The sequence below is a fragment of the Amphiura filiformis genome, chromosome 13, assembly GCF_039555335.1.
Source record: "Amphiura filiformis chromosome 13, Afil_fr2py, whole genome shotgun sequence".
Lineage (NCBI taxonomy): Eukaryota > Metazoa > Echinodermata > Ophiuroidea > Amphilepidida > Amphiuridae > Amphiura > Amphiura filiformis.
Genome location: NC_092640.1, coordinates 48516812 through 48660990, shown reverse-complemented (window position 1 = coordinate 48660990; position 144179 = coordinate 48516812). Strand labels below are relative to the sequence as shown.

The 144179-nt window shown below is 36.5% G+C and overlaps 4 protein-coding genes and 1 long non-coding RNA gene across 5 annotated transcripts; 2 read left to right on the top strand and 3 right to left on the bottom strand.

Moving 5' to 3' along the window:
* The first annotated feature begins 23884 nt into the window (after positions 1-23884).
* Positions 23885-36436, top strand: LOC140167733 (uncharacterized). The gene is made up of 5 exons (XM_072191027.1): positions 23885-24093; positions 32341-32567; positions 33316-33407; positions 34581-34674; positions 36350-36436. The coding sequence occupies exons 1-5, from the start codon at positions 23979-23981 to the stop codon at positions 36434-36436; spliced, it is 615 nt and encodes a 204-aa protein (XP_072047128.1). The 5' UTR covers positions 23885-23978.
* Positions 36437-36459: 23 nt separating this feature from the next.
* On the top strand, positions 36460-38735 carry LOC140168472 (uncharacterized). The gene is made up of 4 exons (XM_072191870.1): positions 36460-36521; positions 37050-37214; positions 37876-37990; positions 38457-38735. Exons 2-4 carry the CDS (start codon positions 37050-37052, stop codon positions 38579-38581), a joined length of 405 nt encoding a protein of 134 aa, XP_072047971.1. The 5' UTR covers positions 36460-36521; the 3' UTR covers positions 38582-38735.
* A 12851-nt stretch (positions 38736-51586) lies between these two features.
* LOC140167731 (craniofacial development protein 2-like) lies at positions 51587-52207 on the bottom strand. The gene has a single exon (XM_072191026.1). It carries the CDS (start codon positions 52205-52207, stop codon positions 51587-51589), a length of 621 nt encoding a protein of 206 aa, XP_072047127.1.
* Positions 52208-73165: 20958 nt separating this feature from the next.
* LOC140167730 (uncharacterized) lies at positions 73166-132713 on the bottom strand. The gene is made up of 9 exons (XM_072191025.1): positions 132578-132713; positions 99408-99551; positions 97115-97297; positions 88225-88575; positions 84494-84682; positions 80965-81051; positions 79007-79195; positions 74163-74253; positions 73166-73432 (listed from the first exon to the last, which is right to left on the bottom strand). The coding sequence occupies exons 1-9, from the start codon at positions 132630-132632 to the stop codon at positions 73231-73233; spliced, it is 1491 nt and encodes a 496-aa protein (XP_072047126.1). The 5' UTR covers positions 132633-132713; the 3' UTR covers positions 73166-73230.
* LOC140168471 (uncharacterized) lies at positions 107202-124595 on the bottom strand. The gene is made up of 4 exons (XR_011861208.1): positions 124449-124595; positions 113489-113620; positions 108624-108800; positions 107202-107375 (listed from the first exon to the last, which is right to left on the bottom strand). It is a non-coding gene; the product is annotated as an uncharacterized lncRNA (long non-coding RNA).
* Positions 132714-144179: the final 11466 nt, after the last annotated feature.

The window sequence follows — 144179 nt, the reverse complement described above, 5'->3', positions numbered from 1 at the left end:
TTGAAGCATACTGCTTACCACGGAGCGTAGAAAGGAACACGTTAATTAATTCATGCGAGTATTGTTTTGCTTATGGCCACTCTTAAGTTCTCTGTGTTTTCAAAGGCGTCATAATGTACCCAACTTCCTCCTGTCACCCAATTGTGATTTCACCATTTCGTTGTTAAGTAAGCATATCTCGAGATTAAAACAAGCAAATTGAACAGAACAAACGGCATTTGAGAGCTAAGACTATGCATTGACGTTGATGTAAGCATTATGCCACAACGGTAATTACCAAAGAGGGCGCTTTTCACTTGCGCATTGTTTTTGAGACAGGCTGTATAATAATGTGAAATGCATTCAAACCGTCACGAACAAGCCTTGATGAAGGATTGTTTTTGAATTTATAGTGACACAATTAATTTCGATTAAAATTTATTACCATCAACATAGATGCTGCTTTTATTGTCTTTATTAAAAACCTCGCGTCGAGGTTTTGCCAAGATAAAAAAAATAACGGTTACTTACTGAAATAACGGTTAGTTCATGAAATATAAGAAGTGAAATTTAGCAAAACGCGACGAGGTTTATTTACCCGTAAGAGAGCTCTATTGTTCCGCTATTGTATCCGCTATTGTATCCACTATTGTATTCTATTCATAAAAGCTACTGCAAGAATCGCGGCAATCCCTGATCTTGCAGGTGTCTACCGCCGGCGTTTCGCATTTATTAACATTCAAAATGATCCCATACTCTTACATTTATAGACTTATTCCCGCTTTTTATATAATATTCAGAAATTGCAATTATGAAAACTACAAACTTTGAAAGTGAAAATATATTACCATCGAAAATATATCATACTTAAATTCTATAGAATCTATAGAGGCATTGCATGTGACGTATCATCCCGTAAATATGGCAGACTACTCAAATACATTCAACAAAAGCATGATTGCAATCTACCGTGACAGTTCGTCTCACACACATAACCCTGCACTACGATCAAATAGGTTGATGACAACATTTGATTGAATGGACTGTACTCCGCCATAACTACGGTGAAGGACACCGGTTCAAATTCTTTGTTTGGAGCCAATCAATAATTTCATGCAGGGCCTCTATAGATACCCAACCCAGAAGTGCCCATTTATTTTCTAATTTTTTGTAATCGCGCCCAAATATCCCCGCAAATATCTTATACCCGGTTTTATTGATTCATTTGGGCATTTCAAAAGTTAGAAATCGTCAAAATGGCAACATCCATTGATAGCAATGGTTGAGTAAACATTGTCTAAACACTAGATAAACAGACAGCTTTGTACTACAGAGAAGATGTGAGGAAAAAATATGTGCTGCCGCTCATTCAAAAGTAATCACGCTATTCAGGTTTAACAATAAAATACAATAAAGGGTTCGAACCCATGATGGGTGTGATACACAACTTGCTGCTTAATAGTTTTAGGAAAGGTCAGTGTCTGTATATCATCATACTATGCATACCATGCATGCAGACCCTAACATCCAGTTATATTTCAAATGAAAATATGACCGAGAGTTCCATGGCAAATTATAATTTCTGACGCTTGTTGACTCTTTCAACCTCTACGATTTATGATACAGACTATTTTCAATTATCAAAATATCTTTATTAGGTTTGCAGGAAATGACAGGAAAATACATACAACAATAAAATAAACATGATCAACAATCATCCCTTTTCTAACAAAATCCTAAAACACTCTCCCTAAATAATTATAATTCGAAATAATAACACCTATTCATTTATTCATTATAAACCTCTCGCAAACTGGAATGTGTATGTGGTGAATTGTAATTTTAATCACCGATATGGCAACAAACAGGTACTCTAATATTATTCAAAATCAAGAATAATATCAAACAAATCCTCCTACTCGAACAGTACACTTAATTTAGGCCCGGGAGTTAGGCCTGCATTATGATTATAGACCTAAGGTAAAAATACTTGAAGAGATAACAAGAAACCTTTCGTGCTTGGCCACTGTAGTGCTTGGCTGATCCTTGCTGGATGAAGGTCAATATTGATCTATTATGTGAGTGAAATCAAACACCGTGTCCTCGTTGCTACCCCCATGTAATCGAAGGTCGTAAAAATTAATCCGATAACAATAGAGGGTATTCATTACTACATCATTGATGTGGTTGCTCAATGCTCATGCATAAAATTCTTCCATGGGCTGTTTAGCTTAATCATATTAATCGGGAAGTGACCTCTTGAAATGATATCATCACAAAGTGAACGATGTTATAACTTGGAGGGCTAACAAACCAACACCGCCAAATTCGACTGACGTGTGTACAACGTGAGAAGCTATGAGGAAATGGAACACTCGTTGTCTGATAATGCATGCGTTTATGGTTAGGATAGCGGTTACTTAGCAGCTCTCGTTCCGCTTGGGTTTATTGAATACACTCTATATATAGTCATCAATATGTCGTTTCCAGTCCCTGGCTAAACTATAGGGTTCAGCTATTATTTTTTTTAATAATTCTTTTACCCCATGCAGCTGATTGGGGTGGTTCCAGGTCGTTTAAAAACCACTAACCGCGCAATGAGGATATCGAACATAGGCCCCCGCAGGGCTACAAAAAACTGCTAACCGCGAAATATGGATATCCAACTAGTTTGCCCTCGAAGCTGTAAAAACCACTCACCGCGAAATATGGATATCCAACTAGTTTGCCCCGCAGGGCTACAAAGAACAACAAACCGCGAAATATGGATATCCAACAAGTTTGCCCCGCAAATACAAAGAACTGCTAACCGCGAAATATGGATATCCAACTAGTTTGCCCTCGAAGCTTCAAAAACCACTCATCGCGAAATATGGATATCCAACTAGTTTGCCCCCCAGGGCTACAAAGAACCATTAACCGCGAAATATGGATATCCAACTACTTCGCCTCGCATGGCTACAAAGAACCACTTACCGCGCAATATCTTTTTACCTCAAAAAAGAATTAATATCTACCAAAACACGTTTCAAAACGTAAAAAGGGGCCAAGTTTAAAAAATCTTTCCTGCGTGGCTGTTCACCCTTTTTTAAACTTGGTCCCATTTATGAAAGTTTCTAAAGACCCATACGAAGTCATCTTAAGGCTACTTGTTTGTTTTCTTAGTTGTCAGTGTTCATTTTGTAGAGTAAATTAATTAATGTTCGTGCTTGATTGAAGTTTTTCCGTAAAGACGTTATAATGTATTTTGATTTAAGCAAAAGTAGCAAATACTCACTTTGTTAAATTCTTCATCGTCTTGTGCGATCCTGCGCCTTATGTACAGATGTAGGACCTATAATATGTAACAGGTTGAGAGACAGTCAATTTGCTAAGTATATATAATACTCTACTACTCTTTATGAACACGCAATATAATGAAACATAAACCTTCAAATGTTTTTGATAATACATAGCCTACGTCATATTGCACCGCTTTCGAACAGTCTTAAACCTAATTGTTGCATGTAGAAATTAGGACTCATTCTTCATGTTATTACGGTACCACTTTACTGAATGGGACCAAGTTTTAAAAAGGGTGAAAAGCCACACAGGAAAAAAAGTTTTAAACTTGGCCCCTTTTTACGTTTTGAAACGTGTTTTGGTAGATTAACTATAACTGAAAAGAGAGTAAATCTTTAACACTTGATCAACACGATAAAAACAAGGGTGCTTTCAGATAACGAATAAAGCACAACTCCATACTCAAAATAGTGCGTGACTTCATGGCGTGTCTTCTTGCGATAAGAAGAACTTGTGGCATGCTCAATTTAACAGGTGCACATTCATGATTGGAATTTTTACTCTATCTATTGATTCAAATGTTGCTAAGTCAGGCGCGAACTATTACGAACGCATGCATTGTTCGTATCATTGTGGCAATAAAAGATATTATTATTTATATTTAAGCATGTTTCCATTTTGCTATTAACATTTGTATCGCATCCTGGCAATTCTCACGGTTTCTTAAGGCATCAATAATTGCCATTCTGGTAGCATCTTTTCCTTTCCTCATTCTCCAATCCTGCAAAACGCGAAGTCCCTGGAGTTGGTAGTCATTTTCGGCTTTCATCTTCGCATTCTCGATGTCAGGTCTACTTATACCAAGATCAACGTATAGATACGTTAAATGGTGTGGCATCAAACCCACCTCACTTGTAACATTAACCAAGTCTGTGTCGGTTACTTTTACCATGCCTGAAAAAAGTACATTAATATTTAAAAACAAAACAAGGTTACCATTCAACGAATTGACTGAATTTATATTATTTACAGCAGATGATGTGAGATGAAACTGTGCGATTATCTATTAAGCAAGATTTGGTTAGAAGGTATGTTTGTTCAATAATAGATTTATAAATTATATATAAATGGCTCAACTGAAACATATTTATTCCCATTTACATTTCCAGTCCTTGGGTTCTTGGAACCTTGCAGGCTATGAGAACAAAGGGGTATCATTATACCCGCATGCATAGTATGCAGCTGGTATATTGTTATCCTGTGTATTTTTTCCTTCTATCAAACACATCTAATTGACATGTCTAGCGCTAAAACTACAACGGCCCTACGGTCCATGGCATACGTATGGTCCCTACTTTGTGGATTGTGTCCCAGAGGTGGGTCAAAGGTCACATGCTCCGAAGTAAATGTAAGAGCACGATAGTTGTCGTTTCTCGTCGAATAAAGCAGCCCCGTGGCCCTGCGTTTGACAACTGATACCCCTAGGGACACTCCACACTTTCAAGCATACAGGGGCCCTATATGTCATATATTAGAGAGATTGCGAAGAGGCGTTCACTGCTAACGCCATATGGGTTACGTATTACGACATTGTGCGGTGGAACGTCATAGTGCCGTTCACATCCAAACTAGTCTCCTACACAGCAAGTTTATGTCAGTCCTAACATTCGTCATTCCTAGTATGTTCGTGATAGCCGCATACAGTCTGGCAATTGCAATAAGCTCTTGGTGGCGCTATGCTGAGACATATATCTAATGATATAGGAAGCACCCATTGATTCACCTTGGGTGCATCGAAACAGAGAAGATGTAAATAGGTTCTCGTCTTTTCTCATGGAACCCACTTTCCTCGGTATATAGGCAAATCCGACTGGCTGCATCTATTGCTCATAGCATTCAGTCCAGATTAGCGATATTTGAGTTTTGCGGGCTTTTGGAAAATGACTGGGCATATTGTTCACACGTGTATTCTAATTGTCTAAATAACCTAAACAGAGTTTGATGTTGGATGGCTCATTGCAGCTTTGGAAGTCGCTATGGTGTATATCATTCGAACAACAACAAATAAATCCCATCATCATATAAATAGGGTCCCTATTTACTTTTTAAAGCAAAATGAAATTGGATAATTTAATATGTCTAATTCGATTACTACCCAGCAAACACAAATATATTACAGAAAACGTTAAATGTCGGGTTAAAGGGTATGTGAGGGTCAAGGGTATAAAATGTTTTAATACAATTCAAAAACATTTTGTTCAAAACTTGCTGCACAACATTCTAACATAATAGACTTAAGTAAACAAAATGTTTGCCAAATAATATTTACTATAGCATTTCGAATTTTGGTTTAAAACGTTGTTGTATTATTTTTTCAGCATAACACGTTTTAAAAAAGATTTTTTATGATTTTCATATAAACCGACATTGATATGTTATTCAATTCAATTCAATTTTATTAAAAAATAACCTCGTGGCCCTAAGGCCAAATTGCGTATTTTTTTACATGGTATAAAAGGTACAAAATCAATACATGCTTTTAAAATCAAAATACATCAGGAATAGAAAAACATTTAATAACAAAAAAAAAAATTTAAAAAAATATTGCACAAGAATCAAGCACTGATATTGCCACAACGCACCAAACTTATTTAAAATTATTCATGCCAAAAAACCCAAATTAGAAATCCTCACTCACTCATTTATATAACTCAAGCACTTACTACTTACAGGCAACGAGCAACATACAAAATTACTCTCACAATCATTGAAGCAACAATACATGGACACTCCTAAAATACACACACCCCAACACACTCACATGCACAGAAACATTACACTCACTTCCCATCAGCCTCACTGGAACATGAATATATATTGCACTTTAAAAACTGCTAAACACTTAGAAATACACATTAAATACAAGGAAAAAAATATATAACCTGAAAACAAACTTAAAAGGAAATTTTTTAAATAAAACCAAAATTATCAAAATAGTTTAACGAAAACCAAAAGCACATGCATTATCATTCGCTGAGTAGTATCCATAAGAAAAGCACCCGGACAGCTGTTTAACGCAATGAAATAGCAATGGTGATAAATGACGTTACATGAACTGCTGTTGCCCGTCCAAAACAGACAATTCATACCGCATTATGTCGTAAGACGACACGATCTTGCCTAAATCTTCTTTTCGCAAGATGTGTTTGGACGGCATTCTCTACACACAAATGAATAAAAAAATTTCCCCGTTCGATTTTCTAAACCTGTTCACTTCTTCTTATCTATACTAGGCCTAGATTTTATTACATATCGGACTCTACTTGTTCAATTTGGATACTTTGAATTGCTTCATAACATTCATTCATTCATTCATATTTTATTTCCATAAAAATCAAAGACATTACAAAAATATAAATATAAACACGGTACATATGAAGGAAAAGGCTGGAAGACCAAAAAGGTCTGAAAGTTAGCCTTTCCCTGAAATCAAACAAACATAACGTTTTTATGCATTTTATAATGCCTTTTTTTTTGTCATTTTGGAATGTCATTATTTGCTACCAACCGCAGCGTGACCGCCATACGGGAATTCTACGATTGACCAAATTCACAATGGACTTCACCCTCTAGAGGGCATAGGCCTACTAACTTATTTTCGACTAGTGTAGCTTTAGGTTGCCGTTCCCGTATTAGACCCTCCCTCGGGTCCGTGGAGAACGACTGGTAATGTAGATTACATAGCATTAAAAATCAACCCAATACACGGACCCTCCCAGTCTGTAGGCAATTTGACTTCCAGCTCCCACAAACTGCTGGAAGTTCACTTTTACGGATTTGGAGTCACGCAATCTTTCTATATACCACGTCCATGTTTTCACTACATTAACGTTTGTGTAAGCGACTAAACAACGATATTGTATCCGACCAATCAACGCAGCTTGGCAGCGCGGGATATTTGAAAAGGCTTCCCTAGCTAAATAATGTGCAAACATTTGCAAACCGCACGCGATAATGTACGCAATATGGACAATAGGCCTAAGTCCGAGTCGAGTGGTTGCCTTTTATTATTGCGCGTACCATGGGTCTATCAGACGCGTGCCACTTGAGCTCAATACCTCTCAGTTGTTGACAAGTGTCCCATCCGATCTTGCGTCACATCCCGCGGCATAGCTTTGTGCTACCATATTTGAATTGAAACTGGGGCGGGGCTTTCGTAATTGACATCGGAATCACCGTGCTTCGTTGAACGAATATTTGGAAGTGAGATCTCTAACAGATTGGACCAGTCTCGGAATCAGCGCTCAATGGACTTTCGCGTTCACTTATAATACGAGTATATATATTTCTATATTGCTGCATGGTTGACTGTGGTGGGTGTAATTAGTGGCGTCGATTTGTGGATGAAGAGGAATGGGTTTTGGCATTGAAGAAAATAAGGGGGGAGTTGGCATTTTTTTCATAAGGCATTACGTAATTATTTATTGTTACATTATCCAGAGATGGAACCGAACCGAGACTGGGGGCCAGTCTATTCCCGTATCACATTTCACGTAAATTTCGCAATCTCTCTATTATGGGCACCAGGATCCCAATTGTTACAATAATGGGCAACAGATTGACAAGGTTGGCTCTAAAACTCATATGTGGCATAAATACAGTGCCGCCACAAATGTGCTCACAAAGCAAACTAATCATCTAATTATATGCAAAGAATAAAAACCACGCCTAAGATAATACGCCCCAGAGCTCCTAAGCTGCAAAGGCAATAAAACAATGTGACTACAACAGGAGAAAACGAAGAACAGACCAAAGCCAAGCATACATTAGACAAATGCGGAAACTTAACGCCGTGCATTGACATTGACTGCCCTACTTAAGTACTTGTCAGTTTCTTGGCACTTGGCATAATGTACTTCATTGAAGAGGCAAATCAGAAGTTGTACATCCCTCAGCAGATACCAACTAATGTATGACTACTATCAAATTTGGCACTGCAGATGGTATAACCTACCGTAAATTCACCACTGCCTATTCCAAGAAGAGATCAAACAAACCTCAGAAGGCCAATAACTGGAAACTCTTGATGGATGAGGAACATAAGCAAGTAGTACGTCCGGATATTACCATCTATTCTGAAAGGATCAAACAGTTATCATCATTGAGCTTACAGTCTCAATGGAAGAAAACCGCTCAATTGCCAATGCAAGAAAGAAATGCAAATGCCAAGATTTTTAGCAGACTGTAAGGAATAGGGAATAGTGCATCCACTGCTTCCCAATTTAAATTGAAGCAGAGGTATCTATAACACATCGCTGACGAAACGCATCGCTGCTCTTGGAGTACCAAGTAGAAAGAGAGGTAACATCATGGACGCGGTCTCTAAAACTGTACTCAGAACCAGCAATGTGATATGGTTATGCCGTCAAAACAAGGCATTCAAACAAATAGAACTAATTCAAAGCTGGGAACCGCCTCCAATTGAAGATAAAGAAGACGTACCAGCACAAGACACTCAGACCTAAACATGCTTAATGATACTCCAACTGATAAAAAGACTAGTCATTGACTCTAGCTCAAGGGTCTGCTGGGTAATATGGGGGCATTGACTTGTCACGCTGGTTTACACCACTCATACCAGCTGTTCCTAGCCTGAAAATATGATGGAGTACCCACTTTTTGATGACATGATGTTTAATTAAATCGTATCTCTGAGGGAAGCGGGACGGTTTGGTGCCCGTAAAACCGGCTTAACCCACCAGAGTATGGATCTAAGTCCAGAGACCACAGATAATTGTTGCATGCCTACCCAAGACAAGGAGATATGCAGCTCGAGAAATACTTCCCGAGACACTTTAAAGAGCATTATGATGGAGTGCTCACCTGAATAAGGGTGAAATAAGGCTCCGAAGGTGACTGCGCTGATGATCTACCAATGGAATACTTCTCTTATATCAAAATAAATTACCTTCATAAACCTGAAGAGTATGATGAGGTGTTAAAGCTTTTGGAGAGTCTCCAGTGTCATAAATCGGCTGAAACGGTGGATTTATACAGCCCTTGCTGTTTTTGTTCTCCTGTTTACCATTTTGACCTGTTTGAAGTACAAATTATAAGCATGTATTTACAATAGGTTGATGGTAAATCAACGCAACTCGAGCTTTGACCTGATTTTTTTGCCTATCAAAATGAAATAAATTACATTTACCTGTTTCTTTACGATCACGGTAGTAAAATGCGACGGCAACTAAAACTAGTACAACACCAATTGCCACGGATGCTATCCAAGATAACGACGATTGGCCTTGGTTGGTCGCTGGATGTGACGACTTTGGGTTGGTGACTGGTGACGACTTAATGTTGCTAGCTGGTTTGTTAGCGAGTGACAACGTTTAGTTGGTGACAAAAATTAATAATTGGTTATTTTAAGTAGAAATTACATGATTACGTATCCAACTTGAACATTTGGAGATAATGACAATTTGTACGACACAACTATTTTTTGAATTCGACAACACACAATACTTCAGAATTTGGTCACAACTGAAATAAGGTTCTGACATATTTCTGCAGCACTCCGTGACGTTTGCAGGGTCATGTCGAATGTAACGGCTGGGGTAGTGGAGCTTTTGCCCAAGTTTGATATAAAATTTGATGATTTGAACAAAATGCACAATTTTTTTGGTGGAGCTATGAGTTTTAAAATATTGGACGAGACGTACGTAGTCGAGTCCAATATTTTAAAACTCATAGTGAGACCAATAAATGTTGCATTGGGTGAACAAAAACAATCAATTTTATCAATATTATGTTTTCAGAATCTCCCCCATTTTTTATTTTTATTTGTTCGTGATTTTTTTTTTTGGGGGAGGGTCAAAATCGACTGATCTTACATGCATAGAGCCAAAAAAAAGAATAAAAAATGAATTTTGTCGGCATGTTTCCCTACTTTCGGAATTCCATAAATTTGCGTAACATTTACATCAATGGGGATCCATTTCACCAAAATTTATGACGATTCATAGTGCTTCATAATTCTCAAAATCCATTGTAACTTAAAGGTCCGTAACCCGATCAACAGCATCATCCCCCCCGATTTTTCGCATTGTTGATGAGTTTTGATATCATAAAATGAATCGTATTTTCTCATTACCATCCTGCAATTTGACGCTTCAAATCGATGTATTTCCGAAGAAATCTTGAAAAAAAAACACCTTGTTACAGGCTACCAGTTGGTCGTATTTTACACGACACGGGAGTTTTGGGTAGTCATGGAATGAAATCGGAATAGATTCGGAAGACTTCACCCCAGTACCAATTCGTCCGCAAAAATACATCAAATAGGCCCCCTAATGTCAAACTATAGATGGCGCTATAATGATATAAAACAAAAAACAAAAACCTCCCCCCCCCCATTAAAAAAATTAGTTAAACAATAAAATAAAGAAAAATCATAAATATGTGAAAATGTGCATGATATAATAGCTAAAAATAAAGAAATAATTAAGCGAAGTAAATACAGCATGGCTATCTTGTCAAGAATAATAATGAGCGCAGTGATATGTAATGTTTTTTAAGATTAATCAGTATGAATAGGGGGTATAAAAGTGTACAGGGGCGAACCGGTTTTCAGTGCCAAGGCGAACAATTCCTGTTTCCACCGGGACATGCACTCGGCCGGTGTTTCGGGATGCCTGACCAGAATGCAATTCACGCGTACCAGTGTATTGGCTTGCTAATATGCTAATTATTCACATTTATGCTGAAATTGTTCCCGTTTTCTCACATAGATGGATAAAGGGGACAATATTTGACATTGTATGTAAGTTTGAAGAGAATCCATATCCTAAACCGATAGGGTTACCCCCCTTTAAGGACACATTGTAAAATACATTTCACTAAAATAATAATTTACTAATCTGCTCTTCTCGGAGATTGCCTACCTACACTAGAGGGAAAAAATGGGAAAATCCCTACTTATATGTGTCATGACCCTCAATAAGTTACGTACTCGTTCGTAAGTTGCGAAGTAATTAATGATTATGAGGGTTGAAAATATGATGTAATGAAGTGTTTATAATGATATGCAAGCCTGCAATGCAGTGCAGCTGTAGTGCAAGAGCCAAGGCAAAAGTGCAGTTGGGTCGACTATATTTGCCGATTTCATAAGCTTATCTAAAACCATATCGTGTCTGTGCTATCATTTACACCTCAATTAGTTCAAAAAGTGATATTTGGCAGGTATAAATCCTTTGATAATTTTCCTATGCCCGAGTGTGTGAGATTGCCGAATTCTGCAGCTTTTACGTAGTGGTTAAGCACCGGTTTTACTAGTTTTTGAACTTTCGTACGATATTTCACCAAACCACATTAACTTCTTCATTTCTTATGAAACATGCATTTAGTACACCACAACGTTGACTTTCAAGCCTAGAATCATGAAATTAAACATCTCTTTACGCGTCCGTAGTAAATCAAATTCTCCCGGTTTAACAACAAAATCGAGTTCATGAATGCATGGTCTCATACAAATCGGTCGATTTACAATACGTTAAACTTGTCGGCAAAATCGGCGATTCTAAAAATCATGTTCATTGTTCATGATAATGTTCTTTTTCCTATCATTTAATTTAGAAACAGCCGTAATTCTATTTCATAAATTGTATATTACATGTTTTGTACGAATCCACACTTATCCGCACTTAACTTCCGTGCAGAAAAGTGTTGATTCGTAGAGAATAATCTACATTTTATTGAGTAGACTGTCATAGCAATGGTTTAATAAAGAGGAATGTCTGATTATGCCAATAGTAAGGCTATTGAAGATGGAACTTAAAGCCAAATTATAGCATTTGCCGAGGAGAACGCCTTCAATATTTTTCAAAATTATGTTTTTGCACGATTGTTAAGTACTTTAATAAACTAACATACCCTGCCAAAATCAAGACTTGAAGTACTGTAGTTTTGTCATAATCAGAGAGTTTGAATAAACCGTCTAAAGGGAAGGGGCATGAATGTTTGGACAGTATTATTTTATTGTAAGACATTACAGCACATCAGCTATATCGAATTGCATTCTGAATGCGAAGAATGTCCTTCTGATATCAAATAATTTTGAATTTTGAAATTCACAATGATATTTTTGATATTTAACAGTACTTGAAGTAAACTTTATAAATCTGATGATTTATACTTAAAGTGTATGTAAGTGGGATGAAAAGCCGACGATCAATTGAAAATTTTGACCTTTCGTATTGAAGATATCGATTTTTTTCCCGAAACACCAATAAAAAATATGTCTTTTTGGAAAAAAAATCCATATCTTCAATATAAAAGGTCAACATTTTCAATATAAAAGGTCAACATTTTCAATTGATCGTCTGCTTTTCCTCCCAGCTACATACACTTTAAGAATATATCATTAGATTTATCAAATTTATTTCCAGGACTGTTATATATCAAAAATTTGAAAAAGATCACATTTTAATAATTTGTCATAAAATTTGTATTATATCGTGAATTTCAAAAAATGAAAATTATTTGATATCAGAAAGACATGCTTCGTATTCAGAATGCAATTCGATACGTCTGAGGTGCTCTTATGTCCCACCAAAAATACTGTCGAAAAGCCATAAACGCTCATTCTAGATCCCTTAACAAGACGGTTTATTATTAGGATAGAAATATAAGTCGAACGCGTACACGATGTGCATAAGACAGTACGTACATAGCGTGCGGGCAGTCGTGACATATCAAAAGAACAGACACGACTCACGTTTGAATGAGCTGCTCGTATTGCCGACATAGTAATGTTCTTTGTATTGTTTTGTCCCAAATTAAACGGGGGCATATCTGACAATGAAAACTAACATTTTATACCAAAAACTACAATCCTATTTCTTATGGAATGGTTATACTTGTAATGTAGTTTTAAGCTGAGGAATCATATTGATGTTTAAGCAAAGCATACAAAATAATACAAAAAAGTACACGTCCCTTGGAGATGTACTAACCATGTAATGATTGATGAAATAGCTCTACATTAGTTTTTTACCTTCACACGAATACGATATCTCCAGATATTTAAATGTTCCAGGACATGGATTATCACCAAATACACTATTGCTTGCCTTGATGTCACATTTTGGTAGTCCCTCGCATCGTTTTCGAACAACATACAGTGAGTTGTCGACGGCACAGTCAATTGTTTGAAGGCCAGTTCCATTGATGCAAACGTCTGATGTTTGACGGCCATATAATGCAAATGAAACGTAGATAGCTTGACGAGCGGGACATTCGAGGTGAAAGGTTTCATTTTCACAAATGTGATGATGATGATCTATCCCAGCATGTAAAAAGGGAAACAATAAACGGAAAAAGTGAGTATGTTAAGGAGTAAAGAAGTTTGAAGAAAAAAGGCTTTGAACTTTGAACTTTGCAAGGGATGTAGATCTACATTCTTGCACAGTTGACACTTTCTCCAGCTAAGATGGTTCTTTTGCCAATCACTCTCTTTTTCCAGGAAACAGGCTTCTATCTGTACTGATACTTTTTATTGACAGATGTGCTGTTTTATAGACCAGAATCCAGCAAGTCAATAGAAGATATTTAATCCTTTGGGGAGGTGGAACACCTTCATATACTCAAGATCTCCTTTGTTGCTGTATTAAAATAGCATATTATTGACTATACAAACAGGTTCGAATGTACCCCTTTTTGAATCACAACGACGACCAACACATTATAGAGAGTCTACAATCTCTTTTCATATTCTGCAAAGAGCAAATTAAATTGCTTTCACCTTTTATACTCACAATATATTAATAGACCATTCTGTCACATTCATGTTATTTTGGAAATAGGAATTAGCACTTATATGAGCAATCTGGGAATTCCAAAGATTAACTAATAAACATTAACCATTCTCATTACATCACTTCCTTGGGTTTTCCCAGCTATGATGTCATATTCACGTAACCTTATCGAGGATACCCTAATGGTGCAAAATTCTAGAAAATTCTAGAGAGCAGAGAATTTTCCAACAATCCAAAATTAGATATGATTCAATTTGTTTTGATCAACACTCATGAAATAACTCTAATTTTGAGAACAGAGTTAAATAATCAAATTGAAATTACTCAGGGCACATCACACCCCCCTTAAAAGAAGAAAATTGAATGTATTGCAAACTTTCTGAAATGTGTCTTCTTTTACGTCAACTTCATAGTATCAACTTTGAGTGTTTAACTCAACATATATTGTGACTACTTGTCACTGAAGTTCCATTTAAAAGGAATTTTTGTTGTCATTTTTTATTCAATTATGGACAGGGCATCAGCCATTACATTGTTTTTTCCCTTAAAATGTTTGATGTCCAAGTAGTACTCTTGCAAGGTCAAACGCCACCTCACCAATCTTTGATTCTTGTTCTTCATCCTGTTGATGAAGGTGAGGGGATTATTATCGGTAAATACAAGCACATGGTATACAGTATACCCAAGTACACATCGCAATGTAGCAATGCCAGACATTCCTTTTCAAAAATGTGGAGTAATTTCTCCGATGTTTGTTAAACGGCCTTGAAAAGTAACATATAGGGTGATCTATTTGATCGTCGCCCTCTTCGCCACAACACCTCCACAGCCACTGTCACTGGCATCAACAGTCAACTTGAACTGCTTCTGAAAATCAGGTGCAGTAAGTACTGGTGAACTGATTAGTATTGATTTGACTTTGTGAAAAGCATTTTAACACTGAATTTTGCATCCTTCTTCAACAAATCAGTCAACGGACTTGTTATCTCTGAAAAGTTTGGACAGAACTAGAAACAGAAATAGCCAACCATTCCTAGAAATCTCATGAGTGCCTTCTTGTTTACAGGTGTGGGTATTGCTCAATTGCTTTAACTTTGGCTTTGATAGGTTTCACCTGACCTTGACCTACAACATATCCTAAGTATGTGACTGTGGCATGGCAAAACTCACATTTTGCCATATTGACTGTCAAATGCGTACTTCAGACAGTTTCTTATACAATATTGGTGGAGTTGTTCCATGTGTTGTTCCCAAGTTTGACTATAAACAGTCAAATCATCTACATACGCTTCACATCCCGCTTGACATCTGCCGCAATTTGGTTCACCATTCTCTGAATGGTTGCGGGTGCATTTTTAAAACCAAGTGGCATAACTTGTATTGGTAAAGACCAAATGGTGTACAAAAAGCAGAAATCTCTCTGGCACGGTCTGTGAGTGCAACCTGCCAGTACCCTTTCAAAAAGGTCAAATTTGCAAACAGATTTTGCATTCCCAACGTTGTCTATGCAATCATCAATTCTTGAAATAGGATAAGAGTCTGTCTTTTGAACATTTGCTACTTCTTGGTTCTATGATATCATTGTCTAGCATATACTTGATCTCATTTTCAGATGTTCCATTTTCAATATATTGACTCTGTAAAGGATGCTGCTTCATTGGTTTTATATCACCAACATCTACATCATGAAATACAGTATTTGTTCTACTTGGCGTAGCAAGAAATATGTAGTTAATTGTGTGAATCAAATTAGCAATTTTACTTTGTAGGTCTTGAGAAAGATGACCTAACTTGTGGTCTAAGCTCGAAGGCACATTAGATTTGTTCAACTTCACATTATACTCGTTGTGCTCCAGCTCAATAGCCTGTCGAATGAATGTAACTACAGAATTGTCATCTTTACTTTACTTGACTACATCAGCAATCAATGACTTATTAATACTATCAAGAAATGTGCTCAGACGTCTTAAAAGATATATTTTGCTGAACAATTTCTGAATAACATATAATTAGTCTTTGGTATGGGCCTACACAATCAATAATAACCCTACTATGGTTCATCAAAGGCTGAAATTGGTTTCAATGGAGCAAACAATGCTTATCTGTAACTATTTGGTCAGGAAAAGCCTTCCCCTCCCAAATTATTTCCTGGCAACATGGACACTCCTTTGGCTGGCAATTTTTGATATATAATAATACAACATTTTGAAAATTTTATATCGTCTCAAAATAAATAGTACTTGTTCTTTAGCAGCAACTTTGTCAATTACATCCTGGTGTCACTGTAACATTTTATGTATGGTTATGCCAATGGTAAGGCTATAAAAGGTATAACTTAAGCTGAGGTTTAAACAAAGCCACACAATAATACCAAGAACACGCCACCTTCCCGTGGATAGGTACTAATAATGTTGGGATACGCAAGTTTCATGAAACAGCGCTACATTTGTTTTCTTACCTTCACACGAATATGCTATCTCCAGATATTTGAAAATGTTATGGCATGGGTCACCAAATACATTATTTCTTGCCTGGATGTCACATATTTGTTGTCCCTGGCATCGTTTTCGAACAACATGCAGTGACGTGTTGGCGGCGCAATTAATTGTTTGAAGATCGGGCTCAGAGGTACAATTATTGTCTGATGTTTGACGGCCATATAGTGCAAATGATACATAGATCGTTTGACTAGGGGACATTCAAGGTGAATTTTTCATTTTCACAGACGTGATGATGATAATCTATTCCAGCATGTAAAAAGAAGAAGAAAAAAAAAAGAATAATAGTATTAAGAATTAATGAAGTTTGCCCGAAAAATAGCTTTCAACTTTATAAGTGATGTAGATTTTCGGCTAGCCTTACGAAACTAGAGCTCCCGTCCACAAAGGGAACGAAGTTTTTCAGCGAAGATTTTGATAATTAATATTCTGGGCTGAGAACGGTGCCGACATATGTTGTTGCATATTCTTAAGTGATGTACTTTTTCCCTCAAAATATAAACATTAAACGGAGAAAATAAGTTAGTGTCTTTAAAGGAGTAGTAAAGCTTGCTCGGGAAAGTGTTTTCACCTTCGGAAATTATGCGGATGAGTGGCTCATAGTCTCAGATTGATCACGCTCAAATTATTTTTTTTTTTAGTCCAAATATTTCTCATCATGCTGATTTTATCCATATGTTTAAAAACCATTACATTTGTAATACTTGATTACGGTTTTCTTCTGAGAACAGTATACGTTATGTGCATTGAGAGTGTTTACCGTCGATTCTTTTAAAGCGGACATATTTCATTTCATGATGTCAACTTTTTTTTAGGTCAAATCTGTCTCGTTCGAAGGAACACGTAGCTAAATTTTTTTTTTTTTTTTTTGCGGAATATCAATTTTAAACGTCTTATTTTCTCAAAATTTTCTCAGTAATTTTCATTGTCCTCATAATATTAACTTGCCAATGATATGATGTTGTCCGAGCAATATGCCCTTTAAGCTATTTAGACCTGTCTTCCAATATGGCTGCCATTTCTATTGTTACACCGTTCCGGTTGGTTTATTACATACACTCTATTCAGACTTAGTGCCGACCGTATGTATATCACTAAATGCATGGGTTCGAGCCCCGCGCCTACATCTTGGTTCGTCGTATTTTGTCAGCATTTCACGGTTAATTGCTGGAATGGGGTTATTTTATCCAAAAAGAAAATGTTCCTAAATCTGTGCAAATATTACATTGCATCGAAAACTGACGGCAGGGCATACATGTAAACCTTTTTGGCTTCGGTTCAATCTTTACATACACGTGTATGTATGGTGGAATGTGCCGATTTCCAGCCAACGAAAGTGAATTTACGTCAATTTCGCTGGTATTATGCTTGTAGAATGTATGGTTATGCCAATGAAAATGTTTGATAAAGATGGAACTAAGTCGACGAAACTATTTTACGCCAAATATTAGATACTTGGAGTCTCAACATATATAATAGTGTAACTTTTGCAGCAAATTTGTCAAAGATTTCCTGGTATCAATGTAACATTAAAGGCGAATGTCTTATTACCCAATTTGTAGGGTTATAAAAGATGGAACGTAAGCTGAGGAAACCATACTTATCATAGCAAAGCCTACAAATTGCAAGGACACGAGTACTAATCATGACACCCTGTTTGATTAAATAGCTATACATTAGTTTTCTTACCTTCACACGAATATCCTATCTCCAGATATTTGAAAGTGTTAAGGCATGGCTCACCAAATACACTATTTTTTGCCTGGATGTCACATTTTCGTTGTCCCTGACATCTTTTTCGAACGACATCTAGTGAGTTATCAGCGGCACAGTTAGTTACATGAAGGCCAACCCCATAGGTACAAACGTCAGATGTTTGACGGCCATATAGTGCAAATGAGACATAGATCGTTTGATCAGCGGGACATTCGAGGTGAATGGTTTCATGTTCACAGACGTAACGATAATGATCTATTACAACATGTAAAAATAAACACAATAAACAGAGAAAATCAGCGTATGAAGTAGTAATGGAGTTTACCCGGAAATGGCTTTCAACTTTGCAGGTCATGTAGATTTGCGGCTAGCCTTGCGAAACTAGAACTCATGTCCACAAATGGGGTGGTGACTTCCAGTGAAGATTGTGGCAATTAATATTCTAGGCCATAATACTGGTGCGTGCCGAAATACTGCTACATATTCATAAATAACGATATAGTGCTACACTATCTGAAAAATAGAAACAATATAATAAACAGAAAAAATAGCTTTTTTAAAAAAGAAAAAGTAGTGGAGCTTGCTCAAGAAAGTGCTTTCAACTTTGGAAATTGTATGGATGTAACATTTGAACCAAAAATCTCTATTTTGTCATTGACTTGATCATCATTGCTTTTCTTTGACACATTTCCTTCATTTTAGATAGAAGTGATCCGCCTCAAAATTTGATAAAATATTATTCTTACTTTCACAATTTCTCCCGGTGAATCCTCCACTACATTTATAACCGCCGTCAATATGGTCATCTGTATCCTGACTAGTACTGTAATGACACGGTGACGAGCTGCACGTAAGGGTTTGTACTCGACCTATCAGCATAAATACCACATTTTAGATACTTTTTTAGTACAAGAACAAATGGAAAGATACGAAAGTAATTGTTTAAATTAAGCCAATCAGTTATTGTAAATTGTCAAATTATTATATGATTACAATAGCTTACCTGTAACATAAATGTAAACGTAAACGCCGATGAGACATATGGTTATTGCAGTTGCAGCCAACAGCCAATTAGGCGGCTTAAAAGATTTATGTCGCTAATTAGAAGAAGCAAATGAATGTCATATCAACCATTTATTGAGAGCAGTAATTTATTATAGTAATATTCATGCGTGACGCTAAAGTGATTAGTTTTACACTACCAGGAATAATACTCTCAGACAAGCAAATAACCACACCAAATTTGGATCCCAAAGCAAGTTTAGTCAAAAAACTACAAGCTGCAATTAAATAAAATGTAATAAATGTACGTGTTTATTTATTTGATTCGTAACTCACGTTGATTTCGTCTTTCAATTTGATAACCATCTCTGATGTAAATGAACTTGGATGAAAACGGTGTAAGTAGTCGACCAGTTTATTGATGTCATCAAAATACTGCTTACGTTTTGTGTTATTTACATGCCTTTTGGTATCAACACTCATATGTGAAATTTCATTCCGTAATTGAAAAACCTGCACGAAACTGCATACAATTAGACAAAAAAAAAAAAAAACGAAACCGCGCGTGTAGCTTTTACAGTTTAAATTAGAAAGCATGTTGGGTTTTTAGTTTTCCGTGGGAAGAAACATCCTTAAAAACTAAACAAAGGACACTATAAAGAAATTAGCGCATCGCGCATTTATTTATTTTCTGAAAGAACTGTTTTCTGCAGTATTATGAATATTTTCATTGTTAATACACATTAAGCTACACTACAAGAAGAGGACAAATCAGATTGCCAAGGTTCTAGTCAACCAAAAATATAGGCCATCAATTAAGGATACAAGGGTAACAAGAAAACTCAGACTCTAAAATCATACATTAATTATTACCTTTCCGATCACATGACGAAACTTTGCATCGTTTTGATGGAATTCTTTAAATCCTTTCATTATCATCAGAAGACTCGCCGAATCAAGGTCACCAAAACCAGTTAAGACTTTGCTTGATTTCATTCGTAACACAAAAGATTTGGCCAACTCGAAGGGATCCGTGCAAATAAGAGTAGGATTCACATTGCTCCATTGTATCTGTGCTCCACCTGACGTCTCTGCTTCTAAGGCCTTACCCCATTTCACACATGACGGACATGACCCATTACTGGCTTTCGGTTTTCCTATTGTATGACAAGTTTTACTGGTGCAAGTTTGCAACGTTTGTACATGTCTTTGTTGCCACGTTTTGATGCACTGTTTTATGGAAGGAACGGCTACCCGACAAACTTCGTCAATCGCTTTAAGACAGTTGTCTGCGTTCTGTTGAATTTGGTGCGCCATTATTCAAAGACCTTTATCCTTTATGTTTTAGCTTTAACAATAGAAGAACATTAATAAGAGTATAAATTCTATGATAGAAGCAACAAACACCCTCAACACACACACACCCCTTCCTGTAGAACGGGAACATGTGTATACAACATTGAGAACGGGGTCATTATTAAGAACGAGCCATATCTTCATTTTCATATGATCTATCCAATGAAACCACTTCTGCGTCCAAGTCCCCGTTGTGCCCGTGAAGTTCATAGTTAGTGATTAAGGGACTATGCGATACCCAACATAGCTAAACACGCCCTATATCCCCTCCTTGGGCTCATTTTACGATACTTTTAAAAGTACTAATTTTTATCAGTGATTTTAAGATCCACATTTGCAGGTGTTTTCTACGTGAAGATATTTGTGTAGGTGTACGTCAGTGTATCCCTGTTCTATGCATTTTACAAAGGCACCCACATAAATACCCCCCGCGATATACACCCACCCACCCTATAGCTAATGGAGTATTACTATGCTGCACCAACTCCTTTATACACACCACGCCAACAAACCTTTGTCGTGAGAATCCTTTGTTAGGTTCGTCGGAGGCACGAATCAAGATTGTCGACAAACAGATATTATCGACCATAGGTATGAATTATTTCTTTATAATCACTTTCAGTTTCTATTTCTCTTACCGTACATAATGTTTTCTGATACAACAACGCTTAGTTATTAATGATGCTGATTATGACGCCATGACTGTTCGTTGGAACATATCATACCATATGTTTGTTTCAAATGCATGAGTAAAGTCCAAAGTCCACGATAAATAATCTCGCAATTTTACACATTTCAATAATAATTGAAAGGCCATATGGCTACATTGTACACTACCATTGCACTATGCATACACGCTAAGGAAGAAAGTTTTCTTGTGACCCGGCCCATATTATGGATTATTTTCAAGGCATTTCTCTATGATCACATAAACATTGTAATTTTGTCTCAAACACCATATGCAAAAATGATATCGCACACTTGATTACGTCACAGAATTTTGCATAAAAACCAATGGTCTACAGTCACTGGCTAAAAACGAGTCGATTTATTAACGGAAATGAGGGATTGTTGTATTTTTTATATTTTCTCAGGAATTAAAGATGTAGAGTGCTGCCTTTTGAAATAGTAGTAGAACACAAACATCCAGCTCATGACACCACCTTTGTCGAGCTGTTAAGGTTTTAGTTTATTTATAATGTGTGGTCAAATATGTGTTATTTTGACAGAAACAAGGCTCTTTTTTTTCTCTGAACATTTTGATATTGCCTACAATAGCAAACGTTGAAATTTAGTTCTATTTACTAACCCCCAAAGATTAAAACGGGCGTATCCCTAGAAAATATTTGAAACCCTGATTAAAATATAAATATTATTCTACTATTGTTACATTTGTACAACAAGTAATAGTACAAAGAGAGTGGTCATCGTTTTAGTGAGAAGTTTATATTTACACGTTTTCTGATTATTTCAGGTTGAGATCATCCATAAAAAAACCCATGAATTATTAAATTTCTATTTACACAGCTTTTTGTAATATTTCGAGCCCTATTTACATGAAATTTGGCAATTTTCATACATTTCCAGCATGTAATATCGATCATCCCACCCATTCGCAGATTGTTGTTTGATTTGCTTCAGTTAACATTGTCCAGAGTACAAGCTCTCACATGAGACCAGTCAATATATTTCCTCTGTTTCGTTTGGAGATAATTAATGTCATTTGTAATAACTGCTTTTATCATTTTCGACATTTTTGCACAATAATGTTGCTTCCCTTCAAGTCCTAAATTTGTTGAAGTTTAAAGACGTCCTACAGGCTGAGTCAAAAAGAAGTAAACTCATGTTTGAGGGGCTGTAACTCGAGATCTGCAAGGAATCTGCTACAAATAAAAATACCACTGGAAAGAGCAAATGCTGCACGTCTAAATGAAAAAAATAATTGTTGCAATTGATCACAGAAAACTAAAGTTATACTCATTTGAATACAACCACCCATTTTTGTAGCTGCACACGGCTGATTGATTTTCATCCATTTCAATTTCGACGAATCAGCAAAGTGCTAACAGGATTTATTGTTGAAAAGACAACTTTTGCTTTTAATTAATATTCAACAAAGTCCATGACGGTACTATAGTTTTGTAGGGATACTAATTCAAGTCTTTACGAACGATCCGGCAGAAGCTTGATTGGGAATGATGGGTAAAGGATTGATCTGATCTTTGGTCTTGCTGTAACGCATGTCTAACTCTAGCAATGTTCACTTGTGATCTAGCAGTTCGTGGTCTGCCTGAAGCTTCCGGCTGTCTGTTCCTTAGTGTCCCATGCACATTGAGCTTGTTCACATTCTTATATACTGCTCCCTTACATGAAACCCGGTTAGCTGTAGGAAATTGGAGACGAAAAAGACGCTGAACTTCAGTGGGACTCTTAGTTTCATGATACCTCGACGACAGAGACGTGCGCTCCCGTGCGGTAAATTGTGGTGCCATGTTGTCATTTGGCTCGTTTTATTATAATGTAGTGCAATGAGGTAAAATTCATATTGAAAAGTACCCTTTAACATGTAGGAATTATTGATCGAAACCACACCTGCCAAAGAACTTTATTTGCATTTGAATATCGCGCCTTACCAATCAATATAATGTAGGCCCCTACTTGGGAAATGAAACCGTGTGCAGCTACAAAAATGGGGGGTTGTATTCAAATGAGTATAACTTGAGTTTGCTGTGAGCAATTGCAACAATTCTTTTTTAATGTAGACGAGTAGAATTTGCTCTTTTCAGTGGTATTTTAATTTTTAGCAGATTCCTTGCTGATCTCGAGTTACAGCCCCTCAAACATGAGTTTACTTCTTTTTGACTCAGCCTGTATTTCCAACCAAGTATAATGACAAGTCTCATATTTTACCAAAAGCAGACCCGGGACCTCGTGTTTACTTCTGCCTAAAACTAGACATGTGCACCATGTACCTTTGCTGTTCTCGAACGTTAAAAACAAGTGCCTTCGCTGTAATTCAAAAGGCCCGCCTTTTTGCGTTATTTGGCAATGTCCCTACCCCAGGCCTTCTCGACTACTCTCTAAATGTAAAAGAGTGAAATTTCCACTCTCTGATTAGAGTGAACTGACTTTCACTCCTAATTGAGTACTTTTCACTCCTATTTGAGTGATAATGTAACCATTTCGTTTTCGGATTGGTTCACTCCTTCATCGAGTGGTCCGATTTTACCACTCAATGCCATATTCCCGAGTGAATTTCGACCACTCGTCTACCGAGTGATAAAAATTATCGGCACTGAAAGCGAGGCGGGAAGCGAGGCAACCAATCACGATGCGTCAAGCGAACGATGAAACTTTCAGTCTTTTCACCACAATGGCGACCAACGATGTCGAAACATTTCTGCGTGAGCGAGGATTTTCAGATAAAATCATGGAGATTTTCGCAGGTAATACATTTATTTGTAGAATTAGTTATTGTATAAATTGCCAATGAAGTGACGGTCTGGTTGTACAGAAATGAACGCATACATTCTATTGCATTTATCGCTGCGCTGTGCGTGTACTGTATATAGCACTGCATGGCTAGTAGTAGTATCACTATCAGTGCATGCTTTATCACTATGGTACGTATTTTGCGTGAGATCGCAACATGAATACATTTTGAGTAATTTATGGTCTTAAATAAATTCTAGAATGATGTGATGATCATGATCATGATGGTGGGATGAGAATAGGTTAATTTATAGGTAAACTTGGACTCGCACTTGGCAAGCTTGGCATGCTCGGTAACCGTAATGCCTAATGGTACATGCATGACAACATGAATGATCAACTTTACTGTCATGACTGTTACATGAGTCATGATGGTATGAACTTTGCTGCAGAACTTCATGCTGATGCTGCTGGATATTTTTTCATGTGATTAAGCTTTAACTGTTGTCTGATATAGGTTACTTTTAGAAAGTAAAAAAAAGGTCATAGCGATAGTCTGATTTACTAATTCGTGAACATTTACCTACGGTCATGGTTTAGCTCTCCATTAACTTGTTGATAGTGGTATTGATCAAATAAAATCTGTTTCAATTCATTTTATATCATTTTAAGTGTAAAATTAATACAATTTTAGCTAGTACAAACAGTGTTTTTTCCATGAATTCCATGAATTTCTCATACTATGGGGATTTATGGACACACTTTTCAGTACGAAGCCTGTATTGTAGAATAGGGACATTTAACGGCACTTAAATTGCCATATCTCCATTATTCCTGACCCCAGTGAGCTGGTTGACTCCTCATTTTAAAGGGAATTTTAAGACCTTTCCAGCTGAATCATTTTTGTCCTGATTTGAATAGTTTGAAATGTTTGTGAACATGCCTACCTACGCGTGTAATTTTGCGTCCAACACTCGCGCACAAGGTCTTATCTAGACTCGCTTAGTCTCATGGACGCCGTTCCTATGTCCATCAGACTCGTATTTCCCATTTTGGATGTCAATGGGAAATACACACTTAACGCTTTGCGCCGGTTAGAAACTTGAAAAAAAATCTTTAAAATTGTATCAATGTATATAAAAGTGGTACCAACCTTATTGTGCTTGCTAATTTAAGACTCGGTTGAAACAAAATTAAGGATCGAATGCATTTTAGTGTCCAAAAAGGTAAAATTATCGTCAAAGTTCTGCCGAAATCGGCACCCTTGCGAAGGGTTCAGAATTCGAATCGGGAACGAAAATATCCGATCCTTGCGATCAAACACACAAAATTACAACTTTAAACATACTATTGGCAAAAGACATTATTACCAAACAATATAGAATAGAAAATTTGACATCATTTTCTCAAAATATTGAAGAAATTTGCTCACTAGACATCGAAAAGTACGCAATCCAATTCCCGTTCAAACGCGTGAGAAACTGAAAGTGCATAATCCCGACTAGTCTTATCCAGAGACCTGTCTTTTGAACGGGCAGTTTCAAAACTGGACGGGTGGAAAATTACGAAGCCGTCTTTGTCAACGGGCATTTTCACAAGCAAGTAAAAAATAAAAATAAACAAATAAAAAGTCCTGTTTACGTTTGACTTCGTCTTCAGCTTTTACGACTCAAAATACGGCAAACATCTATCCACATTTATAAAAGTTGTTGTAGTACCGTACTGTACTAAAGTTTAATCAAAATAATATTTATATTGTGTCCAAAATGTGTGTAGCCTAATCTTGGAATTTTCGCTGTAGTTTAACGTATTAGCGCAGGAGTGCGGGCGCAACCATTGAGCATTGTTACTTTAATATGATTGTAATTATATCCCGTTTTTTGTGGAGAACCACGATCTCTTCCGGGTTGATAGCGCCCCCATACAGTGAAATTTGCGATACTGATTTGCTGATTTCCCGATGCAGAATGGGTTGGACGCGATCAACGGGTGGTTTTGGACGGGTAGTTTTGAAATTCTGGTTAAGACCCTGCTCGCGCACAATGCTATACGCGTACGTGACCTATTTTCTATTTATTAGGGCCTACTTAATCTCGTTGACATGGTGATCTCTGCGAGGTACGCGATGTGAGTGTTTTAGATGTTCACGAATTAGTAAATCAGACTATAGTTAAACTAAGTCGTGCAGGGTTTCTCGAAAAATTTTTTCCAAACAACGCAACCTTACTCCTACACCGGACATGCGATTCGGCCAAAACTTTGTGTACATGTTCAGGTGTTCCACCATCTATACAGTGTCACTGTCGGGTCACTCGCAAATACGTATCAAAATTCACAGCGAGTCGTGCAGGGTTTCTCGAAAATTATGTTTGTCGAAATTTATTTTTCACTGTTTTTTTTTTTTTTTTTTCACTTTTCCACTTTCCTTTTGGATTAAATATATTAATAAAAGATTGCGTTCTTACAAAATTATTTTTAATTTTTTTGTTTGGCCATATTAATAAAAAATGCTTTTAAATATGTTTGTCAAAATTTATTTTTCAATTCATTTTGAATTTTTATTGAAATTTATCATTTTATTTTGTTTTTCCATAAAATACATTAAAATTGTTAATCGAAATCTATTTTAATTTTAGGGTTGAAGCTAGTCCAACAAAATGGACCTGATTTTTTTCAAAAATCTGAAATTGTTAGTTTCGTATTGACCATGTATTATTGAAATCATTAAATCTCGGACAAAAACATGAGCATTTGAACGCTGTGAGTGCGTACCATAGCGCACCACACAAGCACTTGGCCACGCAGTGAATGCATGACCGACCTTCCAATACGACCAATCACATCGTTGTGCATCGATCACTCTGACAAGTAACTGCCAATCAACAGACGTGTTGACCCTTCCGCATTACGCAACACTGCCAGATTTATTTGTACGAGATTTAATTATTTCAATAATAGTTCATCATGTAGTGGTTCTACTGGGGTCGTAGTCCAAGTAAGCGGACCTATTTAGGGTGTTGTCAGTGGTCGATTTACCACCTGCACAAATGCAGGTGATTTTGATTCTGTGCAGGTAACTTTTCAAGACTTACCTGTACATGTGCAGGCAGAATTTTGGCCCTAAAGACAGTTGGGATGAGATTAAAGGCTGAGAAACATGTACCTCTCAATTGATGTTAAAGGTGCCCGGTCCGATCACTCCAATTTTTTTTCAGATTTTTTTTCAAACCTTCTGAAATTTTGGTATCAGAAGAAAGCTCATAATTAGCTTATAACCCCTTGTAAATTTTACAGCTGAAATATGTACCATTTTGAAGTTTTTAATAAGACATACATGTATTTTTTTTGTAGGCAGTTGCAATATAGGCCTATACGTAATCTCTTCATACATCCAAACGGTTTGACCGATTTGACTGAAATTTGAAACCAAGATCTTTTGGGTGACGATGCATCATTTGAATAAATAAATCCATTCAGAGAAATCGGACCGAGCACCTTTAAAAGAAAGCTTACAAAATTACACCAGTTTCCACTTTTCGTCCAGGCAGAATTCAGAAAAGTTTCTTTTATGTTTGAAGACATAATTCTGTGCAGGTAAGATTACCTAAAAAAGCTATGTTACCTGCACAAATGCAAGTAACTTTTTTCTGGTAAATTAAACACTGGGTGTAGTCCAACAAAATGGACCAGATTTTTTTCAAAAGTCTTTTATCAGTTTCACATGTGCATCATATATGGGTAAAGTCAAAAATAATGGCACCGTTTGGTTTTTGATGCCTGCTATGCAAATGAAAAAGACCAGCAAAGAAATTCATCTTTCAAAAATTGTGTTATGATTTTCTCTTTAACCACAGCAATTTGTAGTGTCATAGCTGTCATGTAAAAATAATATGCCCAATTTTCTTCCCCATATGGTCAGGAGTGTTACACTTTAGCGTGACAAGAAAAGAGGTACTTGTTTTTAATCATGCACTGTAAAAATATACAAGTTGCAAAGTGTTGCATGGGTTTTCATGGCATTTTGTGAAGTGTCTGCTATTATTAAGTACCAAATTCTTTCATATTAGTCGCTTAATAGTCTACTTAGGAACATGTGAAAATTACATGGTGCGAAAAATAAAATGTTCCAAAAATCACTTCTCACCAGATTGTGTAGCATTGTAAGGTTATGATGACAGTAATAAAAAATTTCAGTCTGTTTAAAGTAAAAGCAACATTTGGGCCAAACTTGGAAAAAATAAAACTTGCATGATATCAAAACCGTTTTCTTTTTAGAGCGGGTTGAAAAGAGAAATTCTGTCTCGTCAGGAGTGTTACATCAGAATTCAACTTGATTTATTTCATACACCAAGTTGGCAATATTCATACATTACTTTTTATTTTATTAGTGCATTGGGATAGGAACTCAAAAACAAGAAAAATATTAATATTAAATAAAATCTTCAGCCATTGGACTTTTCCCACAAAACACACCTGGCTCAATTTACACCTAATACTGCCTTCGTAGAGTAGGCCTACTTTTACATGAATTTTTATATCTTTGTTTATTTGGCAGTTTCACGAAGATGGAATACACTTACACCATGTACGCTGTAGCAGACGAGAGACAGCACAACTTTGAAAGCAGTACAACCACTTTGTACTAAATATTGAACATGGAAAATGGCTGTTGTATGCTTCAAATGCAAAAAACAATTTATTAACACTAGGAAGTTGGCACTGCATCTACGAGTTTTTCATCAATTAACTAGCCGTGAAAAATACATTTGCTATCAAGGTGGTTGTCGGCAGTCATTTGTATTGTTAAATTGCTGTTTAAAACACATTAATCGGCATCACAAACATGTTATTGAACCACAGCCAGTTATTGAACCACAGCCAGTCATTGAAAATGATGATGATGTGAATCCTGGTGAAAATGTTGACGTGGATGACAATGATGGCGTGGATACTGATACAGATTCTACTCCTAGCGATGTTGAAGATGTGCCAGATACTTGTGCACTAGACCCAGAACTGATTAAGAAGGATGCAGCTTCTTTCATTTTGCATATGAGGGGTACAGCAACAACTACATTAACATCAGTGAATAAATACATAGATGCTACAGAATCATTGGTAGCTGATAATGTAAGAGCACTGAAGCAACAAGTAACTGATTTATTTCAGAGGAACAATATAGACTTTGATTCAGATGATGTCCAGGGTGTTTTGTCGAATTTTAATAGTGTTTCAAATCCATTTGAAGGATTAAAAACTATAGATCAGCAAAACAAATACTTCCGTGAGAACTGCAACTTTGTTCCTCCCGAAACATTGTCACTGCCAGGAAGTAGGTATGATCAGCATGTAGACAGGACCACCAGCACACACAAGCAGAACCTTGTTACTGAGACTTTCCTATATGTACCCATTACAAAGACTTTACAGGCAATTCTCTCTACAGCTTCTTTGCGAACTCTGATAGAAAATGAACAGAGAAGTGAAGATGGGTTTTTTTTTTTTACAAAGATGGACAGCAGTATACTGAGCATGGCATGTTTAATGGACACCCAAACACAATAAGAATCACTCTCTATTATGATGACGTAGAGGTGGCTAATCCTCTTGGTTCCAAGCGAGTGATCCATAAGCAAGGCATCTTTTATTTTAGCATTGATAATCTTCCTAAGTTGTTCAATAGAGATATGAAATCTATTCATTTACTTGCACTTTGTCATACTCTTGATTTGAGCAAAAATGGGTTCGAAGCTATTTTAAGGCCGTTTATAAGAGAGATGGAAAAACTAGAATCTGATGAAGGAGTCATGCTCGAGGTGAAAGGATATGGACCTCTTTGCGTCCGTGCTGCTCTCACAAATGTTGTTGGTGACACACTTGCGGTGCACGCAGTGTTCAATCTTCTCTCTCCATCTGCAAGGCACTTCTGTAGACAATGTTTGTGTGATAGAGAGACAGCTCAAGAGCACTTTATTGAGGATGACTTTGAGATGCGCAGCATAGAAGCACATGATGAACATGCAGCGGAGGCTGTTCAAATGCCTCGTGGGAATTCAGATACTGGTGTTAGAGGATACTGTTGCGTGAATGACCTTCGCTATTTCCATAATGCATCAAATTTCAATTTTGATGTGATGCATGATATTTTTGAGGGAGTTGGTGCTTTTGGGCTAAACTGATTCTGAGACAGTTGTTAGTTGAAGATGGAATTATGACTATTAATGAATTCAATGAAAGGTTAAGAAGCTTTGCCTATCCTTTCATCGACAGAAAGAATAAACCAACTGTAAATGTGAACAGAGTGGGATTATTGAATGACAGCGACCACAAACTTGGACAGAAGGCAGCACAAATGGCTTGCCTCCTTAGGATGCTTCCATTTCTTATTGGTGACAAGGTACCAGTTGGAAATGCATATTATGAACTATTGCTGCTTTTGTTGAGATGCCTTGATATTATTTTAGCTGTACCTGTTCACAGATCACACGTCTTTTACCTGAAGCACTTGATATGTGAGCACCATACCCATTTCAAAGAGATATTCCCAGACAGAAACCTAATCAACAAGCACCATCATATGATACATTATGCTACATGCATTCTAAAAGCAGGTCCGTTGGCAAATGCAACTTGCTTCAAGTTTGAAGCCAAAAATGGTTTCATCAAGAGAATTGGTCATGTTAATCAAAACTTCAAGAACATATCTAAATCAGCTGCATCAAAAATGCAAATACATCATTGTGCTACCTGGCAAAGTGGAATAGAGACCAGATTTGAGTGTTCAAGTGGCGACATTGTCGAAGTAGAAAGCCTAGAAGGTGGTCAGGTTGTACAGGACCTGCAGCCAGATGTAACCGAAGTATTTGTGGCCCATGAAGTAGTGATATTTGGAACAGCATATCGTCCTAATTTGTATGTAATAGTTGATGTATTGGATGATGATGAACATGCACATGTACCGGTTTTTGGGTGTATTACATCAATTTTAGTTGGACTTCAGGGTGAACAAGATCAGGCTCACTTTGTAATCAAGAAGTGTACCACTGGAGAATTTGTGCCTCACTACCATGCCTACACTGTTATCATTGATGATCCCCCTGTACATAGCCTAGTGAAAGCCAGTGAACTCCATGATCATCTTCCCCATTCAGCATTAAGAAGTTTCGATGAGCATGACGGAAACTACTATATTCCTCTGAGATATCTTGTGTACTAATTCTGGATGGATCAACTCACAATTCTACCTAATTGACAAAAAGGTACAAATTTTCATTACACAGATACATGCCTGGAAATAGGAGTGGGCTATGCTGGGGTCAAATTTAGTTTTGCTCCATTAACATTTTTTGAATTCTACTTGACCTATCTCAACATGAAGTGACAAAATTTTGAAGGATTTTGCACCAAAAAGCAGTAGTTTCACAGGATACAATATGGCAACACTTGAGGGAGCGGCACACTTTATTGTTTGAGTGATATTCAAAAAATTTGTCATTTCATGTTGAGATAGGTCAATTTGTTTAAAAAACTGTTAACCGAGCAAAGCGACCAAAAAGCATTTTGCCCCCCGTATAGCCCACTCCTACTGGAAAAAATGTTTAATTTGGGAAGCTCATTCCTAGGAAGCTTTTTGTGTTCAGAAGGAAAATTTAGGCATACAAATAAACAAATTTTAGAGGGAAGTTTGTATACACACACACATTCCCAGGAAATTTTACATTTTCTTTCAGGCGTGATGGATGCCTAGTATCAGAATAACTAAATGTTAAGTTTTGCTGCTTTGTTTTTCGTTCCCTGTCAGACCTGAGGAGCTCAAACTTAGTGTACTCCTTGAAGCTCTCTTTCAATTAGATATGTTATGGACAGCAGTTTATGGACTCGGAGCTCACAATTATTGTAAATTGAGCTTAATGAGCTTAGAAAACTCAGGAGAGTGATAAAACAAAAATTGTTTTCAGGTTGGGTATCGAACCTTTATTTTTGTCAAAACAACTTTCTGCACTCAATTTTGCTTGAAGTGCAGTGTAAATTAACATTTTTGGACACAATGTAGTCCACTTTATATCAGCATGGAAGTTTTCCACTATGAAAAAAGGTTATTGGATGGGTACAGCCTTGTCACATTTGATGGGTGACAACAAATATGAATATAAGTATAGTAACTCAGGTGGGATTTTTATGCTAAATACATAATTCATTGCCATTGGTCAGTATAGATTCTGTGAGGTTTTATATTTAACTTTATCAATTTTTATTTTCAGCTAATGGTGTGGATACAACAGAAGTTCTCAACTCCATAGATGAGAGCGACTTGAAGGAGTTTGGACTAAATTTTGGTGAGAGGAGAAAGCTAGCACTTGCAATAGATGGGAGAAAAGTTGAAGCAGTATCATCCACACATGCAGTAGATGGTTCTCAAGAAGCTTCTGCAGGAGGAACTGCACTTTCCCAGATTTCCAACACAGCAGGCAACAATACAGCATCTCAGGTAAAATATTTGTACAAGCTAGAACTTAGGGCAAGTAGTCTGTGTGACTCTGATATGTGTGCATGTGCGGGTACTGTACAATACCCCACAGTAACTATACAGTTTTATATACCTCATTTAAAGATTCCTGGCATCTGATTGGTTAAAAGCGCAGGCATAATCTAACTAAGTCGAAAGCAAGACAAATTTAATATTCCCCGGGCATATTGTTTGCAATGCCCGGGGCATATTACTGCGAGTGTTGCGTTTTTGTATACCATACATTATGCATCCATCATTGTCAGGGTTGTGACTAATGACTATAGGGCTAGGCTAACTTTAAAGCCAGTTAATTTGGAGGTGAGCATAGTGAGTAAGGCGAACGGAGCGCAGTGCTTCCAGCAATGGGTGCATGCAAGTAGTAGTTTCATGATGCAAGCAATGTTATGGATGATAGGGATCCCATATTTTGTGTTCAAGGATTTTATAGTAAATAAACAATAATAAAAAGAATTTTGCCAGTTCTGCATATATTTCTAATTTTTTAGTAATAACTTGGCATCTAGTTGAAAAAAGTACTGGTGGCCATTGTCTGAACATTGTCAGAGCTGGTTGGGATTTTTGAGAACTGTCTTGTGCCGACCATCTGGTCACAACCCTGATCATTGTAAATCTTACCAGCATGTAAATGTAGGTGTTGGTTCTATGTGTATCAAGATGGCTTGATGTAAATCCCCAACCCTTTGTATTTACTTATTTTTAAATACAGGGTTTTCAAGTTGCTGAGATTATGAAGGGGGACCCAAAGGGTAAAGATATAATTCAGCAGCTGGAAGGAGGAACGTGTCTGGACAGGAACTGGTTTCCTTGAGAAAGCTTGTGGTAAAAATCCTTACAAAGCACTTGACAGAGAAAACTGGAGATCTGTAAGTATCCATAATACTTTATATCAAGTTGATAGTCAATTTACTCATGATTTGCTTTCCACTAACATCCTACCATGATGGGGTACACAGATTGTAACATTTATATTGGCCAATTGAAACAATTAATTAGCATTAAGACTTTAATGAAAAAAAAAGGTTATATTCAGGGCATAATTATGCTGGTATCGCATAGCAGTTCGCTACGCAAACTGTTGAAGCTGCTATGTAGTAAAAATTGTGCATAGCACTTTTGCTAAGCAAAATGCGCGCACTAAATTATGTAGCAATCACATCCCAAAATGCTACACACATTGACAATTTGCTAAACACAATTTCACACGCTTATGGGAATGTGATGCATGTAAACAAATGATAATATCATGAATTTGTCAGAAAGTGCAACAACTTGAAGTAAATCAGATGGGTGTTAAGTGTACACATTAAATGCTATGCTCTGATGAATCAAAATTGGTAGCTTTTCCTCAATTTTGGGATGTGTAATAATTTTTATGACCAAATTATAAACTGCGACCATTGGGAAAAAATAAAATTCAGGAACGTTAAAGTTCTGTTCATACTATGCCGCATTTTGTTGCGGTGCGTTGTATTAGTGCCGATATATTGATTACTTTTTGCTGCAACTCCCGAGTTAAAATAAATTTAACTTTATTGCGACAACGCACTGAAGTGTTTTGCAGTGGAGGTGCAATTACGGTGTAGTATGAACGGACCTTTACCTAAGTAATAAGTAAAAGTGAATTAGGCTGTGCTACATTTTCCTTATTGATGGATAATAGTGAATATATGTGATTTTTCCCAGAGATCGGGACAAAAATGTTGTGCATTTACCAAAGTCTAGACAGTTTTGTGGCATCAAAATTTTGCTAATGCAAGTAACAGCCCAAATGGCAAAACATCAGCAAAACCCTATAAAAATTTCTGTGCATGAAAATGTTGTAATTCAACACCATGAAATTGGCTAACTATTTATGCACGCGAACAGTTTAGTAATGGAGGGAGGACTGGGATGTATGAAATATGGAGGCTTTGTGATTGAAACTTGAACCACAGAATGGCTTAGTACTAATTAACTTGTATATTTCTTTAGGTACCCCAGAACTCAAGAAAAGGAGGCAATGGCAAAGGCGTTGGTGACAGAATTTCCATGTTTCAAAGATCGTACACCTGGATGTAAAGGCTATGTGAGTACCGGTATTAACCAAATGCAAACATACATTCTTAGTACTATAGACCATTTGACCCATGGTGTTTATAAACAAAGGCAGGAACTTGAACTTCACAATCTTGTATTGTCATCATGGCAGGCTGGGAAATAAGAAGCGCCGGACTAGGAAAAAAAAAAAAAAAAAAAATAGCCCCTGGTTCACGGGGTTTTACAGGGAACCAGGGGCTATTTTCAATGAACCAGGGGCTAGTCAATGGATGGAAAAAATTGTTGTGTACTTTTTGATACCTCACTCAATCAGGCTTGGAAATAAGAAGCGCCGGACCAGGGGCTACTTGGTAAAAAAATAGCCCCTGGTTCACAGGGTTTTACAGGGAACCAGGGGCTAGTTTTAATGAACCAGGGGCTAAACGGCCCCTGGCCCCCACTTATTTCCCAGCCTGCATCATGGATGGCGCTAGTTTCAATAGTACGGCCCTTACAATGCACAGCCATATTGCAGGGCAAGACAGGGAAAATGCTGGGCATTAACATCACAGGTCATCAAGTGGTCTATAGCCTATAATTTTACCCTGATAAAGATTCAAAATTCTTGTAGTTTCCCTGTTATAACAAAGCTGGTAATACCATATTAGGTCATATTGATTGGTTGTGGGAGATTTAAACATTCTATAAATCAAATTGATGTTCATACTCATAAACTTCGCCATATCAACCATTATGCGTACATGTAGCAACAAGCTACTTCAACTATCATGAAATAGGAGCATTGTATATAGGCTGGTTAACAAGTTAATCCAAATATTTGAAAGTTGACAGTGACCTGGTGTGTGTACGCATGCGTTATGGTATTTTGCAATGCTCATCCGTTCAGAGTCTGTGCCTCTTTTAGTCCATCTTTTCTGTGGTCTTTCTCTGGGACTGTTGCTGTGTATTAAGTGAAGGCCACATTTGGTAAATATGTGTGAGAGTTCCTCTTTAACTTGTTCAATGGTGATTAAAGATTTCCCTTCAGTTTTAGGTTCAGTTTTCCTCTTCTATATACCGGTTTTTGTTAATATTAATCGCACCAGGGCGTGATTTTTTTATTTTTTTCGGTGGAGGGTGTTTATTACAATTTTGGTAGCAAAAAGTTGTTTTGTGGGTGCCAATAAAGGATATAAGTGCTTTGTAGAATTGGGGGTGGGGCGCTTATTAGGGTTTTGGTAGCCAAATTTAGAGGGGGTGTTTTTTAGGGGAGAGGGGTTTAAAAGAGGAAATATGATATGCTCCGTACTATAACAAGTACTATTTTACAGGCGAGGTGACTAACTTTGGAATTAAAAGTGCTCAAACCCATTACAGGTGAGCGTAGAAACAAATTCAAAGTATAGACCTCTGGAAAAGGCAACCGTTGCTACTAGTTTCACGACATACCCTCACTTACGATCATTGGGTATACCGATCATCATATATGCTCCGTACTATATCTGTAAGATACCTCATACTACATGTGAGAGAATTCATATTTTCCCAATATCTTGTTCAGAGGTTTCCATTTTCTTCTGTGCTCACCCACACCCCTGAATAAAGGAAATTCTGTAATTTTCAATTCTATGATTGGCACTTCAGTAAAACCTGTCACAGAACTTACCAAGAGAAATAAAAAATCTTACAAATTTGCAACTTCTGATATTTTCTTATCTTTGAAGGAGCTGTTCTTTAGCGAGGGCGAAGGCTTTATAGAATGGAGACTAAAAACAATGCGTCAGAGTGCAGAAACGTGCAGGAGGTCCTAGCAATACAAGTCAACTCAAGAAAAAAAACAAAAATGACACAGATGACAATGAAACAGAACAGTGCTCAGCAGAGGTACCGGAGCAGGTGGGTGCTATACAGTTTTGTGACAATTTTAGCTCTTCAAAAGATTTAGTGCACCTCTTGTAAATGTAACATAGCATACGTTAATAATTAAAAAGGGGTTGAATTATTCAGCTTCAACATAGTCAATATCATACTTTTGATCACAAACTTGGCTCTTGTGTTGTGATATCTTTTGAAGAAAAACTTCATTTCTTTCATTATTTTCCAGCATATCCAAGTCAGTTTATAAACATCAAAAATTTATCATTTAGAGGGACACATTCTTTGATGACATAAGAAGCAAAGCACCAGGTACTAATTTAGATATCAATGTATAGAGGTGACCACAGCTACCCATAGATAAGATAGCAGTCATGAGCTTGGTGCTTTGTGTAATTATAACAGATGTAAGGGCGTGGCATCACCCACTGTAATGCCCATCCACCTTGGACATCCAGATAAAATACACAGGTGGATAAAAATAAAGTCGTGTGCATTTCTCATGTTGTAAGTTAGGTAATCTTATGTGTTTTTTTTTTCTTCCACAAGATGGAGTGGCTGAAATACCACCCTCCAACGAGGGAGAATTCGTCCCAAATTAAAGCGAACTTGAAAGCCACGTTCTTCTACCGCAGATCAAAACTAGTAAAGGAGGCACCTTCTATCACAAACCAACTTGCAGAAATGCCAAGATTCAGAGACAGTCCTGACCTGGTTAGTATTTAAATGGAGATCACGATCTGTCTCATGAATACCAACAAACAGTATCAACATGTGTGTAGGGTTTTTTTTAAAGCTTTTTCCTGCAGGGTTAGAATTCGACTTTATGAATTCAAAATACTGTTTACCTGTTCATAGTCCATCAAGATAGACTCGCAAAATCCATTGACTTTCACCAAACCTTGCCTTGAAAAATCAAGGCAAGTGTAATGTGAAACCAGGCCCAAACTCATGATATGACCATCTGGGGATCTGAAAAATCCCAGATGTTAGACTGGGCATGGATTAGGTTTGGAAATTCACCAGTCAGGACCGGCGGGTTTGCAGTAAAATCAGGCCATCTAGATGGACTACATGTTCATGATTCTAAACCTAAACATGTTATGACCGTCATCTGAAGGAGTGCAAACATAAGTTCCCCCCTTCCAAAAAAAAATGTTCCTATGTGACATATACATAGCATGGCTTGATACATTCCATAGGTTCTTAAGGTATTATGGTTTAAATTATTGATAAAGAGGTTTACCAGTTTTCAGGGTACTTCCTGATTTTCAGAGATTTTGCTTTGTTTATTCTTGCCCAAAGTAATTTATCAGCGGACAATATAAGCATGATGTATTTTAAATTAATTCACTTTTCAATTTTCATGTTTCAGATTAACTTTGAGTTTGACATGTTGAACCCCGGTTGTGGTTCAAAAATGTTGGTGAAGTGGAACCCTTACTTTAGACCCAAGCTAACACAGTTATCAGAGGAAGCTGCGAGGTTCAGTAAGTAAACATGAAATTTGAACATATGCATTTTAACAGCAAACGTTGTAGAGTTAATAAACTTGCTTAAATATAGATATTTTATAGAGCTTGTTGAGCTCCACAATAATCAGAAATCTGAGCTTGATCAGAGTAGCGGCTCAAAAGTTATGGCAATTTGAGTGTCAAAATATGACAAAATTGAAGCCTACTCTTCTTATGTATTGTATTGTTGTTGTTGTTTTTTTGACCCCCTAGCAAACTTGACAATGTATGCAAAAAATGTAATTAATTTTCACACAATTTTTTTTTTTTAAGTTCATGCAAAAGTACTGTTACATTGGGAATAGTGTTAGGGTGAAAGATAGGTGTGCAGGTATAAGAGCATCATTCCTTATTATTATTATTAATTTATTTCATATTTCGAACTTTAAAGTATTTTAGCTAAAAAATGACTTGAATATTGGTCTAAATCTTGCTGTTACAGATGATCTGGATGTGTTTAAATTTCTCCTGAAGAAACTTCCAACAGTGACCGCCAAAGGGTTTAAGAGCAAAGGATATGATGTGTTTTCATTCATAATGCAACGTAGACAAGTAAGTTACTCTTGAATCTAGATATATGTTCAGACTTATTTCCAATGGGGTCCATTTTGACAAAAGGTTGCAGAGCATGGCGCAGCAAAGAAAAACAATGGAAATAAGTCTTCACATGTTCAAATTTGTGCGGCAGTTTCTCTCTCATGGCAAAATTCTTAACAGCTCTCTTGAAGACCTCTCTCTTTTTACTTTGAATGCAATTAATTGATTGATATATGTTCCAGTCACAGATGGCATTGTAAAAGGTGTTAGAAGCAATGCCTTTGACACAAGGAACAATAAAGTCGTGAGCATTAGACTGAGTGCAATGAGAGTGAATCTGGGCAAAACTGGTAAATTGATGTCTCAAATGTAGCACGGTACTGGCATTGTGGAAATGAAATGGACATTATTGAGTCTGAGTTGACAAGCATCACATTGCTGGCAGGTAGTAGTAAGTAATCTTGAGATTCAGGGTTCTAGCCACTCAGGAAATCAAAATCCTGAAAAGAAAATGTCGTTTTTGAGAAAGTAAGTTTGTGTAACTGATTTGAGTTTGATTTTTGCCATTTAAGGTGGTACGACACCCCTGGGCCTTATTTTTAAAGACTTTTGCATTTTCTCAAAAGCCAAAGCAACTTTGGACAAAATGTCATATGGATTTGATTAGAAATGTTCCAAGGTTCTCTAAAATTGCAATTAAATTTCAGTACAGACAACTGTTGTGGAGTTGCAGTCAAAATGCGAGAAAATCAATATTTGATCCATAAATCAATAACTACTTGTCTTGAGTTACTAATTTTCCAGTGCAGAGATCGGATTCCTTGCCGTTGCCCCTATAATAATATACATATCTTACTTGTCATCAAGGTGCTATAAATTTTGAGAAAAATGCATAAATAGTCACAAAATTGGTCAGGGGTGTTGTACCCCCTTAACAAAGTACTCCTTTGCTTGTAAGTTTTGATTGCAGTAACTGAATTTTACCAAATAAGGAGCTGCTGACTCGGACTCATTATCTTAACCCTGACATGTTGCTGTTTTCTTGCAATAAGGGCCCCCCCCCCAAAAAAAAAAAGATATGTCTCAGCTTCCGTGGGTCCAAAACCCTAAGTGCTATGCAATTTTGTAAGTATTTATTTTAGTCCAAAAAGGCTATGCACTTTGCGGAAATTCTTTTTATATTGTAGAATTAGGCCTCTTTTTATTCTGGCTGCTTCGCAGCCAACTTTCACAATATTTTTTCTTAATGATTTTAAAAACTCAAAAACCTAAAAAAGAAATGCTGAATTTTTTAATTCGGCGGGAGGCTGAGACATTTAATTTTTGGCCTAAGCCACAAAAGTATGTTAAGTTTAATGGGACAATGTCACAGAAAATTGGGGGGACTTGTCTCTTCAAGTGAAATAAAGAGAACCTTGATAACATGATGATATCAAACCGACCATGGCGGTCAGATTGTTACTTGTTTTCAAGCCCTAATGTAAGTATTTATCTTATCTTTTCAGACTGGGACAGATGTAGAAGCCTTTGCAAAAACCAAAGATGTGATCTATGCACAGCCCTTCATTCTCGCACTGGGTGATGAAAATGGCAACCCAACTGAATATTTCATTATTGTAGACAACACATCAATTCCAGGAGGGACAAATGCTGTAGAGGCATTTGATCGCCTGTACAAAGTACATTACGTGTTCAACGTGCACTTTGCAAAACCAGTTCTCACATTCTTCAATTTTTTGACGGGCTGGTTTACGGAGTAAGCAAGAACATTAGGCCTACGGTAAGGGAGCTCTACTCCCAGATGATGCAAGAGCCTCAACAAAAAGAAGCTTAGATCTGGTTTTGTGGTTGTTTGACATGGGATGATGTACTTGTTATGATTCTACGAGGTATCTTGATTGTGGCTTCTTCTGTATCAAATCAACCGATGGTTTACGGGTCACTTCTCAGATTTGGCTGAAATTCATTTCTATAAAATTCATACATGAGTATTTGGCTAAACCTCCCCTTACCAAACTTGAATGCATTCATGTTGTATTTGGAATGCATTCGGCAGCATTGTGGTAGAATGCATTATGAATTCAAACAACCACAACCTATATAACCACAACCATAAGGTCACAAGCTTAGTTTTTGTTGTCGAATGCATTCCGAATGCAAAATAGCATTCGAGTTGCCCTCAATATGCACGAAATATTTAAATGAGTTCCGAATGCATTCTGAATGCATTCGCTGAATGCAGCGAATGCATTCGGATGCAAACGCCAATACATTGTTTCCTGTATGCATTCGTATTCAAACGAATGCATTCGAAATCAATCGAATGCATTCGAAACAATGTAATGCAATTGGAGCAATGGGCATGCATGTCTGATGATTCTTTTATGCTGCAGCTACTTGGGTCAATCTTACCTTGTTTCATGTGGTTGTTTGACGCTTTAAAAACACTCAAGATCTACTATATTTGTTGATCGTACGGGTGGTGATCCTCCGAGCCTTAATGGGATTCCCGCACACTGTGTGGCAATCCTCCGCTGTGGGAGGTTTAATTGCCAAACACTGTATGGTGATCCCCCGAGCCCTCGTCCGTCGCACACTGTGTGGCAATCACACATGGAGGCCGTATGTACATTATCTACAAAATGTACTAGTTAGGGGCTGTGCAATAATTACGAGCCCCCAGGGGGTAAAATTCCAAATAGCGCTCCAAAAATTGCTTGCTCCCCCCTCTCGTCCTGCCAAAATTGCTTGCCCACCCCTCGGCCTGCCAAAAATCACTTTGCCCCTCCTTGCACATCATGCCAATTTTTGGGATCCCAATTTGCAAACCTTAATTATTAATGGTCGAGCACAGCTAGCAGGAAAATTTGCATATTTAAGCGTAAATTTCCAAGCGTTTTATTCAAAAGGCACCCTATAAATGTGTGCCAAAAATTGCTCCCCCTTTTGCTTGCCCCCCCCACCTCTTGCTTACGTTCCCCCCTCCTTCAGCTCGCCAAAACTTTCTTGCCCCCCCATTTTACCCTCCCACCAGGGTGACATCCCGCTATCTCTAAGGTCCGCTATCTCTAAGGTTCGCTATCTCTAAGGTTCGCTATCACTAACGTGTAAAGTCTATGGAGATCAGAATCCCGCTATCTCTAATAGAGAAACAGGTTCGCTATACCTAAAAAAAGGTCCGCTTATTTAAAATTAGTGATAGCGAACCTTAGAGATAGCGAACCTTCAATAAATTAGTGATAGCGGACCTTATTTAAAATTAGAGATAGCGAACCTTATTTAAAATTAGTGATATCGAAGCTTAGAAATACCGAACCTTTTTCAAAATTAGTGATATCGAACCTTAGGTATAGCGGACCTTTTTCGTAATTAGTGATAACGAACCTTAGAGATAGCGAACCTTAGGTATAGCGAACCTTAGAGATAGCGAACCGTAACCCCCACCAGGGCTCATAATTATATTGCACAGCCGAAGAACTATAAAGTGTACAAATTCTCACTTACTTGCTTGTACTACGTTATGTATACGTATGTACATACATATGTACTCTATGTACAGCATACGTCAGAGATACATACATGTAGAACAGATACTATATACACCTGGATTACATCTGGCATAATATTACAAAACTGTAAATTTCAACAGGAACCCATAGCTATATGCAACAATGACCATTATATAAGCTTATAAGCTTACCTTAATTGTTAGATTCATGAATATTCTCCTCTTGGAGTACTAGCTGTTGCAATTAATACCATTTCCTATACTAATACTGCACATTGATCTAAATATAGTCCAGAGCCTTGGTGTGTATTTTATTCACAAAAAACCAAACATTTCCTGTGGTAATACCACAATACCAGCAGCTCACATCCATACAACCAGGAAGCTAGTGGAGACTATAACTGCCAATATCAACTGCCACTTTTGTAGCATAATTTGAAAAAAAACATGTGATGATCATGTGATCACCATTTGTGGTTGGATTAGAATGCAACACGAATGCAAAGATTTTTGTTGAAAATAGTCTAAGTCCTTAGTTGTCAGATCCGAATGCAAAAATACCACAAAAATGTATATATTGCATTCGAAAGGATTAAAAAAAATTGTGGTCTGTTGCATTCGAATGCATTCAAATGCACAATACCACAAAAAGCCACTACCACAATGGTAAGATACGAATGCATTCCGAATGCATTCTGAATGCAATAATTGCATTCGGGTTTGGTAAGGGTCACCCTGGGAACCAATTTACAGCTTTGTATAGGTTGTTCATAAGATACTGTTCAGATCATTTGATAAATTATGCAATGACACAAATCGTGCATGCTGAAAGTTGGAGAGTACCCAAAATTTGAGGAACCGACCTAAGATTTGGAATGTTATACTTTGCATGTGTGCATTACATCCATAAACAAATGTATGAATCAATTGCAGCCAAATCTGAGAGGTAACCTGTTTTGGTCGATTTGACACAGAATTCAATAGATAGATAGAATTGATAGAAAATGACATCTCTACAGAGTTCTTCATTGTGGATAGCACATGATGTACATCTATCCCCGGTTGAAAGACTGCCGAGGCATTTTGATTGCCTGTGCAAAGTTTACTATGTGTTTTGTATTGTACTGCCTTCCCATGAAAGGGAAGTATGGGACAATTTTCCCATTTTTGAGTGAGGTCAAAATTACATGAGAATTCTCCATATTATTGAAAATTTCTTATTGAAAATAATGTTAAGTATTTGCCAAAATTGTTCAGAGGTCAGCCACGCAGTGTGGCGACCGAGAGCGTACATTACGCAACGCTGGCTCACACACGGTTTCTTTTATCATGGACGCCACAACCAATCAGCTCGAATGTTTTTCACTTCCTGGTTTACAGACTTAACGCGAGATACGCGGCTCAAATCTCTGAACAACTTGGCAAATACTGTAGATTTTGAAATGCATGTACCACAATTTAGTACCTTGCAAGGAAAAAAATGTGATCAATGTTTGGAATTTTAAGCCTGAAAATGTTTTCAAGCTAGTAGCATGGTTTTTGGAATATTTGTTAGTTATTTGAAGATCTTTCATGAGTCTTGTAATGCCTTGGCTCTCAAATGGTGGTTTTAGGTTCATTGCAGCTACAAATACACATTAGCTACTACCGTTGGAGAGGCACCCAACACACTAGATTAAAAAAATAAGTACTCTGTAGTTTTTCTGAAAGTGGTAGATTGCAAACAGTTACAAGTTCAATTCACTTTGCGAGCAATGCCACTTGGGGATGAACCCAAAGCAGTGATGATAATAATAATAATGACGATTTAATATAGCGCCGGTATCCGCCTTTCGACGCTCAATGGCGCTTGACACAACAAGTTCAAAAAGATCTGAGAAAAAATATATCAACATGGTGACACAGTTCATAAGAAAAAGAGTCAAATACTAAAAGAGTCACTCTTTGAATGCCTCATTGTATAGATGGGTCTTAAGTCCAGATTTGAAAGTTGCGATATTGTCACATGTTCTTAGTGCTACAGGCAGTGTGTTCCATAGTTTAGGTGCACCAACTTCGAAGGATCTATCTCCCCAAAGGGTTCTTGTACGAAGCTCCAGCAGGCGTCCACTGTCCGTTGATCTCAACCCAGCTTTATCCGGAGTGAAAGCATCAACTAGATCACTCAAGTAGAGAGGTGCCTGACCATGCATGCATTTGAACAAGATCAAACAAACTTTGAAAGACACTCGTTGTTTAACAGGTAGCCAATGTAAGTCCGCTAACACAGGTGTGATGTGGTCAGACTTTTTGGTGTAAGTTATGATGCGTGCAGCCATGTTTTGTAGTCTCTGGAGCCTATTAAGTTGCTTATCTGGCAGACCATTTAGGAGAGCATTATTTCCATCAATTCTTGATGTCACAAAAGCATGAGTGAGAGTTTCTGCTGCATCTCTGGTCAAATATTTGCGTACACTTCCAATGTTGCGCAGTGATAAACAAGCAGCTTTGGACATGGACGTGATCTGATTCTCCATAGTCAATGAAGTGTCAAACATAACACCCAGATTTCTTATGTCAGTGGATGGTTCAATATAAGAAGAACCAACCCTAATGTGCGGAATGTTGACTTTCTCCAATTGCTGTCTTGAGCCAATGATTATAAATTCAGTTTTAGAGTCATTCAACTTCAAGCAGTTGCTTCCTTTCCACCCGCGAACATCGTCAATGCAGTTCTCAAGTTTGGCAAGGCCTGCATCAACAGCTTCTTGAGTAGGCTCAACAGATAGATATAATTGGCTATCATCAGCATAGAAATGATAGTCTACCTCATGCTTGCTTATAACATCACCTAAGGGCAGAGTGTAAATTGGAAATAATGCTGGTCCAACACATGAACCTTGCGGTAGGCCATAATCCAATGCAGCAGTGTCTGAAGTCTGGTCATTAATACAAACTAACTGGCTCCTGTTAGACAAGTAACTTTGAAACCAGTTAAGTGCGGTGCTATCAATTCCAAGTCTCTCTTTCATGCGCAACAGAAGTATTCTGTGGTCTACAGTATCAAATGCTGCAGAAAGGTCAAGGAGCACAAGCAGGGTAATTTTGGTCTTGTCCATTGCACGTAGAAAATCATTTTGCACTCGTAACAAAGCAGTTTCCGTACTATGGAATGCGCGGTAGGCTGATTGATACTTTTCATTCAGATTATGAATTTGAAGAAATGATGATAGCCTAGCTAGTGCGACACGTTCAATAGTATTTCCAAGGAAAGTCAGATTAGACACAGGCCTGTAATTTTTGAAGACATTCTGGTCCAGGTTCTGTTTCTTGATCAGTGGGTGTACATGTGCGACTTTTAAAATGTCAGGAAAGGTTCCTTCTTTAAGAGAACAGTTTGTAATCTTGGTGATAAGTGGCACAATGGCAGCAGAAGCTTTCTTGAGGAGTGTGGTTGGAATGGGATCGAGTTCACACGAAGTAGAGGGAGATTTGAAAATAATCTCTGAAACCTCTTCCTCAGTTGCTGGCGCGAATGTTGTCAAGCTGTGAAAGACAGGTCGTACATCCTCACAGGACCAATCATCGGCAAGCTCAAACCCTTTGCGAATGGTTCTTATTTTCTCTGTAAAATAGTCACAGAACTGATTAGCTAGACTCTTATCAGAAGTAGCATCAGGAAGCGGGGATACTTGACGGCGATGAAGTAGTTGATCCGCGATTTGGAAGAGACGTTTCTGATCCTTTGCATTTTCAATCAACAAATTGTTGTAGTAATGTTGCTTTGCTTTCCTTACAAGAGCATTAACATGTTGCTTTTGCCTTGTGTAAAGTTGGTGATCAATTTCCAAGCGAGATTTCCTCCATTTGTTCTCAAGTTGACGCCGCTTTTTCTTTTCTTTGAGGATTTCAGAGTTATACCATGAAGTATTTGGACGAACTTTTACAGAGCGAGTTTTTGAAGGCGCGTGTTTATCAAGGATACCTTGTAGTGTGTTATTATATTTCTCAACTTCTTGGTTCACATCACAATCAGAAAGGGTGTTGATAAGGTCAGAATCATTAATGTCCTTGCAAAAAGTGACAATGTCTATACTCTTCAAATTTCTAGCAGTGATAAGTTTTGTTGCGACTGGTGGCTTTTTTAGGAAAAGTTTGCACAAAATTGCGAAGTGGTCAGGTGTATCTCCGATGCCATCTACAACCTTCAGATCAGAGAAGATGACAGGATCTGATTGGCGGGTGATTAGTAGATCAAGTGTGTTGCCATCCCTATGAGTAGGAACATGAATGTGTTGCTCTAAATTACTTGCTTCCAGAAGGCTTGCAAATGATGAGGGCAGAAGCTACAGACAACCTGAAAATCATATGACTAGATTGAATTTTTTGAGAGGTAGGTGCAATTTGAGGGTCCTCAATTCAACTTCTAAATAATACACTGGTGTTTTTCTATTCTTATAATTAATTTTTTAATTGTTCCGTGGTCAGAGCTGTGCGTATCGCGTACACGAGTGTAAACACACAGGTGATAAACAATCACGCTGATTGGCTGATCAACGGTCTTGACAACAAGACGGTTTACCCATTGGTCATCAGCGTGTAAAAGGGGTGGAGACCTCACCACTTTTACGCGATCGCCGATCACCAGCGCGTACCTCGACCATGGAACAATTAAAAAATTAATTATAGAAGTTAAGCTGATGACTAATGAATCTCCACTTGTGTGAACTTTTTATGATTGTTGAATATATGGTTTTTATGTATAGTTAGTACATGTAAAACAGTGTTCGAATTAGAAAAATAATCTTGCATGCAACTGTGCATGTAGTTCAGAATCTCTACATGCACCAGAGAAATGTTACATGCACATACTTTTGCACAAAGAAATTTACCATTTTATGAGCCGTGATAGCTAGGCAAATAACCAAATATGTAGTAATGTTGGGGCGGGAATGGGTCGAACTAACTGCCAATATTGTCCATGCCGTACACATGGTACAAGTTAACTTTTGTGTTACAGTATCAGGACTTCAGTAAGTAATTTTGTGAAATAAGCTTAAACATACCAGAAAATGTAGAAAGTTACATGCACAAACCAATATTTACATGCACACGTGTGCTAATTCGAACACTGAAGTAAAATGTAATTGAATTGTAATTGAGAATACACTGATTTACTTCAGAAGAACAATAACCCTAATAATATAAACTTAGATTCAGATGATGTCCAGGGTTTTGTCGAATTTTGATAGTGTCTCAAATCCATTTGAAGGATTTAAAACTATATATCCGCAAAACAAATACTTTAGTAAGAACTGTAACTTCATTCCTCCTGAAACATTATCACTGCCAGATATGTGATAGATAAGGTATTGTCACACTGGGATAAGTGTGTGCGGACTGTTGATAGATGCAAGAATTATAGTGTATTATGGGGAAATGTAAGAAATTGTGAGCAGACAGAAATTGTGAGCAGACAATGTCCTGTAAGCTATTTCATTAAGGGGAAGCTCCACCCCAAACCAACATTTTGCGTGTTTTGTGCACTATTATAAAATTATCAACACTTTTTTGAAAAGTGATATATCCTGCAGAAGCAAATTGTCTGAGAAACTCAAAAATGGCATTTAAATTTCAGTAGACCACCCGGTTGTTGAGTTATCATCAATAAAGCAAGAAACCCTTGGCCTACTAAAATTTAAATGCCATTTTTGACAATATTCAGACAATTTGCTCCAGGATGCATTTGAAAATTTTGAGATAGGCACAAAACATGCTAAAATGGTTTTTTTTTGGGGGGCCTACCCCTTAAAATATGTATTGGTGTTATACAATTCTGATGATGGTATACTATGGTTTGCTATGAATTTGTATATATTGATTGTGTATTGATTATTGTATTGTTAACCAGTGCCATCAGCTCCGCTGTTTGCGTTTTTTTATATACCATTTAATAAACAATAAGTAAATACATTGGATTTGGTAAAATAAAATTGCCTGCAATTTGAAATAATTGATTTGTTGGTGTCATTTTAATTGATTTGTTAGTGTCATTTTTAGTTTTGAGTAGTTTGCAAATAAAACCACTCTTTAGAAAGAGTGGATGATTCCACTCTTAAACGAGTGAATAAGTTCCACTCTTTCCAAGAGAGTGGTAACGTTATCACTCTTTGCAAAGAGTGGTGTTTCACTCTTTTCGAGTGAATTGGAGACCACTCTTTTTTTCACTCTAAAATGTGTTGTCCTGCGTTTAACTCCTTGAAAGAGTGGAATTTCACTCCTTTTTGAGTGGGTTTTCACTCTTTTACATTTAGAGAGTAGTTTATTTGAAGTACCAACTGGAAAGTTTTAGTGATCATGAAGTGCCAACATGTTTGAGATAGTAAGGTGTTGTGGTGAAGCTTTATGTGGGTCCTGTGGGCAGCGCCCCCGGAAGCCCCTGAGTTTTAAGGTTTTTAAAGACCCAGATTGGGTATTTTCACTAATTTTTTGTTCAAGATTTTTGTGAAAAAATTATTAAAATTACCGTGCGCCACTTCGACTGAATCCAAGTGCCACAAGTGGCGCGTGCGCAGCCAGTTGAGAGGGCCTGCCCTAGTCTATTGATTTTATGCTGATACTGTTACGTGATCAAGTATATGGTAAAATGTATACATGTGTGGTTTAAAATACAAAAGTACATTCTTCATGTGATCATCTGGACATTGCATCTACGTATTCAACATAAGGGGTCAAAGGTCAACTTTCATTATATACTGACGTAACTGACCGACCCTCGTATAGTGAATGGTAGTAAGCTTTGGCAAAAATTGCATTGATCATTTCATAGCGAGCGTGTAGAAGAATTCAAATATCACAGATATATATACTTTTGTAGGGCCTGACGTTCTTGAGTTATGTTGTAAAGAGGGTGGAAACAGCAACACTTTGTAAAACGTATCTATAACCCATTAACAACAATAAATCAATCAGGTTTGAAAAATATATGATTTATAGGACGAACTTTTGCAATAATATATTGATAAAATTTAAATCGAATTCGACCAACAATACCTCGTCTACCCTTAAAGATATTAAACTGAACACTACACTTTTTTCGATACCGTTTTTACTGGATCGACCAGCTTCCTCAGCCGATCTGCTGTAATAATATCTTGAATGCAATTGGAATAGTCCTTTCTGATGATGTTATGCAAGTTGACAGTTTGACGTCATAGGGTGTTACGATGTAGTACCGCCCTTGGTCATCAGCATGTTAACACAAATATGACATTTGTATAGTTCTTGGTCACGGGTTAGTCTCGGTGTTTGAGTCCTTATGATGTGAAGAGCTTCAAGCACTTACCGTGAAAATTCTTTTTTGCTTCCCGTTCGAGCACATTGACGTTTTCTTAATCAATCGGGTGTCCTTGAGGTCTCACAACATGTTCCCTGACCGCTGATTTTAATAGGTGATTGGAATCAGGTTTGGTTTGGTGACCTTATATTTCACAGCCACAGACAACGTAACTGATATAATCGTTCAACAATATTTTATTTGATCATGATTATTTTACATCGTTTCGTGTTGTTTATTTTTGACAACTGCGATCATTGGAATGTCCATATTTGAATGTTGGAGTTTGCAAACAACATTCGTGCTATGTATACTCACAATCGCAACCTTGACTATGATCGATACCTCGAAACTAACGGTATTTTCAGTTGCAGTGTCTGTTCTTTTGTATAACTTTTATTCACATTGCGACGCATCGCGTTAATAAAATGCGTGTGATCCATTTCTTGTTAGTAGACTTGATACTTGCACGGGTTATATCATTTTCACTTTCAAATGTTTTGTAGCGTGTTCATACTATACTGTGTAACTCGATATACACGCTTCATGAATATCACGTTGTATCAACTAGTATTGTTCTACTGAGTTTTGTTTCCTTTCTTTCAAGTTGTGTATTTGCATAACAATCTACGAGTCCTTTTACTGCACTTGCAATGTTTCGAATTTCGTGTCATAAAAATAAAATAAAAAGAAACATATTCAACATAGTGCCCCAGAAAAAAATACCGGGTGAATGAAATTGGACATAAGTCGATAAAAAGACATAGGAATCAAATAAATTTAAATGTATCGCGTATCTCATTTTGTTGTGCATCATATACGCATATTTTACTTGATTCGGTTGGCTGGTTGCGAAGAAATTAACGATTAGGCTTACATGATGCGCGCATCTAGTGTGATTCATTCCAAGTGTGATCAACAGGCGCTTTTTTCATACTTGGTCACCCCTTCCTAAAGTTTGTGTATCTCATTAAATGTTGTCCTCATTATCTATTTTACAATCCGACGGTGTTATGTTATTCATGTTTTCACTGAAAATGTACAACAGGTTTGTCAGAGAAAATGTTGATTTCTGCAATTGGAAGCTTCCCAGCTTTAATTCTTTGTGCAAATATTTTATAACCGAACAAAATATAAAGCCCATTGGCAGTTATCCCATTGACAGTTAGTGCGTAGTGGGCATTGTGTTGAATGATCTTTCTTTTAAACTTGGATTGAAGTGAATTGACGCATGCGTTCTGTAATCGCTGATTTCTTCCCAACCAGTCAAACGATTATAAGATGCATAATAAGATGGGCTATGGATATATATATTTTTTTTTTTATTCTGATGCAAATTTCTCGACGTATGTCCAAATTCATTCACCCGGTATTTTTTTCGGGTACACCCTGTATCTGACAGAAATAAGTCAGTACAAGTTTGATTTGGGTTAAGTTTGAAGACTACTGTCAACAAAGTCATAACAAATAATTGTATTTCGTTTTAATTGCAATGAAAATAATAAAACACGCTTTTTGATTAAGAAGATAAAATCTGAATCTTTAATGAAAAGTATAATATGATTGACAATGATTCTATACATACAATAAAACCATTTGATTTAATAGTGTCCATCCATCTTTTGGGAGGTCTTCCACGTGGTATTTTTCCATGTACATTGCCCTCTAGCAAAATTTTGGGGTATCTGTCCCCAGCTTTACGTGGCCAAAGAATCGGATCCTTTTTTGTGTGTTTTTATCGGTGACTGTGTGCTTCAGCCCAAATGTGTCCCGTATTATGGTGTCACGTATTTTGTCCAGAGGTGATACGCCCATGATCTTCCTCAAGCACATCCTTTCAAAGACTAGGAGGCGATTTTCATCTTCTTTCTTAATGGTTCAGGTCTCAGCTCCATACATTAGGATGGAAAGTACTCGATCTTGCCACACTCCCCACTGTTGTGTGAAACCAGTCAGTTAGGTCGCCATTCACACGAACAGCACTGTTTGATATACTGTATAGTGCTTTGAGTAGCCTGATGATCTTGCTTGGGAATCCGAAGAATCCCATTGCTTTCCAGAGACCGTCCTGCCAAACTGTGTCGAAGGCCTTTTCAAACACTTTCACTATAGTGTTGGTGAGGCACAGATCGTTTGTGGTGCGGAAAGTCAATAGCTTTTCACCTCTGGCATTAATGTTTCCATATCCATAGTTTCCCATGACATTTGGCCATTATGAGTTGTTGTCTCCTACTTTGGCATTGAGGTCTCCCATTACCATTAGAATGTCTTTTCTGGGTTTTTTGTTTACTTCATGCTGTAGCTGGTCGTAAAAGTCGTCCACATTGTTTTCTGTATCTGCAGTATTGGGCGCATATACTTGGATGATAGTGATGGCTCCTGTCTTTGTTTGAAATCTTGCAGACATTATTCTTGCTGAGATGGGGTTGTAGCCTAGAAGGGCATTTTGTGCCTGTTTGTTGAGAATCAGGGCGACTCCGGCTCGGTGTATGGTGTACTTTCCCGCGCAAAGGATTTTATAGCCTACCATGGTGAATTCACCAGAGTCTATCCAGTGCGTCTCAGCAATTCCCAGTATTTCCCATTTAAAGTTCATCATTTGGTTAAGTAGTATTTCCAGGTTCCCTGTTTGATGCAATGTTCTAACATTCCAGGTCCCGATTCCAATACTTGTTTTTGTAGTTAGTAGTGCCACTCTTTCATTTGGTGTATCAGCAACAGATCGTCTAATTGGGGGTCGGCTTGGTGTTGGTCCCGCGCTGGGAGAACCGTCAAACCTTCCAGTTGGCTTTAGGGCTGCAGCGTCATGGTGCTCTGTCCTTTGTAGGCCCATTGGAAGAAGTGGTGGGTTAGTAATTTCAGGGCTTTAACCCTGGTGCTGTTTTGGTTCTTCATCATGAATCAGTTCCACTCGTATGTAAGCTTGGCGGGTGAGCAATCCTCTCCTAGCCACCCTGGTCTGTCCGTCACCTATTGAACAAGTCAGTTGGCTCACAACCCCCGCCACTTGAAAGTAGACCGGGATGTTTCTATAATTTAATTAGACTATGGATTTTCATGAAAGTGGTTTTAAATTAAAGCATATACTTAACAGATTTATTTAAGTGGAATCTTTAATTATATTTACGTATTCAATATTGCTTAAAACTACACTAAAGTTGTAGTTCTGTATGTGAAATAGTTAATTTCCCGATATCGTATTTAAAGTGCGTTTCATACTGGTCTATCTTGGGGGCTATCTCGATTTTGCGAACAATCATGACAAAGACGTGATTTTAGACGCATCACATACTGGTCTATCTCGAGATACCAGTATGTAATGCACTTTCAATACGATATCGGGAAATTAACGATTTCACATACAGAACTACAACTTCAGTGTAGTTTTAAACAATATTACATACGTAAATATAATTAAAGATTCCACTTAAATAAATTTGTTAAGTATAAAATTATGCTTTAATTTAAAACCACTTTCATGAAAATCCATAGTCTAATTAAATTATAGAAAGGTAAACTTAATACGAAGATTTTCAATTGCGATTTTCTAGAAATGCGTGTTTTTTTCGAGATAGATCAGTATGTGAAAATACGTATTTTGAAAAAATCATAGATAGTTTAAATTTAACATTTTATAACTAATTATCTAGGAAAATTGAGGTCTGTAATTTGTTGTATTGGAAGAGCTCAGTAAAAAGAACTATATACCAATTTTCTCAAAAAGTCAAAAATTCAAGATAGACCAGTATGTGATGCACCTGACGATATAAATGTAAATGTTTTGAGATAATAGCTGGTACAAGAGGTTATACTTCTTCTGCTTCTACTGCAATACTTGGAATAGCCTATCAGCTTGGGTTTCCCGCCAAGGAATAAAGTTGTACATGTACGGTGAAGGTGCCATCAGTGCAGAAAATAACATATGTGCGATATACCTTTGGAATTATATTGTTCAAAAGTTCACTGTTTGCCTTTGTAAGTTCCATTATTAAGCACATAAGACAGCATAGTTCTAAATCTGATGAGTGTCATCTTCAAAGTCTACAGGGTGTCCCAGAAAAAATTACCGAGTGAATAAAATTGAACGTAAGTCGAGAAATTGACATCGGAATCAAAACAATTAAAATGTAGCACATTGCCTATTTTATTGTGCATCACATACGAAAATTGTATTTGATTCGGTTGACTGGTTGCGAAGAAATAAACGATTACATAATGCGGGCATTAATAAGTTTGATCAACAGGTACTTTTTCATACTCACTCACCACTTGCTAAAGTTTGTGTATCTCATTGAATTTAGTCCAGATTATCTATTTTATAATCCACGGCGTTATGTTTTTCATGGTTTCACTGAAGATAAATAACAGTTTGTCCGAGAAAACTTTGATTTCTGCAATTGGAAGCTTTCCAACTTTAATTTTTAGGTTGTGCAAATATGTTATATTTTAACATTCCAAAGAACATTTGAGCCAAGAATGACAATGATCAAGTGCTTACAGTTTTACGTGTGACATTTGATACCATGCAAACATTAATGTTTTGCATTACAATTTCTTGAAATATTCCAAAAAAATGATGTGTTTGAGAAATTGTTAAGCCAGCTGAAATTCTTTATACAATAATTCTTTATGAAACATTTATATCAACAATAACGAAAAAGATATTTACAAGTACCGAGCATCATCTTACATATGTACATGCAAAGGTTTCATTTTCAATATCGTGCAGGTTTTCAAATTTGAACAAAACCTAATTAGATGTTTTGAAAGGAACAGATTGTTTAAAAAGAACGAAAAGGATTCCACCGAACAAAATATGAAGCCCATTGACAGTGTTAACCACTAGTCCGCATTGTGTTGAATGATCTTTCTTTCAAACTTGGAATGAAGTGAATTGAGACATGCGTTATGTAATCGCTCATTTCTTCGCAATCAGTCAACTGATTCCAGTAAAATCAGTGTATAAGATGCAGAATAAAATGGGCTACACGCTGATTTTTGATTTTTGGATTCTGATGTCCATTTCTTGACTTACGTCCTAATTCATTCGCCCGGTAATTTTTTCTGGGACACCCTGTATTATCCTGAAAGGCTGTATTTATCATATTGAGGGGTTTGTGAAAGAAGGACAACGTATTTGGCAATTTTGTGTCGTGTCATCCTTAAAGTCTTATATCCTGCAAAGTTGTAGGTTATCATATTGAGAAATTGGTGAAAGAAGGGCCTATTGGCCATAGCTGGTACATATTTGGCAATTTCTGCATTCTAAGCTATATGTTGTTCAACATTAACCACTCCATATTATTAAATTAGGTGTAGAGCAGGATGAAGCAGACACTAGAATGGTAGCATCTGACATGGGAGCTTGGGATAAGAACAAAAGGATGCCTGCCAAATAAGCAGGCAAGCCACCAGGCAGCTATTGCGCTACCCCTTTGGGATGGTCACCAAGGCACTGAACAATATGCTCTATGTCCTTTTTGTAGCGTCTAGTGGATGTGGCTGCAATCTCATGTTTATCATCCAAAGTATTTTAAAGACACTCTGATAAACAACTCAAATTACTTACAATAATTGTAAATCCAGCCAGTGTGCTCATTGCAGTGGAATATATTCTAGTCTGCCACCTAACCCCGGATCAAGATTGACTGTGAAATCGCGTGGTTAGTGGCGTGTAAAACATTTCGTGTTTTAAATTCTTTAAAGCGATATAAACTTCAAACAACTTGTTATATTTAGTTCTTTCAAAACCTGGAAGGATATTTCGGGTGAAAATCACATTATTTTTATATGTTGTAAAATGTATTTTGACATAAGAATTCAAACACATAATGTGTTATGTAACTTGATATTTTTATTTCACCGTTCCGTCATTAAGAATAAAATTGACATATATATGCTGGCCTTCATAATATTCCCGTTTCCATCTTTTATATCATTATTAAGCGTGTATTTTGAGCAATTACGAAGTATGTATTTAAATAAATAATATGTAGTTTATCAGGGTAATGAACTAATACATGACCGCAATGACTACATTTACATGTCTAATAACATTAGATTACAACATTAGTCTAGGAGCGTTAATATTTAATAAATTTCAAGAATCGTGAATAGTAGCCCTGCAGCGTAGCGTAACGAAATGAAATTAAAGATAAGACAATTTTATATTCTAATATATTTATGACAAATATAAGTACTCCAGCGTGGTCTAAAAAACTTGTTAATGAGTACAAGCATTCCTCGTACGTGTATGGTATATTTAAGCTATCCATTGGAGTGAGAACTCAATCTGAAACTCATTGAAGTCAATGTTACTAAAATGTTACGTATGTGTTCCACGGTCTTGAATCCTGTTTTTTACGTCACTTACAGCAAACAGAAAAAGATGTTAAAACAAAATGCTATTATCTGCTAGATAATAGCATAGGTTATCAACATGGAAAATGTGAATAGGTTGCTATTTGCAGAATATGTAGAATCGTGTATGTGAATTTATTGTACATCATAGTTTTTCATTTCTTAAAGGAGCATATAAAAATAACAGATGTTGAAATATGAGTATAAACTGACCATGTACCAGTAGATACCAGTTATAGTCCTACTGTATATGGCATATTGGATGACCTAGGGGAAAGTTAGCCCATACTTGCAAGACTATCCTCGTCTTCAAGGTGAAACAAACCTACTCATGTTACCCTCTGGCCATGGGCTGGCCTGGTGTCAGATCTTTCCCAGGGAAAGATGACATTCCAATTATGCGCCTTTAAGTAATGTCTTCTATCTCCGTTCTTCTTTTTGTAACGTTTCCTTGTACCTTGGATGCACCGTCAGATGTATGATGAGCGCCACTGTCATATAAGTGTCTATATTCCAATAACATTTGTTTTGATTCGTTGTGTTTTGCACTTAAAGAAGAAAAACAACTTACACTGAGTAGCTAAAGGTGTATAATGTTTGATATATCAATCTATACTTTGAACGGATCTGGTGACCTTGTTGAGTTAGGCGCAGCAATGACTGGCAGTGTAGATGACATACTTTACGTGACTACATCTTCATTCGACGAACTTTTTTTTTTTTCTGCGTGCTTTTTTATCCATTGTAAAGTCCCTAGGCTGACGTTTGCAGCTAATACTACACACGTGTTATTGAGCCCCATTGAGCGCAAAGTGATTTCGATCTGACCAATAAAAAAGTGCATGTTTTTACTGCTGGTCTAAGAGGAGTCAAGTTATAGGCGAATAAAAGAGTAAGTTGTCGCATATAAAGAATAAATTTAACTACTAAGAGTATATTATATGCCATACCTCTTGGAACAATGTATTGAGTAAAACAATCGACTTATTGACCAAGTATGTGTCAGTATCTATCATTGATTAGCAAATCACTTTTAGCCAATTTAAATGATGTAGGTTGTATTTGCAACCAGATTTACAAACAATCAATGTCATTGGCTAATATGTGTAGTTAATAACCGCAATCGGGTCTCACTTCGTGGCCAGACTAAAATTTACCTCAATACAGGGTATACGAGCAAAAACATTGAAAATCTATAATTTCTAATATTATATCTATAATACTAAAGCAATCTGGTATTGATAACATGTTACATTGATTTCTATTCGAATACTTTTCTATGGCGGTGTAAAATAAATTGAGAAGACAATAACTGAAATATGATCTTTTCTGGACTTGATCTCTTCATCTATAGTTGAATATTTGACATCCGTGAAATCAATACATATACGTATCTGGGTATACGACAAGAATATTCGAAACATGAGCGCAAGAAGATCGTAAGTCCACCTGACTTCAACATGTATACACTAAACTTGTGTATAGTTTCGTATAGTTTGGTAATGGTTTATACATGTTCAGGGGCCAAAATAAATCTTTCACAACCTTTCATGATGTTTTCACACTGGAACATGTATTAAACATTACAAAACCCTAAGAAACTATTATACGTAACTTTAGTGTATACATGTTGAGGGGCCAAGTGGACTTACGGTCTTCTTGCGCTCTGGTCTTCAATTCCACATACTTAACACATCACTTGAAAACACTCAGATAGTACTAAGTTTGTTGAATTAATTTCAATATTTGTACTTTTATATGGCGGTGTTAAATAAACTGAGAAGACAATAACTGAAATCTGGTCTTTTTTATCCCTTCATCTATAATTCAGTACCTTTGACATCCATGAAAGCTATACATACAAGCATACGTATCAGGTTCACATCGCGTATCAAAGAGTAGGCAGATAAGCAAATAACTCCCGGTTATCTCTAACTTCTAAGTGTATATCAAAACACGGCATTATCTACTTCGCATGTTGAAATTCAAAGAGATGTTACAAGGAAAACCTTTTAATATCGCAATGCGTGTACACTGCCATGACGTTTATGCTGTAGTACTATTTTATATAACTGGCATTTTCTTTTCCAAATGTCAACAATTGAAGAACATGCTTTTAGCTTCGCTTGTTTTTAGCCTATGCTTTCAAAACAATCGTCAATTAACACTTAACCGCGCTTTTGCACTTTTGAATTATGGCATTAATTAGTTTCAAAGGTGAAGGTGTTTCAAGTCAATTCAATTCAATTAAGTTTTTCAGAGCAATTTAATCATTTGCTTTCAGTAAAATTGATCATTGGGTGTAACACTCAAAAGTGCTATTAGTTGCTCAAATAAAACCTACCTAGAAAATAAGAAAAGTTTTCAATCTTTTGTTTGGTACAGATTTCCAAGAATGTCGTGTTTGGTGATATCTGTAACAATGTGCGGTTTCTGTAATATAGTGCATAGGTCCCTATACGAACCTCATTTAATAATACACCAACGGAAGCTCCCTAACGTACTAAAGTGCAACACATTTATGTTAGGGTTCAATTACTTGTACAGACAGTCTATATAAAGAGGTTTTATTAACCTCTGTCAAAAAACTAAAATATGTATTTACAAATCGAAAAATAAGCACTTGCTAATATATTTATGTGCTTCATCAAATCCTATAAATGATTGAGCAATAGAATTTTTAAAATTCAAAACCACATGCTCTAATTGAAATTAACATCTTAAGATTAGTTTTTTTTGGATGAACTACGTTACATCCCCCTTCTTTTCCGTTCAAATATTCAGCATTCCCCCTAAATTTTGTGAAAGTGTTCGATTTTAAAAAATGCATAATTGTTCGGACCCTCTTGCTCACGAAAAAAAAAATCGCATTCCCCTAACTCCCCCCATTCCCCTTTCCACTCCCTAAGCGAGTTCTACCTCTCACATAAAAACGCAGTATATTTCTTTAATTAGGAATTGTACATTTTCATGAGTCAATTTTGAATCAGCATGAAAAAGGCATTAAAATGGGTACAAACAAGCCTACTATTGGTTCAGAGGCTCAGGAGATAGCTCGTGGTAGGTTAAGAAAATATTTCAAAACTCTTTATGATGAAGGTGATGACATCGCATTAAAGCAGACTGAATCAAAATATTAAAAAGTGTATGTTTATGGCTCCCAAACAAAACAAAACCTAAATTTTTAAATAAATAAAGGTATACCATTTACATAATACGTGGGTCAGTCAGTATGTATTAAGAGTTGACTCGTGACGCGACAGAAAAGGGGGGCTCCGCTTCAAGCTGTCACGCGCAAGGGACCCGGCGTTACGAGACATTCATCGCCGTCTGACGTCACAACATCTGACGTCATCATAACATCATCAATCAGATGCGTGATGCAGTCCGATGCTTTCGGACGCACCATTTGCAAAGTGAGTTGCAAATTTTGTAGTTCCAGTATTAGATTTAATTTACAAAATGATGTTATTTCTACTTGCGTAAATCACATTAATCCCGCACGTGTGCCTCGTAGTCAGTATCGGAAGGCGTAAGGTAACGTGAGTTTTACAATAATACAGGGTGAGTCAAAAAAAGAGCAAAGAATCGATAATTACGTAAGAATTACTTTGAACTTTCCAATTATTGAAAGTTTTTATAAATGCCACACTCAATAGGCACCTTCTGTAAAAAACTGAAGTCAATCACATCTACCGTTTAATTTTTATGAGTCCTTTTGCTACGATGCCCAATTTCATTATTTGTCCACGAGGTACCATGTATTTTGAATGAGAGCACACAATGCACGATAAAGGCACCAGCTCTGAAACTGACTTTAACTCAAATAAGGTTGATTTTTTCGTTATTTTCATTTCTTTTTTCTGTTCAAACAAACTTTTAAACATTACTTTAAGTCCTTCATACCTCACTTGACTCCAACTCCAGTTTTTTTAATCCCAGTATGTCCAACTTACTGGATATTTTATAATTCGCTCCACTTCAATTTACGCGCATTTCATTTCGACATTTGAAAAATTCCCCCTGCAAATGTGTATGTTTTTGATAGAGAATAAACATCTTTAAAGTAAAGGTAAAATGAAAATAACAACAAATAGTGTTTATTTTCCTTAAACAAGACCAAGGACAATAACAATTTGGGTGCTCCATTTTATTTCAATGCCAATGAGGTTAAGAAAATAGCAGTTGTTCAAAATCTACCTTACACAGAGTGGGCTGACTTTCAAATTTTAGATGTTTCTTGGACAAACATTAAAATTGGGTATCGCTATAAAATGTGTAAATGCTAATTCCTTGGTTTTTTCACACAAGGTCACTAATGGATTTATCTTTCATAAAATGTTTTAAGTGCAATATCAGATATTTATTTAGTAGGGTTGGCCACGGTCAAAAAAAAAAATTTCTTGCTGAGGTGAAAGGACTTTGGTTGGAGGTTACAAAAATGCATTTCGAAAATTCAGCTGAAGTCCGTTGCCATGGCAACGGCCCGATTTGTGTTTTTTACAATTTTCGCCTATTTTGGAGCTAAAAAAGTGAAAATTGCCCTTAAAAGGGCGCCTCGTTGCCTTAATATACAAGTTGGTATTTAAAAATAAATTGTATCATAAAAAGGCCCCATCCTTGTTCTATCTACAAACGAAGTTGTGTTTAGAGATTCGTTTTTTAAATATCGATTTCGGATCTGGCAACACTGCAAGTTTTTCAAAATTGAAAAATGCCGAAAAAAATTTCGAAACAATAAATGAAGTTTAATTTTAATGCGGTGTTGCCAAATGCCCAAAATTATGAAAGCTACATTACACAAAATAGCCCAAATAAGTTTTCATGTATGAATCTAGTCAATCCAGTCAAATCACAGTCTATTATTATAAATCATTTTATCATAATTTTCACCTGTTTTGATAGTTTGGAAACAAATAAGTTCATCATACAGTGTTGCCAGATGCCAAAAAGTAGAAAATGTACAATTCTGGTTTATCCTGTGCACCCTGTAATTTTAATACCATTTTTGGTTTCCCGTGCACTCTATTTTCATAAACAGATAAAAGGACATTTTTCCAATTTGCCCCAAATTTAGTAGGCCCTACATGTGATGTAATGAATTGTATGTAGAGTCACATTATCACCATGGACAACTATTCTCTATGTTTCGAAACTTTAACTTGCAGTGTTGCCAGATGCCTAAACTATGAAAAACAGGACCAGTTTTTATGTATGATAAACAATTTCTTTGATGATGCATCTAGAATACAATTAAATTATAATAAATTATGATATGACCCCTGAAACTGAAACCCTGGGGACCGTTCACAAACACTTGTTAGGGGGGCCCGATGCGAAAGGGGGGCTGAAAATTTTTGACCCTCCTAAGGGGGGGGCCTGAAAAAAATGACCAGAAATTTTCCTGGGAAAATTGAGTTTATATGCTTTTCTATGGGGTTGACCCATAATTTTCATGTCAAAAAGGGGGGGCACTGACATTTTTGAGGTCTGTATAAAGGAGGGGGGCCCGAAAAATTTTCGCGATGAAATTGTTTTGCATCATGCCCCCCCCCCCCTTATAAGTGTTTGTGAACGGTCCCCTGTTTTCAGACGAAAATTTGTATGTTGTTACAAGGAATTCAAAATAATTTTATCATCAAGGGACCCACATAGAGGAATACGACATCGATCGTGAGCCAATCTGCATTCTGTTGCCTGCAAAGCCGAAGATCAGAATGAAATTCTGAAACGACCATGACCAGATATTTTTCTTAATTTCTTGGTAAACTTAAAACGTATTAAAAACGCCAAATTGCAGTCACAAAATTAATAATATTAGTAAATCACCAAAGCGAATGGTAACAAAGGTATGCGGAAAGGAACTGCATTATCAATAACAAAGTATGTGCCCAACAATTCGTCTCTGGCATGTCGCTTTTTTTTTTAAATATCACCCAAAATGTTAAATTTTGGGAAAAACACCCCAAAATTGAGAACAAACACGAACCTTCCAAAATAAATACATAATTATTCACACTCGGCGGCCCAGCCACTACCTGCTGCTGTGATTTGGGGTAACTCGTTGCTTCCCCTCTTCAGATACCTGTACTTCAAGTATACCCCACGCCTGTACATCAATAATGTCTTGTTAAACTCAAACTTATGTTCTGGGAACACTTTTTGATCAAATACTGGTCATATAATCATGAAATTGGAACACTGGTAAAGAGTGTATGTGTATTGAAAAGATTTGATTGGCCAATTTCTTTTCCAACTTTTCAGCAATATCTGAAATGAAAATGAAAATTGGCGACACTGAGGACTTATATTAAAGTAATGAAATTAAAATTTTGCTTGTAAACATATTTACTGGAAAGTTCATGTCAATGTTAAAGTGGTTAAGGGAACTGGAATGAGCGTTTTGAGCATTTCGACAGCATTTTTTGTGGGACATGAGAGCACATCAGACATATCGAATTGCATTCTGAATACGAAGAATTTTTTTGATATCAAATAATTTTCATTTTATGAAATTCACAATATCATTCACATTTTGGAGATATAACAGCCCTCGAAGTAAATTTTATAAATTTAATGATATAGTCTTAAAGTGTATGTAGCTGGGAGGAAAAGCCGACGATTAATTGAAAATTTTGACCTTTCATATTGAAGACATGAATTTTTTCCCCCAAAAGACCTAATTTTTTGGTGTTTTGGGAAAAAATCCATATCTTCAATACGAAAGGTCAAAATTTTCAATTGATCGTCGGCTTTTCATCCCACCTAAATACACTTAGCTAGAAATCATCAGATTTATAAAGTTTACTTCGAGTACTGTTAAATATCAAAATATCAATTTTAATGATTTGCCATAAAATGTAAATACATTGCGAATTTCAAAAATGAAAATTATTTGATATCAGAAGGCCATTCTTCGTATTCAGAATGCAATTCGATATGTCTGATGTGCTCTAATGTCCCACAATAAAATACTGTCCAAACGTTCATACCCCTTCCCTTAAGTAAAGTACAAGCTCTGAGATTGTATGGCATGTATGGTGTATTTTTTACAAAATCCTCCTATGTCTGCTAGTATTTGGCATCTGGCAACACTATGTTAAACATTCAAAACTGACAAACAGGTAGGTTAACATGGTTAAAGGGGTCATATCGTAATTTATTATAAATTAATTGTATTTTAGATGCATCATCAAAGAAATTGTTTATCATACATAAAAACTTGTCATATTTTTTTTTATAGTTTAAGCATCTGGCAACACTGCATTAAAATTAAAGTTTCGAAACATATAGAATAGTTGTCCATGATGATAATGTGACTCTATATACAATTCATTACATCACATGTACTAAATTCGGGGCAAATTAAAAAAAATTCCTTTTATGAAAATATGGTGCCCATGGTTAACCAGAATTGTATATATCTTTTCCACTTTTTGGCATCTGGCAACACTGTATGATGAACTTTTTTGTTTCCAAACATTCAGAACAGGTGAAATTATGATAAAATGATTTATAATAATAGACAGTGATTTAACTGGATTGACTAGATTCATACGTGAAAAATTAGACCTATTTGGGCTATTTGGCGTAATGAAGCTATCATAATTTTCGGCATCTGGCAACACCGCATTAAAATTAAACTTCATTTATTGTTTCGAAACATTCAGAATAGTTGACCATGATGATAAACTGACTCTACATACAACTCATTACATCACATGTGCTAAATCTAGGGCAAAATACAGCAAATTTTCTTTTTATGAGAATTTTGAATTTTTACAAAATGTATGTTTTTCTGGCAACACCTTCCTTAGAGAAATAAATTTCCCCAAGCTGTTCTTATTAGATATGTTGGGGGCAAGGTATGTTCTACCAATAACCATAACGACAAAATCCTAGGTGAGCGCGAAAGTTAATTTTTCGTATCGCCAAAATCGGTAAAAATTGGCATTTTTCAAATTTGAAAAACTTGCAGTTTTGCCAGGCCCGAAATCGATATTTAGAAAACGAATCTCTAAACACAACTTCGTTTGTAGATAGAACAAGGATGGGGCTTTTTTATGATAGAATTTATTTTTGAATACCAACTTGTATATTAAGGCAACAAGGCGTCCTTTTAAGGGCAATTTTCACTTTTTTAGCTCCAAAATACCCAGCAAAAACAAAAACGTTTTAAAAACGTTTTAAATAAGTTATATTTTCGCTTTTGGTTTAGGTAAAAACGTTTTAATAACATTAAAATGTCGGGTTATATAAAGGTTATGATAACGTTTTAAAACGTTTTGTATGAAAACCCACTACAACAATATTTTAAATGTTTTCAAAAATGTTATTGTAAACTATTTTTGCAAACATTTTTGCCAAATATTTTGTCAATACTTAAATAACATTATGTTAAAATATTTGAACCCAGCAAACACAGAAATGTTCTTAAAATGTTTTTTCAAAACATTTTAATAACATTTAAATGTCGGGTTATATAAAGGTCATGAAAACGTTTTTAAAACGTTATTGCAAATATTTTGGGCAAACATTTTTCGAAAAATATTTTATCAACCGCAAAATAATATTCTGTTTAGAATGTTTTGTATCAAGTTTTCAAGAATGTTTTTGGAATGTTATCAAAACGTTTTTATACCCTTTACATAACCCAACATTTAAACGTTTTCTGTAAAACATTTTTGTTTGCTGAGCAGTAGATTATCAAAAATGTTTTTAAGGTTATGAAACCGTTTTATACTCTTAATATACCCTTTATATAACCCGACATTTAAACGTTTTCTGACAACCTTTTATAACCTTTTGCGAATGATGTCGAAAACGTTTTGTGTTTGCTGGGTAGGCGAAAATTGGAAAAAACACAAATCGGACCGTTGCCATGGCAACGGACTTCAGCTGAATTTTCGAAATGCATTTTTGTAACCTCCAACCAAAGTCCTTTCACCTCAGCAAGAAAAAAAATGTTGACCGTGGCCAACCCTACTAAATAAATATCTGATATTGCACTTAAAACCTATAAGGTTCAAATCAGTTCTTAAATAAAAATGGATTCTTTTCTCTATTGCACTTTTTTTGACTCACCCTGTACGTATAGACACCTAGAAATGTTTTAAGGTTGCTATTGTTCTAAACAATGGAAACCTAAGTCACATTCCCAGGGGCGCATTACAAATATCAACAACTACAAATATTATTATATGATTATAGGCTAGCAATTTTGATATGTGTTAATATGTCGGAGTATACGAATGTAATAACAGTAGAATGGTGGGTTCTCACACCTTACCCGCCGTGTTATGAGGAGCAGACACAACATCTGTTGCAAACAATGTATCAATTCCCCAATGTATCAATTCCCCATATCGAGTGGATCTAGCAGCGAGCGAGTGTGGACGTGTCCACATCGAGCTCCGAAAAATGTGTTAAAAACTGCAACTGTTTGAGGCAAGAGGAGGGAGCCAACTATTATCACACGTTTGTGTATTCTGCATCACGTTAAATTAAGTGGATTGAGATCATCATGTCGGGAAGAAGAGGTAGTAAGAAGACTGAGAAGACGACAGAAAAGACAAAAACAGCAACTGACAGCGACCCAAACCAACAACAAAATGGCGTCGCTGGTACTGCCATGGTTACCCGTGCTACAACCAGTGCGGGTGCCGAGTTTACGCTACCCTTAATGGCTGACACCACCACGACAAGTGAGTTACAAAACCACATACAATCAACAATAAGATCATTCCAACTTAATATGCAGGCAACTCTCAATAACTTAATGGCTCAGATGAAATCTTTAGAGACGGAGCTGAACAAAACCATAGAATTCCAGAGCTCACGCATTAACGAGCTGGAAACCAAAGTTTCCTCGCTAGAGAGAGATAACACCAGCCTAAAAGAAGACATGGATAACCTTCAACAGAAAATGCGTATACACGACGATCTCATCAATAAACAAGAACGCTTTTCAAGAAGGAACAATATTCGTGTTGTGGGGATACCAGCTGAAGAGGATGAGAAGTGTGTTGAAATAGTAGAGGACATCATATCGCGACATTTTGAATCGGACAGTAATATTAGAGTAGAACGTGCCCACCGCGACGGTAGAGGCATTGACGGTAAATCGCCACACATATTAGTCAAACTACTGTCTTATCGGGATAAGATGTTCATCATGAAGCATACCAGGGAAGTATTAAGCAAGGAAAGTTACTTCATAGCAGATGACCTAACAAAGATTGATCTGGCAGAGAAGAAGAAATGGGGATCTCAGGTAATGAAACTCTGGAAAGATGGCGTTAAGCTTAGATTTTTTGCCGGTAAATGGCGAAGAAACGGCCAACCGTATACTTTTGATGAGTAAAGTGCCTGGTTAAGCGCTTCGCGCAGCCTGGTCACATAACAACGTGACCTGAGTGGTTTCTCCACTGTCCCTGGAACTTGAACTTGCTCAATTATTCTTAAACCTTTTTTACATTTGTTTTTTCTTCAATCACTGCGTCGTCTTTTTTTAAAGACATTTCTTGTTTAATGTATTGTATGTATTATTGAATTGTATTTATTTTTCCTTGTTATTGGATTATTGTACAGTATGCTGTGCTACTTGCACTTTGGCTTTGTTCTCCTCATTGATCACATTGCTCCACTCGAAGTATTTTGTACCACTTCATTAAATCACTGGCAGTGTTATTTGCACTTTTGCATTGTTTTGGAGCTATTCATGCCTTGCATTATCGTCCATGTGGCTTTGTACTCGGGATGGTATTTGTACCACCTCTTCGATCAATGACCCATTGAGCACGTATCACATCATACTGTATGATCTCATCCTACTTGGATCCCTGTATACCTTACGATCGCATGATTAATTACATATTTGTTTACTTTATCCGCTAAAACAGCATGATGTATTATAAACCATTGTAGCTGTTTGATTCATGATATAACCTGATCATTTAATAAATGCACTTATCACCGCAGCGTTGTGATAACGTGGAAATGGTAATTGACCCTTTGTACACATACTGATCTATCCAGCTTTTGTCTATTGGTCATTCCACTCGCATTCATTCCATGATTCGTCCAGTCGATAACATGTGTACAAGAGGTTAATTCGTCCCACTTATTTCCCCTCAATTTATTTATTTTTTCTGTATAAGCTTTGTTTGTTATCACTTTATGAATGAACCATTGTACCATCTCCTTTTGACAAACTGTTCTTGATTGATTCAAGGTGCCTTTATGTCCAACATGGGAATTAGACAATACTGTTGCGACATGATGATTACATCGACGTCAAGGGAGCAGTCATAGCTTTGTTTTTGTTTTTCCATTTTGGTTTCGGCAATCCAGATATCTGCTTTACTAAACTTGAATGGAATGGTATATCCAAATACCTATGCAGTACAGTGAGATAAAAAAAAAACATCATTCATTTGCAGGATTAGAAATGATTATCTAACAATTGCTCAGTATAATAGTATTGAAGACGAGGGCAGCAAGATACATTGCTGCAGGTGACGGTCACGTAGAAGGAAGGGGCCTCTGAGAGACCCATGTACACGAACAATAGTGCTAAAGACCAAACTGTAAAATGGACTAAACTGTTGATATTTTAAGCAATATGTATTCAGCTGCTGCACACTCGGAAATGTGCTTATGATCTGAAACGATTCTAAGTCGTAGACAATTACTTTTGAAATGTAGGATTTAATTTCATTAAAATTTAAAAAGAGGGAGGACGGCATATCTGTTGTGTCCTAGCAGTCAATGTGAGACAATAAATGATAAATGCGAGGATCCAGAGGATACATGGCTGAGAAAATAATATATAATAAATAAAGAAGTGAATCTCGGGAAAACTGACACTATAATAGGAGAGAAAAAAATCAGAACCGTTCGACTTCGAATCAGCGCGCACTCATAGTTACATAACATGTCGATATAAACATCTCATAAAAGTAACAAGCTCCCCCCCCCTTAAATAATGAACATTATTCAAAAACGGATGATTGTATTACCAATCTGTAAAATTTATTTCTGCACATTTTTACACCTCATTTGTAGCAATTGACTAAATATTGACGTCACAGCGTACCTTTAAATCAATGTAGCCCAAGATTTTAAAGTTGCAGTAAATTCTATTGATTTTGCACTCAGTGTAAAGTGTTTTTGTATTGTAAACATTTGTATGTAAGTGCAACTTTCAAATCTGGACCTCACTACATTAAATTTACCGGTGTTTTATTGTTTTCTGGGCTATCGTAATGAGGTGTCAAAATGCGCAGACATAAATTCTAATAATAGCCATTATTTAAGGGGGTTAGTTACTTTTTTTGAGATGTTTAGTTCACCACCACACGCCACAACAACTCATGGCTGATTAAAAGTTGCGGAGCAAATGAACTTCGGCCAATGGTGTAGCTTGTATTTACAACTTGCTCTACAAACAATCAATGTCATTGGCTTGGAGAGACTCCTTCTTCCCACCGACTGTAAACGAATGGAATGAGCTCCCTCCATCGGCGGTTATTGTAATAGACTTGAGAGTTTTAAGTCAGCAGTTAAAGACCACTACCAAACCAAACGTAAAAATTAAAATTTAATGCAAGCATCATTCAGAGGTTTATACACAGTTAGCGTGATGCGTCCAGAAATGATGTCTTGCTGACTATACAGATGAGATGAGATAGTATAATCAATGGCTTCTCTGAAGTTCTCTCTGCGCGGCTGGACTTAAAATAAACGCATACATAAAGCATACGCATACGCATAAAGGCATACGAACAAGAATATTTAAAATCTATAATTTCACATACTTATCACATAACTTCAAAACATCCAGATAGTCTTAAGCTTGTCGCATTAATTTCAATACGAGTACCTTTCTAATAAATTGCGAATACAATAACGAGCATGAGTAGCCGTGGATACACGGAGTGCCGGAACCTGGTTCAAAACACTCAGATTATCTTTATGTATGTCGCATTGATTTCAAACCGAATACTTTTTTATCGCGGTGTCAAATAAGCTGAGAAGACAATAACTGCAATCTGATCTTTTGTGATCTCTTCATCTGTAGTTCAATATTTGACATCCATGAAAGCAATACATACAAGCATACGTATCAGGTTCACATCGCGTATCGAAGAGTAAGGAGGCTATGCAAATAACTGTCTGTTATCTCTAAGTGCATTTGAAACACGGCATGATCTACTTTGCATGGTGAAATTCAAAGAGATATTACAAGAAAAACCTTTTAATATCGTAATGCGTGAATACTTAGTAGTAGCTCATATTCTATATTACTGGCTTTTCCTAATGTCAACACTTAAACATTTGCTTTTAGCTTCGCTTGTTTTTAGTTCGTGCTTAAAAAAACAATCGGCAATTAACACTTAACCGCACTCATGTACTTTTGCATCACGGTATCGGTAGTTTCAAAGGTGAAGGTGTTTTAATTCATTCTAATTCAATTTATTTTTTCACAGCAATATAATCATTTGCTTTCAGTACAATTGATCATTGACACTCCAAAGAGCCAGTAGTTGCCAAAATGAAACCCATCTAGAAATTTAAAAAGTTTTCACTTATAGTTAGGTAAACATTTGCAAGAATTTTTGGTGATAAACGTACAAATGTGTGGTTTCAGTAATATAATACATGCGTCCCTATAGGAACCTCGTTTAATAATACACCGACGGAAGCTCATTAATGTACTTAAGTGTAATTCATTTATGTTAGGGTCCGATTACTTATATATAAAGGCAGTCTCTATAAAGAGGTTTTATTAACCTCTGTCATAATGATGAAAACTACAAAAAAAATATATATGTTTTGCTTATTATAAGTTTGTGGTCCTATAATACTTCTCATGAAATGTTGATAATAACAAATAATATCCTTGTCTTATATTTATGGGCTTCATTATATCGTGTAAATGAGTATTAAGCAATTACAAATTCAAAACCACATGTTCCAATTAAAATTATCATCCTCAGATTGGTTGCTATAGCACTTAATTTCTGTCAACTAATAACTGAAGATGGCATCAAGGACCGGTCACTGTTTACGCCAGTTGGGAATGGGGAAAAGGGTATTTCAAATTGTATGAAAACACACTACAACAATATTTTTTAAATGTTTTCTAAATGATATTGTAAACTATTTTTGCAAACATTTTTGCCAAATATTTTTGTCATCACTTAAATAACATTACGTTAAATAAAAACAAGTGGGTAATGGTAAATCCAACGGACGAGGACACAAAACTCATCAAGGATCAATAAATGATACAAGAGGATACCTTGAATATAATAATGAACAACTGGAAAGGAAAAAAGCAAGGTACACAACTTGACGTAGGGGAACAAGTAAAATACAGATTTGACAGTACATAGTGGGGAAAAAATTAGGCAGAAGAAGAAAAAGTGCACTCGAACAAGTGATGAAAATCACTGTGCACATAAGCAGACATAAAAAAAACCTAAAAAATTTTAGGCCTAAAAACAGGTCAATTTCGATGGCCAAAAATTGCCAAGTCCAGAACCCACAGAAGTGTCAGGAAAACAGTACAAAAGTACACTGGATTGATGAAAATCACTGTGCACATAGTAGACAAACAAGACCTAACAGACAACAAATCAACCGACGTTTTGAGCAGATAAACTGCTCTTCTTCAGGGACAGACAACAAAATATTAAAGCAATCAACGAAAACTACATGCTGTAGGTTAAAAACCTTACCTTAAATAGTTGCACCCAACAAACACAGAAATGTTCTTAAAATGTTTTTTTTTTTCAATACGTTTTAATAGAATTTAAATGTCGAGTTAAATGAAGGTCATGAAAATGTTTTTAAAACATTATTGCAAATATTTTGGGCAAACACTTTTCGCAAAATATTTTTTTCAACCCCAAAGTATCAAGTTTTCAAAAATGTTTTTGGATTGTTATTAAAACGTTTTTATACCCTTTATATAACCCGACATTTAAATGTTTTCTGCAAAATATTCTGTGTTCGTTGGGCAGTAGGTAATTAAAAATGTTTTTTAATGTTATGAAAACGTTTTATATCCTTAATATACCCTTTATTTACCCGACATTTAAACGTTTCCTGACCTTAGTACCATTATATTTAATAACACAATGTGCTTTTAAGATCACCTACTAGTATTTCCATGTGAACAAATTATGACCATGTAATGATTTCAACCGACAAGGCTATTAATTATGATTAATGCTACTTGTTACATTACTCATACCAACCCATATGAAATTAATCCAGTAATAACATGATTTATCATTTCCTTTGAACTATTAGAAAATTACAGAGCAAGACACAGTTTGGAACAATAGGATACTTACTGTGCAAAATAACGGTAACATTACCATAAAATACTATCAAACATACTATAAAATAAGGGTGAAATTAACAGAATACGAGGTGTCTCAATAACACACATTAACACATTTCTCCTCTTTTCTTTCCTAACCTAACTTATACTCGATGGCCATTAGACATATAATGTACACGTCCATAAAACAATATTGAAGATATACACCAATCCGAGAGGCGTTTACTGTATCTGGCCCTCTATTGACGGCAACACAGATGTACCAGAGCGGGATATTTAATTCGTAATTCAATACTCATGATTATGTATTGAATATCACTGCTGTGTATAATTCCCGGGTACAATTCTGTATAGCACACAATAAATAATGGATGGAACCCCCGACCTCGGGACACCGCAGTTTTACATCGGGGACACCGCAGTAATGGCGAAGTCGGATAGGTGTATAGGACCTATAGAAATTAAATGCAAAATCAAGAAATAATCACGCGCGCAAAAGAAGTCGTTGGTTAACTTAAAGCCATAATGTACGATCTTATAATATGAAATTGGTTAATTTTTTTTAACCTGATTTTTTGGCATATTTGCACCTTAATGGAATCAGCCAAATTTGTTGTGTTTGTAGGTCAACAGAGCGAAGTTCGACATAAAGTCATAATTCAAGAAATTATGACTTTATGTCCTCCTATAGAACTGCATGTTAAACGGCCAAAATAACCAGTAGGGTTTCTTTCACTTTACTGTGTTATTTCAGCTCAAAATGGACAGAAACCCTTCCCGACAATTATTACTAGTATTATTTCAGCATTTTAAATATAGAATAAAAAAATTAAAATTGTAAGGAAATCGTACATTAAGGCTTTAAGCAGCGAAAACAACATCCTGTGCGAGTCAACGTCCATCATGTCGCTTATTTGTGAGGTTAATCATTGGATATATCAATCTTTCCCCGAGCAGCATAATTTACAATGCCTATCGCTGTAATCAACAAGAATTTTACAAAAAAAAAATTATTGATACTAAACGTTTTTCGTTTATCTATTTTACCATGCAAGCGGTGCAATATAATGTTCTCTACCTTTATGTAAGAAAAAGCTATTCACGAAACTTTGACCGATTTATACATGAGAGTAAACAAGAGCCGAACTGTTTTCTTACAATTTGTCTCTGTGGCAGAGCATCACGGGGGACATATATCAGTCAAAATTATGAAATTATGAAAAAGATGGTTTCCAATCAATCAGACCCTTTGCCCCTCATCCCCCGCCCCATCTGTCCCACGTTACACCACATCCACACGTACTGAACATTGTCATGGGTGCCATATTTACAACATTTCCGACCAAAAACATCCATAAATAAACATTGTGCTCAACTTAATCTACTTCATCATGGTTTTTAATTGTTGATTTGCACAGAATGTTAGGGCATTTAGAGTTAGTTATATGAACCATGGGAGAATTCCGTCCTTCGAAGGGCGTTAGTCCGTCAGTATATACATATTTTTCGCAGGCAGTTTCGATATGAGTAGAGTCTTAGCTCTTGAATCTTCCCAACTCGTTCCGATGTTGAAAGGGGCCCTCAACGGAAATAAGCATTTCTTTCGTTTTCCTGGGTTTTCAAATTTAAAGTCAGTCTTATTATTAATACACATATTATCCCAGGGGCGTAGCCAGCGGGTTTTTTTTCAGAGGGAGGCAACATAAAATGTCGGGGGCACAGATGAAAAAAATTACAGTTGCATCACACAATACATAAAGACTGTATGTCAACGAGCTTCCAAAAAAGGCTTTATTGGGACGATGTGGCGCGTAGCGCGCACAAATTTGGTATTTAACACTATTTTTGCCCATTATCAGGATGGAAAGGCTTTATCTCTATACAATGTGCGCGCGTACATTTGTATTTTGCACTATTTTTTACACTGAATATCGGTAGAAAAGGGCTTGTTGCCCCTTTTCTTTTCCTTTGCCCTCCTGATTTTTTCTTTTATTTTTTGTCAGAGGGGCACTTTTTTTCTTTCATTTTTTGTCAGGGGGGTACTCTGCCCCACCTGAGACCCCACCCCCGCTGGCTACGCTACTGTATTATCCTTATAAAACCCATCAGTATCGTCATATCGTTGTTCCGTTATAACCAACTTAGTTAGAAATATCTGCGTAGATTCCCTGATAGTTATGCGTATCTCTATCAGCTCCTAGACTTTCATATCCCATATTGTCAAGAGGTATTTCAGTACCTGCATCGTGAGTTTCTGTCACCACTACAGTATTACTTGCATATTGTCCCGTGGGTGGCGTGGGAGTAGAGTCGGCAGAATGTCCTTGTTTTGTTTTATTTTGCCTAAGATATAAATAAATAAATAAATAAATAAATAAATAAATAAATAAATACATAAATAAATAAATAAATAAATAAATAAATAAATAAATAAATAAATAAATAAATAAATAAATAAATAAATAAATTAATAAATTAATAAATTAATTAATTAATTAATTAATAAATAAATAAAACAATAAGTAAATAAATAAACCAATAAATAAATAAATAAATAAATAAATAAATAAATAAATCAATGAATGAATGAATGAAGAAAGTAAGAAAGAAAGAAAGGAAGGAAGAAAGAAAGAAAGAAAGAAAGAAAGAAAGGAAGGAAGAAAGAAAGAAAGAAAGAAAGAAAGAAAGAAAGAAAGAAAGAAAGAAAGAAAGAAAGAAAGAAAGAAAGAAAGAAAGAAAGAAAGACAGCAAGAAAGAAAGAAAGAAAGAAAGACAATTCTCCAATGCAAATTTTAAAAATGACTGCCATTTAATTTAGCTTCTTTTGGAACAAAAACAATAATTATCTTTTATAGTTATTATTTTCTTCTAAGCTCGTGGGAGGCTAACGAGATTTGCAATCATTTTTTAGAAGATAACCCAAAAATGTTATAACTATTCTAGTGGTCAAATGCTATTAGATTGGCAAGGTTACTGCTACTCGTACTAATATCTTCAAATAAATTGTGCACAAAGCACATGGAACCAAACTCTTCAGATGTTGAACACAGAAACAATATAATGCTTTCCATACCTTTTACAATATATCACACTGGCTACTAGAGCAACGATCACAACGATTCCAACTCCAACTCCAACGGCTGTGGTGATCGGTGTGGAACTATCTAAGAATGTCAATTAAGTCAAAAATTATAATGGTATATTCACAACCATTCTTTTTTGATAAACATAGGGTGCGGATCAAGGTATCTCAAGCACTTCCCCAGTGTCTCTAGAGCTACGAAGCACTCCCACTAAGAGTTATCACTGTCAAGTTCAACATTAATTTAGGCATATATAATCCTGTCTATTACCTCATAAACAGAGGGTGATACGTTTAAATACCCACCAGCGCCACATACAGAGAATACTTAGTACCCAAGACACAAAGATTTAGGGAGTTAGAGCTGATGCTGCAAATTATCGTCCTGCGTGCCTTACCTCAATTCGTTGTAAGACATTTGAGCACATCATTCATTCCAATATTATGGCTCATTTTGTTAGATTTTTCATTCTTTTCAAATACATTTTAGGCGCGATCACTCATGTGAGTGGCAACTTATTCTGACTGTAAGTTACCTTGCTAAAAACCTTGATAATCATTCACCAGTTGATATAATTATCATAGATTTTAGCAAGGTATTCTACACTGTCCCACAGAACAGATTATTGCTCACACTAGTAAACTACGGCATCAAATTCAAACTCATGTTTTAGGATTTCTAACTTCCGAAAGTGCCATAACCAACAGGTAGGGGTTAACGGGGAGCACTCAGACTGGAGTAAAGTTACCTCTGGTGTGCCCCAGGGCGCGTAACTTGGGCCGTTATTATTTCTTGCTTACATTAATGACCTCTCAAATAATATTCATCCACCTTTGAGGACGACTGTATGTTATTCAGATAAGTGCAAAATGACTTCGATGCATCTGATCTTCAAAGTGACCTAAACAAAATGATGAACTGGGAATCTAAATGACAAATGCATTTCAACCCAAGCACATGCTTCCTTATGAGACTCACACACGCACCCCCACCCAAAAGGTCATCTATAATATAGGTCACTCAGTGCTAAAATTGGAATTCACCAACAACCTAACATTTACAAAGTATATAAACAAATTATTTAAGCTACAAAAAAAGAGCTTTAAGAATAATGTCTCATAGTCCGTATTTAAGCCATTCAAGATTCATTTAGAGTCATTCAGTTTTAGCATGTTTAGTTGTTCAACAGCCAAACACGAAGCTCCTCGACACAAGATGTTATTTTGCAATTTTCAAAATAACATCTTGTGTCGAGGAGCTTCGTGTTTGGCTGTTGAACAACATGCTAAAACTGAATGACTCTAAGACAGAATTTTTTATTGCTGCTTCGAAATATAACATCACCAGATTGTCTGAGATCACAATACAAATTGTTTGCGCTGATATTGTTCCATCTCCCACCATTAAAAATCTGGGTATCATTTTTGACGCTGCTATGACTATGTCTAATCAAATCACATCCATGTGCAAATCAATTAATTTCTTACTGTGGAACTTGGCTAAGATAAGCAGATTCATAGATCAGGATGCTTCCTCAAATGCTATGCGGGCACTTATTTTATCTTAACTTGACTATGGCAATGCACTCCTGTTTGGATGCAACCTAAAAGATCTTGCTCGTCTACAGCGCCTACAAAATCGGGCAGCTCGCATAGTTTACCAAGTTCCGCGCCGTCATTCTACATCTCCTTTGTTAAACTCGCTTCACTGGTTACCGGTTGATAAACGAATTCGATTTAAAATTCTTCTTCACGTATTCAAAGTGCTAAATGGCTATCACCGATATATCTCACTGACTACATCGCTACCTACATTCCACCTAGGAAGGGCCTTCGCTCTGAGCTTGATATTACTCGCCTTGTCATCCCCAGGAGTAAGAGAAAAATTGGTGATGGTTCATTTAGTGTGTCTGGTCCAACCCTCTGGAACCAGTTACCGGCTACACTTCGCACTGCTCTCACAGTTGAATCTTTTAAAAAGGGTCTTAAAACATATGCTTTCTAATGTATTTTGCTGTTGTTATTTTTGTATATTTGTAAAGCGCAATGTTCATATTTTGGGTATTGCGCTATATCAAGCGTCGTTGTTATGTTATGTTATGTCATGTTATGTTTTTGATAAATACAATGTTCTTGATATATTTGATATGTACAAGAAAAAGTTGTCTATTTTTATGTATACGTATACCCAAGGTATGTTACCATTTTTGATGCTATGTTTAAGAGTCTTAAGGATATTCACAGTTATAATACTAGAAATAAGCATAATTACCAACTGCACAAAACAAGTACTGTTATCTCCAATGGTCCAAACATTTGGAATCAAATACCTTATGAGATTAGACAGGCTACCAACATTTACATGCCTTACTGAATGACAAGTAGATCTAAGCATGTTTTGCTTCATTATTATAGTGTAATATTTCTGTTAATCATTCTGTTAAATCATTGCCTCCACTTAATATGTCATCTCAAAGTTGTTTATCATTGCTTTTATGCTTTATATCAGTGTTTGTAATTTACTATATGTTAATGTTAATGTTAAATACTCGTGATTATAGTACAACATTATATCTAAATTGATTGATTGATTATATTTGTGTTTAAAAATTTTTGGCTACAGATCCTCGTTTTGTTGTTGTTGTTTTAATTTGTATAATGTAATTATACAGGGGGTGCAGCATTTACAGGCTTTGCTTATCGTTGTACCTCCTCCATCGTGTTATACTTTTTGTAATTATTGTATTTTGTTGTAATTTTGATGGAAATAAAATAAATCTGATTGATTGATTGATTGATCAAAATGAACCTATAATAATCTTGTTAAGAACACCAAACCACTGCAATACAAGACCATTGCCAGACCACTGATGGGCAATGCTCCATCGTGTTGTTGGGATTCATATGAATGAATATGAAAACAATATGAACAAAGAAATCCAGAAATGAAATTAAAATGAAATTTGCTTCAGCCTCCCAAACATCAATCACGGCCCACAACAACTGTGCTTATCTTATCAACAAATTCACGCCAACAGAGACATTTACAAATTTGCCTTCCTAGCCACAACAGTTAGCGATTGGAACGATCTTCCAAATCATTTGGTCAACATATCAGATTCCACTCAACTTAAACCTGTCGCAACCCAACATCTACAAGAAACCAAGAAATTAAACAGAGACTAAGAACCGCTTTACAACCTACCCCCTTGACTCCACCAGGAGTGTTGGCTAGTATCCTATCAAAATCAAGAAGATCAAGAAAACCTCATAATGGTGGGAGACTTCAATGTCAAACTAGGGAGATACTACTATGCACGGGCAACCTTATTGGGTAGATATATGGGATAGGAATAATCAACAGCAGAGGAGAACAACCCTACAATTATGTTCACTCCATAAACTGGTTGTGTGCAACAGGTATACGTAAAACACAATAAGTGTAGAAAGACAATATGGACATCTCCCTGCATTTGCAGTGCAGAAATATTATGACTTACTTCCTGATCAGTTTGGGAGAAACCGGTTGCCCTCAATCATTTCCTAGAAATGTTAATGATTGCAAAATTCTTGTCTATATTAGTAGAAGACGTAGATAGTACAAACAATACATTTTTGCAACCATTGCTATCAGAAAAAAGATTAGACCTGTCGTAATATTTGTAAAGTGATGGGCAATGGTCTCATTTTGGCGCCGGTCATAACGTTAATCGACAAGTTACATTCTCGAGACAGTTGTGAATGTACCCAAAGGTATGTTTTCTGCTATTATCAAAACAATCGTAATTAACTCTTTAAACGTACTAAAATAATGTTACAAATATATACAATTGATTTACAGCCAGTATCAAAAAAAACCCATAATTTACCGTTTTTGCATCTCAAGTCCAAAGGTACTTTTCGATCCATTGGAAATAACTAGACCATATACCTAATAGTTTAAAATTGGGCAATTTCATAAAATTGTGTGGTAGCTCTTAATCAGAGCCCTCATGATATGACAAAATTCCAGTCTAGTTCACAATCATCGTAAACCCTCGGATCACTGAAGTCATGAGGCGCCCTCTGACCGCGAAATATTTAATGACCGCTTCCAGCCGGAGGATTCACTGGCCTGTCTATGACAGTTCATTGAGGACAAACCTTGGCTCAGAAGCTGATCCAGTTTGGAAGAGGCACACATTTAAAAAACGGACGAAGAACAGTAATTTTGATACAACCTGTAGTATTAGTGTTTGATACCCTGTTAATATTTTTGTGTTCATGTTAGCTGTACCACACATTCTGATGATACATGATAAAGACGCACTGGACTGGCCGACCTTTACGGAACTTTAATATTACACTGCAAAAAGCGTGTTTAGGAATTAGACACTTTTCTAAACACTATCTTGCACCACTTTTTTAAACATGTTTGTAAATATGCTACACATGTTTAGGAATTTGATGGCCTGTGTTTAGGAATTTAATATAATGATATCTTAGAATTTGACATTGGTGTTTAGGAATCAAACATGTTTAGACACGCGCTTTTTGCAGTGTACATATACCTTTTTTTCAATTTATTGTGTATGCATATTTCGATACTCCTTAATCGGAACAAATTGATGGCGGATGATGCAACAACAGAATTCCAAATTATTCCTCTGCGGTCTACCAAGCATTTTTGCCGGCACGTCTTACCAAACAACAGGGGAGGACCAACACGACTTATATGACGTCATACCCTATGAAATTTGATAGCATACTCTACTCCCGGGTTTGACATTTTTTTGAAATTTAGTGTAACTGGGGTGAATGGATGTTTATTATTTAATGTACGCTTGCTTGTTCACCTTGTGTGGAACATCTTGGAATCTCTCCAAGCCAGGATCCAGTATTTAAACAAATCAGTTGTTCATCTCCAATAAGGTCCAATTCTCTTCTGCAGTACACAGTGATGACATCTCCATATGCATATATTTTGCGCACCGGAGAAATAAAGCCCTCGTCAGAATGGATACTTATTATTGGAAGACATCCCTCTAAAATAAAACAACATTAATTCACAACAATAACTTCCGTGTACTGTATGTTATGTATAAATTGTGATTGTCAAAATTTAGAAAGAGTACGGGTTATTTCCCGGATTTATAAAACATGTTAAAGCATTTGTTTATAAGAGGGTGAGCATTTGTGTATGACTCTTCTGTGGAAATATTGAAGTTGAATTCATTTTTATAATTATATTTATTCAGTTTAAAATATTATTACTATACTGAAATAAATAAAAGGGATAATGCAGCACTGTTTTATATATAAAGTCTGCACAAAAAGTAACTCAGCTGTTATAAATACGCCTATAGATTTAGAACTAATAATTGTTTCCACAATATTTCAACAAAAAAGAAGGATGATTTATTTACTCGCATTTTGATACCCCATTTGTCCAATTTCGTTCAATATTGACAATACATCAGTGTTTTGAAAGAAAAATACCCCAATTTAAAAGTTGCAGTTATTTGTATTGATTTGAAGTAAAGCGCGAAGATAATGGCGGGCTTTACGTGTTTACAGTGCTGGCATTATAACCATAAATCGCTGTAAACTGCAACTTTTAAATTCGGGTATTTTTCTGTAAAAGCACTACTGTGTTGTTAATATTGAACGACATTTGCCGAATGGGGTATCAAAATGCGCGTAAATAAATCATGCTTCTCTATGTTGAAATATTGTGAAAACAATTATTAGTTCTGAATATTTTTAACAGCTGAGTTACTTTTTGTGCAGACTTTATATATATATATAAAAACAGGCAACACAAAACCCCTACCCCCAACCCTTGGCTACGCCACAATTCTAGTTACTATAGTTACTGTACTATTATAGTACTGATCGTTATAGGCTATGGAGTCATTTCAACAGCACCCTTATTTGGTGGGAAAATGTCGCTGAACTTTTACACAGAGTCAAGGTCAGTTGCTCGGAGTTGGTTAAAACCACAAGCAATTATGTTCCTCTAGTTATAAGGATTCGGATAAAAGTACAGTTAGACCTATCTACGACGTATGATTATGGATATATGTCATATGTTCTCTCTTAAAACCAAAGATCTTTAAGACTGATTTCTCAATCTTAATTTTGACTTTTCCCTCACCCCAATCTTTCCATTTAAGAGAGTTGGTTCCACAGGGAGCAAAAATTAAAAAAAAAACATGTACCGATTTTGATGAAAATCTTCTCACACTATTTGTCTTTCGAAGACGCGTAGGATGTTTTGTTACCTCGGTAACATATCAAAATTAGACAGTATCGCATTTAGTTTTATTGAGTCTATTGACATGGACAGTTGTTGTGTTACTTGGCTAAGAAAACACTCTAGATAGCTAAAACTATCCCTTTTTCTGATTTCTTACAGCAAGACAAATAATTTGAGATAATTATCATCACAATCATAGCAAATTTCATGTTTGCCCAGTGCGATGATAAAATTAGACCTGTGGTATTATTTTGCTTATAACTCCATACCGTACGCGTAGGTAGGTCAAAGTATACTTTTTCTGAATCCTTATTGCCAGGGAATCACGATCGTGTGAGTGTTGAATAGATAGCTAATAATTTTGAACTTGACCCTCTGTGCAAAGTTCTATGACATTTTACACTATGACATATAATACACTTTGCATATGTATTTAAAATAGTATCCTAAAAAGTACGCTACATATACTGCTCCAGTCATTTAGACCTTTCAATATGTTACAATGTGTAAAAGTCCCAACAGGTAGGCCTACAGTGCAGTATTTGCTATGCTTACCAATGCCATTACCAGGCGACGTTAGCGTGGCAGTTATATCTATGTATGTTGGCGTCTGAGGCTGGGTTGGAAAAGACTCTACACTATCTGAAACATCCGACAACCTAAGGTTAGTTTGAAACAATCATAAATACCTTACTTTGCTAAAATTTAATTACAACAATAATTTCGGTCAGTTGAGTAGGTAACAGGAAAGTAGGGTTGGTAGCCACAGCCTATAACTATGATTTGATGATAAGCGACCATCTGTGTTCTCAAATAACAACATTAATGGTCTTCCTTTAACTGTTACATATGAGATCGACTGTGAGTAAAAGTGCAGATTTGCATAGTGTTTTTTGTGTGTGTGTTTTTATATGCTAACTATGTTACTTGCACCATTAGTTGTTTGATCATATATATTTTTGCACTAATACTTTGAGTTTTTATCAGATGTTTTCACGCGATTTATTTATGTTTTTAACTCGTTAATTCATAGGTGTAGCCTTGGGTGCCCATGAACAAGGACTAGCACGGGCCCATTTATCAAGCATTTCGTATGTATTTATCATCTCCTTTATCGGCCCTATCCCTGATCCTTTTATTCTCATTTTTGTCCGGGATCCCTTGACTTCGTCCTGTCCACCACCTTGCTACGACCCTGCGTAAATGTTTTTAATGTCTAACTTTTGGACACACTTCGTTTCATGGAAATATATCACAATCCATCAAATCTTTAATGAGATAATTAGGTTGTTTACCCATAGGGACCCACCTTTCATGGCAACATGATGTACGAGACATGGGACTCAAATAGTTAAAACAATTAGATAAATATCAACCATTTATATGCCTATGCAGAAGTATTTAAGGCTGGTTTTATGAATGAAGGTTGGGTAAATTATTCCCAATTCGGTCCAAGTGACAAATATGCTGAGCACTCTTTCTTTAAAAAGGCTAATTCTGAACATGTCCCAATGTTTCTAGATGTAAATTGTCTAATTTGGCCAGTTTCAGCGGGTTTTTTTTTTCATGACACCAAAAACGTGTATTTCCAGTTAAAAATATATACCTTCAAAACGAGATTGCTCATATCACTTACACTGAATCACCATCTTAAGATTCCTAATGTAGCTGGAGAACTACTATCCGAAATGTCACGTGAGTTCTTTTTCAAAAGAGCATTTATAGTCTTATACATGTTCATAGTGTTACAATTGAGTAGAATGTTATACAAAAAGGGTGCTTTCTCTTTCCCAATGGTTTCCGCAGATCTCCTCTGGGAATCAATATAGGCTCGACGGTCCACTTTAGCCTTTGGTATACGCCAACGCCACCGTTCAGACCGGCTACGTAAACGTTGCGCATCCTGAACAGTTTGATTAAATCATTCAGGTTTGATGCCCACGGTACACGTTTTTTCTTTGGCAGGGGCATGGGTCTCCCGGGATGGGTCTCAAGTACTGGCTGCAGGTTTTGTTATAAAACTGGAGAAGATCTACATGTGCACCCTCCATTGAATCATCAGTGGAATTGAGCTCTAACTCAAAAGCAACAGGGTCAATATTATAGGCCCTATTAATTATACAGAGCATAAGCCTACTACTGAGGGTCAAATGACATTAGCAGCCTAGTAATGTTATTCATATCAGTAGCCACCTGGTGCCGGTTCCGCGAAACATATATCAGTACGTAAACAGTGCCCTGTTCGCAAGGTTTTATTTACGAATACGAGTGCAAAAACATATTTGCTCTAACTAAAGATTTGTATCAACATTTATAGTAGATAACACTGTGTACTTTCTTTCTGGACAAAATTAAATCCATTATTTGAGAGAAAATTCACACTGTGTGGCAAATATGATTTTGAATTTCCAAAGCATTATCCATACAGATACAATGTGTTAGGGCAGACTTGTTGCAGTCTAAAAAGTTTTTTTATTATTATTATTATTAGCAATATTATAACATGGTAGACTTGGAACAAATCTTACGGGCGTATTACACCAAATCAAGTAAATTTCATTCTCAGAAAAACTCGTTTACACCTAAAGTAAGCATTAAAACGAGCAGAAATGTGCTTAATTGTGACTAAATTTGGATTGGTCATGATTAGTAATATCAAATTCTCCATGTGTACCACAGATGGGAGAGATCGTGAATTTTTTAATGATTTAAAGCAGCATTTTCTATAGGGATAGACTGGCAGCCTTTTCAATGGTGAAGAGCTAATGTGGTTATCTGCGCCCTTATGTTTGCTCATGCATGATTGTCGAATTCAGCACCGTGGAAGAGCTGGCGTTTGAACTTGAAAATCAGGGAACTATGAAAGCCGGTTAGATTTCATGATGGAATTTCAATTTGAATGTCTGTGATACTAGTGATGTGTGTAATTATGATTGTAGGGGGATGTATAGGCCTGTATGTTCAGTAGTTAAGCTTATAGATTTCATGCACGTGAAATGAAGGCTGTTGATAATGCACTTATCAATTGAAACCCTGACCCACACCAGCCCCTGCCTGGGTACCCGGGAATAGCCGGACAGTTTAGAACAGACGGGCAATCTGGTCCCTGTAGGGCCGGCCATGTGCCGGACCTTTTCCAGGACTTGACCAAGTCCAAAGAGCTGGGAGGATGAGGACTTGAGCCAAGGTAAAAGCCAGGGGTTTACAGCACTGAATTGCCTGGTTAGCTGCGGTTGGGACTATTAGCCGGTGTTCTACATACAAATATTGCACCATCGGTCGGGGACTTGGCCAAGAATTAGCCAGGGAGTTTAACAGTTTTTAAATTTAGCCCCGGCATAAGTCCCTGCCCCCAGACCCGTACCCTGGGGCTGGGAAATAAGGTGTAAAATAGCCATATCATTGATAACATAGACAATAAGCGAAATTCTACATTATAGCTGCATAATGAGTTTATCTGCTAAATACGCACAATTTCACGGCTTTACTTGGAACGTAATGGTGCGCGGCAATTAAACTGTGATAACTTAAAATGGCTGCACTTTTGCAATGAAAAGTCAACCCACAAAAACTATTTCAAGTTTGGGCTCCTTTTTCCTATTATATTTTTTTCTTTTTCTCTTCGTTGTTTAAATCATAAAATTGTCGGCCACAGTCAGAGTAGGTGTTCTGGAACCTGTGACTGATGATTCCTACTAAAAAAAAACGGGAATCAGTTTCACTACTCTACTATTAATATTTCAATAGAGTCTGAACTAATCCATTGATATGCATAAGCTAATATCCTTGTACTATTAAAAAAAAACCAGCATGCTGCACAGGATTAACACCCATGGCCACATATACATGTACAAACACCCCCCCCCCCCCACACACACACACATACATACTAATGACAAATATTATATTGCAAAACACATTTATAATGCATTTTTGCTTTCATTTTATTTATTTTTTAAATGGACAATGATTCCTGAATTCAAACTATTTGCAACACACTCTGTATTTTCTTTGAAGTTTTGTAGAAAAGTGGACCTAATTTTGTCCAGAATGAAAGTACACAGTGCTGGATGTGATTATCTACCTTGACATCTAGGTACAGCGCCACTCCATCCCCCATCAGTTTGGCATGTAATCTGTGCGTCCCCCAGAAGATTTGTTACTCCAAGACATCTGAAATTAATAGTATCTCCTATGTCATACAATTTGACTACTAGTTGCGGTGTTGCCACCAGATTGGTTGACAGACTTCCTGGTATCTCACAGCCTACATCTGAAACATCATGAAATGAGCAATGCTAATGTAGAGGTATGACTCATCTCGCATGCTGTTAACATACAGTGATTTATCGATCATGTTATAAACTTCATCATCAATTTTTAAATACTTAAACACGGTTCAGCTCATGTGCGTCGACGTAATACGCGTAATGTGCCGTTCCTAACACTCGTCGATAGGCACATACAGTATTAGACTCGTTCCCAGTCCTATAATACGCCTGCGTATGCCAACCTCTGTAAGGATGGACGATACCAGCTTTTGGTATCGATTGTCGATCTAGAGCAGTCATACGGGGGGGCAATTTTATAATAAAATAAATAAAATGAGAACAAAAACAAACAAAAACCGCGGAAGGGTGTGTCTGAGGGAGGATGTCCCCCTTAGAAGTAAGAAACTTGTGCAAAATAAAAACCTAATTGAAACGATTTGGTGGACTATTTGGCACTATTAGTGTGTAAAATTTTAGTTTGAAAAAAAATGCGGTCCAGCCTTTCGTGGACAAGTTTTCCCTATTATTGTAGGCCTATAAATTGTTTTAAACATAAATCGGCGAAAGCAGAAGCGAAAATGGCCACTTGCTTACCGACTATGCAGAGAGGGGATCATCATGGGATCATGTACCGCCTGAGAAGTTGGGAAAATTTTGCAAAACAAAGACCAAATTGAAGTGATTTGGTGGCCCATTTTGGAACTATTAGTGTGTTAAAATTTTAGTTTGAAAAAGCCGCAAATTTGTGAAATGACGGTCCATGAAACCTTCCGTGGACAAGTTTTCCTTGCAGGTATATAAATTGTGTTGACATAGGGCCTAAATTTGAAAATGTCGAAAGAAGAGCGAAAATGGTCATATGTTTAGGCTACGCAAGGGGGTGTCTGAGGGGGATGTTCCCCCTGAGAAGTTTGAAAAAATTGCAAAATGAATGTCTAATTGAAGCCATTTGGTGCATCATTTTTACACTATTTAAATCAATTGCTTTAAACAGAAAAAAGGGCCCGAACTCAATTTGCAAAACTCAAGACTCCCACCACAATTACTAAAAAGCATGCATAAATCGGTATGGAGGACCCGCCTTCAAGCAATGCCTAAAGATTCAAGATTTTTTATTGTTCAAAACCTCATCCGCGTTCCAACTCAAGATGTAACCATTCCCGAGCTCTTTACCCACCTTTCAGCCGCCTCACACTTTGTCAAAGAAGTTTCTTCCACCTTGGTCCTATGTTATGGAATGCGCTGCCAGAAAATGTTGTCTGTTGTCCCACCTTGTCCGCTTTCAGGGCTGCAGTTAAAACCCTCCAATAGTTGTATTTTTTATCTTGTTTTTGCTTTTCAGTTTATTTTTGTTCGCATTGTATGTAGGGCTTCCCTTTAATTTAGTGCTCTTTGAGCACTATTGGGTATTGCCTGTGCTTTTTGCCAAATGTTATAAATATAAAATATAAAAATAAATTATTAATACAAGGTACAGAACATAAGATCTTAAGATATAATTTCAGTACGTAATAATCGCAGGCAGGGCCGTCCCCATGAGGGGGTGTAGGGGGAATGGTCGATTACCAAATGGTATTTACCATCCGACAGTACTGATACCAATACGGCGGTATCGAGTTTCGCCAAACGCTAGCCGTAAATTAAGATGGCGGCGGGTAGCCAGTCGGACTGTGCAATGTGTGCAATGGCAGGAGATTTTAATGAAATTGTCTGGTTTCACACCTTCTGATGTAAGTATATAGCGTGGAATATTAATTATGCTCCAACGTACACTGTCAACGTTCCCACTTTAGTTGATATTGTTGAATAACTTGGGACAAATTAACATTTTTGTCCGAAACACCATACATGTTATTCGTATTTTACTCACTGACGACCCTAAAAATCAGGTAGAACTAAAAAAACAAGCATTATCTTATCATTTAGTTTCTAGTTTATATAACCTGAAACGGATGTAATGACTCGCGAACACAAGTTTTGCACATCATTGGCAACTTAAAGGGTGAAAATACTGTTTACTTTCTTTAGACCCTGAAAGTGATGCCAACCATATGTTTTCAAAGCTGTGCATAATTAATTAATTTCCCCAAAAAAATCATTTTGATACTTTTAGCGTCTGTCATTGTCTGTGATTGGATTTACGGTAGCAATTCTGGGCTTCTACCTTTAAAAGCATGTAAGCTACATTGATACTGATGCCACCAATATTTGCCCCTTCATTTTGCATACCAGGTTGACCTTTTTTTTTCTCATTTCTTCACAAAAATGCAAAAAACACGCAAAAAATACTAAGGGTGTAGTACCCCCTTAAGTTGATTATACTTTGATATGCTTATGATGTTTTTTTTTATTATAATGTTTAAGAATGAGAATAGAGGTATTGTTTTAGCCGCTGCTGTGCATCTATTGTCTCAGATAATACGGGCGACGTCTCGCCTCGTTGTTTTACTTAAAATAATGACGTCGCCCATGTTATATGAGATGATAGATGATGGCGGTTGAAAACAATACCTTTATTTTATAAATATAGCATCAATAATCTCGGCATATCAAGTTGATTCGCCCCCTAAATGTATATAGTTAAGTTATGTTAGTTCATTTAGACAGATTGATTTTAGAAAATTTAATATGATCAAGCAAAATTAATGTCATTTTATTATGTGACGTCATAATTGGTAATTGATACTTATCAATACCATAACAATGACCAAAACTTATATTTGACTTTTTTTTGTAACATTCGGCCGAAGCCAGGTAAAAGCCAATAGCGTTCAAAAGCTATTAAATCGAAGGGTGTCAACCGAATATGACGGGACATGGATATGGGATGAGGCCCGATTTTAGAAGCAGGAGAAAAACTGGAGCACCCGGAGAAAAACTTGCTACCACAAACATAGCTCGGCAACCAAACTCACACGCGGCACCTTGTGGAAGTGAACCCAAACCGCAGTGGTAAGAAGCGAGCGAGAATACCGATTTACTAACCCGTCTTCCAAAGTTAGTTAACAACTTACGTTTCCATAAATATTAAGCATTGATTTATATGAACTTCCCAGCAAACACAAAACGTTTTTAAACGTTTTAAACGGGTCATATGTTGGGTTTTTGTTTTGGTAAAAACGTTTTCTCAATATAATATAATGGTCACGAAACTGTTTGAAAGCATGCTACAACATTTAGAAAATGTTGTCAAAATTTTATGGTAAAATAGTTTTGCAAACATATTTTGCCAAATATTTCGCCAACACTTAAAATAACATTATGTTAGAATAATTTGCAGGAAGTTTTCAAATAATGAATATTTCAAAGTTATGAAAACGTTTTATACTCTTTACATACCCTTTATATAACCCGACATTTTAAAGTGTTCTGCAAGCCTTGTTGTTAGCGTGTTAACTAACTTTGCAACCAAACATTGGTATTCAGCTGGATTGCAATGTCGGTGTATCAATTTAACAAAAAACGCGAGTTTCTGCTTGACCAGATTGAATTAATCACAGTTTTAGGCCTATTTAGTAACAATAAAAACGCTTGTTTCACTTACTACATCCATAAACATTGATCTTATAATCTGCCCCACACGACTCGGTAGGATTCCCCACACACTGCACATTGCAATCTGTATTGGGTAGAGCTACTTCACCAGGAGTCAATCTCTTATAATTTGTTGTTGCCACACCACAGTAGCAACCGTTTCCTGCTTCCACCCCAGCAAAGGCGAATTTCGTTGCTCCATTGCAGCATATATCTTTACAGAGCTCTACAGTCATTGCGGTGTCGCTTAAACATCCAGTATTGGTGAAATCACATTTGCATCTTGGTTCTTGCGTACAATTTACGTAGTTGGGTAGTGCACGCTCAATATTGTCGTTGTAGCATCCCAAATGTTGAGCCACTAGAATTGGAAAGGAGATTTTGTGCATCAATTCTTAATGGAAAATTACATCTATAGCAATGCTATTGACGGATTTTTATGTCGGTATTTCAATCCGTTTTAAAACAAAAGCCCATAAATCTTTAATTGAGATATCCCATAATAAAATACTGCATGTGTGAAAAAGAAGCGGGTTAACTCACTTCTGACACAATTGCACTTTGTGACAAAGTGGCAAACAGGATTTCAATCGGACCATCCCTTTAACAACTGGCCCAAGATGAAACTTGAAAAAACATTGTATCTCGAATAGCACTTTTTAACGGATATAATCGACGTGTTTATAATAATGGTGTATTGACAATAAACTGAGATATTGCGATTTACGCCGACGTAGACCGTACGTTTTTACGTACGTTAATACGCACGGTTTTAAGTTGTATGCATCGCATGAGGCCACGTACTTAACCAACGCTCGTCCCACAGTCATCTGGTGATCATTGCGCGACTTTGATTTTGCATGTAATCAGTCGGGGTTTGGAGTTGGCTTACGAGGCTCAAAGAAATATATCCTAATAAAATTGATGGGCGATGGGTGGATGATCACCACCACCACCAGCACCATCATCAACAGCACCACCATCATCACCATGATCATCATCATCCTATCATCATCATGCATATGGATTGTCATCATAGGTAAAATAATATTGTAGGGAAGATACGTTATATGTATGCGTTACATAACCACCCACGATCGATTTGTTCACCGCGTATTCTTTCTTCAACACATCCCAGAAAAAGACGAATCCAACGAGCCAAGTCTGGTGTTGTGACTGCCCAAATGGGTGGATTAAATCCGCTTAAAAATCGATGTTATATTGTATTGTGTTGTAAACTTTCATCATTCTTTTGTCTACGTGTAACGCGGGTGATGGTATGCAGTTTAAAATTCCCGCCAAGGACGCATCATTTCACATTTCAGGTGAGATGTACTCAGCGGGGACCCAGCCATGGCTACCACTGCACTGATTGGATTCGTTTGTATTAATAGCCTATAGTAAGTGGCATAGCTTCTCTGGAATAACACATGATGTGCAATAGACAAATTCCCGGTTGCAACATGCGCAACAATGGCCGTCCTATTGCTTTCTAAAACAGCTGATCCGCAGCGCCGAAAATGCAAGTGTTTCTAGAATGCTTTTAGAAGTGTCCATTTATTCCGTACTGTCATAGACTTGTAATCAGGATTTTTAGTTTATCGAATACCCCACACTTCATCAACCACCATTCCCCACCATTTCAATGTACAAGCTCTGCGTATGAACGTCGCGTATAAATAAAGTAAATGTTTAACACATCGATGTAGCTTTATTATAATGATTTGTTACGAACAAAAAGGTCATAATAATAATTAGATTTTCCTTCGTATGTTCATTATCCTTGACTGTCTTTAACATTATTGTGAAATGAACCAAATTTATGAATTCTCAACGATGTATCTACGTTGATATCACACGTGCAAATTCTTCAAAACTGGCTAAATACGTGACCTCACTTCAATACAGGAGAGTGGTTTTGGGTAGATCGACGTCATACGTTTGGAAATCGCAATCTCTCTAACACCTCAAAAATCACCGTCATATTCCATTGTAAACCGGTTAACTAATGTATTGTGTACCAAAGTATTACAACACGTGAATCACATCATCTAAGAAGCAAAATGGCCACTAATGGTGCCTTTTTCTAGACCTTGGATAGGGGAGACCGGGGCGTGTCCGCCCTATTTTTTCAATCTCGCCTAAAGAGGACAATTCTCATGTTAGAAGCTATATATTAACACTTTAAAGCTGTATACTGTAGCTTAATACTACCACATTTGTAAGAACAGTTAGCGTTCAGTAACGGCATGAGAATTGAAAAAAAAAATCACGATGCAAGGGCGGACTTGCCCCGTGCCGTCCTATGGTGGAGGTAAGTTCGCCCTGATAAAAATAAAAGGCTATAATATTGCATAACAATGATAAATTTAATGCAAACGTTTAGTATAGGGTATATTGGGAACTCACTCTCTTCTAAAGATAATATGCTATATTTATTTGAGGGGTATGATGTAAGTTAATAAATTTGGGGGTCCAAAATTAGCAAACCCTTTTATGGTTTTAGACAATAAACGGTGGTATGAGCAATACTGATACCACTTAACTTTTTTTTTAAATGGTTCTATGTACTTTTATCCTTTTTAAAGGTACTGTTAGCTTTTTTCCATAATACGCCGATGGGGTGAATCCGCTCGAGAGTCCACTGGGGAAAACACAGGGCGAACTTGCTCCTTCACATACAGGGCGGACTTATCCCGACGGTATTTTTTTTTCTTTACCTCGTGTCATGCCTACTAAACAAAAAATGTCGATCTTTTAATTGCATAATATGTTGGGCAAAACGTTCACCTTCCAAATAAAAAAACATCTCTGCAAGGTCTTGAGATTATAACAATATTACTAAATCTACAAAAGTAAACTTCCTTGATTCGGAAGCATTTTTGACGATAATTTCTGTGGCGAGATGTGTGGATTGGGTGGACGTGCCGCGAGGGCGGACTTGCCCCGGTCTCCCCTACATATCTGTATCTGTAGCAATACTGCCCAACGCTTCGGGTGAATCCAAACGAACAGGAATACACTAGAATCGTGACGTAATTCCACTCGCCCTTCACATAATTCAATGCGCCCAGAAAATACGCCCAGGATGATGGAAAATAAAGGGTTCACAAAAAATACCCCCCTCCTAAAATGACAAGACATTTCTTTGCATAACTTGACATACATTTCGTTGATTTGAAAAATCTACAAACCTGTGAATAAAAGAATCATTTTCCTACCCTCCCAAAGTTCTTTCCTTAAAAAATAATCACTGACATTTTCCAAAAATGATGCTTTCAGAAAAAGTTGCTCTTTTACACATCATATACATTTAATGTACAAAAACATTATCGATATCAATGTTTTGATTTATTTAATGGTGTTTTTGTTTTCTTTAATTTTTATGTATACGATTACCCAGTCACCCATGCAATCATCTTGTTGTATAAAATGACATAATATAATTGACATGTACGGGGGTTTTCTAGAAGATTTTATTGAGCCGGTGTTTTAAAAATGGTAAAATCAATTAGGAATCAACTTAACATTCATTTTGTTGATTTGAACAATATAAAAACCTGTGAATAGAGGCATCTTTTTGCTACCCTACCAAAGTTATCCTTTGGTAGGGTAGCTTTAAAATGATGCTTTAAAAAAAGTTGCGCTTTTCAACATCCCATGTACAAAACTTTCTCGGTATCAATGTTACGATTGATTTAATTGTGTTTCTCCTTCACCTTTTTGTCTCTGAACTCTTAGTCACCCATGCAGCCATCACATAGTGCAAAATAATGATTTGTTGAAGCTAATTTTGACATAAATGAGGATGTTGAAAAGTGCAACCTTTTCTGAAAGCATCATTTTTGGAAAACGTGATTATTTTTGGCCAAAACAAAAAGATTTTCAGACGAAAGAACATTGGGAGGGTACAAAGACAATTCCTTTATTCACAGGTTTTTAAATTGTTCAAATCCACGAAATGTATGTCAAGTTATGCAAAAAAATGTTTTGTAATTTTAGGGGGGTAGTTATTGTTTGTGAACCCTTTATGTCATTAATGGCCATTATTAGGCCGAAATACTCAAATTTATGGTGTCTTAATAGTAACAACTCAAAGACCGTACGTAGATTGTATAGCAACATCCTTTAACTCATTTAAGCATATACGGTAGTTGATCTTTTTGGTGGCAAACTTACTAGGCTCGAAGTTTAAAATCGTGTAGAAATGTATTCCTTTGACATTTTATCTTATGATTTGCAGTTAATTCTGTATGATTTATACTTCTTGAGTGCCGTGTTAATGAATATAATGGTGGAGGTGTGGTGATGACGATGATGATGATGGTGACGATGACGATGATGATGATGATGATGATGATGATGGCGTTGATGATGATGATGATGATAAATTATGATGGTGATGATGGTGATGCCAATGGTAGTGATGATGATAATGGTGATGATGATGATGATGATAATAAAGAACGAATATCTTCCGCAAGCCTATTTAGTTTTTCGCTGTGCCGTGTTTACATTTTAAAACGTTTTAATTTTTCTTGTGGTAAAGCATTGAATATATACGATATAAACTCAAGGTGGTTTGCAACAGCGCACTGAATGGTCTATTGTTCTATTGTGTCCGATTTGAGCGCTGACATATTGGAAAATGTTGCCAATCAATATTCATGAGAGTGTACATTCAACGTCCAGTTTTCGAAATTGGGTGACTTGTGCTTGGCAGGTGTAAAATACATCTGACTGGGCGTTTTAAATACGTAACGCATAAAGGCATTGGCATCATCGAATGGCTGCCTATAGTGCTGTTAGTGTTAGGCCTATGTGTGTGTGTGGGGGGGGCTGTGTTTAGTTTCTATAATAATTATTATAAGGCCTACATTTATTTGTCATTCCTTTCTTTTCCTTTCTCTGTACTTATTCTTTCCTTGCTAAAGTATCACTCCCTCTTCTTATCTCCCTTCCCTTCTCCATCCCCTCATACTTTTTGTCCCTCTTTCTCTCTTCCTCCAGCCCCCTCTCATTCTTCATGTCCCCTCCTCCACCTCTTCCTCCCTCATAGCTCTCATCCCCTCCCAAGACCTCTCTCAAAAGAGCTGCCCCCCCCCCTTCAGTACGCCACTGTTTATGACATTCTCCTTCTTAAAATAAAATAAAATGTCAATTTGTGAAACAACTTTTATATAGGCCTATACCGGTATACTTATTATGTTACATGTATACGTAGCTATTACCATTATACAGTAATAGACATGCAGACATGGCAGCTTTGATATGTAATCATTCAGCAAGCGCATTCAATTTATTTAAATGAAGCACCTACAGTCATTGGGGTGACAACGAACTACATCAGCGGCTAATGTGTGCCTTTTCAGCTTACGGCTACTCAATTACACCCTTGAGTGGTAAGACAACAAAAGGTACTTTTCGTTATAGTAAGCGCTTTCACGCGACTTTCGTTTGATCACTTTTTGACATTAGTCTGCTAGGTAAAGCGTTAACACACTGTCGGGTCAGCTTACCGATTTAATGGTGGAAGCCCTTTGTCCCAAACAAAAGGTACCTTTCGATGAATAGCTTGTCAGATTTCAAATCGGCACAAGTGTACAATGCGTTACATAATCTATTGCCTCTCCATTCTTAATAGCTCCATGGTTTGCAAGATGTTTAACAGTGTACGATTTACACTCGATTGACCCTCATAGAATTACACACATCTGTCACGGTTTACTGCTTAATAGATGAATAAACTAATAACATATATTGCTTTTCAATGCCTGTAAATTGTAAAGATTCTCTGGCGATGGGGGTGCTCAAATATACGGTCTTGATCAATCTGTATTCCGAGATTCCAGATTTTATGTAGACTACCAAATGTAGAAAATAACGAAATGCCGCTGAATATTCATGAATTTCATGTACAGAGATCGTGTTTGTCATAATTATATTCTTTGAAACGTAAACACTGGCGGCGCACATGAAGCTTGAACATAAGTGTGCAGCATCGCTGATTACAACAACCTTCTCGACCGCAAGATTAACAGCAGATGGGCGGTCTGATAATCGTACAACCACCAATGAAAACAGCGTTTTTCGTCAGTGCATTGACTGAGTCATTTACATACAAACATTAATGAGCTAAACAGTTTGTAAAAACGGTCGCCTTTGCCTCTCCAATCGCGGTTTGTATAAAAACATTAAGATACAACTGACAGTGCCAATGGCTCTAAGTGATCGCTTCGTTTGCCAATGGAGCGAAATATAAATAAATGATCAGTTCAGAAATTTAGTTGATTTTATTGGCCGTATAATATGGCCATAGTTTATTGAGACAGTCTTGAACAAGACTAGTGCGCGCAGTCGGTAAGGCACTGGGCTATTAATCTAGAGATCCCTTGTTCGAATCACTGCCAATCTTTTATTTTTTTTAATTTCATTGCCATCGGAAGGGAAATTGTAGAACAAAACGCAAAGCACAGAAACTAAACTCCTAAAAAGAGTTTGAAAACTTTCAAAAACGGCTGTATATCAGTGAAACCATTGTTTTTTCCTGTCAACAATGACACCTCATTTGTGACGATAACTTATTCCACGGCTGAGTAACTTTCTTTAAAAGACAGAGATGTTAAAGAAGCATTATTTATAATTGCATAATAAGTGTTTTTCCTGTGTCGGCATGCACTCATATGAGTTTATTTCTTTTGTTTAATGCTGATAAGTCCGGTCTAATTATGATAAAATAGTTTTCCTCTATACATAGGTTGCAAAGTTTACGAGATGTGGAGTAGGCCTTAGCTCTATTAGCACTTTCCATTTAATTGAATATGGTACATCTTTTAATTTCCATACATATTCGCTTAGAGTTGTGGCATACCTGTTCTCACTGTTTCTAAAGCTTGATATATGGCCGTTAAAGCGCGTTTTAAATGTATTTTCGGTCAGTCCAACGTAGGTCTCGTCTTGGTCTGTGTCTTGCCTTGTGATTGTAGCTTGGTAAATACCACATGAAGTGAGACATTTCTTTTCTAAAGGACAATTGTTGTCATCTCTACAGGTGCGGGGGTTGACATCAGTTTTTGGATAACATTTTCTTAATACAGATCTGTTGTGCGAAGATATTACTTGATTGATGTCTGGCATACATCAGCTGTAACTGAGTTTAACAATGCTTCTATTTATTAATTTGTGCAGTTGGTGAGCGGGGGGGGGGGGTAAACCAGGTGATGCGACGTGTACGAAAGTTGCTTCCATTATTCCTTGTGTTTGAATTGAATTTGAGTTCATGGTCATATCCACTTTTGTTGAGTGCTTCTTGGTATACAGGCGTGGCATTCTTGAAAGTGGTTTCAGAGGAAGATATTTTTTAAAGTCTTTTGTTTATACTCTCCGGTATATTCCGGATAATGGATGGGGATGGTTGCTCTTTGTTGACATGAATTGGGTTATCGTTTGGTTTCATGAATGGCTAATATGATCCGGTGGACAGGTTCATTGTGATGTCGAGGAAACTGATAGATGTCTAGTTGGCTTCAATTGTGATGCGTAGATTATTTGCAAAGATTTTACATATCTTTTTCTTGATGAGTTCGATATGTCGAGCCGTTTTGTTATGACAAATGGCTAGGCCGTCGTCTCTGTATAGGGGATATATTGATGCCAAGATCATGCAGTTGTGATAAGAGATAAAGTCCACCTAACTCGCATGTCTCTGCACCGTCGAAGCTACCCATGGTCACATGAAAGATGATGAAAAACATATCATCCACCACGCAAAGAAATCGTCTCTGTACAATAAAGGCACATCATGGACCAAACGCAGTAATACAAATTTTGATGTGACCATGGGTAGCTTCGACGGTGCAGAGACATGCGAGTTACGGCTGTATGCCAAAGATCTGTATTAAGGGTGGTCTTAACCCTGGAATTATGGAAACTTTCGGTCCTCATAACTGCTAAATTATTAGTCTAAAGAATATAAAAGTATACATTTTTAGAATGGAAATGACTTGATGAATTCATCTGTGAGGACCAATTTGGGCCAAAATGCTCATTTTTGGAAAAAATCCCAAAAAACGGGTTTTTTGGGATTTTTTTTATTAATTTTTAAAAACTAGATAAAATATCTAGGGACCGTTTTTTCATTTTTTTGAATTTTGACCAACTTCACCAAAAATATTTGACATTTGGGCGAAAATCGGGCTTTTTTATGATTTTATTGAAAATTTTGCATTTTTTGACCATTTTTGGTGCAAATTTCTCAAAGTTGGTCAAAATTCAAAAAAATAAAAAAACAGTCCCTAGATATTTTTATCTAGTTTTTAAAAATTAATAAAAAAAATTTTTTTGCCAAACAATTTTTTTGTTACGTTGCACGAAAAATTTGGGCCAAAAACCTGTTTTTGGAATTTTCTCCAAAATTAGCATTTTGGCCCAAATTGGACCTCACAGATGAATTCAGCAAGTCATTTCCAGTCTAAAAATGTATACTTTTATATTCTTTAGACTAATAATTTAGCAGTTATGAAGCCCGAAAGTTTCCATAATTCCAGGGTTAAGACCACCCTTAAGAATATGCGATCCAAAGACTTATGTCAACCCCCGCACCTGAAACTGTAGAGATGACAACAATTGTCCTTTAGATTGCCCTTCACATACTGACGCATCATTGTTATAGCCATTTAAAAGCTAATATTTCAATTATAACTAGTCAAAGTAAAGGGTGTTTTGAACACTTCATACATTTTTAAATTAAAACTAAAAATGTGGGCAAAACACAACAACACACTCCTATTATGAATCGGGTTTTTTTTTTTCAAACTCGTTTTTCTGCGAAATGTTCTTTACAGTTTCCCTTAAGATACGTCACCATGTAATGGAACCGAGGATTTGTTTACGATACTCACAATACGGGTTGCATGTAACACTAGCTGATTGGCAAATACTTCCGGGTGGCATCCATACATTCCCATCACACTCAGTTAGTCGTTTTTCGCTGCCTCTACACGACAAATTATTTAGCCATACAGGTATTGCAGCATTCGCTGGCTGAGTTGGCCTATTTGATGGAAACCGAGCCCCATTGTAATCTAATGATGTTAGAAGTTAAATCAAGTTAAACCATAAGTTTTAGTTCTAGTTGCGGAAGCACCGAGCAATAAGTAAAGCTACTCTTACTTTGGAACTTCACAATAGTGCTATATATAAGTGCCCACAAAAAATCCACCATATCTATAGGCTCTAGAAGGGAGCACGTGTACATCGCTCTTCTAGAAATTTACTTTACATTTTTATGTTATATATGCCAAGACCTTCCAAAAAATTTGGATAAGAAATTCAGATCAAGTGCAATTGAAAATGGAGTCCAAAATGTCCGCCAAATAGGAGTTTTCCATTAAAACGCACTACAGTAAGCAAAAAAATTAAGGTACCAGTGACGTTCACCCCCTGTATATCCTAAACAAAGGCTGATATGTAATAATAGGAACCAACAGCCAATAGCTGCATCTTTTAGCTCGAATTTAAGACCTCATTCGTTGACATTGTTTAATTTTTTATTTCGTATCTTCATCAGGTTTTGGACTATCGCTTCTTTAATTCTCAACCAATTTAAACAAATAATGTCTTAAATCAGAGCTAGAGAGTACAGGCATCAGCTGCTTGTTTTAATTTTGACACATTCGTCTTTATCTAGGATATACAGGGGTGAACACAACTGGTACCGTAATTTTTTGGCTTACTGTATAGCAACATACAAATGATCTAATAATGAAAAAATATCAACGCATTTAATGTTTATAATCAACAGAAATAAATATATGCCCATTTCGCATCGTTTCAACTCAAGATGGCGTCCAAAATGGCCGCCAGAATAGCCTATTTCCATTGAAATAAACTTTAGTAACATGAGAATGAAATAATAATAAAATATGGAAACGTTTCTAATCAAAAGAAATGAATTTGCACAAAATTAGTTTCATTTGTATCTTTCCAATTCAAGATGGAATACAAAATGGTCGCAAAAATATGCTATTTTCAGTTTACTGTCTAAGTAAATACAATAGCTTTATAATGAATATAATTCATAAGTCCCCCCGAGCCTGTAGTTCCCCAACACGGCATATGTATTTGTTTTGTTTTTGTTTTGTTTTTGTTTTTCCTTTAACTTGGTATACATGATACTCGGTGTGTTGAAACCACAATTAACCACCTGTTCTTCTTAAGGCTCAGGGATCAATACAACAAAGGCTAAAAGATACATAAAATCAAATACACAAATTAAAATCGCAAATTCAGATAAATACAATCCTTACAATATAAAACAAATATAATGTTTACAACAGCGCGTTTAAAATACTACATACATAAAACAATCAAATATTGGAGAACCAATACGCATTATAACTACTTCAAAAGTAAACGTCACATTTGTTACCATTGTGTTATTATTTTTTTTTTGAGAAAAAATACAAAATAGTCACACATTTATCAAGGGGTGTAGTTCCATCTTAACATACATATGAATAAGTCTGGCCGTAATGTTCGAAAGTTGACGCCTACGGACTTCTAAAATTAGCTCTTTTAAAATAAAACCATTGACACAGAATGCAATGATGCGTCACGTTATAAATTGTTCCAGATGGGGAAAAACATAAGGCTACATAAACCTTTTTGCATTTTTACATTTTGTAAAATATTTGTTCAATGTATTTCAGAAAACGTTTGGGGGAACTTATAAGTAGTAAATCCTACTTTATATAACGGTATATTATTACGTTTAATATATACAATAATGGGGGGGGGGTGGTGCAACATCACCACCAAAACCCCCACCCCCACAGACCATCACTACCACCACCAACCCCTGTTGTTTCTACATGTTTAGCACTTCAGTGGGACTTGGTAACATTTGGCTATCGAACTTTACCTACTTTTAATGCCTACATTTGCTGTTTTTGTCCCCCTCCGTCTGCGTACCATCTAGTCTGTGTTTTATTTATTTCCCCACGGCAAGTTGGTGTACCTCGCTCTTTTTCTTTCCAGTTAAACTTGGAGATATTACCGTATGATGTGATAAACTGGGCCAAGTCGAAAATACTGTAACAAATTACTTTTCTTACAACCAAGAGCATGTAATAAGTTAGTTAGAAAAAACATACGATGACTTACGTTACGTAATATATCCAGTGTTGATCTTACCTAATTGTTTGCATACTACGTGAGCATTTTTATGTGTCCATCCTGTATCACAAACTCGCCCCCAAGTGCCACCGTTATATATTTCAATGTATCCACTAGCATCACTGTCACCTCTTCGCAACCTAATATCTCCATCATTTTGACCTTAATATGAAGTAGAAATATGATTTGTCAAAGTATATTCATGCTATTGTACTACTGGTATCTTCTTAGATTTAACGAAAGCGTTGGATATCATTGATCTCCCGATACGTCTTATTAAATTATACAATTGTGACACGATCAAGGGAAATGAGTCTGATGTCGATAATATTGATTTTGAGATATTGGCAAAGGAGGTGTCAAAATTCTTTTGTTTTATAATGTTTTCAGCGATTGATAAATTGACGTAACTTTGCAAAGAAAAGTTATATCAACATGGGGTTTTCAGTTTCTGACAGCTCTTTATGTCCTCTTTAGAAATATAAGTAAACCCATTTTCGACTAGGTTCGACATGTGACTCATTCCCCTTGATCATGTCACAATTATGGCTTTAGAGGTGTGTGCTATGACTGGTTCAAAGACAGTCAACAGTTTGTAATTTACAATGGTGTTTCATCAGAGAGCAAAAATATCACTTGTGGTGTGCCCCAAAGGTCAATACTTGGGCCACTGCTCTTTAACTTGTATGTTTATGATATCCATCATGTTACAAATTTTCTCGATGTATACCCTTTGCAGAAGACATCACTTTGTTTTTCTCGCACATTCAACTTGAGGAGGTAGAAATAGTTATGAATAAAGAGCTTACTCATGTAGACATATGTTTAAAGTTAACAAACTATCCGTAAACGCATACAAAACCCAAAAACTACAGGGTGTCCCAAAAAAAGAGGCCCCTCATTGTGCCCTCTTTTTCCCCTATTTCTGACAAGTGTATTAAATATATTTTGGTATGTAAAGAAACCTTTAATCGTTAGAACCAAAATAATTATTTCAATCGACTCACAACTTTTGAAGATGTGCCCTTTTGTACCCGTTTTTCACTCTGTCCACGGATAGTAAACAGAGTGGTTGGGATCGCTCATGCTGTGGAGTGGCCTGCACGATCACCAGACCTCACACCACTTGATTTTTTTTCCTTTGTGGGAAAATTCAAGTATCCCGCGCACGAGGATGGTACGGAACGCAATTGATGCAATGAGGACAAGAGCTGAAACCTGTATTCGCCAAGGAGGCAACCAGGCGGAGGGCAGAGCAGCACAGTAAACTCACTTCAGAAGAACCAAAGACAAACCAAACAGCCTTTTAGGTCTACCTTTTATCCTAAATAGAGAAATGACTATATGTTGTAAATAAAAAGAAAGCAAGAAACAATAAAGTAAGAAAGTAAGAAAGTAAGAAACATAATAAAACAAAAAGGCATAAATAAGCAAGAAAAAATAAGTAATGGCAAGAAAAGCAAAAGAAGTCCCATTCGGCATCCATTTTAGCCACAAATTAATGACACTATTAACAAAATCCATTGCCCATAAACCCACCGGTAAAGCACATTCCATAAATAAAGTTATTTCATAAAGTTATCATTGAGGAATGTTTGATATTCATGCATGGTATGTGTACTCCTTTTCAATCTTTGAAGTAGCTAAACCTTGTCCGTGGACAAAGTGAAGAACGGGTACATTTCTTTAAAAAGAGCATATCTGCAAAAGTTGTGAGCCGATTGATATAATTGTTTTGGTTTATTAAAGCTAATGACTCAAGGTTTCTTTACATACCAAAATATATTTGATCACATTTTCAGAAAGAGGAGAAAAAGAGGGCGCAATGAGGGGCCTCTTTTTTTGGGCCACCCTGTACATGTTACTTGGCCGCGGTAAGAATACACGCTCAAACTACACTTTACACCTATGTATTGACTAAACTGAAAGTGAAGACACTACTCTTGATAGAGTCACCAGCACAAGAAATTTTAATTGGAACACTTTGGGTTGGTAAACTGTTTTTCTTTCTTATTGATTATTTTAAGTTTCCCGAGCAATCGTTCCCCATTGTGTTTTTGTGCAGGATACGTAGCCCCATTACCTACGTTAATATAATTTGTATATTAAGTTAAAGTGATTTTTCCCAGAAAAAAATAATGTTACTAGAGAGATTACGATGAGGCTTTCACTGTCATACGGTTTACGTATTGCGATGGAACGTCATAGTGCCGCTCGCATCCAAACTAGTCACCTACAGTGCCAGCTTGTGTCGGTCCTAATGCTCGTCGTTCCTGGTATGCTCATGATAGCAGCATACAGTCTGGCCGGAGACTACATCCAGAACACAACTGCAATAAGCTCATGGTTGTGCTATGCTGAGACAAATATATCTAAAGAGATAGGAAGCACCCATCAATCGCCTTGGATGCATCAAACCAGAAAAATATGCAAATACGACTGGCTGTATCTATTGCGCCAAACATTCAGTCCAGACAAGATTAGCGATATTTGAGTTATGCGGACTATCATAGTTATTGGAAAATGAGTATTGTTCACACGTATATGCTATTTGTCTAAATAACATAAACTATGGGCGGCCACATGGGTCAAAAAGGGTCTAAAACTAAGAAAGGGGTGTAAAATCCAAAAAGGGGTCTAAGACTCAGAAAGGGGTCTAAATGCAGAAAGGGGTGTAAAATCCAAAAAGTAGTCTAAAACGCAGAAAGGGGTCTATACACATCAGAAAGGGGTCTAAAACTCAGAAAGGGGTGTTAATTCAAAAGGGGTCTAAAACTCAGAAAGGGTTGTAAACACAGAAAGGGATGTAAACTAAGAAAAGGGGTCTATAACTCGGAGAGGGGGGCTAAAAACAGAAAGGGGTCTAAACACAGAAAGGGGTGTAAAATAAGAAAAGGGTCTAAAACACAGAAAGGGGTCTAAACACAGAAAGGGATGTAAACTAAGAAAAGGGGTCTATAACTCAGAAAGGGGTCTAAACACAGAAAGGATGTAAAATAAGAAAAGGGGTCTATAACTCAGAAAGGGGTCTAAACACAGAAAGGGATGTAAAATAAGAAAAGGGGTCTATAACTCAGAAAGGGGTCTAAACACAGAAAGGGATGTAAAATAAGAAAAGGGGTCTACAACTCAGAAAGGGGTCTAAACACAGAAAGGGATGTAAACTAAGAAAAGGGGTCTATAACTCGGAGAGGGGGCTAAAAACAGACAGGGATCTAAACACAGAAAGGGGTGTAAAATAAGAAAATGTGTCTAAAACTCAGAAAGGGGTTTAAACACAGAAAGGGATGTAAACTAAGAAAAGGGGTTTATAACTCAGAAAGGGGTCTAAACACAGAAAGGATGTAAAATAAGAAAAGGGGTTTATAACTCAGAAAGGGGTCTAAACACAGAAAGGGATGTAAAATAAGAAAAGGGGTCTATAACTCAGAAAGGGGTCTAAACACAGAAAGGATGTAAAATAAGAAAAGGGGTCTAAAACTTTAAAAGGGGTCTAAACACAGAAAGGGATGTAAAATAAGAAAAGGGGTCTATAACTCGGAGAGGGGGCTAAAAACAGAATGGGATCTAAACACAGAAAGGGGTGTACAATAAGAAAAGGGGTCTAAAATTCAGAAAGGGGTCTAAACACAGAAAGGGATGTAAACTAAGAAAAGGGTCTATAACTCAGAAAGGGGTCTAAACACAGAAAGGATGTAAAATAAGAAAAGGGGTCTATAACTCAGAAAGGGGTCTAAACACAGAAAGGGATGTAAAATAAGAAAAGGGGCACAGAAAGGGGTCTAAACACAGAAAGGATGTAAAATAAGAAAAGGGGTCTAAAACTAAAAGAAACACAGAAAGGGATGTAAAATAAGAAAAGGGGTCTATAACTCAGAAAGGGGGCTAAAAACAGAAAGGGATGTAAAAGAAGAAAAGGGGTCTAAAACTTAGAAAGGGGTCTAAACACAGAAAGGAAAAAAAACTAGGAACGGTGAAACTTGTAAACAAGGTATCTAATCGGAGTATAGTATTATAAAAACGGAAAGGTTAAAAATGAAAACAGGGTGTCTAATCAGAGTATTAAAAACTCGGAACGGTGAAAAATGAAAACAGGGTGTCTAATCGGAGTATTAAAAACTCGGAACGGTGAAAAATGAAAACAGGTGTATCTAATCGGAGTATTAAAAACTCAGAACGGTGAAAAATGAAAACAGGGGTATCTCTTCGGAGTAAAGAAACTTGAATCTGTGAAAAAGCTAAACAGTGGTTTACTCTTCGGAGTATTAAAAATTCGGGAACTGTGAAAAATGGAAACATGTACAATACGGAAACGTTTATGCAAATTTTCCTGCTCGCTGCGCCCGCAACATGTATCATTTTTAGACCATTAAGGTTTGTAAATTGAGATCCCAAAAATTTGGCATGAGCAAGGTGAGAGGGGGAAAGAATTTTGGCAGGCTGAGAGTGGCATATAGTCTCCTCCTCCGCCGGTAATAATGGAGTGAGTAGGATCAAACCGGCCGCGGTGGAGACTATGAATTATTTTGCTGTCTACTGTAGATAGCCGATAACTTCGAGCGAAATAAACACTGAATAAAAAATAACACACACAAAAAGAAACTTACCCGTATCGTGAGATAGGCCTATAATACTATGCTCTCGAAATAAATGCTCTTGAGATCAATATAGGCCCTGCACCTTTTTCTAAATGGTAAACGATCCTTTATGAGAAATTTAGCTAAAATAGAAACAAAATTTACAGGGTCGTCGTGAATCATGATCCTTGCAGTAGAGGGGTGACCGTGACCGTATTTGCCGGAATGTCAAATTTGACACCCATTGTTAGTGCAAGGGGTGAATGTGAAATATTTTAATAAAGCATCACAAAAGGAACCCATTAATTTTTGGAGGCAACTTATTGTTTTTAGCTCAAAAACATCGACATTTTTTGCTTAAAATTGTTTCCCCATAAATTTTTACAAACGTGTATATTTTTTTTCATGTTCGATCACCCGTTCCATTAAAAAAGCTCACCCATTAATTTAGTCCAATATTGATCAGTCCTTACACCAGTTACCATGAATTGAAAACAAACACATATATTACATTTTAATTTGGTAATTGTCACTTTATTTTTCTAGTCACCAGTCACCACGAAAACAAACACATATTATGTAAATTTGTATTCTTATTCACTGTATTTTTATTTTTCTAACACATGATTGACATGGTGCCAAAACACACACAAAGTATTCCAACATGTGGTCAGCAATCAGCATATGATTCAAACCAAAAATACACCAAAGTTGAATGTAACAGTATAACACCTAAAACAAGTGAACATTTATTTGTTACCAATTTTACTGGCAGTGTATTATTCTGAAGATCAGGGACGTAGCCCATGGACTTCGTCCACCCGCTTTCTGCGCCCCAGTTGAATATGCATGCTTAACATTAAAAGGTGTTTTTGTCTTTCAATGTTTTTTGTTGATTTAGGACAGTTGAATATGCATGCTTAACATTAAAAGGTGTTTTTGTCTTTCAATGTTTTTGTTGATTTAGGACAGGGGTGTCTATTCTTCCAGAAAATATTCCTACACACTACCGCGGTGTGTCACAGCCTCACAGGAATCAAAATGGACCCAAAATGGAAAATGTTATGCTGATTGCTATCTATCAGGGGTGTGAGAGGCCACAGACCAAACACGAGGAAAAAGGAAAATCACTAAAAACAGCGTAAAATCAGGGTAAAAACGCCAAATATGGGCTGAAAATAAAAGAAAATTTTGGCAACGAAAAAAGAGGAAATCAGCTGAAAAGAGGAAATCTCACATCCCTGATCTATGTGTAGTTTTCTGTATTTTTCTTGTTCCCTCCCTTCCCTGACTGAATATGTGAGTATTATTTTGTCAGCCCCAGAAACTCTTTATCAGTGGCGTAGATGGGGTTGGAAAATAAAATACGTTGGTGCACTTTTTTCGTTTAAAGCACGAATTCGTGCCCCAGTAGGGGGGGCATCAACATGGGGGATGATTGTATGGGCCATCCCCCTGGCAAAATATTTATCCCCCCACCCGGATCTACGCCCATCAACTGTTAGGTGTTGTACGTTAATTGTTCTGATTCTGTTTTCCCTTTAAACATAAAATCCTTCCTTAGATGGTACAGTCTGGACACTGAATACAGTAATTGCATCTAAGGAGTAACGGTTTAAAGGGGAGACAGACTCAGACTGTCAAACACCTCCAGGCTCTTATTTTCAGAACTGTGATTTATTATTTTCAGGATGTGTGAGAGTTCAGTTTTTTTGGTTTTGATTTTCAACTTTTTTGTACCTGGTACACTAACTTGCTCATACAAAAGTATAGGATCTTCCCAAATTACAGATTTTTGCTGGCTGATTTCAGCTTTTTGCTAGCTGTTTTCAGCTTTTTTTTAGCTCTTTAGAATTAAAATTCTTCTGTAGCAGAGTTTCGAGATTGCCACTCATCTAGGGAAGGATAATCAATGGTTTGGATCTGAAGCTTAAAGGGAAGACAAACTTGGACAAGTTAATATTCATCATGTTCATAGAGCTGTTAAGAGGTACAACACCCTGCCCAATTTTATGCCCATTTTGCATTTTTTCAAAATCAAAAATTATAGCGCATTGGGGACAAGTAAGATAATATTATAGGGGCAAGGACTACAACTACTGCACTGGACATTTTATTTCTGCACAGACAACAGTTGTGGAGTTACAATAAAAATGAGGAAAACAAATCAATAACTACTTGCTTTGAAATGCTGAATTTTCAGTACAGTAGTTGTATTCCTGGCCCCTATAATATAAATATCTTACTTGTCACCAATGGGTATAATTTTTGAGAAAAATGCAAAAATAGGCACAAAATTGGACAGGGGTGTAGTACCCCCTTAAGGCCAGAGTGATGGGAGAGAACATGGACCTTTTCGAGCATCATTATTTCTGAATTGTATGTCCAAAGTATATAAAACTATACATTTTTAGAAAGGAAATGAGTCAAGGAATCCATGGTGACGTCAGATTTGTTCAAAAATCTTGAGTTTTTGAAAAAATCACAAAAATTCACTTTTTTACCCCAATTATTTTGTGACAATTTAGAAAAAAATCCGTTCGGAGTAAAAAAAAAATCAGTTCGCTTTTCATGAAGAGACATGAACTAAGGGAAGGTTTTTGTTATATTTTTTTAAATTTGTCTCTTTTTCGAAATATTGAAAAAAGCAATTTTGTTACTCTATTAAGCTAAAAATTGCACATAATGGTGTATATTTTTGTTTAAAACAAATATTTTGAAAAAATGAGAAAACCTTCCCTAGACTTTGATGTACTCTAAACGATAGTGCAAAAAGTTTACCTTTTGCTTGTATATTTTTTGAGTTATATCTTGTCACAAAATTGTGCAATATTGTCAAAAGTGAACTCTGAGAAATCGACGTTTTAGTAAAAAATGTCACAATTATGCACAAAACGTCCTTATATTTTTAAACGGTAAGACTTTCACGCTTGTAAAAGCTGTATCTGGTGCACGGTCTAGATATGCATCTTTTTGCACCAATGAATCTATAATGTCTGCTTTCAAAATTAAAAATAATTAAAAAATCTAAACAGCATTTTGACTGAAAATTGTTGGTTTTGTTTACACATTTGCTGGCATTAACGCGTCACGCAACGCGATTCGCGCGCGTAATCACAATATTTCGCATTCGCGCATTTCTGACTCATTATTTCCCGCCAATTTACTAAGCTGCCTTGAGCCATGTGACTTTTTAGAGTTGAAAAGAGTGAAATAAATCAAGCAAAAATACGAGTAAATATTAGCAAGTTGTATTTGAACAGTTTCAAGTGAAAGAATATATCTTAGTATTGATAAATATCAAGAAATCTCAAATTCGGGCGTGGACGAATATGTCTTCCATTACTCTGGCCCAGTTCTATCTTCACTTAGAATCCCAAATGCTTCCCTAGAAAGTTAGGTGTCCAAACTGAAAAGAAAATAGATTTTGTATGAAATATACGAAGCAGGAATCAGCTCCCTTTAATCTTTGTGTGCATTATTACCTTTCCTATAGTATGACCACAAGTCATTATATTGCCCAGGCAGGGAAGAATTACTCGTCCATTTTTATGCTAAAGCATCCCTGGTTTCCCTCAAAATAATTATTTTTGGGATGGGGATGGGTAAAAGCCAAGAGACCACTCTGCTACATGTATAATGCTATTGAACCCATTATAATTCTTCCCTAAATGACACTTGATTCAGGTACCTTGTAGAGCAGTTACTGCCAGACAGTGACTATCTATTTCACCAAATTAGTTCATTTTATTTTAATCTTCTTTGAATCCTGTTGATTTTTTCCTCTCTTTTTAAAATCAATAACACAAAATTCCCCCCAGCCCCCCCCCCCCCAAAGAGGTAAAATTATTCCCTCCCTTTTGGGGGTGAATAATGGAAGAAAACTCCCCTGTTTAAGGGCTGGGGTATGAACGTTTGGACAGTATTCATTGTGGGACATTAGAGCACATTAGACATATCGAATTGCATTCTGAATATGAAGAATGTCCTTCTGATATCAAATAATTTTGATTTTTTGAAATTCGCAATGTAATACACATTTTATGGCAAATCATTAAAATTGATATTTTTGATATCGTATTGAAGATATGGATTTTTTTTTTTCAAAAACAAAAAAAATTAGGGCTTTTTGGGAAAAAAGTCCATATCTTCAATATAAAAGGTCAAAATTTTCAATTGATCGTCGGTTTTTCCTCCCAGCTACATACACTTTAAGAATATATCATTAGATTTATAAAATTTACTTCGAGGACAGTTATATATCAAAAATTTGAAAAGACCTATTTTTTGTGTTTTGGGAAAAAATCCATATCTTCAATACAAATTTACGAACGGTCAAAATTTTCAATGGATCGTCGGCTTTTCATCCCAGCTACATATACTTTAAGTACATATCATTAGATTTAGAAAGTTTACTCCGAGGACTGTTGTATATCAATTTTTAATCATTTGCCATAAAATGTGTATTATATTGCAAATTTTAAAAGCACCTAATTTAGGCAAATTTTGGTGGTTTTTTTTAAATGTCAGCATTCATTAGTCTGTGTGGCAGTGGCACATCATTGCACAAAATGTTTTGAAGAACCCTGTCGGTCAAATTCATCAGGTGATGTCTACTAGTGCCTTATTGATAGGTAGGCCTACATTTAGGCCCTACCTGCAATGTTGTTGACAAGTTGTCTTTTTCTGTCAATTGTTTTTCCCTCAAATTTAAATTTGATTTACACCACAGATCCTGGAAGTTTACACATATCATCATCTCGATCTTTCTCTTGCTTTAGCTTGCTGCTGTGTTGCTGCAGGTGGTTCCTTCCAGTTCCAGTACAAATATTATCTGTAAAATAAACCAAAATATCAATTAAAAATGTTTAAATTTAATACATGTTTCTCACCAATATTAAATTGAACAACCTACTGAGTCCACAAAGTAGTTTTGGCCTCAAATTAGTAGTTTGGGCCCAGACTTAGTAACTTAGGGCCCGACTTAGTAACTAGGGGCCCTGAGTTACTAAGTTGGGGCCCTTTGTCACTAAGTTTGGGCCTTGAGTTACTAAGTCAGTGACCCAAATTACTAAGTCGGGCCCAAGTTACTAAGTTACTATCACAGGGCCCTAACTTTCTATCTCCAGGCCCCAAATTGCTAAGTTAGAAAAAGAATGATTCTATGAAATTTGAATGCTTTTATGATACTCAATTTATTATCCAGTAAAGTTGAAATAATATGACTACTGTATGTTGAATTTCGCACATTTGATTTGTGCATATTTATACAGAGCTAAGTACAATTCAGCTGCAAGTAGGTAGCTGCAACAGGGGCTATTTTAGGCGAAAAAAGTCACTGCACGTTGGTAAGCAGTGGTGGCGGAAGTATTAGAATTTAGAGATGCAAGCATATTTTGTGCCGGTTTGATTTTAGCCCCCATTGAAGGTGTGAAGTTTGGCATTGTGGGGCCAATGCGTGCGAATACTGTGTTTTGGTCCAAAACACAGTATTTTTCGGACTAGAAGGGAAGATTCACAGGGCAAATATTGCTTTAATTTTTCTTTTATTAGAATGTTTAGGGGGAAGTCCCCTCCCCCCGCTTCCGCTGCCTGTGCTCGAGATTTTTTAAAAATCACGCGTTAAAGTCTCTCATCTTGACCAGCCAGGTGGGGAGCGGCAACATTTTGAAATTGACCCGCTAATACGCCACTACCATTAGTTTACCGGGACTAATGCGAGCGAAGCGCGAAAATTTGCAATTTTAATGTTAAAATGAGCCAAATGTGGATAATTATTGTGGCATAAAACCTGGCCAAAAAAAGATGCACATTACAGCTTTTGGTTAATTTTGTCCTGGTATAAGGAGCCCCGGGGATGTCTACAATCCATCAACACATGTGGTGGAGGCGCATACCCATGCGCGTACGCAGGAATTTCTCAAGGGGGGTGTGATGATAAAAATACTAAAATAAAGAAATGGCCGCGTACCGGTCATCCCGTCGCGCCTGCGTGACGCAGGGGGGGTGCCTGAGGGGGGATGTGCCCCCTGAGAATTAAGAAACTTTTGGAAAATGAAGCGATTTGGTGGACCATTTTGGCACTATTAGTGTGTACAATTCATTAATTTGAAAAAGCCGAAAATTTGTGAAATGACGGTCGATGAAGCCTTTCGTGAACAAGTTTTCCCTACAGTTGTAGGCCTATAAATTGTGTTGAACACAAATTGGTAAATGTCGAAAGCAGAAGCAAAATGGCTGCTTGTTTATCCACAATACGCAGGGGGGTGTCGGGGGGGCACATTAAGAAACTTGTGCAAAATGAAGACCTAATTGAAGCGATTTGGTGGACCATTTTGGCACTATTAGTGTGTAAATTTTTAGTTTGAAAAAGCCGAAAATTGGTGAAATAGCTGTCCATGAAGCCTTTCATGAACAAGAGTTTTCCCCATGCCGAAGTTGAAAAAATTTGCAAAATGAAGGTCCGATTGAAGCCATTTGGTGACAAATTTTTACGCTATTTTTAATCATTGTTTCAAACAGATAAAAGGACCCGAACTCAATTTGCACAATTAAAACCTTGTAGGCGTACATTGCCGGGGTAGGGTCCGGGGGTAGGGGTGTGGGGTGTGATGATGTGAGGGTGGGGGTGTTAACATGTATCGACACTTTTACGTACGTTGCCGGTCAATGCCGGGTATAGGGGTGAGAAAAATCTGTGTGGGGGTATAGTTAAGGCATCTATATTATGATAATATGTCCACTATACCTTAATGCTCTTCTCCCTCCTCTCCTCTTCCCCCTCTCTTCCCCCTCTCTCTCTCCCTCCCCCCTCCTCTCTCTCTTTCTTTGCCTTTTCGCCCCCATTTTTATTTTTTTTGGACAGAACCAAGGGGGGTGTTTCACACCCGTAACACCCCCTGCGTACGCCAATGCTCATACCCTACAATTTATGACGCGATTAGCGCTCGAAACTTCCCTCCCTCATTATAATACTAAATTTTAATATGGCAATAATGAGGGTAAATTTTGCGCATTGACAAAATCTTTCAATTTTTCAATAATTATATATGGTCTTAAAAGGGATTCCTCGAGCATAGGTTTAGAAAAGGCGCATTTGCCATTGCCTCATTTCAAATATATAGTTTTAGTTTTGGTTTTGGTTTTGGTCACGTGGTTTCCTATTGTCCTGCCTAACCACTTGAATCACAAGATATCAAACTCATTGTTTCTACCTTTTGTTTAAAACTAAACATTTGTGGCAGGTAGTTTCGGTTTTGGTTTCAGTTTCTTATAAGTGGTGTGACAAATAAAATTACAGGATTTTCGAGTTACCTGATCTAAGTATACAAAAGAAATGTTTAAATTTCGCAGTGCAATATTCACGAGCAGAGAAGTCGAACAAAGCAGTCTACATTTGAAAGCATTGATTTAGTTTGAAAGCATTGACAAGAGACTACGAAATCAGCCTAAGCTGATTTCACTGTGAAAATATATAGACCATCGAAATATTTGCATTCGACATTACAAAAGGGGCAACTATTGTAATTGTATAGGTGCTATAAACAAAATCGATTCATGTCCTTAATCCCATGTACCAGAATCGATGGAAGGCCATTATATGACCTCTAATAACCTAATAACCTAATGACTTTTACTGAAGCAATTTTTACTGCAAAAAGTAGAAGATAGAGGGGAGAAGAGATGTGTGATGTCTGTGTGTGTGTGTTGGGGGGGGGGGTTGGAGGGCAAGGGGATATGGGCCGGGAGAGAGAGAAACATATGAGAGAGAGCATTGGAAGTGAAAGAGAAGGGAAAGGAGAGCTCGAGATGAAGATATCGAATGTAGGGGAGGAGGAGGGGGAAAGGGGTAATTTAGGGAAGATGTGGTTATATAGGGGGGGGAGCCCCCTCTTAAAGAGGTATGGGTTGTGCTTCCCGGGGATAATAAACTAATTCATAATCAAATCATCTCCATGCATCGTTTATGTTTCATACAAACAAACAAATCCCCACCCCACCCCATCCTTCAATATACGCGCATGTATATGATTTCTAGGCCTACATGTAGAACTCGTGAGTGTAATATGCCACCTACCGTCGACAGAGAGCATCAACTGTCGTCCGCGGGATAGATTTCCGATATCAATCATGATAATAATTATGTTAGCACAATAGGCTATTGTATACTTCTGGTTATATACCCTATACTGTGTCCTCCCAGCATAATAGTGTTATGATTACAGACCAGATCAGCTCTACTTTTTAATCCCTTGATTTTTGGTTTCTGAACAAAAGAGAAACCAAAACTATATATTTGAAATGAGGGACTGTACTGTATGTTTGATCGATTTTGTCCCGATATTGAGCCGGAGGGGTTATCAATTTGCCTCATTATCGCCTACATGCCATTCCAGGCTACCTCCTTGCTATTGGGCCAAGGGGAGCACAATAATATTTCCAAGTCGACCCAATGGCCTACTTCATGGCCTACAATTACTTTACCGGAACAAATGCACGCAAAGCACGACGCGAAAGTGGCAAATTTTGATACTAGGTAGCGCACTATAATAAATAATTAATCGCCCCATTGAAATACACGTAAAAATGTCAATTTTCACTCGTTTGGAGGCCTTTTGGGCAATATCTCAGATATTTGATAATATGAACCAGTCAATTACAAATCGATGAATGTTTTACATTATCGTTTTCCCGGTACAAGCCCGTAACCAACACCCTCACTGTTTTTGGCTTGAACTCGAGGCTGGAAACCTGTTTCTGCCCACTTTTTAATTCGCGGACCGATTTTCTCGATAATTGTACAAATGCGACTTTGGCAATGGCGATTCAAATTCATGCATAGGCTTTACACTTTTATTTAAGCAATAACACGCCACTCCCTCTCTGGTTATCATATTAGTCCAAAGAGCAGCCCAAAATACCTCAAAAGTTTTTGTATTTTTAATCACTAGGGTTACACGAATGACGTGTTGATTTAGCGGTGTGCTCTTTAAAATGGGTTTAAAAGTTTGAACCATTGTCATGATTCTGGCCTCAAACCGGAACATAAGATGTTGAAGCATTAACGAGGACAAGCATAATTTATGCCGATGCTACTGGGACATTTTCGCGCGAAGCACACGAAAAATGTTCAATTTTATACTATTTTTGCTCAAAATGAAGGTGACGACTGGTATTTGATGGACCAGCAGTGTGCGAAAAGCGTGCAAAAGTTAGCAAATAATATTTTGGCCCAAAACACAGTGTTGAATCTTAATGGCGTATATATATTTTAAGCACGGATTTTGAATTCTCAATGCACGGATTTTTAATCTCACTGCACAAAAGTGCCAGGAGGCACGTTAAAATAGCCCCTGAGCTGCAAGTGCAACTTGTGAAAACCTAGACAGGGATCAATGACTAAGTATTCTGGACCTTCAATAGACCATTTAAAGTGAGGTATACATTCATTTACATTAGACCTTTGTGGCCTAATCCTTTTTATTAGCCAATAAAAAAGATTACTAAACTCATTGTACATACCAGATTTTTGATGTTTCAGTCAGGTTCACAGTTAATAAGTTGAGTTCTCTATACACCATGATTTGAAGTCACAATGAACATCTCCTGAAAGTGGTAACTGTACAGTTCACTTCAAGTTGACATCACTGAAACCTAGTTGTGAAAAAAAAATAAGATCTTAAAATGTGGCAACATTTTACAAGAACAAACATGTTTTTTAGGTTTCTGAAATTGGGCTGCACTTACCATAATCATGATAATATGTAAGAATCCTACCCCAAAATTACATGGGAGGCCTAGCCTAAAGTACTATAAACATGATAAATGATTAGTATACAAGCATTGAATGTTTACAAGTTCAAAGGTATGAATATCTTCATGAAGTGAAATATGGAATGTTCCATTCAACAAGGCTTTTACCGAGTTGAATAAAACAGTTCACATTTCACAGAATGCAAATATTTTTCCATTGAACAAATAAAAACATTCAAAATTTGTTTTAACTCATTATCTTAAGTTCTTGCTTCCACTTAATTTTATAAATCACCAGGAACACAAAATAAATCAAAAGATATCTAAATGCGATATTTATTTTAGAAGCAACACCCGCACCTATAATTAGCAAGTCGAAGTGGAAACTTCACGCTATACGCTCGAACGTCTGACAGCGTTGCTATGGCAACTCAGCGTCTGTGCAATGGAAAAATGACTATTGCACAGATGCGGAGTGCAAGAGCTGGCCGTTAAAAATAGCAGAAATTTCATTAGTAGTTGGCCAATCAAATGACAAGAAACTTTGTATGAGTTATATAATACAAAATACAAAATGTCTTTGAACAAATTTGGCTATTTAGCTTCTAGAGAGGTACAGCACTCCCACTGGGAGGGGGGTCTTTGATAAAATGTGTACTTTTTATAGCTGTTTTTACCACCCACCAATATTAAATAATAATAATGTGAATTTCTAATGCGCACATCTCCACCAAATCAATGGCGCTCAAGGCGCGATACAGAGATTAACTTAAACTACATAATAAAAATTAATTTACATTATGAACAACAATCAATAGTTGAACAAAATATGGTGATGCACATCAGTAAAATGCTTCTTTCATTAAATGAGTTTTTAAAGAACTTTTAAACTGTGCTAAAGATGTACTTAGTTTAATGTGGGTTGGCAGAGTATTCCAGATCATTTTAGGGGCAGTTTTGACCATATGCACCCAATTGGGCGCATTGGTCAGTTGGTCTCCACTCATTGATATACCAAAATCGCTGAAAAGGTACCCCCAACCCATGGCACATCCCTGTATACTAGATTACTAGTACCTTCAACCAGAGCTAACCAGGAAGAATCTCCCTGCACTCCCTTGCTTTGGTTGATGCACACGCCCTTTACAAGGCCAAAAAAAAAAGTTGTTTGTTTGTCCTCCACCGCCCGCTCCTCAGATTAAGGCCTGACCAATTTTTTTTTTTTTTTATAAAAATAAGTAAAATTCAATTTTTTTTCAGATTTGGAGTATCTCTGGACCTAGCTAGAGCTAAATGCTAAGATCTTTCATGGTTGAAAAGAAAAAGCCCCCAAAAACATTTTGTGTCTTCATTATGCAAAGTTATAACTTGTGTTCATGTCATAGTCTATTATTTTTAGTGACTTCAAAATACATTGGATTTGAAATCATTAAAAGACTATGACATGAACATAAATTATAACTGCATATTAAAGAAACAAAATGTTGTTTAAAAAAAAAAAATTAAGTCAACATGAATGATTGTAGCATTAATAGCTCTAAAGCTAGGTCCAGGAATACGCCAAATACACCAAATAGCATTTCTTCAAAGAAGAGGTAATTCTTTGCAAGTACTGAAAAAAATTAGCTTGGGATCTCTTGATCTTCATATTTTCTGAGTTTTTGAAAATGGACTTAGCCTCATTGTAGAGGTCAATAACTGCCCTCTTTTCCCCTCATTAATGACACGTAGCACAATGTGGGCTTTTTACTGCATCAATAAAAGATGTGCCAACAAGATCCCAATTTTATTTTTCATTGTCTAGCTTCTTTGGCAACTGGTAGACAAAAAAAAAAGTAACAGGTATTTGGGATCAAGTGGGCGCACTAATATAAAAGAGGTCAAAGGTAAAGCTTTGTGCTAAAGTGATGCATATTTGCCTATGTGCAGCATAAAAGCCCGGCATAAAAGTGGAACTTTGACCCATAATAAAAATGTGCACCAACATGATTCCATCTTATATTTTGGATGATGGCTAAAGGGGCTTATGTATAACTAATTGCAAGTAAAAAAAAGTGGGATCATGTGGGCGCACTTATTCTATAGGGCCTGTTTAAAAATGGGTCATCAACTTGCTCAATTTTGAAACTTCCTTCTAAATGAAGTTACAGTACATTTTATGTAAGATTCATATCTATCCTTTCATAAAATAATATTTTTCTTGTGAAAACTACAAAATTTTGTCTTAATTATTTTGATGTTTATACAAAAACGCAAGCATGTCGGACGGAATTTTTGGAAACAAATAACAGGGGCTCCTTGAGCACTTATAATTCAATTGTTTTATTTCTTTGTACTTGCACAATAAATATACACCTTACTAAGTTGATAAATATAAAAATTAAAACCATATGTCATCAACTTTAGATTTCTTGCAATTTTAGAAATGTAAACACTAAATTTTCCGTCCGACATGCATGAATTTTCCTAGAAGTTTTTCCTGTAAAAAACTACTCAAAATTGTATTTATTTATTCCTGTGAAGTATCCATGAATTTAATGTAGCAAAATGAATCAATAGTTGTTTTAGTCAATTACCTTTTGGACAAATTAAGGGCAACATTTTTTTCCGTCCGACATGAAAACCAGTATGTCGGACGGAATTGTTTACAAGGGCACATTTTGCATTGCCCCCATGCAGGATAATGGCATATTTCCCACTTAAAAATGACCAGTTTCATCACATATACTTTCCTGCAGTCTGATTGGACAAAAGTAGGATGTTCTGTACAATGTACACGATATGCAAATTAGCCTAGGATAATATGTCATTTGTGCAGAACAAGGTGTACATGTAGCACAGTTTTTTTCCACTCAGGTACACCTGAGTGAATATATACATCCAGTTTAGACCTTGGAATAAAATTCGACCTTTGAACCTAAGTAGCTCCAAGTCGAGCTTCTTTTGCAAATGCTTTTGCTTTGTAATCACTAAAAATATCTTGTAGAATAATGCAAGGTATCTCAGTAATTAGACTGCGCTGCATTCCTTTTTTTTTTTTTTTTTTTTTTTTGATAAACAATTCATACGTTTCCATGCATGAAACCATTTATCTATGACGAAACACATCACATCTTTAGTGACTGCCCTGCCCAGAGAAAAAAGTTTTCTCATGGATATCTGAGCTGTTGAATCAGAACAGGAATGATGACTTTTCCATGGTCAGGTCAGAGAGATTAATTTAGGAATGATAAATTAAACTGGTCTACTACAGTAGACTACTCAGTAATAGAAATGCTCTAATGCAGACTAATGCCAGCTCCTAAAATAACCTCACTCCTCATGACATAGTTCATAAATATATGCAGCAGTGAGATTTCTAGTTTGAGGTGGGGATAGGATATTAGCCTCATTCCACATGAAATTATTTATAAGACTGTGTTCTGCAGCCCATAGTGGAGGGTTTTGTTACCTGGGAATGATAATCAGTTTCAATATTATGAGTGTTGACAGATTCATAGTGTAGTGGTCTGGAAGTTGAAGTTGAAGTTAACGGTTACAAACTGTCCATGAACAGATTTTGTTTTATGGACAAAGCTAGCTAGTTCAGTGTGCATGGTCAATTATACCAAGTTACCAAATGTCCATGAACTTCTTAAATTTGCATTGAGAGATAAGTAATGTGTTCTGACTGTTCTGGATTTGCCAGAAGTTCACAGTGGTCATCTCATCCACACTATATACACAGTAATCATCTCATTCACACTCTACACAACAGCCTTCCACAGCATCATCTTCAAGAATCAAGACCCACAGAAAAATGGAATTTTCTGCAGATATCCAGCATCATCTTCAACGCCAACAGATTGGAATATCCCACAAACACAAATTTATCAAGTTTAAACCATTTTGGGTAAAATGGCATCTGAAATAGAACAGAGCACATAGCTAAGGGCTTAAATTATTTTTTTTGTAAAAATGATGCATTGGTGATAAAGTGGTGTAATATTTAAATTGAATTGTATTATTTAGATCGTTAACATGTACAACTTAAAATTTACTTTTTATTTTCATGGGTAACATTCAAGTGCATAGGCCTACATTTACATGTCTGTTCCGAATCACTTATGTGTTTTAATAAAGGAGTATTTCACAATCCTAGCATCCACTTTTTATGACATTTGTCAGTAGGCTAGATATCCAGGAGCAAAAGCTTAAATCTCACAACTTCAGTTGATCAGACTGTTTGTTTGCAAGAATAAAATAAGCATGTACGCTTATCAATCAACATCAAAATTGATGAGTACTGGTATCATTTTGATACAGCCTCTATGTGTATTTATATGCCCCATATGCCACTTGCTGTGTTGTAATTGGCGAACAAGTTTGACGATATGCTTGCTAAACAAATTTTAAGGGGGTACTACACCCATTGCATTTTTTTTTGCATTTTTTTGCATTTTGTGAAGAAATGAGAAAAAGAAATTGGACAAAGTGAAGGGGCAAATCTTCTCGTTCAATTGGTGGCATCAGTATCAATGACGCGTACATGCTTCTAATGGTATAAGCCAAAAAGTGGTACATCACTGATGTTTTAAATTCACTTCATTTTGGAAAGCTTACTATCAACAGATTTCGTTAAAATTTTGGATATGTGTTGCTAACACATTAGGGAAATAAAGTTGATATGTAAAATGGGAATAAGTGCATGGTCTCTGATTTCTTTTATGACTTCATGAACTTGGTGCTCCACAACTATCAAAAAACGAACCGGTTAAAATGCTTCTATTTTCAATGTTGAGCTATATTTTTTTTGTATTTTGAACTTGCGACACTATGTCACTGAAACTTAATTAAGCCATAGGTAACAGGTTACCACAACCACACTACAGCCATGTTGAAAAAGATTGTATTTTTTGTCACCTATACCACCATATTAGGTAGTTTTCCGTAAGCTTCATTTTTGTGATTTTGGTAACTATTTTATATTTATTTGCCCAATCCATCTCAACTAGGCAATCTAAATTGTACTCACCATTTACATCCCAAGGTATTTTAGTATATCCACCTCACACATTTCCATTATATATCCAGTAACAGACAAAATATCAAAATTGATGCCTCATTATGACATATGTATGATATCACAGACTATCACATGTATTCACAAGGCGGTTCTCGAACCACGAGTCTCGCCTGCTTTTGTGACCGCCTGCTTTAGCGATAACTGTTGGTAGAGAGGTAAATGAATTTGGCGGTTATCGGCTGGGCACGATTATCTGGCCGATGCTAACTGTTTCCACCAAGTTTCATGCCCATGCAACAGTTTTTACTAATATGACCTCAGATGACCCCTGGTGGCCCTGAAATGACCTTCTAAAATTTTGGCTCTAAATGTTGACTGTACCCCTCGTGCTAAGTTTCATGCCCATGCGACAGTTTTTACTAATTTGACCTCAGATGACCCCTGGTGGCCTCGAAATGACCTTCCAAAAATTTGGCTTTAAATGTTGACTGTACCCATCAAGTTTCATGCCCATACGAGTTTTTACTAATTTGTCCTCAGATGACCCCTGGTGACTCCGAAACTACCTTCCAAATATTTGGTTTTAAATGTTGACTGTACCCACCAAGTTGCATGACCATACGACAGTTCTTACTAATTTGACCTCAGATGACCCCTGGTGACCCTGAAATGACCTTCCAAAAATTTGGCTTTAAATGTTGACTGTACCCACCAAGTTTCATGCCCATCCGACAGTTTTTACTAATTTGACCTCAGATGACCCCTGGTAACCTCAAAATGACCTTCCAAAAATTTGGCTTTAAATGTTGACTGTACCCACCAAGTTTCATGTCCATCCAACAGTTTTTACTAATTTGACCTCAGATGACCCCGAAATGACCTTCCAAAAATTTGGCTTGAAATGTTGACTGTACCCACCAAGTTTCATGTCCATACGACAGGTTTTACGAATTTGACCTCAGATGACCCCTGGTGACCCCAAAATGACCTTCCAAAATTTGGCTTTAAATGATGACTGTACCCACCAATTTTCATGCCCATACGACAGTTTTACTAATTTGACCTCAGATGACCCCTGGTGACCCCAAAATGAACTTCCAAAAATTTGCCTTGAAATGTTGACTGTACCCATCAAGTTTCATGCCCATACGAGTTTTTAATAACTTGACCTCAGATGACCCCTGAGTGACCTCGGATGACCCCGTAATGACCTTCCAAAAATTTGGCAAAACCAAAGAACTATTTCATCAAAGTAATAAATCAAAACAGAAAGATGCTTCCTTTACGAGTTATCACTCATTGAAAGTGCTACTTTGCTATACTTTACAAAGAAAGCGACTATCTTAAAGTCGTCATATTTCCGTAATTACATGACCGATCAAGCTGTTATTGGGGTATGTGATGCACAGTTAAAAATTAATTATTAAAAGATTTGGTGACCTCAGTTGAGCTTTGACCTTGTATGTGACCTTTGACCTCATGAAAATCTAATCAGGTTGAGTACCTCTGGCCACGCAACTCCCCACCAAGTTACGTCACTGTACCCCATACGGATCTCCAGATAATCTGTTCACAAGGTATTTTGCTTATTACGCATATATTATGCAAATTAGGTACTTAATTACCATATTTTACGCTCAAAATCTAATCAGGTCGAGAACCTCTGGCCCCGCTACTCCTCACCAAGTTACGTCACTGTACCCCATACGGATCTCCAGATAAGCTGTTCACAAGGGTTTTTTGCTTGATACGCATCAAATACACATAAATTATGCAAATTAGGTACTTAATTAGCATATTTTGCGCTGAAAATCTAATCAGGTCGAGAACATCTGGCCACGCTACTCCCCACCAAGTTACGTCACTGTACCCCATACGGATCTCCAGATAAGCTGTTCACAAGGGTTTTTTGGCTTGATACGCATCAAATACACATAAATTATGCAAATTAGGTACTTAATTAGCATATTTTGCGCTGAAAATCTAATCAGGTCGAGAACATCTGGCCACGCTACTCCCCACCAAGTTACGTCACTGTACCCCATACGGATCTCCAGATAATCTGTTCACAAGGTATTTTGCTTATTACGCATAAATTATGCAAATTAGGTACTTAATTACCATATTTTGCGCTCAAAATCTAATCAGGTTGACACCCTTTGGTCTTGCTACCCCCTATAAAGTTTCATCATCATAGCACTTACGGTTCTCAAGATAACGCGTTCACAAGCTTTTTCCGAACGCACACACGCACCCCCACACACACACCCCCACACACGGACACACGCACACCATAGTGATTACTAAGTCTCTCCCTGAACATTCAGGCGAGACAAAAATTGATGCCTGAATTTGACCTGAACCAATTGACCTATAACCTGACCTTTGATGACCTTATAGCCTTTTTAAATCTCTTTTCCTAACAACACATTATAGAAGATACATACATGGTGTAGTATTAGACTCGGACACCAAAAGACTCGGCTCGGCTCGCACTTGGACACAAATGGACTCGGACTCGAAGCCGAGTCTGGTCCGAGTCCAGTCCAATTAAATCCATGTAAAATGTGAAATGATTATCTAAAAATGTCAAAATAGATCTCAAATTTGTTGACTTTACTTATTTGGCCATTTTACAAATTAATTGGGGCTGTCAAATCTGTGATCTGTCATATATAGGCTATCTTTTAGAATACCCTACCATTTTTTACATTCACAGTGTATGTGTATGGGTCGTTCATAAAAGACCCCCCATTGAAAATCCAGTAGGGTATTCTAAAAGAAATCCGTCATATATCCTGCATATCCACCAAATTATTTAGATTTATCTGTCACTTATTAGAATCATATATTATTGTTATCATTAATGAAATAATTGATAATTAAATGCAAATTTGATTTTTATTTGGACTACATAAAAATATCTAAAAGTTCTTTCATGGAACTTTCCAATCCAATCTTGAAAGGGAGAAACATGCACACTGGACCATACATCTCAGCTCAGTAAATTGAAATATGGCTGTAGGGTGCACATTTGTGTGGGACAATTTTGAAAAAATGTTTAGAATTATAGGTGAATTTATGTTAGTATTATTATTATTATGACGATGATGATAACGATGATGATAACGAGAATGATAAACGATGATGATGATGATGATGATGATGATGATGATGATGATGTTATTTTCTATAATATATATTTGAATACATTGCAATTCATTTACATGTATGCTGCATGCAGCCTAGTGACACTTCTCTAGTCCCTGGTGCAAGGTCACTGTGCGTTTACATGTAGTGTGCCACACACACACAGATAGCCCCACATGTCTGATACAGGTGGTCTAGACATGTAGTAGTTTTTGCCATCAGGAGTTACCTGTTCATGGGTATGGAACTGTGAAGGGGTGTGTGTACGCGCGGTTGGTTGGTTGGTTGAGTTGTGTTGAGTCTTTGATCTGTTAAAAGTGTAGGGTGGGGTGGGTTGGGGTTTGGTGGGGTGCGTACGTGTTTGCGGGCAAACGAGGACACGCACAAGATTTTTCACCCTAAACTGCGGACTTACTTCCAACCGAGGACAGTCCGCAATCTCAAACTGCTGCAAAAGACCTCAAATGCATGCTAAATGCTTTATAACGCTATTTGCCTGAAACCGAGGACCACACATGTAAAAACTACCGTCCGTACATGTAGGTGATGGCTAAAATTCCGTTTCGTATTATACACAAAACAAATCTGCCATTTTAGTCCACGGTTAGGCGATGAAAACATCATACACACGTCCTCGGCTAGATAGCAAAGCACAATGTCCTCGGTTGGCGACAAACACACACAGGGGTGGGTGTGTATAGGGAGAGCGGTGTGTGTGTAGTGTACAAAACAAATGTAGTGAGTGACTTATGGCCAATGACCTTCTTTTTCTACAATTTTATCATCAAAAACTTATTTAGAAACAAAATGATATAAAATTTTGCTCCATTTTTGGGATAAAATGACACATTTTTTCAAAATGTTATACCAAATGACCCCAGAATTTTATACCCTTGAAATTATCCCTTTTTCATTTTGTTATACCCAAATGACCCATTTTTACACAACTAGGCCCCAGTTGGCAGACACATGACACATCATAAGTTGAATGACCCCCCCCACACACACACAAAGCAAAACCTAAGTGATGTTGACTTATGTTGGTACTGGCATGATACTGGATTCATAAACTATCACATAGTGCAATCCATTTTCCACCAAGTCGACACTCGATTTAGCTCAAAAGCAATTTGTGTGTAAATCAAGACCATCCAAAACAGCTTTCTTACAGTAAAGAAAAGGAGGTCATCTGGGGTCATACAGTAGTGTGCATTGTACATGTATGTGCCTGCTGTCACAATTTCACACACAAAATTTTGGGCAATTTGATGACACTATTTTTGTCTGTAACTTCAAAAGTATATGCACTAGAAACATGATTGACCCCTTATTGTTTAGGTAATTTAATTCTCTTTCAAATGAAAGAACTTTCAGCTAAAAATATTGTTCTACAAAATTTTATGAACATCCCTAACAGAGATATTTCTTGCCAAAATGTGACCATTTCTAGGTAGCTTGGCCCTACTTTGTCTGCGTTATATATGAAAAAAGGACAGTCTTAAGTAAGTAAATGTGCAACGCTTTTGATATTTTGATGTTTTGGGAGACTGGGAGGGATCACAACAAAAAAATGATGGAGCCTATTCTTGACTGTGTAATATTCCTTCACCACATTGCCTTACGGGGACAGTCTTATACGATGGACAGATAGTATCAGTTTGTGAATGAGGACATCGTATAAGTTCCTTGTACTAGCCTGCCCTGGTCCTAGTTCCAGTAACTGTAACTCGTCGTACGGTACCTAGAGTTACAGGGCACTATATTCTTATCTTTTGCACAAATAAGAAACATCACAATATGTGGGCTCCTTTTGGGCTCTCAGGATGTAGCTGAGGAACTCTCTCAAGGACAGTTTGAGCATGCACTGATGATTTTAATCCCATTGTACCAGGGTTTGGGCGTGCCTGGATGATTTTAATCCAACTGTACTAGTCTATACTCACAAAGTTCAGGTGATTGATCTACATTGATCTCATCTTTTGGGTGAATTCAAAGTTGGCAATCTTCATGGGAGTAATTTACTTAGTGCAAAAGTGGTCAAAATATTGCTCTGAAAAATGTCTTGATTTTCATGATTTGGATTTATCATATTGAGCAGCATTCTACTTGTGATGTTTCTACACTGTGTAGCCTAGAGAGGGTCTACAGCATCTCTGAGGTAAAACTGACAAATACAAGGTATATTTCTTGATGCTTGAAGTTTGCATTTCTTAAACGTACAGTGCATCCCTATGTACCGCTGCAAGACTTCAGGTCCGTATATGTCATTATGTTTATGATAAAGACTGAAGTCTTGCTGGCAGGACTAGCCCTGGTCCATGACTACCGGTACTGAGTTTGACGCAACTTTGAAATCTAAAGCTGCTTGCCTAGCCCGTTGCCTAGCATAATAATTATAACATCTGCATCTCGCATGCATCATGTATAATAGGCCCCGTACGCGTACAAACTTTATCCCTGGACTCTATCCTACAGGCTACAGGCTACAACACATATACAATGTACACAATGATAAGTACCGGTAACAAGTATTTTTAAGCTTACCTACGCATGTACGGTAGACGTCGATCCTACCTGATTCATTCTGAATGATAAGACCCGTAAATTGACGGGATTAACACGAACTTGCAGTTTCTGGACAGTTTCCACAGTCGTAGACGATAATAAATCGGACACACGGCCATTAAATCCCACCGTTTTTCTATGATAAACGACTTTTTCTCATAATCATGATAATCTCGGATGACATCGCGCGGCCTTCCTGTTAGCCTGTATCTGAAACGGGGTGAACGTGCACTTCGGCAAAATCGCCAAACGGGATGTATTATACGGTATACCATGAGGGCCAATATTTATCCCAGAAAAAATATTTATCCCAGAAAAAAATATTTATCCTAGAAAAACTATTTATCCCACAAAATATAGTTTTCCCAGAAAAAAAAGTTTTCCCAGAAAAAAATTTATCCCAGAAAAAATATTTATCCCAGAAAATATTTATCTAAAAAACAATTATCCCAGAAAATTGCTTTTTTCCTTTAATAAATCCGGCCTATAGGCGGGCCTATAGGCCTATCCGGACTTTTTACGTCACTAACACTATAAACATGAAAATGTTGTATGGTGGGGAAAAAACACATTATTGGCCTACAAAGATATAAGCCACGAAAAACTCCTGTGAAAAGCATGAAAATGCCCGGAGATAGAACCAAGCCAAAACAAACCCAGGAGATTTCCCGACAACTTACATCCTCTGGTACAAAGATAATATAAACCACCAGTCAACTACTGTTCATACAATCAAATCACACATCATGGAAGTTATTTTAAAATAAAAATACATGGAGATTGGAGATGATCTGTGTCCAGTAAAGAGAATGCACAAGGCAAGAAGCACAAAACATGAAGAGGATTCATTATTCATAAGAAAACAACATATAATTAATTGTACACAGAAGTTGTAAAAAAGGCGAAATCTCTAGGGAAAGACGACAAACCAAACCTACCCACCCCAACACACCCACTCCAAAAATTTGACAGATGTTCCAAAATGTTTGTAATTTGTCAAAATTGGAAACAATAAAATAAGTGACTAAAACAATGAGCCCTTCTTAATACCATGGTTATTTACTAATTTATTTATTTACTTCTTTTTTTTCTTTCTTTTCTCTTTTTCTCTTTTCTTTCTTTCTTTCTTTCTTTCTTTCTTTCTTTCTTTCTTTCTTTCTTTCTTTCTTTCTTTCTTTCTTTCTTTCTTTCTTTCTTTCTTTCTTTCTTTCTTTCTTTCTTTCTTACTTTCTTTCCTTTCTTTGTTTCTTTTTCCTTTTTTTCATTTCTTTCTTTTTCTTTTCATTCTTTCCTTCTTTTTTCTTTTCTTTTCTTTCTTTCTTTCTTTCTTTCTTTCTTTCTTTCTTTCTTTCTTTCTTTCTTTCTTTCTTTCTTTCTTTCTTTCTTTCTTTCTTTCTTTAATTAATTAAAATTAATTAATTAATTAATTAATTAATTAATTAATTGTATTTATTTATTTATTTATTTATTTATTTATTTATTTATTTATTTATTTATTTTATTTTATTTATTATTTGTCTGTTTTATTCATTTAATCATGTATTTATTTATTTTCATATTTTTTTCCTCTCCCGTGTAAACTTTAAAGTACGACGGTGCTCATATATTTCGTCAGCCTGCTACGCGAATTGCCTAATACTAGTAGTAAAAAATATGGTTCAAGCATGCATTTAAACATATTTATTCACCAATCTTTGCACTGGAACAAATGATAATGATACAAATGAAAGGGAATAATCCGAAATAATTAGGGTGATGACGTAACTGATGCATGCTTGAAACCACATTTTTTTAATCCATGGCTTTTGTTTACTAAGTGCATAAGCAAATAACATTTATAGTTTAAAAAAAAAGATATGATAGATAGACGGATACTACGTTGCTCATGCTCAGGAATTCTATAATTTGCCTGCTAGTTTGTTTGTAGTCTACTGTAGTAGGCCAGTTTAATTTATCATTCCCTAAATTAATCTCTCTGACCTGACCATGGAAAACTCATCATTCCTGTTCAGCTGTTCTGATTCAACAGCTCAGATATCCATGAGAAAACTGTTTCTGGGCAGGGCAGTCACTGGAGATGTGATGTGTTTCGTCATAGATTTTAAATGGTTTCATGCATGGAAACGTATGAATTGTTTATCAAAAAAAGAAAGAAAGAAAAAAGGAATGCAGCACAGTCTAGTTTGTTTGGGATCATAAGCTGTTTACGCTGACAGCAGTGTGACTCAGTATTTAGCCTGAGTCCCTCGGCCTCTCACTCGCCAAATATCTAATATGGCGGCTAAACATGCCGTAGTATTCAAGACTGGAGGATTTAGCCTAACTCAGTACTTTTGAGTGTCGTCTCTCATAGTTTAAGTTCTCTAGACCCCTATCGCAGTTTGAGACCCCTTTCGCAGTTTTAGAGCCCTATCGCAGTTTTAGAGCCCTATTCGGATGTTACACCCCTTTTGAGCTTTGGACGCCTTTTATGGTTTTTCATCCGTTTCTGAATTTTTATACACCGATTAGACGCACACCTTTCTCGGCCGGTTTTACATCCCGTTACTGCGTTTAGACCCCTTTCCGAGTTCTAGAGCCATTATGGAAATTTACACCCTTTCTGTGTTTAGACCCCTTTCTGAGTTTTAGATCCCTTTTCTTAGTTTAAATCCCTTTCTGTGTTTAGACCCCTTTCTAAGTTTTAGACCCATTTTCTTCTTTTTACACCCCTTTCTGTTTTTAGCCCCTTTCTGAGTTATTTATAGACCCCTTTTCTTATTTTACATCCCTTTCTGTGTTTAGACCCCTTTCTGTTTTTAGCCCCCTTTCCGAGTTATAGACCCCTTTTCTTAGTTTACACCCCTTTCTGTGTTTAGACCCCTTTCTGAGTATTAGACCCCTTTTCTTATTTTATATCCTTTCTGTGGTTAGACCCCTTTCTGAGTTATAGACCACTTTTCTTCTTTTACACCCCTTTCTGTTTTTAGCCCCCTTTCTGAGTTATAGACCCCTTTTCTTATTTACATCCCTTTCTGTGTTTAGACCCCTTTCTGTTTTTAGCCCCCTTTCCGAGTTATAGACCCCTTTTCTTAGTTTACATCCCTTTCTGTGTTTAGACCCCTTTCTGAGTTTTAGACCCCTTTTCTTATTTTATATCCTTTCTGTGTTTAGACCCCTTTCTGAGTTATAGACCCCTTTTCTTATTTTACATCCCTTTCTGTGTTTAGACCCTTTCTGTTTTTAGCCCCTTTCCGAGTTATAGACCCTTTTCTTATTTTACATCCCTTTCTGTGTTAAGACCCCTTTCTAAGTTTTAGACCCCTTTTCTTAGTTTAAATCCCTTTCTATGTTTAGACCCCTTTCTAAGTTTTAGACCCATTTTCTTCTTTTACACCCCTTTCTGTTTTTAGCCCCCTTTCTGAGTTATAGACCCCTTTTCTTATTTTACATCCCTTTCTGTGTTTAGACCCCTTTCTGTTTTTAGCCCCTTTCCGAGTTATAGACCCTTTTCTTAGTTTACATCCCTTTCTGTGTTTAGACCCCTTTCTGAGTTTTAGACCCTTTTCTTATTTTATATCCTTTCTGTGTTTAGACCCCTTTCTGAGTTATAGACCACTTTTCTTCTTTTACACCCCTTTCTGTTTTTAGCCCCCTTTCTGAGTTATAGACCCCTTTTCTTATTTTACACCCCTTTCTGTGTTTAGACCCCTTTCTGAGTCTTAGACCCTATTTTGTATCTTACAACCCTTTCTGAGTTTTAGACCCTTTTTTAATTAACACCCCTTTCTGAGTTTTAGACCCTTTTCTGATGTGTATAGACCCCTTTCTGCGTTTTAGACTACTTTTTGGATTTTACACCCCTTTCTGCGTTTAGACCCCTTTCTGAGTCTTAGACCCCTTTTTGGATTCTACATCCCTTTCTTAGTCTTAGACCCTTTTTGACCCATGTGGCCGCCCATAATAAACAGAGTTTGGTGTTGGATATCCCATTAAAGCTTTATAAATCGCCATGGTATATATTATTCGAACAACAAGAAATAAACCCCATGATCATATAAATAATACCCTATTAACTTGTTAAAGCAAAAAGAAAATTAATAATTTAATATGCCCAGTGTTTCCAATTAATATTTTACTATAGCATTTTAAATAATGGTTTAAAATGTAGTTGTATAGGCCCTATTTTTCAGCATAAAACGTTTAAAAACCGTTTTCATGACTTTTATTATAACCCGACATTGATATGTTATCAAAATGTTTTACTAAAACAAAAAACACATGCATTATCATGTTTTAAAAACATTTTCGCTGGGTAGTATTCATAACAAAAGCACTCGGACAGCTGTTTAACGCAATGAAATAGCTATGGTGATAAACGACGTTACATGAACTGCTATTCATACCGCATAATGTCGTTAAGGCGACACGATCTTGCCTAAAATTCCATTTTGCAAGGTGTTTTTGGACGGCATTTTCCACACACAAATGAATAGGAAATCTGCCCGTTCGATTCCGCGTCAAAAAAATTTCTAAATCTATTCACTTCTCATCTATACTAGGTCAAATTGTAACCCCCCTGTCACTCCCAACCGAAGTGCAATTAAAACCCTAATATAGCTCAGTAAGGACACTAGGAAAAACAATCAGACGGACCAGTGTATACTATAAATTATTTACAAGTAATTTAATTAATAATAATAATAATAATTCATTAAGTTTTTTTCTCCATCAATAAAAAACAAAACAATACAGAGTTAACCAGAAAACTGGTTACCGGATGATATAACCTTATGCTTATGATCTTAATAAATCACACTGATTTCCTAATACAATTTGTTATAAAAATGGACTAAGTCCACAATGACCTGGATTAATTAATTACTTCATGAACATTCCAAAATTTGTCAAAGTACAAACACTTTTGATTCCAAAATTCAAATTACAAATATTTTCAAAGTACAAATAGGATCTTTGTTGAATAATAATCAACTATAAAATATTGCAAGTCCAAATATGAATGTTGATGACAATCGATCTCAGAAATATTCTAAGTCCAAACGTGAATTTTGATGAAAAATCAATCTCAGAAATATTCTAAGTCCAAACGTGAATTTTGATGAAAAATTGATCTCAGAAATATTCTAAGTCCAAACGTGAATTTTGATGAAAAATTGTAAACACCAAGATTATTGTTTAAATACTTTTCCCTTCCTCAGTGTACTACATTTTTAACAATTTTGATATAAACCCCAAACTTAATTTACTTGTGCACATTCGCGATAATTAGCGATGGATTTCGAAGAATCTTTTATAATTTTATAAATACCATGCATGCGAATACAGCGTATGAAAATGCATTGAAGCGATGACTTGAATAATCGTTGTAATTACGGAGAAATACAGTTCATAAAATTGTAGCGAAGAGTTCTGAGATGAAATGTTGAGTTGACCTAGTTGACCCTCATGTAGACTTGACGTTGACCCCAGTTGTTTACTGTTTTCCAAACTCAGGATAATCAGATAATTACAGGAACAAAACGGTGGAATTGGATCCAAACAGAAAAAAATGGTGACTTGAACGACTTCCCCTCACACGGTGGTCAATTTCTCGGTACTGCCATCATCAAACACAGATGCAAGACCTCTAGACGGCACCCCTTGAGCTCGCAACCACATAATTACATTCGTACCAATACCTTTATTGGAACCATTATTTATGTACATACTCTCGTATAATTTGCTTGGATGCAATTATAGTATGTATTAGTGCCCTTTTACGCGACTCATTGAAATCAAACCCGATTATTCGGGGAGGTGGTATAGATTGAAAACCACGTCTTTCCTCGTTTGATGTTAATGATCAAGTGACCCACCCAGTCATCCACGCGCTATCATTCAGCGGGATTCGAAACCTCGGCCTTTCCCGTACAAAACTAAACAATTGGTATTCGCATCCGAACATCTACTTTTTATTGTTCTGAAGTTTTCCCGATCACCGTTTCGTTGCTCCGATTTCGCTTTTGACTGAACACGGTCAATAGGCATTGAATCTATACAACTCTTGGACGCATAGCACAAAATCGAGGGAACTATTATTTAATGGCTAAATATTTTCACAAAACTCAAATCTGACGTGACACCCCCCCAAATAGGTTTTATTACATTTCGGACTCTACTTGTTCAATTTGGATACTTTGAATCGCTTCATAACATGACAAACGTAACATTTTTCCGCATTTTGTAATGCCCTTTTTTTGTCATTTTGGAATATCAATATTTTGCTACAAACCGCAACGTGACCGCCTTACCATGCTTACGAGAAATCTACGGTTGACCAATTCCCAATGGACTTCACCCTCTAGGGGGCATAGTAACTTACTTTCGACAGGTGTGACTTGCGGTCGCCGTTCCGTATCACGTGTCATGTAAATTTCTCAATCTCTCTACATTTATTTATGTGAGGGCATTTACGTTGTTTTAAATTAACGAAATCGTCACGAACATCTACCTGGTTGAACCGCGTTCCTATTTCGCACTCGTGTATTAAGCAAACGCCTAACGGCTGTCGAGGAGTCTATATTCTTCAAGATAGTGAAAAGGAAGCCCCGACCTTTCCAGGCAAAACTATATAATTTTTGTTGGGGAGGGGGGAGGGGGTCAAGAAAACTAAGCATTTTGGCCAACATTTGACTCCACAGAAAGATTCATCAAGTATTTGCCATTCTAAATATGTACAATATTATATACTCTAGACAAACAATTTAGCAGTTATGAGGCCCATCACTTGTATGGAAGATTTAGCAATGCATGTGTGCAAGAGACATTTTTACTATGTCATTTGTGGAAACAACAGCGCTTAATGTATGTATTTGGTTACATACTTTAAACGTCACTTAAATTACCTTTGGCCCACATCTGTGTATAGCTTTTAGACACTATAGCTGATTCGTGTGTGTAACTGACGTCATGTTGCTATGTAATGTGTGGAAGGATTAACAAATTTAGTACAAATTAACTTGCTTCATTGATCCCATACCGGAAATGAATCTCAAATGACCTTTGACCCCATTTCTGTGTGAAACATGCAGGGGTCGGATGCAATATCGCAATTTTGACGTCGCCATTGACATCTTCACAAACAATTATGTGTCGCTAAAGCTAAATTATGTTATTCTAAAACAGTTGGGGTTCGACAAAGTACCCCACCGTAAGCCGTTAGCCTTGTATTTTCTTCTGTCTCGTACGTCACGTGTCGCACGTCCTATGCCACTTGGAAACGTATAGACATTGATCATAGTCGATGCATAATTTTTTATGTGCAAGTAAAATTAACGTGCTATGTAATCTGTGGAAGTAGCCTTTGGGATTGGTATACCAGAATGCCTTTAGACAGGAACCCAGCAAACACAAAACGTTTTCGACATCATTCGCAAAAGGTTATAAAAGGTTGTCAGAAAACGTTTAAATCTCGGGTTATATAAAGGGTATATTAAGAGTATTAAACGTTTTCATAACCTTAAAAAACATTTTGTGATAATCTACTGCTCAGCAAACAAAAATGTTTTACAGAAAACGTTAAAATGTCGGGTTGTATAAAGGGTATAAAAACGTTTTAATAACATTCGAAAAACATTCTTTAAAACTTGATACAAAACATTCTAAACAGAATGTTATTTTGGGGTTGAAAAAATATTTTGCGAAAAATGTTTGCCCAAAATATTTTCAATAACGTTTTAAAAACATTTTCATGACCTTTATATAACCCGACATTTAAATGTTATTAAAAGGTTTTGAAAAAAACATTTTAAGAACATTTCTGTGTTTGCTGGGTTCAAATATTTTAACATAATGTTATTTAAGTATTGACACAATATTTGGCAAAAATGTTTGCAAAAAAAGTTTACAATAACATTTTTTGAAAACATTTAAAAATATTGTTGTAGTGTGTTTTCATACAAAACGTTGTAAAACGTTATCATGACCTTTAGATAACCCGACATTTTAATGTTATTAAAACGTTTTTACCTAAACCAAAAGCCAAAATATAACTTATTTAAAACGTTTTTAAAACGTTTTTGTGTTTGCTGGGAAAGAGAAAAGGAAAGAGAAATTTGACATTTTGACCGGTACGGCACTGCAAGAGTACCACTACTTACTTGTAACAACACCACTGCCAACAATCCCCAAAATAATAAGTTGAATCATCGCCATTGTTTCACTCCGCGTTGTTTTCTTTCTAAGAACCAAACTTTATAAAATATATTTATCACTATTCGTATATTGCGTCCTTCATTTATCAGAACAACCTTAAACAGGATGTACCGTGCAAAAACAATGACAAAATGAAGTTGAACGTAATATTGAATTTATAACTTAGCAAGCTCCAAGTGGACTGAAAAGTGTTACGTGTGAATAATATCGTTTTCCGCTTCAACTACGCCCAATAATAAAGTTCTTTCAAGTTTGCACTCGCATAAATATTAGTGTTAGTGATTCATCACTCATGTAATTCAGTTCAGTAGTATAGTTCAAGTCAGATAGAGAGTGCTTTTTATATCATGAATAAAGACCCAGCTGGATTGGAAGCCATGTTGATTAAACTGTCAACTATACAAATAAATGTGATCACAAAAATGTTAAAACGTTTAAAAAAGCCATAAAAGGAAATATGATTATTCAATCAATGTCATTAGCTAGTATAGTTAATCGCTCCTACCACCAAGAATATTCAAAATCTATAATTTCCCATAGTTAACACTTAACTTCAAAGCACCCAGGTAGTCTTAAACATGTCGTATTGATTTCAACAGGAATACTTTTCTATGGCGGTGTCAAAAAATTAAGAAGACAATAACTGAAATCTGATCTGTTCTGATATCTACATCTTGAAATTAGAAAAGTTTTCACTTTTAGTTTGGTAAACATTTGCAAAAATATTTGGTAATAAATGTACAAATGTGTGGCCTCTGTAATATAATGCATGCGTCCCTATGAGGAACCTCACTTAATAATACACCGACGGAAGCTCCTTAATGTACTTAAGTGTAATATATTTGTTAGGGTCCAATGCAGTCTCTATAAAGACTATTAACCTCTGTCATATGATAAACACTTCAAACAACTAATATACGTTTTGCTTATATGTAAATGAGTGAGCATTTAAAAATTCAAAACCACGTGTTGCAGTTGAAATTAACATCTTGAGATTGGTTGCTCTGAAACTGAATTTTCTTTCAACTTATTTAATATGTATAATCCAATAACTGAAGATGACATCAAGGACCGGTCACTACAGGGTGAATCAAAAAAGTGCAAAAGAGAAAATAATCCATTCTTATCTAAGAACCGAGCTGAACTTTTTAGGTTTTAAAACATGTTTTAATATAAATAACATATTAATTAGTGATCTTGTGTGAAAAAATCAAGGAATTAACATTTAACGTTTTTATAGCACATTTTAAAGCGATACCCAAAGTTAATGTTTGTCCAAGAGACATCTAAACTTTGAATGTCAGTCCACTCTGTGTAAGATAGATTAATAACGACTGTCATTTTCTTAACCTCATTGGCATTGAAATAAAATGGAACACCCAAAGTGCTATTTCTCTTGGTCTTGTTTAAGGAGAAGAAACAATATTTCTTGTTATTTTCATTTCCTCTTTACTTTAATTATGTTTATTCTCTATAAAAAACATATACATTTGGAGGCGGGTTTTTTAAATATCGAAATGAAATGCGCGCAAATTGAAGTAGAGTTCTATACCTTTCACATAAAATCGCACTATGTCGTACTAATTATGAGCTAATAGTGCGTACAATTTGTATGACTATATTTGGAATCAGCATGGAACATGTCTTAAAATGACTACAAACGAGCCTGGTGTTGGTTCAAAGGCCCAAGAGATATCACTTGATATTTAGAAATGTTGATATGTTGTATGTTGAAGGCTATAACTTGCAGGGCATTAAAGCAGATTAAAACAAAATAAAAAAAGTATATTATTATTAAGTTATTATATGCAAAGCTATGGTACATCTTGCATTTTATATCGCTTCAAAACATCTGTCTGTCAAGTAACACTGCTGTATCTGCTAATGCTATGTAATTGGTTTATAGAAACCGCGTGTAGTAGACTTCTAATCAAAGCTCAAATATATCCCAGTGCTAATCAAGTCTAGAGGGAAGTCTCATTTCTCCATCACTAGATGCAAACAGGTGCTTGATTATCATCGTAACCTGTCAGTGACATATATTATGTCATTAATGATCTGATTCTTAAATCCGTAACGTGCCATTTTATGACGAGAGTCTGTCTCGAAGCCAATTCATTTTAAAATTCATTTCATTTTGCTTTCCAGCATCGGATGTAGCTAGAAAACTTCAGTGAAAATGGTACGACTATAGAATGTAAAAGACGCAGACAGTTCTCAACAATGATGTGGAATATTTAGTATTCCATGAATATAGGCCAAGGGCTTAGTAATGTCTGAACGCAGGATAAGGCGATGCAAAATGAGGTGAAAAAGAGCAATGTTCGCGCAATTTTAAATCATATTGATTTACCATGGGGCTTAGAATTGACAGTTTTACATGCATTCAGGGGATTATTATCTCGCCTATGGACAAGTGTATGGTAATCAAAAGTATAAATAAATAAATAATTCAATGACTTCAATTGACAGAAAAAACAGGGGAAACCGGCAATGTAGTACATAGCCTCAGTAGACAACAGCCAACCAACAACATGATGAACTCAAATCATCTACATTAATATATGTATCCAGTGACTGGTACGTTTAAGTTAACGCTTGCTGTGAACACCAACCATGTTAAAGTATTCTAAAGTGGGGTGCATGTGTGTAGGGTGCCCCGGTGATATGATTGTTGGTGTGTACCTGTGTATTAAGTTGTAGCAGTAGCAGTGGGGTACAATTCCCTATTGGGGTGTAAATCGGAGTTCTTGGGGCCGCAAAAGGCCTGAAATGCGTAGAAAAGCTGTTGCTGGTACGTTTTATTCCCCATAAGAAGTGTGAAAGGAAGTGTACCCCTGAATAATGGCATATTTTATACACGCCTAATATTGGACACGAACCCTGGTACTGTGTGTACCGGTTGTACACCATATATGAAATGTTTAAATGGTGTGATTCCATATTAAACTGACTATTCAAATTGTCAATATATCTTTAAGCACGACACCAGTTTTGGATACCTCCTATATCTTAAAAGTCCTGGAATTGTTATTGTCTGCTTTTTCCGATACCATGATGCATAGACTACACTAATGATGCACGTGTCATGCCTGAAGATGAATGGAAATAAAATAAAGTATATGCCCTACAATAACAGGAAAGGAAGCATAACAACAAATTAATGAGGGTGTAGTTCTAGAGGAGGTCGATGATTTCAAATACCTAGGCGCTTGGATGAAAAGCACTGAAAGGGATGTAAAGCTACGTAAAGCAACTCTTATCAAGAGTTTCAAGCTTATACCCGCATGCTAAGAACTGATCTGAATGTGCATTGGAGGGAACATAATGTCGAATGCAGATATATGTGGAGATCTTCCAAAAATAAGCCACAAGATCAGAGAAAGAAGAACCCGGTTTGCTGGCCACTGTTCCAGAAGTGAGTAGCCCGCATCAAAAATGGTACACTGGATGTCTAAGCATGGGAGGCGGACACCTGGAAGACCTGCTCTGAACTACATTGATATTGTAAGCAAGTAAGTTTCAGAATAATACATACAGACTCCCAGAAGTGTTCTATACATATACTTCATATGCCCAGACGAAGGCGTATACACATATCAACAGCTACAGATATTAGGCCTATATATTATTATGTTAGCAATCAAATATATATCTGACATGGACGATGTGCTGCAGGACATACGGACAAGCTATCGTGGTTTTGGAAAAATCACAACTAAGCAAGCAATCATGTTATACAAAGTCGGTACCAGACAGGTAAAACGTCACCACACCAATATGGCCACCATTACACTAAATACATTTTTGTCATAGCTTCTCATAGCAGATATGGCAGTAACCTGATATTTATCATAAAAAGTATTAAAACGCTCAAACTTAAAATCACCCAAATCACTTGTGATATTTGTAGACCCAACCAGTGTGCTCATCTCAGTGAAATATATTCTAGTCTGTCATTTACCCCCCAAGACGAGACTGGCTTACGTAGTTAGTGGTTTGTGAAACCTTTCGCACTCCAACTTCTAAAAAAGGATATTTCGGTGAATATCCAATGGTTGTTCAAGTTATAATATTTTACAAGACAAAAAGTGAAACATATATTATGTTACATAATATCATGCCACATTTTTACTTTGATCTTCATTTTGAAAATTAGATTTTTATGATCAATATAAGCAAATAATTTTACTCTAATAAATAAAGTAAAGTATACACTTTACATTTAAACACTGGCATACCTTTATATATCTTCTATCTCAATTTTTCATAATAGTTATTATTAAGCCTGTATTTAATGAAGTATTTACTTAGATAAATAAAATGTAGTTTATCAGGGTAATGAAATCACGCAAAGCCGCAATAACTACATTAAGCTATCGATTTACATATCTAATGACATTATATTACAATATTTAGACTAAGAGCGTTAATATTTGTGTTTCTTTCCGGAGTACTAAATTTCTAGAATCGTGAGTATTAACCCTGCAGTGTAGCGTAAAGAAATGAAATTAAAAGATACCAACATTTGATATTCTGATATGTTCATGACTAATATAAGAACTCTAGACTATTCTTAATATTTGTTAATGACTGCAAATATGCCTCGTATGTGAGTGGTATTTTTAAGCTATACATCAAAAAGAAAACTCAGTTACTACCCTACGAATTTAGGTTGAGTTGGCTTTATAAATTTTATGGGTGCTCTATTTGTGCGTGTTTATTTTTAAATGATAGCGCAGTGCAAGCGACCAAAGTATGAACTTCAGTATGTCAACAGGTTCGTAGCAAGCAGTAGACAGGTTGACGCAGCTTAGGAGCCCAGAGGATTCAGGAAAGCGAACATGGAATGAGGATTGATAAAGGATTTGTTAAAATGGACTCGCACTGCTCCTTGCCCATGGACCTGGCTGAGGCTCTTACTACTACCATGTTTGACACGTTTTGATACGCTTAGTATTTAATTATGAGGTTAAGACAACCCACGACCTTATTTTGGAGGAAAATATAACCCATCAATAATTTTGATATTTTCAATCAATTAGCTGCATAAACTTTAAACTATCTACAAAACTATATAGCAACATATTAAGAGAGTAAACCTTTAACATTTGATAATCAAGATTAAAGCAAGGAGGTGTACAAACCCTCCTAAAAATTGTATCCGTCATAAAAAAAGCACATGTTTATTCCCAAACGACCTAAGCTAATCGTTGATCTATCCTTTACGCTCATTTTTGGTGATAAAATTTGACCATAGAGGAGGGGAGGTGAGGCCCAGCATTGGTTTCTACAGTAACATCGATGATTTTATTTTTGCTCTTGTATACTTATTTCTAGAGCTATTGATTTTACTTGTTAGTTACTTAAATGGTCATTTCTTTTTATATTGAAGAGAAAATTTGTCGACAATCGCATTTTTGTAGAATTTTTAGCCAAAAATCAATTTTGTCTACAACTTTTCTACATAACCAGAATTTGAAAACAAGTAACATGAAAAAATGACTGAGGCAAGTTTGTTATGAGACTGACGATATGTCAATATATACTTTGAATGGATCTGGAGACCTCATTGAGTGAGGCCCAGCAATGACTGGCAGTGTAGATGACATACTTTACGTGACTAAATTTACTTATCCGACGTACGTTTTCTCTGACCGCGATTTCATCCATTGATAGACTTGCGGCTAATGTTTGCAGCTAATATTATACATGCGACGCTGAGCGCTGAGTGATTTCGATCTGACCAATAGGAAAGAGCATGTGTTATTGCTGGGTAAGAGAAGTCAAGTTATTGGCTAATAAAACAGTAAGTCGCCGGTGTGACATAAAGTATAAATTCAACTATAGATAGGTACCTCTTGAACCAATATTATCAGTGAAAACAATCGACTTAAGAAATAATATCTCCGCATCATTGACGAATAAACAACTTTTGACCAATGAGGTCGGTCGTTTTAGCTACCAGATCTGCAAACAGCCAATGCCATACTCTAGTCAACCGCTCCACTCTATGCTCGGTATACAACACGAATATTCAAAATCTCTAATTTCCCATACTTATCATATCACCTCAAAACACTCAGATAGATTTAGGTTTGTCGCATTAATTTCAATACGAGTGCTTTTCTATGTGGTGTCAAATAAATTGCGAATACAATTCATTATAATCTGATCTTTTCTGATCTTTTCATCTAGTGTTCAATATTTGAGGTCCATGAAAGCAATACATACAAGCATACGTATCAAGTTCACGTCGCGTATCGATGAGTTAGGAGGCTAAGCAAATAAATGTCTGTTATCTCTAAGTGCATATCGAAACATGGCATTATCTTCTTCGCATGCTAAAATTCAAAGAGATGAACAAGAAAAACCTTTTATTATCGTAATGCGTGTACACTGCCACGACGTTCAATATAACTGGTATTTTTTTCTATGTCAACATTTAAAACAGAAACTCTTAGCTTCGGCAATTAACACTTAACCACATTCAGTTTTACATGTATAGTATTTGGATTTTCGAAAGTCACGGAGCTATTAAATCAATACATTTAAATTTTAATAGCAATATAAACAATTTCTTTATGCATAGTCATTTTTTGACATTAACAATAGTTTAAGGGGGTACTACACCCCTGCCCAATTTTATGCCTATTTTTGCATTTTTCTCAAATATTATAGCGTATTGGGGACAAGTAAGATATGTATATTATAGGGGCAATGACTACAACTACTGCACTAGAAATTTGATTTCAGCACAGACAACAGTTGTGGAGTTACAGTCAAAAATGAGGGAAAACCAATATTTGATCAATAAATCAATAACTACTTGCTTTGAGTTGCTGAATTTTCAGTACAGTAGTTGTAGTCCTTGCCCTATAATATACATATCTTACTTGTCACCAAGTTGCTATAATTTTTGAGAAAAATGCAAAAATAGGCAAAAAATTGGCCAGGGGTGTAGTACCCCCTTAAGTTTTTACTTTTTGCTGAACCATGTAATGATATCAGCCTATAAGTGTATGTTACTTGCTTACTTTACTAACTGAATAACTTTACTGACTCGCCTTTTGGTCTCAAATAGACATATCTTGAAATGTCATGGAGTATGCCCCCCCCCCCGAGTGGTGTCAAATAAAAAAGAAAACGGCCCAGAATATAGTAAAAAAAATGTTTCCATACCGAGGATGACACTCCTCGAAGCACATGGCTTAATTTAAAACAAACTCATATTGACTATAAAAACAACCGTCTCTCAACACGTGATATACAAAATTCCCGGGAACTGATATTGCCTGGTACAATGACGTTCCAGTAATGCAATGAAGGCTGACAACAATTCAGCACAAACAACCATGACGTCATTGCCCACGATAGCCGTAGCCCGGGATTTATGAATATCGTGTGTCTAATTCAACACTTTTGTGCTGCTGTTTATCTTTTATCAAAACAGTATCCCTAACGATGGTCTGGCATTCAATAAAGTAAAAAGTAAACACAACCGTTTTGTTTGTTACCATAATTTATTTGCCGCAATTATACAAATCAGCTTTGTAAATATTCCAGTAAAGCATACAATCTTTGTAAATAAGCGGATTTGTAATACAAATACACTATACCTTAAAAACTCGATAGTTGGCAAAACCAAACAATATGCACTTCCGATGGATTTGTACTCTGTCCACGATATATTACGAAGGGTTATCAAATATGGGTATGTGACAGGAATTGGGATGATTTGTGCATATAGGTGTTGCAGTTTGTACGGAAAAACACCTCGTTTGTAATGTATACGTTCATCTTGCACAGACCAGTTGCAGGTGTTAAGAATAGTGTTAGGTAATCCCCGTAGTGACAACACCAACCTGACCGACATAGTCATGTTCATACGTACTCAGTAAATACTTAGTTCAATGCTAAAGTGTGACTCTCACATATTCACAGTCATTACATCATGACCTTGGATAAAGACAACCATGCATACAATTTGAAGTGTTTTGGTTGGTTCAAGCACCTCTCAATGACAGTCCCCTATTTACCGTGTTCACTCAGCATGACCAATTGGAAACCAACCAATTTGTAAAAAAGAGCATGGTAAATTATGACAAAACTTAAAACATTTTAAAGACACGAAAGCAGAATATCATGGCTTTATTTCATGCATTACTATAACTGGAATAGCTTTTAGCTGTTAAAGCTGTGTAGTGTTCGAGATAATGCAATTTAGGTGAATGTAAACTTCTTTTGTTCAACACAAAGTCAATAGGTACCTGCATGATTGGGAACATGACCTTGAAGCGAATTAGGCACACAGGCTGTATTATGACATTACACTTTTGCAAAGAATTGGAGTAACAAACGGTTAGCACCGAAACATTCAGGCTTTAGCGGAGATGGAAATGGCCAATTAACCCCGTTGGATCGGAGGTAAGTAATCCAGTGTGGTTGCAAAGTGGGCATGGTACTCGCTCAAGGTTAATGAGGTCCCGGATGGATTTAATCCACGTTTTGAAATAGGAGGGCGTTTTACCTGACTGTTCTAATAAATTAGGATATTCACAATGTAAACACTGGCAAATGCCGTCTTTGGGGAACTGATCTAAATCTACTATTAGTGCAGATGTAAACTGCCCGTTGGAAGCCTTCTTGAAGTTATCGTTGGTAGCCGAAGACAGAATCTTGCAATCCGGTTATCCAAACAAATTTTACTAAAATAAACTAAATTAATCTGGATTAGAGCGGAACAACCTTTCCTCAGCCGAAGTGTAGAGGTCAGTATAACACTCTCACAAGACGTGTCCTCACATGGGATTGGACTACACCAGTATAACAACCATTAATTATGTAAAGGGAAGATTTATTAATACAAGATAATGCTGTTCTTCAGGAGAAATTCGTATTATATATGTAATCCAGGATGAGTATTCGCTGTTAGGGATTCAATCATGTTTCACCGTAAACCACGCAAACACGCAGTACGCGAGTTGTTCATCGGTAATGAACAACGATGAAACATGATTGATTCCCTTTCAACAACAAAAAAGCTGTCGGATGTCACTTGATTCTTTCATTCGGAATATCCGTATGTCATTGCCACTGAACCTTCAAGAAGATCAGCGATTCTCTGTTGATATCAGTGATAAACCCAAAGTATAATGTTTAAGCTGGCAGCTACCTCCAACATAAGAGAGTACATGTTTACGCACAAGTAACCGTGCGTTCCCGTATATGCTACTGGACTTTGGATTCATAACGATTAAAAAGCTTGGCTCCAGTACAAAGGTATGAAGAGTTATTTAATTAGTGAGTGTAACCGTATTGATTACCACAGCGAAATGTGAAAAGAATTTTTGAAAGTATTGCCCTGCACTAGACGTACGCATCTGCGTAATTATATTGAAATTCCACATTATAAAATATACTTTTTACTCGCATCTGTACAATTAGTGTCTTTGAAAAGGGCGGTATCGTATTCAATATATTTGATTGCACACATACACAGACTTGACAGGTGATGAGTTCAGCCTACTTAGTGCAGGGGCAAGGCAATACATTCAATTTTTTTTTCAGCCATCACTATAGTAAATAATCTGCGTGCTTGTTTTTACTAAATTTGAGTACAAAATAATCAGCATTTAGTTCTATTCGCTCATTCTGTTGCTCTTTTCTCTTTTTGTTGCTTGTTTGCAATCCTCTTATAACTCTTTTCAATCCTCTTATAACTCTCTTGAAATGACTATGTCACTAATAAATATTAATAAATAAAATGCACGTTAATGTATTTTAAGGTCACTGATTAAGTGACAGTACTATGTATTAAGAAACTTTTAACAAAGACAGCTGTGTACAAACAAATAATAATAATCCGCGTGCTTATACCTGTGCTTATGAAACTCTCGCCACATCACAATAAGGCTATTGAACAGTGCAGTGGTTAAATACTGTTCACTCAAGCATATCGATATGCCAGTCCATTGCCTTTGTTGATAAACATTGACGTCAACTGATCATAGTATGATGTTCTGAGTGTTGGTACTACTATATAATGTGAAGTTGCAGATATGTTTATCAGAGCAGAAATAATAACTACTTTAGTCAATCACCGTTTGATGAAATAGAGCGTTATAAACAACGGAATTGAATTGTTAATTAACAATTTGAGAAACTCCCCGGAGAAACGTACCATTAGATATCAACGAGGAGGGTGTGTAGTTGGGGCGGGACAATTTTTGGCACCTCGATGAAGCAATATTTTAACACCTTGTTCAAGGAATTATTTTTGCAACACCTCGGTGAGACATTTTTTTTTACACCTCGGTGAAGCGGGTTTTTTTTTTTTTCATAAAAGTTGTATTTTCAACTATTTGTTTTTAGATTTTGTGATACTCACCGTGAGGAAGGCATGTGCATTTAAGTAGCCTATAATACGATCGACAGTGGCGGAGATGAGCATATTTGGTTTTGATTTTATTAAGACATTTGGGCGCGCAGGGCGCTAAAAATTCTATATTTCAGAAATGTATAGTCCAAAATGAATGTAAAGGGCCAGTGCACGCAAGAGCCCAACATTTTGCAATTTTACCAAATTTTGGTCCAAAACATAGTGTTTTCGGCTAAAAAGGAACATGCACCGGCCCTTCTGGCTCAATGGTAAATCCGGCTCTGACTGGCATAAATTGCTTTTTGACATTGTGTGGACCTTTTGTGTGAAAATGTATGAAGAAGATTGAATCAAGTGTTTTTGGGCCACAGATTAACTTCTCATCAGACCCATTCCATGTCAACTCCAGGGATGTGCACCGCAGCACCTCTTCAATTTTTTTTTTTTTGTGGTGGTAGATATTGATGAGAAAGTAAAATCCCGAAAATTTGAGCTTCATACTCCATTTCGTTTTCCTGTGGTATCAATTTGAAATTTAGGGGGGTCAGCATAAAAATGTGTCGTAACGCGAAAGACGACGTTTGGAGGTCCATAAATGTATAAAGGGAACCCTTTACAACTTTGAAAAGTATGTATCCTGGGATACTTATTTGTGTAGAATTCAAATCTGGCATCAGAAAACTTGTAACTCCTTTACTTTAAAAGATATAGGGCCCTCAAAAGACTTCGTCCATCCAGTCATTTGGGGGTGAAATCAAAAGTGTAAAACTAATGGAGTAGGCTAACCATTTTTTGCCAGTCGAGCCCTTTGGTAGGACATTATCTCTTATCAATATTGTCCATTAGACATATTTTCTGAATATACCTGAAGTTGATGGTGGGTCAAATTGTCTGACATTGGACAATTTGATCAGGGGGATGTCCAAATGTACAAAAATGTACAATTGGGGTTTTGTATGGGTAATATCTCAGCTAAAAGTATTCTAATAGGCTCAATATAGGATAAGAGTAATGTCATACCAAAGGGCTCTGACTGGCAAAAAAATGGACAATAAAATTATTTTTACTTTTGGAGTTCTGACCCCCAAAGTTGGTCCTGGATGGACGAAGTTGCATTTTGAGGGCCCTATATCTTTTAAAGTAAAGGAGTTACAAGTTTTCTGATC

What these genes read in the sequence shown, in the direction of transcription:
- LOC140167733 (XM_072191027.1), top strand. Translation starts at nt 23,979, where the DNA reads ATGCGTCAAGCGAACGATGAAACTTTCAGTCTTTTCACCACAATGGCG. An exon ending in ACGTGTCTGGACAGGAACTG is followed by an intron (nt 33,408 to 34,580) that starts GTTTCCTTGAGA and finishes ATATTTCTTTAG; the next exon opens with GTACCCCAGAACTCAAGAAA. An exon ending in CACCTGGATGTAAAGGCTAT is followed by an intron (nt 34,675 to 36,349) that starts GTGAGTACCGGT and finishes TTATCTTTGAAG; the next exon opens with GAGCTGTTCTTTAGCGAGGG.
- LOC140168472 (XM_072191870.1), top strand. Translation starts at nt 37,050, where the DNA reads ATGGAGTGGCTGAAATACCACCCTCCAACGAGGGAGAATTCGTCCCAA. An exon ending in TCAGAGACAGTCCTGACCTG is followed by an intron (nt 37,215 to 37,875) that starts GTTAGTATTTAA and finishes TTCATGTTTCAG; the next exon opens with ATTAACTTTGAGTTTGACAT. An exon ending in AGAGGAAGCTGCGAGGTTCA is followed by an intron (nt 37,991 to 38,456) that starts GTAAGTAAACAT and finishes TTGCTGTTACAG; the next exon opens with ATGATCTGGATGTGTTTAAA.
- LOC140167731 (XM_072191026.1), bottom strand. Translation starts at nt 52,207, where the DNA reads ATGGGCCTACAAAGGACAGAGCACCATGACGCTGCAGCCCTAAAGCCA.
- LOC140167730 (XM_072191025.1), bottom strand. Translation starts at nt 132,632, where the DNA reads ATGGCGATGATTCAACTTATTATTTTGGGGATTGTTGGCAGTGGTGTT. An exon ending in CGTAGTATGCAAACAATTAG is followed by an intron (nt 97,298 to 99,407) that starts GTAAGATCAACA and finishes TAACATCATTAG; the next exon opens with ATTACAATGGGGCTCGGTTT. An exon ending in CGCTGTACCTAGATGTCAAG is followed by an intron (nt 81,052 to 84,493) that starts GTAGATAATCAC and finishes CGGATGTTTCAG; the next exon opens with ATAGTGTAGAGTCTTTTCCA.